The sequence below is a fragment of the Ambystoma mexicanum genome, chromosome 14 (genome assembly GCF_040938575.1).
Source record: "Ambystoma mexicanum isolate Mex_15411 chromosome 14, UKY_AmexF1_1, whole genome shotgun sequence".
NCBI classification, from domain to species: Eukaryota; Metazoa; Chordata; class Amphibia; order Caudata; family Ambystomatidae; genus Ambystoma; species Ambystoma mexicanum.
The window spans coordinates 274,722,824-274,867,002 of NC_090940.1; positions in this window are offsets into that span (position 1 = coordinate 274,722,824).

The following is a 144,179-nucleotide window of genomic DNA, read 5'->3' on the forward strand; positions in this document are numbered from 1 at the left end:
AGCAGTAATGCCACATCGGCATTCCTAACATCATACATTTTCAGTAGAGGATTCAAATAGTAAGCTCTCTGATGTTTATATCAGGGACAGAAAAAGAAGAAAATGGTGAAATGTCTCTATAACACCAGGGCAATTTAGACAATCGACACTGGCTGGAAGTTTCTATTAGCTCGGTACACAACCCAAAGGCAAAATGCCTAGACATAATCTAATACGTTGCAACCTTGCATAATATGGGTGCATCAGGTCAAGCTATGTCTCAAAGCCTATCTGCATTTTAATGACCAAAAATCCCTTTCGAGGGTGCTGACCATTGGCAATAATTAACAACGCATTCAAGGACCTTCATTCTTTACAGCAATTTGATCAATTTATTTGTCCTGCTGCCATTAATGCTAGCAGGCGTGCTCCAAAGGTCAGTTTGATCCAGTCTATGCAGAATATCCCTTATGTGTCTCACCATGGCAGAGATAAACACCCATCTTGATCTAGCACATCCACCATGGATTTCCGATATTAAAACAAAGCCAGAATGGACCAGATTCTAACTCAGTATGATATTGGCCTAAGCGCTAGGTCATGTGTTACATCATTCAAATCTACCTCCAGTTAAACAATACTTTTGGCATCAGGGTCAAGAGACCACACAAGTGGCAGCGGTACGCAGTGCAAGAGCACGTAACATACTCTTTGGGAGGCACAGATGTTTCTCAAAAATAATATTATCTATTTTAGATAATCTATTGGTTTTAATGTGATGCCACCATTCAGCACCAAATAGGGTCATCATTCTTGCCTTTGCATTACAGGAGTGGAGTGCGGGACGTACTGCGTCTTTACCATGGCCACTAGCAGTTTTTCATATAGCAGTACTAAATTTCTCCCATGTGGACTCTGCTCTTTCTATTTATTTATTTAATGTATTTAATTTATTTTATTTGGCATGTGTATAGTGCACCAAGCCTGGAGGCATCAGGGCGCCGGTCACATAAAGTTACAAAGTAGACGTTTGCATAGATCATAAAAGAGAAGGGAACATTGACATGGAACATACAATAACACTGGGGTCATATCTTAGTTATATTGCTTGGTGAAGAAGTCTTATGGCAGAGTCCTGACGCTCATTAATCGCCTTGAGAAAACAGCCATGTTTTGAGGCATTTGCAAATACGCCGGAATGATGGTTCAGCTCTTAATGAGAGCGGTAATGCATTCCATTGTTTTGCTGCTATTACTGGGTAACTGGACCCACCCACTCTTTGTGGCCTGAATCTAGGTATCAAGACGAGATGGGTTTCGGAGGACCATGTTGTCTGGTGGATTGCAGTTTTGAGAATTTTCTAGTGAGATAACTGGGCGCTGTGTTGGCTAGGCATTTGTATGTTATGGACAGGGTTTTGAATAGAATGCTCTCTCGTACTGGTAACCAGTGTAGGTTTCTTTTGGTTAGAGAGATGTGGTCTTTCTTTGGGATGTTTAGGGTGGCTCTAACAGCATTATTCTGTATGGTTGGAAGCTTTCTGATGTTGGCCTTGTTAGTTCCTGAGAAGAGTGCATTGCACTAGTCCAATCTTGAGATGATTAGAGCTCATGCTAAAGTGACACAGCTGTTGGTAGAAAGAAAAGGTTTACAGGCAGTAATTAGTTTTGTGGTGCATCCTGCTGCTAAGGCGATAGCATTCACCTGTCTTGATAGGTAGAGTGAGGCGTCTAAGTGCACCCCCAGTGTTTTCAGGTCTTTGGAGACTGTGATAGGGTTTCTGTCAATGATGTAGTCGTATGTTTTATCTAGTTTATTCAGTAGAGGTTGAGAGCCGACCAGGAGAAACTTTGTTTTGCCATCATTCAAGTATAGGGAGTGCATGGCCATCCAGGCTTGGATGGTTTGGTAGATTCTGCCTAGTGTATCGGTATCTACATTATAGGCGGCAGATGTGGTAATGAGGATTTGGGTATCGTCTGCATAGTTTGTGTAGGAGATACCCAATAATTCTAGGCGGTTGAAGGAGGGTTTGTGAAAATATTGTATAAAGTCGGGGAGACACAGGAGCCTTGGGGGACCCAACAGGAAACCAGGGCTGTCATGGCTGAGGCCGTGGATGAGAACACTCTCATTGTTCTGTTAGATAGGAAGGATGCAATTCAAGCTATGGCTTTTGGGGAGAAATGGCCTGCTGACGAGAGATGATGGTAGAGTATTTTACGATCTACCAGATTAAAATGCTGCCTATAAGTCCAGTAAAAGCAGGAGGGTTAGTTTACCTTTATCTTTTAATTCGTCTATCTGTATTTTTAAGTCAATAAGAGTGGATTCTGTGCAGTGGCCTGGGCGGAAACCTAAATGTTGCAGTCCAAGAAGGTTGTTGGTTTTGAGGTGCTTCTGGATTTGTAGGTAGGCAGCTCTATCCAAAGTTTTAAGTCAGAACAGTACAGCTGTGATTGGGCTGTAATTGGTATCGTGTCTGGATCTAATGTGGGTTTTTTAAGAAGTGGCAATACCCAGGCATCTTTAAGGTTGGCAGGCACAGAGCTAGAGGTGAAGGATGCATTGATACAGGCTGTAATGAAAGGTGACAATTCTTGAGATCAGTCTTTAATAACTTGGGCTGGGCAGGTGTCACCTTGACATCTGGATGGTTTTAGTCCTTGGATGAGTTTGACGGTTTCCAGTGCAGAGATTGGTTTGAAGTCAAACCTTTGGGACTGTGAGGAATCCTGAGCAGGTTTCAGTTCAATTCTGATAAGACTTCAGTGGGTCAAGCTTGTTTCTTTTCTCTAAGATTTTATTCTGGAGACCAGAAATGGTGCTAAGTAGGGCATTTTGTATGTTAGTGCACCATTCTGTATCATTAGAGCAATTCGAGGAGCGGTTGGGTTGGAGATTGCAGTCCTCTTAGTATGACAAAGACCTCACAGGAGCCCGAATTTGCTTTAGCAATCCTTTCATTAAAGGTGGAGTCTTTTGTTAAATGTTTGGCCTGTTTGTAGTCTTTGGACACCAAGGTACAGTTGTCTTTATTTGAAGGTGAGGGGTCCTTTTTCCAGATATTCTCAGCAGCTCGCTTGGATGATTGCAGTGATTTAAGGCTTGGGGTAAACCAAGTGTTTAGGTGGGCTAGAGGTGTTTGTTTTTCGATTAGTCAGAGGAGCTTTTTTTTTTTTTTTAGTTTTTTAATTGTGTTTTGAATCCCACAAGCAAAGCAAGTAAAAACCTTTCACGAAAGAAAAACAATTGAGATTTGGTAATAAAACATACTATAAAAAAGAAAAAAAACATCCAGAATAAAAACAAAAAAGACAAAGGAATACTACATAATCGTATTACAATTCATCAAAGCATCAAAAACATGTTCAACACATTATTAAAAATCATCCAATTTCAACATAACTTCATTAGAATTTAACATTTACAATGTTGTCAATGTTGTAGAGAGCAGTCCACATAAAGCCAGAAGCAAACTCTGTAGATCACGCCCCATCAGAATACTCCAAAGGGCTTCATTACCTAAGGCAATACCCAAATCTTTACCTCTGACTTCTTTCAAGGCTGTACAACCCATCACCATATGTTTTGTGGTTTCCATCACGCCACTCCTACCACAAAACCTACATCTTATGTTTCCCCCCATATCGCTCCATCTTCTCCTTCTCTCCAATGTCGGCAACTGGTTTAATCGAAAGCGGAGATACAAAGTCTGCAGTTTTGGACATGGAAAGATTCGTATTTTGAGAGCTGTTCCCTTATGTTATTAAGCTGTGTGTATTCCTTGTAAAGCTTATAATTAGTTAACTCATCTTTAATTTTTGCCCAATCGTGTGGAAATCCTTTCTTTTTAGCTCTAAAGTGGTTATTGAATAGTTGTTCATTAGAGGAGCCTATCACAGTCTGGAGGTCATTCATTTGGTGCTTTAGTGTCATAATGGTCGAACCTGAGTTGCGGGTTTGTTCTTTCCCCAATCCTTCATACAGTGATTGAAGTGGTGGGTTAAGCAGCTTAGCATAATTTGATAGCTTCCTCTATTAATATATAGTAGAAAGGGAGACGAGCCCAAACTTGTGTTTTACCACTGTATTTGGTACAGAGTTTGCTAATCCTAAAGTATTTTTCCATAGCATACCCTGTGTTGTATTTAATTTGTCACCCAAATCATTTAGATTAATATCTAGGCCATATAGTATGGTAGGCTCCACTTGTAATAAGTAGAACTGAATTAATGGATTCAAAATAAAAGTGACATAGCTAAGTATATATATATATGTTTACTTTTTTTTTTAAACAGGCTATGTTTAGCCTTAATCTGCTGGATACCACATTGCATGGAGGTGGTGTTTGCAACCTTGAAGCCCAGGTATATCAATGAGTTTACTCTCTCTAATGGTTCTTTCCCTGCCCACCAGATCAAAGTTTTCGGGGTTCACTTTGTAGAGAAGACAAGTACTCTCGATTTTTAAACGTTTATTTTTAAGTTATTTTCTACCACATAAGTGCGGAACATGGTAAGCTTCCACTGCAGACCAATTGGAGTAAGGTCAAAAAGGACTATGTAGTCCGCAAATGCTATCCAGTCAAGGGACACTGTGCCCAGCCTAACTGGATTTGTGAGGCCCCCTTCCATATGTTACCTAGGTTTGCTGTATACAGGTTGTACAGGGTGGGGGCTACAACACATCCTTGTCTCACCCAACAAATGTCATGACAGGAACAGCCACTCCCCTCTCCCTGTCCAATTTAACTCTCACTGTTGTGTCAGTATGTAGAAGTGCGAGCAAGTGCACTCAATTAGAAGATATGCCTACCGCCACAAGGTTCGACCACAACTGTCCTCTACTGACAGTATCAAACGCATTTGACATGTCAATAGATGCCATGTAGACATTACCTAGTGTTTTTTTCCTTACAGCTGCCCGCATGTGTGCCATAGCAAAGGTGTTTAAGGGCGCACCCATACCTGTGCGAAAACTCACTTGATTTTCAGATATCAATTTGAGTTTGGTAATCCGTATTTTTAGTTCTTTTAGCAACAAGGTACCAAAAATGTTGCTAGATGAATCCAGGAAGGCAATTGGCCTGAAGTTTCTTGGATTTTGTCTATCTCTTTAGAAGGGATTGTTTCCAAGTGTCTGGTACCTGATAAGCAAGGCAAATATATTTAAAGAGTTCCCGGAGGGAGGGGCCCAGAGCTCCACATTATTTTTAATAATGACTGGAAGGATGTTATCCGGCCCTGGAGCTCTTGAAGATTTAGCTTTCCCTGTTGCCCACCGAACATCCTCCAGATCCCAGGAACACGGTTTAGCCAATTTCAGCCCTCTTCCCTCAAAGTCAATTGCCTCTTCCTTTATTGGAAGGGAATACCTTTCCCCTAAATATTGCTCCTAGACCTGAGCCTTAATCTGGCAATCCCCCGCTCCCCCGCAATATGGTGCTTTTTCTTCATGGCAGCTACCAACATTGACCAGAAGTTAGACGCATCATTTCCAATCAGAGGTTCAATCATCTACTGGTTTCTTTTAATGTACATTTCGTGCCTTATTAGGTTGAGTGACTTATGTGTTCTAGAATGATTTTTCTCTTTGCTTCCAGAATGAGCATAAAGGTATCTGTCGCTCTATAACATGCTCTAATAGCTAATCTCTTTTTCGCCTTTGCCTTCTCGACACTTATGTCATAGTTGTTAGAATTAGTAGTATGCTCCTGGATGCGGCCCTTACCAAAGAGTAACCTCAAGCAATTTTGCAATTTGTTGTTATAGTTACAGCAATTTAATGTCTCCCCTGTTTCCAACATAAATTCCAGTTCTTTTTTCCATGCAGTGGTACAAATACAAAATGCGTTCATGTTGAACCTTATAGGTCGCCCCCTCCCCACCCCCCCCGGACGTTGTAAGGGCCAAGGAGGGTACACAGTCGTATGTTTCCCGAGGTAGATGTATAGTAAGATTTATTGGAGAATGATCACTTCCCAAGTGTTCACCCCTAATTGAAGGGTCAGATATTTTACCCAGATTAGTAGAAACAAACATATAATCAATCCAGGAGTTTTTTACTCCGCTCTTCCAGGTAAGAATCCCTCCATGTTTTCCTCTGCAGGAATACAGGGGGAGAGATCCCAGCTCACCAGGAATTTACGCCAGAACCAACCGGAGTAATCACTCTTGGAATTAAGTTTCCCACACAAGTCACTATCTGACACTCTTTGGTCTTCGCACAAGCTTCATTTAGGTCTCCTGCAACCATAATGTATGGGTTTTCATGACTCCCCATCCAGTTTATTAGCAAAGCATCCAGGAGACCATGTGTGGTCACAATCAAAGATTTTTCCTGGTTGCCATAAACATTTATCAGCAGGTTTATTTGCGTTTGGGTGATAATGATATTAACAGCCATCAAATTGTCCGAGGTTAGTTCAGTCTCCTGATGTGTGCAGTCCCAGTTTGATTCCACTGCTATTGCAAGCCCTCCTTTGGGGTGACCCTTATCCCCACGAATTGCTGGTTTACAGTAAGTTGTATATCCTACCATTTCAAAGCTGTCCACGGCCATGGTTTTCTGCAGCAGTATGACGTTGATGGTCGGGGGCAGTCATGGTAACAGTGTGTGAAACCCACAGACGTTCCATGTCGTTACTGTAGTGTGTGATCCCTCAAAGTTGCTGCTGGTTGGCCTTTGCTCTCTTAAACATTTATATGGCACCTTCCAGCCAGACCCATTCATCCTGTGTAGACTTTGCATCCCTTTTATCTACTACCATGCCTAGTGGCCATGTTGAAGTCACTTCCGTTAACTGGATCGGATTTAAGAAACATTCAATTTCTTGTTGCAAAGTGAGTTCCTCCAGCTGGTTGCCTAAGGTTTTTAAAGCCTCTCTGTTGTTCCAAACCATTTAGGCGAACAGGTTCGATGCAAAGAAGCAGACCAACCGTTCTGCACCCTTTTTCCGAAAACAACTCTTAAGATATCATCTGAGCGTAATGCTCTGAGCTGGGGCACAGCCCAGGGACGTCATTTCACCAAAATGCCAGGGGTAGCGGAAGTGACATCACATGACCCTTGACGACATCACAGGAAGTGATGTCATTTGACCCCACCCCGAAATAATATCGCGGGTAGCGATGGAACACAACCTTTCACCCATTGACAAAACAGGAAGTGGCATCACATAGCATTGTACACTACGGAAAATATGGTTACGATAGCACTATAATGTGATGTACATTTCATACAAGAATGGATCGCCATATGTATCGTTAAGATCAGTGTGTATAGGCCCATATTACCAAATTACTGTGAATGCAAGCAGACGTCCATGACCAAATGATAATGAATTGTTATCATATAGCACTTACGCTTAAGCGCTTTATGTAGAAAATATATACACCCAATATCACCCAACCTGTGTTGGTACATTTATCGACCTCAGAAGGATGAAAGGCTGAGTTGAGGTGTTTAAGAACAGACTAACAGGGTAATTCATAGAATTTCACAGAAAAGTGTCGCAAGCGGCTGGCGCAGAGTGTCCGCGTGCGATTGCCTGCGCCAGGCACGTGCGCTAAAACCGATTTCCGCGCACAGCGTATTCATGGATTTTAGGCTCCCAAACCAGCGGTGGCGCAGAGTATTGCAGCGACCCTGCAGCAGCGCCAGTAACGCCCCCAAGAACGCCCTCGCGCAAGGAAAAGCCATCAAAATCGCTAAATCATCGCAAAGGGCTGCGCTAACCCTGGACCAGTTTACAGGGCTGCCAAACAAGGAACGCAAAGCGGGTAACGTGCATATCAGGGGTACGCGTGAAGTTATACACGCGATTAGCCAGGGTGCCAGGGTACGTGTATTTCAGGGGTGCGCGGGAAGTTCAACACGCGATAGTCCAGGGAACGTGTATTACAGGGGTACGCGGGAAGTTCAACACGCGATAGTCCAGGGAACGTGAATTACAGGGGTACGCGGGAAGTTCAACACGCGATTGTCCAGGGAACGTGTATTACAGGGGTACGCGGGAAGTTCAACACGCGATAGTCCAGGGAACGTGAATTACAGGGGTACGCGGGAAGTTCAACACTCGATTGTCCAGGGAACGTGTATTACAGGGGTACGCGGGAAGTTCAACACGCGATTGTCCAGGGAACGTGTATTACAGGGGTACGCGGGAAGTCTTACATGCGATTAGCCAGGGCACGTGTAATACAGGGGTACGCGGGAATTATCACACGCGATTTGGCAGGGTACGTGAATTACAGGGGTGCGTGGGAATTATCACACGCCAATTTGCTGGGTACGTGTATTACAGGGGTGCGTGGGAATTATCACACGCGATTAGGCTGGGTGGGTCCTCACAGGTGTTCCCTGTACACCCTCCACGGCCCCTGCAGGCAGCCCACAAAACAGGGGACTACCCTGCACACCTGCTCATGTCCCCCTGCACCCCCACCCCCCAGCCACCAGGGGCACCCACCACCAGGCCCCCACCCATGTCTCCTACCACCCCCACCCCCCAGCAGTGCAGGGGCAGCCTCCACCAGGCCCCCACTCATGCCCGACTCATGTCTTCCACCACCCCCACCCCCCAGCACTGTGGGGTACCTGCCAGCAGGCCCCAACTAATGTCACCCACCACCCCCACCCCCCAGCAGTGCAGGGGCATCCTCCACCAGGCCAACACTCATGTCCCCTATCACCCCCACCCTCCCCCCGCCACCAGGGGCACCCTCCACCAGGCCCCCACTCATGTCTCCCAGCGTGCTACGTGTATTTCAGGGGTGCGCGGGAAGTCCCACTCGCGAATAGCCTGGGCGCGTGTATTTCAGGGGTGCGCGGGAAGTTCCACTCGCAAATAGCCTGGGCGCGTGTATTTCAGGGGTGCGCGGGAAGTTCCACACGCGAATAGCCTGGGCGCATGCATTTCAGGGGTGCGCGGGAAGTTTTACACGCGACTTCAGCAGGGTACGTGTATTTCAGGGGTGCGCGGGAATTCTCACACGCGATTTGGCTTGGTACGTGTATTACAGGGGTGCGTGGGAAGTTACACACGCGATTAGGCTGGGTGGGTCCTCACAGGTGTTCCCTGTACACCCTCCACGGCCCCTGCAGGCAGCCCACAGCACACCTGCTCATGTCACCCACCAGCCCCACCCCCCACCATCCAGGGGCACCCTCCACCAGGCCCCCACCCATGTCTCCCACCACCCCCACCCCCCCAGTCACCAGGGGCAGCCTCCACCAGGCCCCCACTCATGTCTCCCACCACCCCCACCCCCCCAGTCACCAGGGGCAGCCTCCACCAGGCCCCCACTCATGTCTCCCACCACCCCCACCCCCCAGCAGTGCAGGGGCAGCCTCCACCAGGCACCCACTCATGTCCCCTATCACCCCCACCCCCCCAGTCACCAGGGGCAGCCTCCACCAGGCCCCCACTCATGTCTCCCACCACCCCCACCCCCCCAGTCACCAGGGGCAGCCTCCACCAGGCCCCCACTCATGTCTCCCACCACCCCCACCCCCCAGCAGTCCAGGGGCAGCCTCCACCAGGCCCCCACCCATGTCTCCAACCACCCCCACCCCCCAGCAGTGCAGGGGCAGCCCCCACCAGGCCCCGACTCATGTCCCCTACCACCCCCACCCCCCAGTCACCAGGGGCAGCCCCCACCAGGCCCCCACTCATGTCCCCTATCACCCCCACCCCCCAGTCACCAGGGGCACCCTCCACCAGGCCCCCACTCATGTCTCCCCCCACCCCCACCCCCCAGTCACCAGGGGCAGCCTCCACCAGGCCCCCACCCATGTCTCCCACCACCCCCACCCCCCCAGCAGTGCAGGGGCAGCCCCCACCAGGCCCCCACTCATGTCCCCTATCACCCCCACCCCCCCAGTCACCAGGGGCACCCTCCACCAGGCCCCCACTCATGTCTCCCACCACCCCCACCCCCCAGTCACCAGGGGCAGCCTCCACCAGGCCCCCACTCATGTCCCCTATCACCCCCACCCCCCCAGTCACCAGGGGCAGCCTCCACTAGGCCCCCACCCATGTCTCCCACCACCCCCACCCCCAGCAGTGCAGGGGCAGCCCCCACCAGGCCCCCACTCATGTCCCCTATCACCCCCACCCCCCCAGTCACCAGGGGCAGCCCCCACCAGGCCCCCACTCATGTCCCCTATCACCCCCACCCCCACAGTCACCAGGGGTACCCTCCACCAGGCCCCCACTCATGTCTCCCAATCCCCCACCCCCCCAGTCACCAGGGGCAGCCTCCACCAGGCCCCCACTCATGTCCCCTATCACCCCCACCTCCCCAGTCACCAGGGGCAGCCTCCACCAGGCCCCCACCCATGTCTCCCACCACCCCCACCCCCCAGCAGTGCAGGGGCAGCCCCCACCAGGCCCCCACTCATGTCCCCTATCACCCCCACCCCCCCAGTCACCAGGGGCACCCTCCACCAGGCCCCCACTCATGTCTCCCACCACCCCCACCCCCCCAGTCACCAGGGGCAGCCTCCACCAGGCCCCCACTCATGTCTCCCACCACCCCCACCCCCCCAGTCACCAGGGGCAGCCCCCACCAGGCCCCCACTCATGTCCCCTATCACCCCCACCCTCCTCAGTCACCAGGGGCACCCTCCACCAGGCGCCCACTCATGTCTCCCACCACCCCCACCCCCCAGCAGTGCAGGGGCAGCCTCCACCAGGCCCCCACCCATGTCTCCCACCACCCCCACCCCCCAGCAGTGCAGGGGCAGCCCCCACCAGGCCCCCACTCATGTCCCCTATCACCCCCACCCCCCAGTCAACAGGGGCAGCCCCCTCCAGGCCCCCACTCATGTCCCCTATCACCCCCACCCCCCCAGTCACCAGGGGCACCCTCCACCAGGCCCCCACTCATGTCTCCCACCACCCCCACTCCCCCAGTCACCAGGGGCAGCCTCCACCAGGCCCCCACTCATGTCCCCTATCACCCCCACCCCCCCAGTCACCAGGGGCAGCCTCCACCAGGCCCCCACCCATGTCTCCCACCACCCCCACCCCCCCAGTCACCAGGGGCAGCCTCCACCAGGCCCCCACTCATGTCCCCTATCACCCCCACCCCCCCAGTCACCAGGGGCACCCTCCACCAGGCCCCCACTCATGTCTCCCACCACCCCCACCCCCCCAGTCACCAGGGGCAGCCTCCACCAGGCCCCCACTCATGTCCCCTATCACCCCCACCCCCCCAGTCACCAGGGGCAGCCTCCACCAGGCCCCCACCCATGTCTCCCACCACCCCCACCCCCCAGCAGTACAGGGGCAGCCCCCACCAGGCCCCCACTCATGTCCCCTATCACCCCCACCCCCCCAGTCACCAGGGGCACCCTCCACCAGGCCCCCACTCATGTCTCCCACCACCCCCACCCCCCAGCAGTGCAGGGGCAGCCTCCACCAGGCCCCCACCCATGTCTCCCACCACCCCCACCCCCCAGCAGTGCAGGGGCAGCCCCCACCAGGCCCCCACTCATGTCCCCTATCACCCCCACCCCCCCAGTCACCAGGGGCAGCCTCCACCAGGCCCCCACTCATGTCTCCCACCACCCCCACCCCCCAGCAGTGCAGGGGCACCCTCCACCAGGCCCCCACTCATGTCTCCCACCACCCCCACCCCCCCCAGTAACCAGGGGCACCCTCCACCAGGCCCCCACTCATGTCTCCCACCACCCCCACCCCCCAGCAGTGCAGGGGCAGCCTCCACCAGGCCCCCACCCATGTCTCCCACCACCCCCACCCCCCAGCAGTGCAGGGGCAGCAGGCAGTCAGGCAGCAGCAGGTGGGAGCGTGCTCGGGCTCTGGGGGGCAGTAGTTCGGCCTTCCGGGCAGGAGCGTGGTATTCCGTGTGCGTACGCGTGGCCAGCTTGGTACGGAGTGATTTTGCACGTGAAAATCCTGCACGTCAGCGTGAAACCTGAGGAAAGGCCCAAAGCGCGTAAGCGCGTCTGTGACGTGACCCGCACAGGTGTTTCCGACACAGCACGTGATGACAGAGCACACGTGGAAAGACTGCACGTCAGAGTGTAATCGCGTGTGTGGTGGAAATGGCCCTACACGCAGAAGTGACAAAGCGTGTGATTGGTGGAAATGGCCCTACACGCAGAAGTGACAAAGCGTGTAATTGGTGGAAATGGCCCTACACGCAGAAGTGACAAAGCATGTAATAGGTGGAAATGGCCCTAGCGCGTACACGCCGCGTAAGTGACGCTGGACGTGTGGGCCTGTATAAAAGGTACGTGTAGAACACGTTTTCCTTGTACGTGCTTTTCGTGGAGAGCGAGTGGGTGAATTCTGTACTTCTTGTCGTTTCACACGCGATTTACTTCACGGCGTTTCAAGTTCGTATTCCCTGTTACCTCTGACAGCTTTTTCTCTTTTTTCTCTTTTACTGGTTTACCTGGGCCTGTTCCCTCAAACAGTGTTCCCTTCTACTGTTGTCCTGTCTCCTCAGACAGCGTACAAATCTTCTTTTGGCGGGGGTGTTGCCAACCAAACGTGCTCCTTTTACACGCTCGTTTACCAGGCAGACGGTGAGTCACGCACGTATCTAACATCTGTGCTTGCCCCGTGTGTAGCCTACCCCTTCAGAGATCATTCTAGGCTGCGTGTGACACGCATACGTTCATTCTTGTGTTACTGGGTGCCACAGCGTAGTGCAGGTTTTTCTTTCTGCACACGTGGTCTAGGAGGGGTTGCGTGCACGTCATCTCCCTTTTTTGGGCCTCCTGTGCGTTGCGTGACCCGTCATCTTTCCCCAGGGGTTACATTCAGCCTTGCTAGAGCACTAGGGTACAATTACCATCTGGTACCCAACCCCTTTGACCCCCAATTGCCCAGGACAATAGTCTACATCCACTCCCATACGCACATTAACATCAGTGCCATGGCTGGGAGGCGAGGATTCCGTAAGGGTGGCAAAGGTGGAAGAACCACAAGTGGTGGCCGTGGTGGATCCGGTAGGGGACGTGGTCGTAACTTGCAGGGTGAGCCTGTCCCCCCATGTGTGGAGGACCAGTCACGGGCACCCATAATCCCCCCCCCCTCCCCCCCTCCCATTGAGGCTGATGTGGCTGACACCATCCATGCTCAGCCCTTGTTGGACCAGCCCATTGTGGCACCAGACCTGGCTGACTCCATGGCTGACTTCCAGGTCAGCAGGGCTACGACACGTGCGCTGGTGCACGTTGATGCCATCATGCCACGTGGATCTGGGGCAGCAAGGTCATCTGCTGCACCAAAGAGGCAGGGCGGAGAGGCTGCAGGGGCAGCTGCGGCTCCATCCACCCCAGCCCTCACACACCCAGCCAGGACAGTGTCGGTCCTAGTCCATGCTGCTGACATCCCCCCTGACACCATCACACTAGAGCCAATGCCTGCACCAACTCCCATGCTGAGTGTGCAATCCCACACTCCTGATACAGAGTCCACCAGGGCTCCTGCCCCTAGTGTCCAGAGCGGCGCAGGACACTCAGGATCACCACCACCTTCCAAGCAGAAGAGGAAGAGTGCTCGTCCGGCACAGGCTGATGCCCCAGACACGGCTACACAGTCCGGCCCGTCCAGGAAGCCCAGCTTCACGGATGACGAACTGAATGCACTTGTCGAGTATGTGTCCGGACATGACAACGAGATGGTCATTGTTGCAGGATCCAAGACCACACCTGCACAACGCCAGGCACACTGGCAGACCGTTGCGGACATCGTAAGTGCCCTTGGAATCATGAGGCGTACAGCCAATGATTGCTATAAGCGCTGGAATGACCTAAAGCGCAGGGCAAAGAGTAAGCTGGCCTCAAGTCATGCCGCAACTCTAGTGACTGGAGGTGGGTCTCCAGTAGTAGACATGGAACTCACTCCACATGAGTCAGTCCCTGGGACCTACGTCACGGAGGAACAGATCCAAGGCGTGGGAGATCTGGCTGATTACGAGGCATTGTCCGGTGAATGCACATGCATGTGTGTGTCATCCATGTGCATGGTGTGTGTGAGGGCTTCTGTTTGTGTGCCAGGTGAGAGTGTGTGCGCCTGAGTCGTATGGGTCAGCCATGTGCTTCATGCAATCCTTCCTGCGCAGCTGCATTTGGCCATAGCAGTATCCCTTCTGCCAACAGTAGACATCTAGCCCAACTGCACGCCAGTTGCCCTTGAAGTGTCACCTTGCCACAACATATTTGCTTATTTTTCACTGTTCATTCAGTCAGTTTGTTTGCATTCCACCACTTTCACTAGGCATGTCGCTGTCCACTAGTCACATGTCTGACATGGGTATGGTAAAGTGGAGTGACTTTGTTACCTGGATATCATTTGTACACACATGTCCCTGTGCAATTGGACCATTTCAGACTGGCAGCTCCAGGTGAAAAATCTGACCTGTTAGAATTAGAAAAGCAATTACATGCGGGAACTGGACTGAATGAATAGGTGCTGCCCTCCTCTCCATCTTCACTCAATAGCAATGGTACATGCCATCTGTGTGATGGCATGTGTGTTTCACCTGGCAAGCACAGGCCAATGTGTGATGCCACTGCCAGGCAGCATGCAGAAAATGTGTTCATCTTCCATCTTGGTGTCATCAGTGTGTGCCGTTTGCCTGCACTTCATACGCAGTGAGGGTGCATGCATGGGAGGGTTTTAGTCATGTGGGACATGTGTCAATCAAGTACTGGTTCTCTTGCTTCTCAGCCCTCATTGTGTGCCATGGTGCTAATGCCTGTTTCCATTTCTTTGTTTTCATGTCTTTGCAGGGGAAGACGCACCTGATACTGCTGGGGTTGTGGAGATGGTGCAGACCCAGGAGGGGTCTGAGGGCCGACCAACCACCAGTGAGGGACGTGGTGTGGTGGTGGGGGAGAACCCACAAGTGCTGCAGGTCGTGCTCTCAAGGGGTGTCTCTGGCTGCACCTCCCCCGAGCTGTACTCAGGTGTTGATTCGGATGAGACCTACGTGCCGTCGCAGGTGAGTGTTCCAGGGAGGGATTCTGTTCTGTCTCACCCACCTGCACCAGGGTCAGAACCCTCCATGGGGATGTCAGTGTTGGCAGCTACGCCTTCGGTGGTTACGGATGCAGGGTCACACTCCGCGACATCTGATCCTGTTCCTGGGCCAGCAGATCAGAGGGGGAATGCAGTCCTGCAGCCTCAGGCAGTGCCGGCACAGCAAGGCGCAATTCGCCTTGCCCCAGACAGGTGTGGTGCCCGCCGACGTGGTGGCCGTACGCCACCCGGCAATACCGCATGGGAGCAATCAATTTACGGTATGGCAACCCAACAGGCTGCATCATCCGAGATGATGGCTCAGGCCATGGATAGGGTGGCCACTTCCATTGTCCCCCCAGAAAGGCTGATGGAGCGACTAGAGCAGGCAACCGACTCCATCTGCCAGTCACACAGGGAGGACATGTAGGGGTCCAACAGGGACAGGCGGGCGGCACTGGCGACTCTGCAGGAGGCCATCTCCATTGAGTCCCAGGGCCACAGGGAAGCCCTGAGGCAGGAGCTCCTTCACCTCAGGACGACTCTTGTTGAGCTTGAGGCTTCAACACACCAAAGGACAGAACAGCAGCTGGAGCGTCTCACCCGTACGCTCTCAGCTGAGATGCAGGCAAGGAGGGCGGAGGTCCGGGCATCCCGTGAGTTGTTGCATGGGGACCTCCGCACACTCATCCTCCAGAACCAGACCTACCACACCCGCATGCTTGCAGCCATGGAGGAGCAGACTAGGGCCTTGCGTGGGCTGCCTCCCATAGTGCAACCACCTCCGGATGCAGCTGCACAGGGTGATAATAGCAACAGCAGTGATACTCCCACAATAGGGTAGCCGTGTGGGCCATGAGCCCATGGAGGTGTTTTATCTTCCCAGGATCCACGCAGGTTGGTTCTGGTGTGCATCCTGTCCTCGGACCTCCTGGGTGGCCTCCCCAACCCCCCCGGGCCCATCAATGGCCATTTTTGATTGTTTCTTATTTTTATTTTTATTTTGATTTCTTTTATTCCCAATTTTTTTGGGACGATCTGTTGGCTTCCGTGGTTCCTGTGGGCATAAGCTGCATTGTGGCTGGGCACATGCAGGCTTGTAATGTATGTGGTTCAGATGCTTGGGTTTGAGTCACACACACCCCTCCTGCTTCCCGTTTCCATGGGCTTGCAAAGGGTGTGCCCAAGTGACAGTGAATTACACAGTGACGTTGGACTCCCATGAGCTGTGTGGGCAGTCTGTAGTCAATACTGTGTATACATTCCTAGTGCATATTGCTGTTGTGTTGTACACTGCATGTTGCATTGATGTGTAACTCTTCTTCTGTGTCTACCTCCCAATTTGCAGGTCCCTTCCTCATGTCCACACAAGGACCTCTAGTCTGGAGATGGGGTCCATGTTGGCAGCAGTGCACCTACAACTCTACATGGCGCCAACACTGCACAGTTGGTAGTGGTGGGAGTGCAGGCATTTCCAGGTGGTGAGACTACTAATATGTAACATTTGTGATGTCATGTTAATGGTAGTACGTGCTCAAGTATGTTGTTGGTCCGGCATTGCTGTGAGCATTTCAGGTGTTGCAGGTTTCTAATAGGGACACTGTACATAGTGAGACTGATGTCATGTTGTGGGGATTACTTTGTTTACCTGCAATTAGCATGACATGGCACGGTGTGTCGTGTGGCGGTGCTGGGGTTGGGTTGGCTGACATGGCACTGTCCTCTTGTTGCATTTTGCAAGTGGGTATTCATTTTAGCTGCTTCAATGTGTAACTTCACAAAACTGCATTGGTGGTGTCTGTGTGGGTAGGGATGAACACATTGTGACACTTCCAGGTGAACAATCTCAGGCTGATATGGTATTCACGGTTCATTCTCCAGACATTCAGGATCAGTGTCAGGTTGAGTCATCATTGATTGTCAGATGGAATGTGCCAAGGCAGTGTGCACTCCACAGGGGTGTGATTTCTATGTGAAGTAATTAGCCACTAGCTGTGTACGGGCTGCCTCCCCCCGTGCCCTTTCCCCTCCCATGCGCAGCGGCTGTGCATTTGGTTGGGGATGTGGGGCCACCACCATGTCCACGGCCAGGCCCCGGCGTGTTGCAACGTTGTGCAGGACACATGCTGCCACTATGATCCTGCACACTACTGGGGGAGCGTATAACAGCTGCCCGCCAGAACGGTCAAGGGAGCGAAAGCGTGACTTTAGCACTCCGAATGTGCGCTCCACTATGCCCCTGGTTGTAATGTGGGCTGTGTTATATCTTACCTGGGGTGGCGTGGTGGGGTTCCGAATTGGCGTCATCATGTGGGGGCTGAGAGGGTAGGCACTGTCCCCTGTGGAGGTGGTGATTGGTATCATTGGTGGGGTTGTGACCTTGCTCAGTATCCAACATGCATGCATGTGCAGTGGCATACATACTCACCAAGCAGCCATGTATCGCCATGCCGCCCAGCTTCTAGGTCCCGGCTTAGGGTGGACATTCGGTAAATGAAGCTGTCGTGGGTGGAGCCGGGATAGTTGGCATATACTGAGGTGATGATTCCCTTGGCATTACATGCTACCTGCACGTTGATGGAATGCCAGTGCTTGCGGTTCCTATAGATGTGCTCAGATGCCCTGGGGGGACGTAGAGCCACATGGGTGCAGTCGATGGCACCTAGCACTTTGGGGAATCGTGCCACAGCGTAAAAATCCAGGGCGGCAGCATGCCTTTCTGCAGGTGTTCTGGGCAGGTATATGTGCCTGCGGACTGATGGGCGTGCAGTGATGATGTTCAAGACCTGGTGTAGGCAGCGTGACTGGGTGGCCTGTGACACCCCACCCACTATGGCACTTGTCCGCTGAAATGATCCAGTGGCTAAGAAGTGCAGTACATTGAGGACCTTCTCCAGGGGGCTGAGTGCTTGGGAGCACAGGGTGGGTGATGTGAGGTCATCCTCCCACTCACTCACCAGGTCCAGTATAATGTGTGGTGGAAACCTGTACCTCCCATACACCTGGTCATCAGGCATCCCGAAAAGGCTGGTTCTGGGTGTGAATATTCTGGCCCTGACTATCCTCCTCCTCCTCCTTTGGTAGCCCACTGCCACTGCTGCTAGGAACGGTATGTTCATCCTGGCGTCTGAGCTTGTTATTGTTAAAGTCCGCAAATTTATGCTTTGCGCGTGTTCTAGGCGAGCGTGTGACCCGCGCACCCCTGGAATCCAGTTCCCAGTCCAATAGCGTGTGGAAATTCACACGCACCACGGGATACAGCGTGTGACCCGCGCACCCCTGGAATCCAGTTCCCAGTCCAATAGCGTGTGGAAATTCAGAAGCACCACGGGATACAGGTTCGCTGACATACTTGCGTGTGTAAGTGCCTGTGCACCCATTAAATACACGTACATAGGCCAATCGCGTGTACGCGCACTTTTGTCCAATTACACGCGATGACACTCTGACGTGCAGTATTTCCACGTGTGCCCTGTCATCACGTGCTGAGTGGGGAACACCCGTGCGGGTCACGTCACAGATGCGCTTACGCGCTGAGGGACTCTGGTCCAATAGAATCGCGTATGCGTGCTGACGCGCTTACGCGCTAAGGGCCTTTCCTCGGATTTCACGCTGACGTGCAGGATTTTCACATGCCAAATCACTCCGTATCAAGCTGGCCACGCGAAAACACACGGAAGACCACGCTCCTGCCCAGAAGGCCGAGTTACTGCCCCCCAGTGCCCCGAGCAGCCTCCCACGTGCCATCTGCTGCTGCCTGCCTGCCTGCCTGCCTGCTGCCACCGTGCCCTGCCATTTGGTGCCTGCACATCAGCCATCTGCAGGGGTCCAGTTGCTGTGTCCACCCCTGCTGGAACTGAAGACTCCCGACTGGGATTACATCGCTCCACAGCCCAGCCCCATGACCCAGTTGCCCACCCACACCTGCCTCTGGGGTTGCCATGTCGGGCACTTCCACATCTGGCACCAGTGGCAACCCCAGGCCAGAGGGGCAGAGGGGCACCAGCTTCACTGCCACCGAGGTTGTTGTCCTGGTGGAGCATGTCCTGGGGCAGTATGATGCCCTCTTTGGATCGTCCCGCGCCAGCAAGGAAGGACGGCAGAGGATCTGGGCCGACTGTGTGGTTGCCATCAACGCGGAGGGGGTGGCAACCCGCGACGTCCTGAAGATCAAGAAGCGCTGGGAGGACTTGAGGTCCAGGACCCTTGTGAAGGCCCGGCGCCTCGTGGAGGGGGGCCGGGGCCGCATGAGTTCCATCCAGATGAGGGTCCTGGAACGCGTACGCCCAGCGTTTCCACGCCCAGATCCTTGAGAGGGAGGCCCGTCTGGAGTTGAGCGGTAAGTGTCCAAGCATTACTGTGTGAGACAGGGCATGTTGCGGTGTGCTGGTTCTATGATACTTGCCTGTATGTGTGCCATAGGCCATGTATGCATGTATGTGTGCAGGGACATCATGGTAATGCATGTGCGACCAGTGATGTGTGACCCACATGGTTGTTGCATGTGTTCAAATGCCGCATGGGGAGCCCTATGCAGATTTTGAACATGAGAGCATTCCAGTCTCTGTACCTGGACATGGGTGGGGGTGAGGGATGGGTGCTGATGCCAGGTACATATATGGTAGCCATGTCTGTGTGCCTGACCTGCGTGTCTGTGACTTTTGCATGCCATGGATGCATGACACATGTGTGTGACAATGCACAGATTCAGTGAAGCAGCCAAATTACCCTTGTATCCGCTGTGTTTGGTGTGTTTGGGGCCAGATGGATGTGACTGAGGTGAAGTGTGTGCATGTGATAGGCATGAGCCATGATGCATGTGAGTTACATATCATTGAATGTTTCAAGAGTCCATTGGACATGCATGGAAATGTCCATGGCATGCACCATGCCTGTTACTGTGTGTGTTTTGCCTGGACTGACCCATGTGTTGTGGAGGGACATGATGGAAGTGTACTTTGACAGTGGTGCTCATCTGCTATTGCTTCCTGTCTGGGGGACCATTGTACAGTGCCCTGATGCTTGTGTTCTTTGTCTCCCCGTACGCAGCGGCTAGTGAAGAAGAGGGCGGAGACGGCGCTGTGGAGCAAGGCGGCGGGGATGCCCCCACGGCTGCAGCGGAAGGGGTGGGTGAGCCCCCACAGGGGCCTGCTACGGTGGGAGACGGTGAGGAGCCATCCAGGTTGGTGGTTTGCACAGAGGAGGAGGAGGCCGCCACTGGGGCACACATGGGGCCTGGTGGGGGCATCCCTGCTGGTGCAAGTGGTGCAGTCCAGGGCCAGGGGCAGGAGGCAGCACAGGTCACCGTGGAGGGGCCTGTGCATGTCGCTGTCCCTGACCCTGTGAGTGCACCACCATGCACCAGCAGGGATGCCCCGTCCCAGGCCCGTCCGCAGGTAGAGGGGATGTCCATGTCACCTGACTCCCCTCCACCTGCGGACGTGGGAACCCCTGGCCGTGCGGAGAAGGTCCTGATTGGGGTCGCGATGCGCACGGCTGTGATTCGTGATGCCGTGCGTGCTTCCCGGGAGGAGCACGCACGTCATCACGAAGTGCACCGTGCCGACGTGGCCCAATTGGGATCGGCCATGTTCAGGGGTTTCCTGCATGTGTTGGCCAATGTGGCGGCCCTCTCCTCCTCTGTGCAGGCTATCCACCAGTCGTTCTCCTTGCCGTCTTCCAGCCCAGATGCCACCAGGGCCCCCTGTGGACCTGCCCCGACCAATGCAGCCAGCCCGATGGGGATCCCATCCCTGCCACAGTTGGGAGTCGGAGGTCCAGCAGGGGTGGACAACACAGCAACTGGACCCCAGCAGGTGGAAGATGTGACAGCATCATCAGGCAGGGCACGTGCACGACGGCGTCGGTGGTTTCCATCAGCCTGGATGCCGTCGTGCTGGCAGAGGCAGTGGCGTCGGAGGTAGCAGCAGGCTCGACGTGGGAGGCATCATGGCTCGGGGCCTTCAAGATCAGAGGGGCAGGCATCGGCCGGAGGGCAGGGCAACCCTGGGATGGTGGTGTCTTCCGTGTGGGAGCAGTTGGTCCAGCGGATAGGTGCGGAGCGGCAGCGGGCGCAAGAGGAGCGGCTCACCATGGTCAGGGCGGAGTTCTCCATGCGTCGGGCGTTGAGGCGGGCTGAGTGCCTCGAGGAAGCTCGCAGGGAGTTTGAGCTGGACATGGGGTTATCCCTGCGAGACCTCGGGGCCAGGACAGAGTCCCGCCTCCAGGACATCGACATGGAGTTCGATGATGCCCTGGCCAGCAACATCACCGAGTGAGCCGCAGGACTTGCCCGCTGCCTTTGTATATAGTTATTTAGTTATTTAGTGTTAGGTTTCCTTTATTAATTTTTTTTTTTTGGACCGCTCGGACAATGGCCACTTTTTTGTATATATTATTTTCATTAGGTAGTAGTAGGTTTCATTTATGGTGTTGGGCTCATGGACCCTGGAATTTTCGTGTATATAGTTTGCTTTTTGAAGAATTTTTTTTTTTATTAATTATTGTGTTCACCATGAGGAAATGGTTTTTCATTATTTTACTTCCACATGATTTTGCTTTGGACAACATTTGTTTTTGGATTACTTTGTTTATTTTATTTTTACATTTGTTCTCGGACATGGACCATTTATTTTGTTATCGCCATTGTTGTATGTTTGATTTTTTTACTTATTTTTCATCTTTAATACATGTTCTTTTTAACTTTCACTTGTGGTATTTTCTCATTGGTTTCATACATGTCATGATATGGGTTTTGACATTGATTTGCACCCATTGTGTATGTGTGTGTGACGGACATGTGTTCATTTACAGACTTGCCATTGGGGTTGTATCATGTAATTGCATTCACTATGTGGGTGGATACAATCCTTGCCTGGGTGTTTGTGCTGGGTATGCTGCCCATTACTGCCATGATTGAGTATCGTCAGGACCTGGGGGCAGGGGGACATGTGTGGGTGCCTGGTGGAGGCTGCCCCTGCACTGCTGGGGTGTGGGGGTGGTGGGAGACATGAGTGGGGCCTGGTGGAGGGTGCCCCTGCACTGCTGGGGGGTGGGGGTGGTGGGTGACATGAGTGGGGGCCTGGTGGAGGGTGCCCCTGGTGGCTGGGGGTGTGGGGGTGGTGGTAGACATGAGTGGGGCCTGGTGCAGGGTGCCCCTGCACTGCTGGGGTGTGGGGGTGGTGGGAGACATGAGTGGGGGCCTGGTGGAGGCTGCCCCTGCACTGCTGGGGTGTGGGGGTGGTGGGAGACATGAGTGGGGGCCTGGTGGAGGGTGCCCCTGGTCGCTGGGGGGTGGGGGTGGTGGGTGACATGAGTGGGGGCCTGGTGGAGGCTGCCCCTGCACTGCTGGGGTGTGGGGGTGGTGGGAGACATGAGTGGGGGCCTGGTGGAGGGTGCCCCTGCACTGCTGGGGTGTGGGGGTGGTGGGAGACATGAGTGGGGCCCTGGTGGAGGGTGCCCCTGGTGGCTGGGGGGTGGGGGTGGTGGGTGACATGAGTGGGGGCCTGGTGGAGGCTGCCCCTGCACTGCTGGGGTGTGGGGGTGGTGGGAGACATGAGTGGGAGCCTGGTGGAGGGTGACCCTGGTGGCTGGGGGGTGGGGGTGGTGGGTGACATGAGTGGGGGCCTGGTGGAGGGTGCCCCTGGTGGCTGGGGGGTGGGGGTGATAGGGGACATGGGTGGGGGCCTGGTGGATGGTGCCCCTGGTGGCTGGGGGTGTGGGGGTGGTGGTAGACATGAGTGGGGCCTGGTGGAGGGTGCCCCTGCACTGCTGGGGTGTGGGGGTGGTGGGAGACATGAGTGGGGGCCTGGTGGAGGCTGCCCCTGCACTGCTGGGGTGTGGGGGTGGTGGGAGACATGAGTGGGGGCCTGGTGGAGGGTGCCCCTGGTCGCTGGGGGGTGGGGGTGGTGGGTGACATGAGTAGGGGCCTGGTGGAGGCTGCCCCTGCACTGCTGGGGTGTGGGGGTGGTGGGAGACATGAGTGGGGGCCTGGTGGAGGGTGCCCCTGCACTGCTGGGGTGTGGGGGTGGTGGGAGACATGAGTGGGGCCCTGGTGGAGGGTGCCCCTGGTGGCTGGGGGGTGGGGGTGGTGGGTGACATGAGTGGGGGCCTGGTGGAGGCTGCCCCTGCACTGCTGGGGTGTGGGGGTGGTGGGAGACATGAGTGGGGGCCTGGTGGAGGGTGACCCTGGTGGCTGGGGGGTGGGGGTGGTGGGTGACATGAGTGGGGGCCTGGTGGAGGGTGCCCCTGGTGGCTGGGGGGTGGGGGTGATAGGGGACATGGGTGGGGGCCTGGTGGAGGGTGACCCTGGTGGCTGGGGGGTGGGGGTGGTGGGAGACATGAGTTGGACATGGGTGGGGGCCTACTGGCAGGTGCCCCACAGTGCTGGGGGGTGGGGGTGGTGGGGGGACATGAGTTGGACATGGGTGGGGGCCTGCTGGCAGGTGCCCCACAGTGCTGGGGGGTGGGGGTGCAAGGGGACATGTGTTGGTGTTCATTAGTTCAAGGAGACATGTGCCTTTGCTGGGGGGCATGCCCATGTTGGGTGGGCTGCCTGCGGGACATGACCAGGGATGCAAGGCAGTCCCCTGTGGTGTGGGCTGCCTGCAGGGGCCGTGGAGGGTGTACAGGGTACACCTGGGAGGACCCACACTGTCAAATCACATGTGGGACTCCCCGGCACCCCTGAAATACACGTACCGTGCAGAAATCGCGTGTAAAACTTCCCGCGCACCCCTGAAATACACGCGCCCAGGCTATTCGCGTGTAAAACTTCCCGCGCACCCCTGAAATACACGCGCCCAGGCTATTCGCGTGTGGAACTTCCCGCGCACCCCTGAAATACACGCGCCCAGGCTATTCGCGTGTGGAACTTCCCGCGCACCCCTGAAATACACGCACCCAGGCTATTCGCGTGTGGAACTCCCCGCGCACCCCTGAAATACACGCGCCCAGGCTATTCGCGTGTGGAACTTCCCGCGCACCCCTGAAATACACGCGCCCAGGCTATTCGCGTGTGGAACTTCCCGCGCACCCCTCAAATTCACGCGCCCAGGCTATTCGCGTGTGGAACTTCCCGCGAACCCCTGTAATACACGTAGCCCGCTCCCCCAGGCCCGATCGCATGAGGAACTTCATGCGAACCCCTGTAATACACGTAGCCCGCTCCCCCAGGCCCGATCGCGTGAGGAACTTCACGCGAACCCCTGAAATACACGTAGCCCGCTCCCCCAGGCCCGATCGCGTGAGGAACTTCACGCGAACCCCTGTAATACACGTAGCCCGCTCCCCCAGGCCCGATCGCGTGAGGAACTTCACGCGAACCCCTGTAATACACGTAGCCCGCTCCCCCAGGCCCGATCGCGTGAGGAACTTCACGCGATTCCCTGAAATACACGTAGCCCGCTCCCCCAGGCCCGATCGCGTGAGGTACTTCACGCGAACCCCTGTAATACACGTAGCCCGCTCCCCCAGGCCCGATCGCGTGTGAAACTCCACGCAAACCCCTGAAATACACGTAGCACTCTCCCCCAGGCCCGATCGCGTGAGGAACTTCACGCGAACCCCTGTAATACACGTAGCCCGCTCCCCCAGGCCCGATCGCGTGAGGAACTTCACGCGAACCCCTGTAATACACGTAGCCCGCTCCCCCAGGCCCGATCGCGTGAGGAACTTCACGCAAACCCCTGAAATACATGTAGCCCGCTCCCCCAGGCCCGATCGCGTGAATAACTTCACGCGAACCCCTGTGATGCACGTACCCTGCAAATCGTGTGTGACACTTCCCGCGCACCCCGGTATACATGCACACGTATTTTTTGTCAGCGGGTGTCCGTGTTTGTGGGTACCCCTTTGCACGTCATTTTTCCTGGAGGGCCACAGTATGGGACATTCATCATGGCAGTATATAGGTGCTATTTGTTGGCGCACCTTTTGGCGCACATTTCTTACAGCCGCAGAGACGCTACCGCCTCCTTTCTTGTGGCGGTCGTGTTTGTGCCTGTGCGCTGGTTTGAGCGTGCGCTTTTTTCCCCTATTCTATTCCATGAATACGTGTTGTAGGCGAGCGTGTGGGCGTTCCGCGCACTTGTGCCCTGTACTTCCCCCGTGACGCCCACGTTTTGGCAAGTTGTTCCCCATTCCGAGTGTTACGCCCGTGTTCCGCCTACTTTTATTGCGTGCGCCGCGCTATGTGCGAATTTCGCTGTGGCCTGTGCGATTTTCGCTGTGACCTGGCGCACGCTGTTAGATGGCCTGTGCGCCAACGTGCGCCAACGTGCGCCGCGCACTTTTTTATCGCACATCCGCTGGTTTTCTCGCGCACGGCCTTCCATGAATTGACGTGCGCTGCTTTTCGTGCGATTTTCGCACTTGCACTGCGATTTTTGCTATTCCACTGCGATTCGCACGTTTTTGCCCACTTGCGCCGCGCTAATTATTCCATGAATCAGTGTGTAAATCAGTCACTCACCCCCTGAAGTGTGCCTGAAATAAACTCTTAATGAGTCTAGCAATTATTGTATAGAATTCCAGAAAGACACTTTGGTATTCCTATTCTTTATTATTTAGAGTCAGTGCTGAAAGTGTTAGACTTGTGGCACTCCTGTTATTATTTTTCTTGTTATTTTTAACGGGCCTGAACAAGAAATCTAGCCACTCCAGAAGTAAAGAGCCACATGGTGCTGGCCACAGCCCAGGAGATTGCATAAAAAAAATAAAAAAGAACTTTTATTCATTCATTTATTTATTTATTTATTTATTTATTTATTTATTTATTTATTGAGGTCGCAAGGGAGACCTCAGAGGTCGCAGTTGCGACCTCTGGCAACCCCTAAATGACATCCCTGGCACAGCTTGGAAGCTATTTATTATTTGCCCCCTATTTATGTGGCAGTTCTTTTCATTGGATTCACATTTCCATCCCATTTCCGTACCTTGGAAAGTGTGTTTATCCATTTTTAGTGTTCCTTGCACGGTTTCTGGATCACTATGGCATGGTATTTTTTCTCCCAAGTTTGCAGTATGGAGTAAGGCAGGGTTTTCTTTTCCTGTCCTATTTAGTAGCCTCTACCATTGGACCACGGAGGCTTCCCAGCCCCTTTTCTCCTGGGCAGAGTTTTCAACGATGAGAATCACTTCTGACAAAAGTTCCTGTTCTGAGATTTCTGGAGTTTCATTCTCTATGATAGAAGGGTCAAGGTTACCCAAAAAAACTGTTATTTTGTATTGCTTTTTTTTCCGGAATGTTTCATATTTTCTTTGACACATTCTTTGGTGTTTGCCATCTTTTTTTGAAAGGTGCCTTGATTTCCTTGATGAGAGGGCCTCCAGAAAGTGTCTTTTTTTTATTCCGTTTGTTGATGTTTGAGGCGGGTAGGTGTGTGGACTTTTTCTGTTGAACTTTAGTTTTCCATGGATGTCATTTACGAGCCGCCATGGGTCGCAACTGCAACCCCTGAGGTCTCCGTTGCTACCCCTGTGGTCTCCCCTTTTTACATTGAGGCACATGGGCTGTGGCCAGCAGGATGTGGCTCTTTGTTTCTGGAGTGGCTGGTTTTAAGATCCCTATAGCTGTTTAGATTGCTCAGTGGGTTGAGCGCTGGCTGTTGCAATGTGTGTGTGATCTGCAGGCTGCGGGTTCGACTCCCAGCAATGTCAGTTCAGCCTTTCATCCTGATGAGGTTGCTAAATGAGTGGCAATACAGGCTGGGTGAAATTGTATGTATATTTGCTCTATATGAAGCGCTTAATCGTAAGTGCTATATAATAACACATCATTATCGTTTGGCCTTGGACGTCTGCTCGCATTCACAGTGATTTGGCAATATGGGCCTATACGCACTGATATTAACGATGCATATGGTGATACATTCTTGTATGAAATGCATATCACTTCACAGAGATATCGTAACCATATGTTTCGTAGTGTACTCAGAAATGTTTTTATGTGATGCCATTTCCTGTTTTGTCGAGGGGTGAAAGGTCGTGTTGCATCGCTTCCCATGATGTCACTTTGGGGTGGGGTCAAATGACATCACTTCCTGTGATGTCATCAGAGGTCAAGGTTTGTGTGATGTCACTTCCGCTGCCCCTAGCATTTTGATGAAATTACGTCCCTGTAGTTTTCCTCTTTTTTCTGGAGACTTTTACCCAACCCTCTTGTTCATGATCTTGATAGGATGTATCTATTTTCCCATGTACTATGCTTTCCTTCATCGCTTCTCTTTGCACCATTGTTTCCATAGCAGCTGCATCCTGCTGTTCACACAAGTCAACAAGTGGACAATGTGAATCGGGCGTTTGGGAAACCTCTGTGCCCTCTTGACTCTCCAATTCAAAGTCACAGTGTCCTGAACCGGTCTCCATCCACAGGCTCGCCTGGGTGGAAGTATGACTTGACTCATGTGTTTTTTCCTGAGTTTCTCTCTATCTCTTTGCCTCACAGTCACCCATACAGCGACAGGTCATTTTATTGGATGAGAAATCCAGCTGGTGTAACAGCTATTTGTTCATTCCCAACTCCAGAGTGCTATGTCTGTGGGCATCATTTTCCTGGTTCAGCTGATGTGACAGCTATTTGTTCATTCCCAACCTCCAGGCTAGTATGTTTGTGGGCGTTTTCCTGGGCAATTTCCTTGATGTTGGCATATAGGCACAATAGTGATTCCAGCACCAGATGCAGTGCAGAGATGGAGGCTGGACCCAAGGTATCCATCTTATGCATGATGTTAGAATCCCTTCTCAAGGAGATGTGTTTAGGTGTAAAAGAAGTTGTTGTTTATTGTTTGACTGTGTGACTCATATAGAAAACAAAGAGTATTTTGTTCCTGCGTTATAGTTTGAGTCATTTAGAGGCCTTACCAGCAAATATGTAACTGGATTTCTCTCTGTATTGGTAACGTGATTCCCTACATATCGTTACACAATCTTTCGAATGATTGATCCAGTACACTTCGCTCTGCCCCACTTGTTTGTTGGCCACCATCACTTTAAATTAGTTCTGAGTTTCCTCGTGTTGGGTGTCAAATGATTTAGGGTGGAACTTGGTGGGCGATATAAGGTTCGGACTTGAAAAGGTAACATGACCTTTACCTACATTTGTGGGGATGGTTTGTTGTTCCATTATTTTTTTATTTTCAGACTCCCATCTGCTTGTAATAGAATGATTATGTTATTTAGTGGAGTCATCTCTCCCCACAGTTCCCCAACAATCCTGTTATTCATGTCACCCCCAAGGGACAGCTGGTTAGAATGTGAGCCCTTTTTGGTTATGGAGGTACTGAGCGGCACCCCCACTATCTTGTTTGTGGGGGTGACTGTTGTATCCAGAGGCTCCATAATTCCATCACTACTCCCTCCTTGCTCTTGGTGGACTCTCAATGCTGCCCTTACCTTCTACCTAATGAATAACTTCCCACTGAGGAGCTCCGAAGTAGTGTCACCGGGCAAAGTGTTGGCTAAAAAAGGGTAATCTCCCTGATCGGAAAGAGAAGTGAATAATCGAAAGAAGACCTGATTTATAACCCCTATTTACAGGGTCGGTTTTCACTCACCAATGTTTTCCGCTAGTCCATGGGCCTGCAGTGGCGGATTTCCCTCTTCACGTGATCAGCAAGGGTTTGGTAATAGCGCAACAAGCATCAGATTTTCTCTTTACACTGGCAGCAAGGTTTAGTGTATAGCTTGCTGGAGCCTGCAGCCGGCCTCAGACTACCTGAGACTGTCCTTTGCCAGTCCTTCACGTCGGCGCTTCACTCCACTGGCGAATTAAGTAGAACACGCCTTTCTCAAAATTAAAGGCACAGAGTGATATTTCCGGTCCAACAAAGTAACATGGATAGTCGCAGGTCTCCATTCTCCGCTCTTCACCAGAACTGCCAAAGGACTGCCTGGAACTATAAGGAGCTAATTCATTCATTGCTCGTAGAAAGGTTTGGTTGTATAGGTCAACCATAATAGTTGGGTCCGTTGTTAGGGCTTGGACAGTTACAAGTGGTTTCAGTAGTGGGAGTTTGCACTCGGTTGAGACATTTTGAATGTTTCTAGAAAGGGTTGCTGGTGCCATTTTAGTTGATACCATCACTTGTTTACTGGGTATAATACATTATATGATATTGATATTGATATTTTATTTGTATTGCTCTCATAACCAAGTGTTTCAGAGCGTGACAGGGCAAGGGAGGGGAACAATGGAGAACAAAACAACAATCATACTAGGCCCAGTGACATTGAGAATGCGCAAGTGCATGGGAGAGGGAAAGGGAAAAAGTGCATGGGGGAAGAAATGGAAAGTGCTGAGCAAAGGAATACAGATAATAAATAGTAAATAAATCAAAAGAATTAAAAAGGCAACGAACAGTAGTAGTGCAGCAAGCAAGTGGCAAGTGCTAGATTTAAGGCACTGACATGGTGTGTCTGATAAGTGCAGAACAAAAGGGGGGACTGTATGTTACAGATACAGACCCCTGTGCAAAGGATTGCCTGGAGGCAGTGCGGGTAGGTGGCAGGGTACCTGGGCCCGAAAGTCAGAGGGTAAACCAGGTGCATGGAGCCGAGACAGAGCAGTTCAGCAAGGGAGGGAAGGAGCGAAGGCAGAAACAACCAGGAAGTTCTTGAGGTGCTTCCAGAACCGTAGATGGTTCTCCTCAAGTTTCAGAGTGGCAGGGAGGCTATTCCAGAGGGAGGCCCCAGCCGAAAACAGAGATCTACCCCCAGCTTGTTTCTTTGAAAAACAACTGACCCTGAGGGAGTTAGAGGTGGAGGAGCGAAGAGTTCAGGAGGGTAGGTATTTGTGGAGGGACAGCTGAAGATATTTTGGACCCAGGCCCAGGAAAGCCTTGTGGACAATGCAAAGGGTTTTGAATTTGATCCTTGCAGCCACTGGGAGCCAATGAGAGATTTCAGGGCTGGAGAGATACGATCCAAGGGCTTGAGGCCAAGGACAAGTCTTGCAGTCCTGCTCTGGCTAAGTTGCAAAGGGTGGAGAGTAGAAGCAGGTAGATTTAGCAAGAGAATGTTACAATGATCCAACTTAGAGAGAACCAGGGCTTGAGAGACAGTGAGATTCTGGGGGAAGGTGAGGAATGGCAGAACACCTCTGAGGATGTGCAGTAGGAAGTTTAACTCTTTAGAGACGTCAGAGATGTGGGCAGAGAAGGAAAGTGTGGAGTCAAAGATGACCCTGAGGTTCTTAGCCTTGCAGGTGGGGGTTGGAGGAGGGCCAAGGGAGGACGACCAGAGAGTGACAGGAAAGGAGGGTGTAGGTGTGCCAATTAGGAGGATCTCCGTCTTGCTGGCATTTAGGCAGAGATTGTTGGTGGCACACCAATCCTGAATGCCAGGAAGGCAATCAGAGGTGTGAGAAGAAGAGGAGGTGGCTGAGGGAAGCCTGAAAATAAGTTGAGGGTTGTCAGCAAAGCACTGAAATTGGAGCAGAAAATGGCAATGCGTTGGATGGGATTTGCCAGTTATTGATTGAAGAGCCAGAGTGAAATGTTAGACCCCTGGGGGACACTGCAGGTAGAAAGGGAGATAGATGAAAGGAAGGACCCATGTTGGACCTGGGAGGGTTGATCAGAGAGGAAAGAGGTCAGCCAGGCCACAGCCTGATCAGTGATACCCAGGTTGTCAAAGAGACAGCTGAGCAGGATGGTATGGGTGACCATTTTACGGTCTGACCATGGGCAAGGCTCATTGGAAAGGTTGTCTATGTTGCAGTGAATGTCTGCTAACTAGTCTAGGATGTGCCCTTTCTCATGGGTAGGGCTAGATATTTGTTGGGTAAAGCCGAGAGCTTCATTGGCACTTGTGAGCGCAAGGGCGCTTGTGTCTAGAATCCTAGGTTTAAGTTGCCTAAAAGTCACATTTTAAAGGATGGTTTAATGTCGGTCGAGAGGAGTTGCAAGATATCATTTTCAATAAAGGATGGATAGCCATAGTTTTTGTTTTGGCCGGATACATTTCCAGTCCATTTTCAGTGCAGAACTGATAAATATTTTGCACTGTTTGCGGAGACCGAAAGGGCACAAAGAAACAAGTACCAGGTCATCTGCTGGGGCATCAGTGAGAGTCTATCAAAAATACCAACGAGCATGTTTATATAAATGCAGGACAGGGTTGGGGCTAGGACACATCCCTACCCTTCAGTATTGGCAAAGGGATGTGTAAGATACCTGGCCAGCGACCATTGGACCAAGTCTTTTTTGTAACTATATAAAGGAATAATGGCTCTCACAATGCCAGTGGTGTGTCTGCTGTTTCTAGTCTCACCCACAATCTGCTGTGTGATATGTGATTAAAGCTAATTTATGATCCACAAAACAGACATGCAGATTTGTGTTCCTCAAGGTGACATATTTGCATAAAGTGTATTGAAATCCTAAGCATAGGTCATTGGGGCTCTCCCATGCTGAAATCCTGCCTGTCTGTACTCAATATCATGTGTATCTTGGATCCAAGTTAGGATTCACTCCAAGAGTATTTTGGCATATATTTCCCCTATTAATCTAGAAGGGAGAAGCGTCTATAAATGGTTGCATCATCTCTACCACCCTTCATATATATCGGGACAAATTCTGACCTTGCCCATGGATCTCGGACTGTAGCAGTTGATATTGCTGCATTAAATAACTTTAGAAAGTATGGGGCCCATATAGCACGTTGTTTTGTAAATGCCAATTGGTATCTTATCCGAGCTAGGCGATGTATCATTCTTTTGTATTTAAATAGAGTCTTGGATTTCTTTTAGAGTAAATGTTAGTGGAAAATCAGATGGTACTGCTTGCATCATAGAACTATTATTTTTACATACAAACAGGGGTCTAGTCTCCTCATAAGGGCACTAGAATATCTAAAACATTCAGCTTCTGGAATACTAGCCGTAGCACTGTTTTGTTGCTCTATCTCCACCTTTGAGATTAATTTTCAGAATTTTCTAGAATCCTTATCAATGACTGCTGCTAATAAACTTTTCCACCTCTGGGCAGCAAATGTAGCCGTTTTATTGTCAAATTATCTTGCTATATAATAAAAGGCCAGATGTATATTTGTGCAATGCCATCATGCATAGTAGATGCTGCCCAGACACACAGAATGCTTTGCTAGAGGGAGCAGTTGCATTAGGATAGACAGTGCTCCAATTTGTATAGCTTTGCCTGTTATCACCGCTACAGGGAGCTGTAGGTTTAGGATCTATTGTGGTCCTTCTATAGTGCACCTACTGTGTTAAGGAAAACCTGCTGCAGTTTGGCCCGTGTACACAGGCATGTACACTAGTATTTTTATAATTCCCTCTAAGTTGGTTTATAATATTTATGTTATAAACCTGTGCTCTCTTTGTGTGAGTGATAAAAACAGACCTAGCCAAACGGCACCCTTTGATTACGCTTCTAAATAATTCAATTTCCCACTAATTTATTATGTTTTGTAACTAGCAGATAAATTACTTTTGTAATACTATCACTACACTGGGACATCATCAATAATGAGAGCTCTCTCTAAGAGAGAGAGAATGGCTTTGTATAATACCGTTTCCCATGTGACTGATTGTCTAGCACAGTCATCTAAGCCGGTGTCACTGCCTATTTCTTGAACTGTGTGTATGCAACACTTTCCATATGGTGACAGTTGGGAGGAGGGGCAGAGAATTGATATGGGCAGCATGCGTGCAACTCATTGTTGTGTGATTATTGTGGTAGAAAGGAGTAGAGCTCCAGGGAAGCAGAAAACACCAGCCAGTGTGCATCTGTTGAAATCGGTGGGTGAGACATGTGCCATTATGTGACAATTGGTGGTGTAGGATGAACAGAGAATCCCTTAGAGCAGCTTGTACATAACTCACTCTTGAATGATATTTGTGGGAGAAAGTACCAGAGATTCACAGGAGCAAGAGATTGCATTCTTTGTCTGTCTATTCAAGTGAGCGGATGGGGCACATGCCATCTGGTTGAGCTTGGAAGCAGGAGCCGGGAATCATTAAGGGTAATTATGCTAGACTTATGATTCTGTGAATTTGTAGGAGAAGGTGTTAGATCCTAAGGGAGGCAGGAGATACTTTTCTGTGTCTATCTCTTGAAGTGGGTAAATGAGACACATGCCATCAGATAACACTTGGGGAGGGTTTGGGGGGTGGGTAAGTGGAGAAGAGTATCCTAAGGGCAGCTTGTGTGAAATTACCACTTTTTTGAATTTTGTCAGATTGGCCAAAACTGAATGAGGCAGGAGATAGCAATCATTAGTCACTGTCTGTCTTGTGCAGGGAATGGGCGAGGCACATGTTATTGGGTGACACTTAAGAGGAGGAGCAAGAGGAGCAGAGTATCCTGAGGGCAGCTTGTGCGAGATAAACACGTGTGTACATTTTTTGGGAGATAGTGTCAAAGATTCAGTGAGGTGAGAGATGTCTGTCACTAGTCAGTCTCAATTGAAGAGTCTGAGTGAAGTGTGTGTCACACTTGGGGGTGTTAGCAGGAGGAACAAATAATACCTGAGGGCAGCTTGTGTGAGATTCATGTCAGTATAATTTGTGAGGAAGTAAGTAGCAGATGTTCAGGGAGAGGGACAAAACTGGGACATATCATTGAGTAAGTGAGCAACACATTAAGACAACATAACAGCACACAACTGAGCCAGACGTAGGGGTTGACATGACACTTTTTATCTTTTCACATCTGCAGCAGCACATGTATTGTACACTGGGGATGATGTAATTGCACATGGTTAATCAAAGGTATTATCCAACTGAACTCCCCCATCACAAGTTGCTCTGGGGTAAATGCACAAGTACAAGCACATCACAACAATTCACATCCACTAAAAAAATAGAAGAGGTTGCACTTTAGGTTCCAACCGCTATCACAGGTGCAAAAGGGGGAGTGTGAAGATCTTATCTAGTGAAAACCATAAACGAACAACACACAGCGTAGTTGAACAGCGTAGGCAGATGAAAAATATAAAAACTCTGTCTCCACCAGCACAATCCACTGAGAAGTGAGATGATAATGATTGGCATGAGAACATGAATGATGATCAATACAATTGTTCTCATGAATCAGAGTCCAGACAGGAACATGTGTTGCAGTGAGGCATTGGTACAAATGATTAGTTCAACCAGTGCAGTTGAGTTAAGTTGACAGACCAGAGCAGTTTTTGTAGCTACAACATGGGAAGGATAGTGTTACATATAATACAATGAGAAGAGACGATTCAGAGAACCTTTAGCAGGGCCAATGAAGGCAAAATTGAGGTTAGAAGTGCTTTTGAGGGCTCATCTTATTCAGAAGGACAAAGTGGGAAAATTAAGTGAAACCCATAAGCGAGAGCGTAGCGGAGGAGAAGAGTAGGGGTTCTGATGGGTTTCATTGGGTGTAAGATATCCTTATGGTCACAGGGTGGAGCTTAAGTATTCTTATTACCAAGCCAGAGTAGATTTGCAACTGATGATTCAATCCTCTGAGGCAATTTCAATGTTTAGCCCACAGTTTCAATAGGGATCTTCCCCCATGTTTCAATCTGTTAAAGTGAGGGGGTAAGATGTCTTGTGAGGATCTAAGAAATACATTTTTGTGTGTGCCTATTGACACATTCATGGAGATAGCTATAGCTGTTTTTTTCCACTTCTTTTTTTTATAAATTTTCATTGCCATTTGTTAAAACATAACTTGAAATCAACTCCACTCCCCCGAAATCCACCCTTCCTTTCCCCGGTCTTGGTAGTTGCAGTTTTTGTCCTCCATTTAGTATCGCTCATTCAGTTTTTCCCCCTTTGGGCCCGATTGCTTACCTCTTTCTCTTCTCTTGGGTTTGAGGATTGTTATCTCTCCTTCCCTGCTCCCTATTAATGCCCCCTCCTTGCCCTTCTTTGATTTTTTGATGTTTCTATTTATCCCGGTGGGAGTGAGGTGTTAGGTTATTGCCAGTAGTTTAGTTTTCCTTGGGAACCATGCGCTTTTGGCGTCCTTCATTAGAAATTCCATCACTAGGTTCCAGTCCATAAGAAATCTCTGGTGGTCTGCTCGAAAAGAGCCTGACACGCATTTCATTGCGATGAAATCCCATACTTTCCCCACCCATTCGTGTTCAATGGGTGCAGCCTTTGATTTCTACTTGCAAGCTTCTAGCAGGGCCCCCGCCATTACTAGTATCACGTACACTTTGCGTTGTGATCTTGTGGGGAGGCTTTCACATTCTCCCCCAGGCCAATTATGAACTGACCTAGGTAGCCCTTCCATCCCACCCCTAATATTTTTTTCGCTGCTTCTTGAATTGTTAGCCAAAACGGTTGGACTTTCGGGCATTGCCACTAAATGTGTCTCCAGTTCCCCTACGCCCCACACTCCCTCCAGCACGGTTGGGATTTAATCTGGTAGATTGTGGATAGTTTGATGTGGGTAAGGTGCCATTGGTACTTCATCTTTATCAAGATTCCCTGTATTTGCAGTGACACTGTGAGTTTGGGGATGTTTGACCATAGTCCTGCCCATTGATTGCAGTCGATTTTTTGATCCATCTCCTTTTCCCAGTTGGCCATGAAGTGTCTCTCCCCCCACTTTAATTAGCCCATATATTGCCCCTACTATGTGTTTGCCTCCTGCGTTAGTAGTAACACATTTCTCAAATAGGGTCAAATCTCTTATTGCCGCCTCTTTTACTTTAGGGTTCTGGAGCCAGTGTCTCATTTGGGTTGAGTGGAATGTCTCCCCTTGCCCCACTCCAAAGTCCAGCTTGCACCGGGGGAAGGTTTGTATCTCCCCTCCTTCAAACATGTCCCTTATCTTGTGACACCCTCTTTCTTCCCATTTAGTGAATCCCTTTCCGGGTATTCCCGGTGTGAATTGTGGATTCCTAAAGATAGGAGTGAGGGGTGACAAGAAGGTGGTAGTCTTAAAACGTTTTGCCAACACACCCCAAGAGATCCCTACCAGGGATTTTATTTCACTATAGTATATATTGTGGGGTCTGTCCTCCTGGACCATCCAGAGGACCTCCTCGAGGTGTGCCCCCACCACTGCCCTGTCCATTTCTCTCTACTTTTTTCCTCAATCATTCCTTGACCAATCCCTGATGACCTTTATTTGTGCTGAGTGGTAATAGGCTTTCAGGTGTGGCTCACCCACCCCCCCCCTTGCTTCAGGGTAGTAGCATCACCTTATTTTAATTTCTTATTATTTGCGTTCCCCGCTCTTGTGAGTTTTTGAGTGGCCCAGAAGAATGATGTGGGAATTTTTATGGGGAGGGTCATAAGTACATATAGCAGTTTTGGTCTGAGGACCCTTTTCAATGCATTGATTGTTCCCATCGAGGAGCTGGTCAGACAGCGCCAACCTTGCAGCATATTCCAGGTGGACATCAATAAGGGAGGGGGTTATGGGGTAGTTTGCATTGAATAGCTGGGCTACAGTTTTAGTGATATGGATTCCTAGATATTTTATAGTGTTGGAGGCCCAAAAGTATGGAAAGCTGGATTTTAGTACTTTTTCCTTTTCCAGAGGTACTGACAGGTTTTTGATTTCTGATGTGGTTCTGTTTATCTTTAGGCCATCAACCTCTCTGTATTGGGCTAATACTTCATCCATGGCCTGGAGGGATTTCCACAGATTTGTCAACATTAGTAGCATGTCGTCAGTAAACGCTGCCACCTTGTGTTCACTACCTCTGAAAGGAAATCCCTCTATGTCTTTATTGTCTCTTATCTGGCTCAATAGGGCTTCTATGTGGTTCTAGGTGTATGGCGCATAAATGTGGACACAGGGGGCAGCCCTGCTTCCTTCCTTTTGTTACTGTGATGGGGTCCATTAATCAGTAGACTCAGGGAGGGATTGCAGTAATTGGTGGCTATTCATTAATATTACCCCCAGGTTCTTGACCTGTGTGTATAGCACAGAGTCTGCCCCATCAGTGGGGGTATTTGAATGGCAGGAAGCTGGAGTAAGCGATCCGAAAGAATATGATCTCCATATTTGACAAATGTAAGCATAGATAACTGACTACTGTCAGCGATATGTGGATTGCTAACATTTTAGGGGTCAAAGCCCAGGAGAAACTGGGCATCAACAGCATGGAGTTGAACGGACTGGGTAATTGTGGTTAATAAATCTGCCTGGGGTTTATTCTAAAAATTACATGGCCATGGGGAAACGATGGAGTATTGACTCTACAGGTTAGGATGGATATATAGGATTTGAACTTGCATATTTTGACCCCGGTTGAGCTGTCCTTTAGGTACTTTAGGAGTCATTTCAAGAGATGCTCTGTCTAGTTCCTTCCATCTGTGATTTAAGTCTTCAGGAAAAATGTTCTAGGATTAGATGATTAACAGGACATTTGATATTGGCTAGTACTTTTCTGAATTTTCAAGGTCTACATTATGGCTTTTAGTAGTGGTGTGATGTTGGCAGTTTTTAGTAATGGTAGGTGGTCCCTTTTTTTAAAGAGGCAGTGCAAACTTTGGCTATTGGAATAGCCAAGGAGGTTATTTGTTCCTTACCTAATGTGGCAAGGCAGGGTTCACATCGATCCTGATGCATTAAGTTTCTTTGTTATCCTGATGAGTTCTTCTGGAGCTTCCCATCTTGGCACTTCCTCTCCTAACATTCGGCAAGACAGTCCTTGTACTCAAATATATTTTTAAGAGTAGCCCTTTGATCATTGTAACCCAAAGTAGACCCACCACATATAGAGTAAGTGCACATGTGTCCGTAAAGCCTGTTTGTTGAAAAATAGCCGGGAGGGGCTAGGTGACATCAAATACTCAAACTAACCAGAGACTCCCTGAATCACACCAAGAGCAAGCATGTTATACAAGTTGAAACAGTTAAAACACTCCCACAGGTTTTATAACAAAGTCAACCCCCCTCTCCTGATTGGTTAAACCTATTAAATGTAACTATATTCTCTTCAGTTCCCACACTTATTGAATGCATTCATGTAAGCACCATCCTCTTTAAACGTATAATTGCATGTTTCATATTTACACTACATCCCTCACTGGATTCCTTCCATATTTGGTCACAGCCCCATCACCTAGTTACACAGTTTACCTCCCTCTTCAAGCTTGTTGTGGGCTGTGTCGAGGGTCGGTGAGTACTTGTATAACTTACCGGTGGCCTCGTGGCACATCCACTTATTTTTACGCATAAGAATCCCTGAATAGGTACTCACCTTAGCTGGGCTAGCCTGCGCTCTCCAGCTATTCCCAAACTCTGAAAGTCACTCTACCGGCAAGGGTAGACCCTCCTCAAAGATTAGGGCTTTATTCTTCATCACCTTCCTGAACTGCTACAGCTCCTTGAAGAGGACCTGCTTTCGCTCTTTCGCACGACAGTGCATTGTAAACCCACTGCTGTACATTTGAGCACAGGGCTCCCCACTTCGTAGTGCTGGACTGAATATGATAGGGATCAATTTTAAGAACTGCCTACTGTGATAACTGTGTTTTACTCACCTCTTCTGTTGCAGGTTGTGGTTGTGTTCTCCCCCTTTATCCGCATTAGGCTAAACACATTTTGTATATATGTTACAAAGTTAAAAGCGTTTGTGGTAACTGTTTTATTTTTACTGTGGTGTATTTGTGTTTAGCTATAAAGGCCTACAATACAAGTATTTTTGAAATACACTCTTCTAAGAGTATTCTGTGGAGTTTTACTGTGTGTGCTCATTGTGGGCCTCTGATTACTCTGGCCCCTCCTGAAACTTAGTCTTTACCCACTGCCAAGCACCAGGCTACCGTAGATTGGTCTGGTTTGCCCAGAAGGTTCCCCTGTTCGACTATACTTGGGTGGCCTCCTAAACTTCTGCCTACCAGGTCAGAGTTTAGAAATCCATCTTAACAGCATGACAGTTTGATTTAGAAAGACTGCTCCGAGTGGTCTTACTAAATAGAGCTTTTTTTTTCTAACAAAGAATGAAACATTTTCACTTAATACCTGCTGTGAGCGAAAGAAACATCTTCATTAGATATCCTAGTCCAGTTTCGACCATGGGACATAATATGCCTTCCTGTGAGCCTTCTGGAGTAGTGGGAATAGAGTTGCCCATACCTTTACTCAGTCTTTCGCCATCTGTCCTTGGCCTCTCCCAACAGTCGGGCAATCTCCATGGCGCATTCCAAAGCCCCATGGTGTGCTTTACCTGGTTACTACTGGAGCAGGAGATGCAACTACTACCTCTTGTCCTCCCTGCCCATCATCTGTTTCCCATCCATCCTCTTCCTCCTGTGTCCCTGTTACTACATCCCCTAATCTTTCTATGGGGAAGAAAGTGTATTTGGCACTGCCGTAGAATGCTGCCTCTCTTTCTCCTTGTTCTAATTCCGTAATTGTGATGGCACGTTCTTTCTCCAGATCCACATTTACTCCCTTTATAACTGATGTAGCTAACCTAACAAGGGTCTGACCATGCCTCCATCTCCCTTCCTCAACCTCCTTCACTTGCCTGTTCCCTTCTTCCTGCTCTTCACTTCTGCTCTGTCTTAACCGTACTACTTCATTCTCTGCTAACCTTACTGATTCCTCCTGTTTCCGTTGTTCTTGCTTCTCTATTGCTATCTGCAATCTATCTTCTATGGTAGTGATGGGGGCATCTCCTCCCTTCTGACCTCTTCATTGATTCTTCTTCTTACGGTTCTCCCTCGCTCTTGTTCCTCCAGCTCCAATTTTGTTGCTGGTTTTACGGTTAAATAGACTTTTTTCATTCCACCTTCCATTCAAGACCCATCATTAACTTTTGCTAAAGATGGTGTTATCCTTCTGGTCTCTTAATCATCCCATCTTTCAAAAATTGGAGCCGACAGAGGTTTTACTGCTGTCCGTCTTGTAAACACCAGAGTGGTTAACAGAGAGTTTAAAGGTTCAGACTCAAGGTTGGTATATCCTTCTGTGGGCGACAAAGGGCTGGTGCAGAGAAATTTCCTACACCCTCCTTTCTCAACCCCTCCATACAAGGTAAACGGTTACCAAGGGCATACTTCAGAAAGGTATCTACAGGTGGACTTACCATAAGATGCCACCTCACCCTAAGATGAAGGATACAGCCAACCAGATAAGCAAACTGCAGGCTATCCTTACAATGGACATGCAGGTGCGTGAAACCACATATCTAAAATTAACAAACTAGATAATAAAGAACTTACAACATGGAACAATCCATGCACTCCCCCCAAAACACTCAATTCTTCCAACCTGCTTCACCTCATCTAACTCCACACACAAACCTATTTTACCCTATCAAAGAACAAAAACAGACCTGTTTCTTCTCCCATTATCTTCTTGCTTTAAGTGACAAAGAGGCATACTATGCCCTGATAACTCAATGGAAAATCCATGATCTATTGGTGAACCTTCCCCGCAAGCAACCCTTGCATCAGGCTAATTGTCCAGTCCTTAAACTCAGCCCTACCAGGTGTGTGAAATCCCTCTGTCATTCAATAGCAGACTCTCACGTACTTACAGAGATTACATCTCTCTTCAGCAATAGCAGCAGGCCATACAACAGGGTTGGTTGAAACTGACCGGGGCTCTCCCTTTCAGCCTTCAATCTTGTAAAACCAGTTTCTGGCTATTGAAAGTTTCAACTGCAGCAGATCCAAACTTTGTTGAATCACACATACTCCCCACAATGAGGGTGCACAGAGCACACGCCTCATCACCTGTTGGGCGGTATCCTGGCTGTAATACTGCCCAACTGTAATAGCATTAGTGCCAACCGGTCCAGCAGTGTTACCGCCGGATAACGGGATTTGCGTTAACGGTAAATCCCCATTCCCCATTGAGGGATTTTCAGCGCAAATAATGTGCGCTAATACAGCTGGCAGTAATTATGCCAAAAATAGGCCACTAAATGTGATGTTCACATCCAGAAAAAAGCTGGAGGTAAAACAGCCCATTTAGCACCTAACTCGTGATAGGGCTAGCCCTTACATGAAGGACTAATACTGTTACTGCCACATTTACCTGTGATGAGGCCAACAAAATCATTTATTCAGTGGAGAACTGCCCATTTCTGGCCTAGGGGGCAAGCACAACACAGTGACCCATTGTGAAGCACCTCCAGCCCATATTGAATCCATCAAATTTCGGGTTTGAGATGAATATCCATGTGTGAGATTGTTGGAGAAAGTGAAAGAACAGTCAGTGATTCCATCAGACCTGAGGTGGTCTGTCTTCAGTGTCTTGGGACCCAATGTGGCCTGCCTTCAGTGTCATTGATTCACCATTGATGGTGACAGGAGCATGGTCAACTAGAGGGAAAGAGAGATGATGGGTGAAGTGGTATGTGTCACAGGCCAAGAGTGTATGGGGGTGATATCCCCTATTGAACCAGAAATTAGGCGAACGCGGTGAAGAGCGGGAAGCAGACAAAGGTGGACATGTGGGGTGAAAGTTGTCATTAATAATTGAAGGCGATGTTGCTGCAAAGAGGGGGCAACAGAAAGGGCTGGACAAGGGGGACTTGTTTACGCTGTTGGAAAGGGGATGATTTGAACATAGAATGGTGAAGGGTGCCCCCACATGTTAAGTCACATTTCTGGTGATCAGCAGTTAGAGAGGAGAAATCTGCCAGTTGGGCATCAGCTACCATAGATTTGAGCAAGATACACAGATGCCTTTTCGGTTTTTATTAAGTGGTCAGGATGCCCAATACCTTCCAGTTATTCTGCTGTCTCTGACACACGGCCCCCATAGAGCTCCCCCACCACAACTGTTGTAGTAGTTCAGCATTTGTTTGTTTTTTCTGGGTGAGAATTATGGCTCAGAAGTTACAATGAGGAAGTTATTAAAGCAATACAGCATATGTTGTGCACTCTATATATGGCCATATATGGAACAATACTGTTGTCTATTACAACATGCATGACAAAGTCTGTTTGGATATGTCACACTTTACAAAAGCCACCTCTAGTTGCTCAGAATTTCAGCAGCACAGTGTTGTAATGTGATTTGACTGCCAGAATGACATTATTTGCTGAAGTGTAGAAACAAGGATTTGATCACAGGACTCCTGGTTAAAGTGTGCACATTAAAACTCATTCCAAACTATCTTTAGTTTTCAAAAAAAGCATTGCAAACTGTTTTCTGCGTAGTTAACTTTCAGTGGCTAATCTAGTAATCACTGCTCAATTACAGTGATTTGTAAAACACAGGGTAAATCAGTGTGAAAATGTGTATGAAACATCTTTATTGAAACATTTTCAGGCAAATGAGTATCATGCACCCTGAACAGGCAAAAGAAAGCAACATATACATTTGTTTTGGTTTACTAGAAACCTTTACAAAATATTCAGTAAAATATACAAAGAATAAAATAACAGTACACAACAATTAAATCTAAAACAACTTCATCAGCTACGTTCGTATTACAATCAAAATGTAATTACTTCAGAATCAAATCCATTAACAATTATTACGAACAAAGTGTACAACCATTTTTTAAAAGCATTATCGGTGACAGATGCAAGCTCACTGATGTTCCATGCAGCATTTTTAGCCATAATTGAACCAAGAAAACATATTCCGTGTTTGACACAAACTTGCTAAAATACTGAATTCTAGGCGGAAGTAATGCTCTGCAGCATAGTACTATGTGATACAATGTTGCATGCGTCTCCTTCATTTTACAGAAACGGCAGCTTATATCATCTTCAAGGCCTCTAATATTTAAAACTTCTGTAGTTGGTAAAATGTTCATTCTTATTCGCATACAATCCTTTCTAATTTGTTTATTGGGAAAACGTATTCAATATGGTTCCAAGATCCCTGCTTGTATGCACATCAGGCATAATATGATGCATTGCAGAATCAAACAATGACTGAAAGCAGGTAACTATCAGACAAGCTAGACACAGAGTTAAGATTGCCGCCATCTCAAATTGGCCCACATCAGCTGTGAGATGCTAAACCAGCCAAGTTTATCACTTTGCATTCCAGTACCTGTAGTCCTGATTTTCTAGTCTGAAAATAAAAATACACATACTGTATAGGAATATCTCATGCCTGGTGCAAACAGTCAGGACTTGAACTTCTCAGCCTTTACAAAGGCCAATTAGAACTTTGTTTCTGCACATTGGGCTAATTCACAACAAGCTTTTTTCAAAACTCTTGGCACTACCATCTGCGGGAAACCAAGCTGGCACTCCTGCGTGGCACCGGTCCGCACCCCCTTAATCTCAGTGAAATCTACCACCAAGAGCCAGGATGTGACAACAACCTCAGCTCTACTCCCCACCCCACGTATCCCTAAACTAACTACTCACTACTGAAATATTGCATCCTTACACCTCCCACACTAACTATAGAAGACCTGCTAGGTCTAGTGTACTTAGCAGATTTAGACCTTATCCATCTTCTATCAACAACCATGCTGGTCATTTTTGTACTTTGCAATCTGGGTGCTGCCCATATGGCTAATCTTCCCAGTTGATACCAACCACAAACAACTTAGAGATTTTCAAATCGACACACATGTAATGGGCACTTCCGACCTGCATCCATCAACACCAAAGGTTGCCGCATCTGCCTTCCCGCTATCTGACTAACACGCCCTGCCCTCCTTTCTTACAGAGCCATGCGCAGCAAGGCCAACGTTATTGGCATAAAGGTGCTATATAAGTCCACTTTACATTACATTACATTTGTATAAAACACTGATGCTTATTTGTGCAAATAAGCATCAATGGTGTAGTGCCTGGGCTTATCCACTTGGCCACTCCTTTAGGAATTCTGGGATACATGGAGGTATAAAAAGGGACACCTTTGAAGCCAAGCTACTCTGTTAAGTGTGCACTATGCAAAAAAGCCTGACGTATGCATGGTTTAGTAGGCAGCAGTGTGGCTCCTCATGCAATACAAATAACGCTGTAAATGTAGTGTGGCGCATGAACCTCCTAATAGAAAAGTAAAATTACTGATAAACTTCATCTAATAGTAAAGGAGGCCTTTGCTTGCATTTATCCTATTCTGAACATGCATAGGGCCTGATTCACAGAAGTGTGTTATAATGGTGCAATCGCATAGGAAAACGCTCTGTGAATAAGGCCCATAATGTCACCTTTTCAATAAAGACAAACAGCTTTGTAAAACATATGCTTACTTGTATTGCCAGACTTGTTTATGCCTCCTTAGTTCAGTTTGTGTCTCTGGTGCACCCACCCATATTGACACCCCTGTATTTCTAGTGAATATTCATGGCTTAAAAAAAGAAAAGCATTGCTTTAGTGTGTATGCAAATATGCTGGGCTGGGTAACATACACATACCAATTCCACTCATCATTGATTAAACTGGCTAGTGATGATGGGAGTTGTAGGCCAAAAGAACTGGAAAGCTGCATCTTGTCCACCACCACCACCATCGTTTGACTCTCTTTCAACCGAACCCTGGAAGCGTATCTGACAATACAGACATTTTGAATTAAAGACACACTTAAATATGTAAGCACAGACGAAAACACTGGATGTTCATGGATGTTACACAAAGACGCCTTTTCTGATCTGCTCTTCATTCCCACCAGCGACGACCCTTTGATACCTCTCACTTGGTCTCTGCTTCTCCTCAACAATCTACCCCACTGCCATACAAATAGCTACGCAAACCTCTGCATTCATGGAATGTGCACTTCATTAAAAAGGTGCAATGCGTGACACAGGAGAACTTGAGCAGCAGTGAAGTGGTGGAAGGCCCTGATGGAGATGGAAAGAGCAACTGGGGTGGACACTGTGAGGAACGGGAGAAGGCTAGATTGGAAATGAAAGTGGAACAAGGAGTGAGGAAAACTAGGAAAGAGCAGGAGAGATTAGAGTTAGAGGGAGATGTGCTGAAAGAAACTAGAAAGAAGGAAGGAGGGTTCTCCACTAACTTGGACATAGTCTGCAAATTAGCTTTAAACAAGAGAAATTGGAAAATAGTCGTGGATATCTACACATGGATAGGTGTTTCGGTTCACTACATGACTTAATTGTGACTGATTGAATGTTTTTCAAATCTAAGGCGAATGCTGCCACATTAATTGTATTCGGAAATGTGTTTATCTAATGTACGTCGCAAAGACTACCCCTCAGAATAGGTATGAAAGCTTCTGTGTGATTAAGAGAAATGCAGCTTGTCTTCTTTGCTAGAAAGCTGTGTGCCTCTGGTGCAGAATCAAGTAATTCACCCTAGAACAGCCACACTACTATTTTTAGTTTGGGCTATTAGGTGTCGCTTGGAACACTGATAAGCCAAAACTATTGCATTGGAGTACAGATAGGGAGGAATGGACATATGTGGTGTAGATGTTGTGTGGGTATTTGCCCACACATTGCCTGCCCGTGGCCAGGCTAATCCCTATGGCCATACCCACCCATTCCTGCCTCTGCCCACCCAAAACACCTTGAAGTGGGACTTCTTTGAGCTCACTTTAATCAAGCCTTACTATCAGGCTTTGCATTCAAAATGCCTGCCAATGTTTCTTAAAAGCAGTCTTCCGAGAGTTAATGACTTTGGAGTTGTAAACAAGCTACTGATGTAAAAAGAATGTGTTACCAGGCTAGCCTTCAGCCGCTCGATTTATAAGCACTCTGCGTGCCCTTCACTGAAGTCCTGCTTAAAACAAGCATTTTTGGCTCGTACCATCGTTTTAAGCTTTTGTCAGACACTGCTATTAGATGCACCTTTTTGCCCCTGCTATTAACATTGGGTAGTTCATACCACTATGACTGTGCCTGGCAAGTGTCTTTCCCATCCCTACACAAAAGCCCAAACTGTTGGCATTGCCACTGCTTGTCTGCATGAGCATTTCAGTGTTTAAAGGAAAAACTACATAGCGCTAAAATAAACGGCCACACTCTGAATTGAGATGGCTTGTGACGAGATAGTGTTTACATCAATGTAATTTCAGATACCCACACTTGATTACATTAGAGCAGTAAACATTGGTTGCTGAAAGTGTTGTTGGTTGTGCATTTCGCAATGTAAATGATATGAGATGACGCATTTTCCAAACGTTCCCCCTAATGATTTCTGAAGGTGAAAGCAGGACCAAAAGACTCGCAACACACACTCAAAACAAAGAAGATGGAGGACCGAAGAGGAAACACAAAGGAGGCGTCTACCTAGAAAGGTAGGCGATTGAAGCAGGATGTGCCGAACACACGTTCGCTTTCAGACTTTTTACAGCACTCTGTTAACCATGGTGAAAATAGCTCAGGGTGTTAAGGCTGGGTCTCTGCCTGAGTAGCCTTTGTGCATTTCTTCGAGTCACCCCCCCAGCTGCAGGCCAGACTATCCCCAGAAAATATTCTGTGGTAACTAGAACACCATAAAACAGAGGCAAGCTAGGTATTGTTTTGAAACTCGGCATAGCAACGATCTGCAGGAAACGTTTCCATGGCCCCTGAGAGCAGGATAAACCTTTCTAAACCTTCTAATCTGACAGACATTAGCGCCGCGTTTCCAGGGAGCATTTGAAAACATTTGTTTCAATATGTAGGAGTACTTCTTGCAGGGATTTACCACGCTCTTGATCAGGATGACTGAGCTGCAAGTCAGAGAAGGATTGTTAACTGTTCAGGTTTATTAAGAGAAGATCAAGAAACCCGAAGCAAACACCTCCTAAAACCAGCCCTGCCGGCCCTGAGAGCAACAGCCTTGCCAGACTGAGATACAAATGCCTGGCTGCCCCCAGGCCAGTCTGCTCCTGCCTTTATTCATAATATCCCCTATCTCCCAACTATCCCAAAAAACGTCCTGTGTATGACACATCCTGTGTATGCATGTGTGTCTTATAGATTACTGCCCCCCCTCATCACAATCTCCATCCCCAACCTGCTATCTCGCATGAACATGCTTAACCTTTTGCTTCTCAATAAGGCTGAGTGACACTCCATGCATTTATATTGTATCTATATCCTATCAACAAAGCTGTCATTATATTGCACCCAGATTAGCCAGGCAATCAAATCTATATTCTATTAATTAAAACCTATAAAGCCTGTCGTATAACTTATTGCTGAGAAGGACCGTTCAGCGGTAATAGGCATACTCACTAATGCCAGATTGGATTATTGTAACACTCTTCTTATGGGGGCTCAACAATTGCAAATCAAAGGTTGCCCAAAACTCTGCTGCCAGGCTAATGTATTCATTAGCAAGAAAGGCAGCTATCTCTCAATATCGGAGGAATCTCCACTGGCTCCCAGTTCAGCAGGGAATCCTGTTTAAAGTACTCTGCTTGGTTTTCAGATGCATTCATGTGTTGGCACCGGCTTATCTTACTGCAAAAATCCTGATGTATTGTCCTCAATGACAACTTTTCTGCAACGACCAGCACCTTCTGCAAGTCCCACCAACAAGAACAACTACTTGGGGTAAGAGGAGGTTCTCCTCTTTTGGCCCCCGGTCCTGGAACTCTCTCCCATTGGAACTCCGGGGATCAACTCATTGACTGTTTTTAGAAAACAGTTACAAACACATCTCTTCTTATAAAATGTCTTGCACATCTGACAGGCCTATGAGATAGTGCGGTGCAGTATTCACAGTATTCATTGAATCAGCTATTTCATGAGCAGCTAGATGCAGTCAGTGCCTGGTCCCTTTGGAGTATACGCCATACAAATATTTAAATCAAATCAAATTAAATCATTGCTGTGCGTGTGCAACTTAAAACATTTATCATCTTGATACGTGACCACCAGTACAAAAACACCTATACATGGCAATGCGAGACTTAGTAGATTCAGATCACGAACTAAAACCCTCCACCTAAGCACTATTCCAATGCCCATCACCACCAAACATCCTAAAACCAATGCAATGCCCAAAACCCATCAATCTAGGTCACCAACTAAAGTACAAACCAAACCAGCTAGATGGACCAAAGCCCCACCAACCCATACAAAAGGCAATATACCACCACCTGAACCTAATCCCATCCTCAAAGGTTCACTCATCAACGCACGCTCACTTGGGGCCCACGCCACAGAAATCCACAACCTCCTCATTGGCCAACAATTAGACATCCTTGTTGTACCAAAACTTGCTTAGACCCAGCTTCAGGCATACTGTTAGCCATCACCATTCCTTCTGGATTTAACATCCTCAGGATGGACAGAGCCAGCACTCAAGGAGGCGGAGTAGCCATAATAGCCAAATCAACCCTGGAAATCAGGGCCTGCCCCCTTGAAGAAATTAACGGATACAAGCTCCAGTTAGCCAAATTCAAATCTAACCCTAAAACTACAACCAATTTCCTGGTTGTAAATAGATCACCTCGCAAAAACACTCACCCAGATCTAGATATTCCATTGCTACTCACCCCCCATATCAAGCCGAATACCAAACGTATCATTCTCGGCGACATAAACCTAGGCTTTAATGATCCCCAAGACCATAAAGCCACAGCTTTCTAAGCAGCCTTCAAAGACATGAATTTCACACAACTAGTCAATGCCCCTACTCATAACAAAGGAAAAATACTTGATTGTTTCCTCACCACCAACGCACAACTATCAATTGACTCTGTCCTACCCCTTGACTGGTCTGACCACCATATCATGAACTTCTCCACAAATAGCAGTGCGCTAGACCCCATCAAAAAAGTCGGATACCTATGAAACTAGAAATATAAAAAAACTCACAGCAGATAGCCTCTCCCCACTACTAAAAGAAGCACTGACCTCCACCACAATAACCAATAACAATCCTACTTACCTAGCTGATTGTTATCAGAAATGCCTATCATCCACCATGAATTCAGTAGCTCCGATCACAACTAAAACTCGTTGCACTGACAAAAACACAAGCTTTTGGTTCAATGATGAACTAGTAACTTTTAGATGCAAAAAAAGATCACTGGAGCACCTCCACAAAAAAAATAATACTCTAAACTCAGCAAACGACTTTAATATAGCCAATAAAGCCTACACAGCAGCCATAATAACCCATAAAGCGGATGCATTCAATCTGTGCATCATCAATGCCTCTTCTCATTCAAAGGAGTTATTCACCATACTTAGAGAACTTGAAAATCCTATTCAAGACACATCACCTGTTATTGCTAGCAAAACATGTTGTACTACAATCCAGAATGCGCTAGCATCTAAAATACTACTCCTACAAAAGAAAATTACCACTTAAAAATAACTTTTAGCAAATAAACCCCCCATCCTAGCTAAGGATTTACTTAATGACACTGGTTATGAGACTTTCCACTTTACCCCAGTCACACAAGAGATTGTATTAGACACTATCTCCAAACTTAAAGCCTCTAACTGCAAAGAAGACCAATTCCCCGGTCACCTAGTAAAACTCTGCGCCCACACGCTGGCACCTATCATTACCAAATTTGTCAATGCCTCATTCAACTCAAATATAGTCCCTGCTAGCATTAAAAAAGCATAGGTAACCCCACTTCTGAAAAAGCCAACTCTAGACCTATGAATCCCCACTAACTGCCGACCGATTTAAATGGTACCTTTTTTATTGAAAATAATTGACAAAATAGCATATACCCAAATGCAGAGCCATCTAGAGCAAAACAAAAACTCCTGGGCACCCGACAATCGGGTTTTCGTCCTAACCATAGCACAGAAACTGCACTCCTTGATTTATCCAAATGGATACTACAAGGGAGGCAGGAAAACTTTGGGCCTCATTAGGACCCAGGCGGTAAGGGGTTTACGGCAGCGTAAACAGCGCCGACCCTTACCGCCTGATTCCGAGGTCCCTTAGCGCCATGGAGGATTTAACACCTGCTTTTAGCAGGTGTTAAAATCCATGGCGCTAAGGGACCTTGTTGTTAATTACGCCACCGTAATTTACGGTGGCGTAATTAACGCCTTCCCCACTCCCATTATGCCCTATGGGGCAAAAATGGGAATGGGGAAGGGTAAATGGGGATTGGGGACTTACCGCCCCGCCAACCTCGGAATGGGGCGGTAAGTCCGCCAACCACCATGGCGTAAACGTAGTTTACGCCATGGTGGTAAAGGTACGACCCAGGCGGTAACTTACCGCCTGGGTCGTAATGAGGCCCTATGTCTTCTCATGCTGTTAGATCTTTCTGCAGCATTTGACCTAGTTGACCACAACAAACTCTGCACCACACTAACCAATGATTTCAAATTCTCAACAGAGGCAATCCAATGGGTAAAATCCTTCTTAGCAGAGCGGACATCACGAGTGTCTATCAGCAAAGAATCAGCTGAACCCAAACCAGTCCCCATAGGCGTTTCCCAAGGGTCTTGCTTATCAACCACCCTCTATAAAGCCTACACCAAGCTATTGTTCGTAGCAGTGGATGCCATGGGTGTCATCTACACCAACTTCGCAGATGACACCCAGATCCTCATCCTGTTATTCGGCAACTATGAGCAGGATACCCTACTGATTAATCAAATCTATGCTCTAATTCAAAACTGGATGGCCCACAACAGTTTCTGTCTTAACGATGAAAAAACAGAGCTGCTCATAGTAGGGTCCAAAACCAAAATCAGCACGCTACAGCATGAATATGCAACATTCATATTGATGATACTACAATACCAGTTCTCAACCAAGTTAAAACTCTGGGCGTTTACTTGGACGCCAATTAAACAATGACAAAACAAGTTAATGACCTCTCCTCAGCCAATCATACACGGCTAAACTTATTGCCATAAGCCGGCAATTCTTCACACCTACAAACTGCATCACACTAGCAAGAGCGTTAATATTATCCAAGTTGAACTACTGCAACATACTTTTTCTAGGCACCTCCAATACCAACCATGCTAAACAACAACCTTGCTAAACAACAACTCATGCCGAACAAAGCACTACATGCTGCGCTAGGAATAAGAAAATCTGACCATATCTCGCACATCAGGAGAGAAACCCATTGGCTACCTATAAAGGCAAGTATCATTTTCAAAACCCTTTGTATTACACATAAATGCATCGCCAACAAAGCCCTGAAATACATCAACAACTCAGTAATCAAAAAATCCTCTACTAGAACCCTGAGATCCAGTAACAATTCACTCCTTGAAATCCCACGCTACAAAAGCGCCAGAGCTGGGGGCAGCAGCTTCAAAGTCTTGGCCCCTAAACACTGGAACATACTGGAACAAAATGAAGAATCCTTTCAACGCTTTAAGAAATCACTATATATCTGCCTGTATATACTATCCAATGTTGTTGTCCTCCTTGACCTCATGATTGCTCCGTACCTGCCAACCTCATCCCTTTGTATATACTTGTACAGCACTGTAACCTAAGCTGAAAATATTGTTGTTGCTCTCTGCACCCTGATACCCTCGGGTCTGGTGTGCATTATAAATAATAATGTCTAGAATTGATTGGGAGGAAACATCAAGCAGTTCCAGTTGCTTTTCTGGGCAGTTATTCAATAGAATGGCAATAGAATGGCACCTGGAAACACGATTTTGCTGTTTAGTGTGCCTTATAAATATTCAATAAATTAAATAAATAAAGAATGAAGTATGGGGCATCTAGAAAGTGCATCAAATGCAAGGGTTCATCTGCAATCCAGCTGCCAGCAATGAACTAATTACATATAAGCTGTCACATTTTCTAAGAACTTGCATATTAATTGTCGTGCATCAACAAGGTATTAGTACAGTACATTTACCTGCTCCCTGATCATTTTGACTCTAGAAACTCCAAATGAGCGAGGCTCTTGTCCTCCTGTGGTGTGCAATCCTTCCTGATTGCTCGGGGTCCGGGGCCATTTGAATTCAGTGCACAGGTGGTCAAGTGTGCTGCAACTCCCGTTACACGCACAGCAGTATGTCACTGATACCCCGTCAGCCATCTTAAAGTGGTCTTCCAACTCTAGCGATTAAGTCTCAGAAGTGGTCTTGGTGATGTAATATGAAGATTCAAAACACCCTTTCTTCCACTCACTAATGTTGTATATGTCTACGTCATCTTTTGTCACATAAATCTTCTGCCATCTTGCTGCAGACAGTGCATTCTCATGCCAAATTGTTGTAATATCTCCACTTTGTGATATAAAAAATGTCCTGACATTTGCATGTAAGCAGTTTTCATGGAAACCTACTCAGGATAACGCCCACATGGGAGGTTCCCTTCATCTGTCTCTATTCTCCTCTGAGATTGACCCACAACATCTTTTCCTCAGCCTGTCTGTCAGGTCGGACCTGGCTGGCAGAAAGGCACCCACGAGCACAGCATGTCGGGCACCAGAACCGTTATAAATGGTGCCGGTGCATCCGACCTCCCCATTCCCATTCAGCCCTATGGGACCGAATGGGTAGCATCTTTTTTCCGGCACCCGCAAATGGGCAATTACCAGGTCCAGCAGGGCCGTAATGACCAGGTAATTGCCCATTGGCGGGCGCCGGAAATTTTCTGAAGTTTGACGGCAGTCTTCCGGTTTTACCGGCAAGGCTTCCGCCAAACTTCTAATGAGGCCCATAGTCTTATTTCCAAAATCGATGTTCATAATATTGAGCACAAAATATTAGACTTTCTCTTAAGTGGGTGGTGATCATCAGGCTCTTGTCCACAAAAAAACTATCCAAAGTGAAGTAGGCCTCCATCCTCTGCAAGCAGGGCTTCATTCTGGGGTTACCACCCACCGCCCTTTCTCCGATCCAGGAGGTCCTTGGTCCTGTGGTCTCCGGTTCTTCCAGAGGCCTCCTCTGGATATTCGGCGAACTCAAACTCCTGGAGCGCTAGCGGGAGAATTAGTTAATTTCTAGAGCAAAGAGAAAAAGACAAAATAATAATCAAGTACATCAATCCATTCATTTTTCCCTTTTCATTTGGAAATCTGAAATCAAATTGATTATGAACCAAAAATTCCATACAATACAGTGAGGACACCTTTTCAGGGCCATCTGAAAACCACATGGATTCATTTAAAAAATATAACAGTACTTTTCCAGGCATATACTTCAAACACAACCAATCTCAACACAGCATCTAATGAAACAATAATATCTAATCATACTCACCCTGTGATACTACCACCTTTCTCATATTTTATATTTGTTTTCTTATACTTTGAATTGTTCTATTTATTTACAATACCCCTTTCTCTTAGTTATCAACTTATTTACTTCCTGAACACCTTGTGCTCATATTTCCAATTATGCACTCACTTGTTTTATCCCTCCATTACTCACATATCATTATAAATATATTTGCAGTTACTCACCTGATGTATCTTTCCTTATGACCCCTTTACACTCCAAGTTGATATTTTTCAAAATATCTACACTTACTTAAATGCTATGGTGAGTGTTTGTGATATGCAAGTGCTTTATTTCCAGAAAATAATTACATTTCTCACTCCCTTGTTTCTCTAATTTATTCAAACCTTTTTACTTCATGTTTCAGGAGGAAGGGCTTATTCTGGTTAACATGGACAAATTGTTCCACCGTTAAATCTCCCTCCTTTTTGGCAATTCTGAAGACTACAGGTGAAACCTTATCTACAATCTCAATTGTGCCCACCATGATGCAAGGAATTTGGAGTTTTCATGTTTACCTTTTCCAAAATGTAACTTGTTTACCTGGTCACCTACCTCATTTACTCTCTCATGTGTTGGTGTCGGAGGCGGCGGCGACAACCTTCTGTGGCTGTGCGGCTTGACGTCTGTGTAGGTCCTTTCCTCTAACATCCCAGCCTTGTATGCGTGTTGGTCGTGGACTTGCGGCTCCAGTGGCGCCAGCGTGGTCCTGCCGCGGTGCTTTGCCGCAGAATCGACCTGCAGAATCTATGGAGGTCACCAGCTGCCTTACAGCTCACAGCTCACGGACGGATGTAAGCATGCAAAACCTCTCAGTTGCAGTTGCAGCATTCTGTCCGGTGATTTTGCTGGAATTCCAACTTGTATAGTGCCCCCTTTTTCTGGCTCCTCACAGAAGGCTCTCACCCGATGTGTTGGCCATGATTGTGAAGGGTGGTGTGACTAACCCAATGTCTGGGAATTTGGTTCTTACTGGTCTGCACGGTAGCACACGGGGAACTGGTGCTGTGGAATTTGTGGACTCGGTGGAGTCAATTCCTCATTCTGTTGTGTCCTCTCAATTAGAACAATGGCCCCCTCTTATGGCTAGTATTGCCAAAGAGCTTCTCCTATACACTAGTCCTTTTGACCTTGGCTTACTGATGGATTCTTTGAGTGATTGGGTGGTGGACTTACGTCAGTCTAGTGTGAGCACAGTCCCTCAGACAGATGTGCTCCCTAGTCCACCCGCCCTGTTACAGCCATTTAAATTGGACATTGCCTGTCAAGTTAATTTGCAAATGGATTCGACAGATTATTCCTCACAAACTGTGTTCCCTAGTGTGGAGCCCATAATGGCCAAGGGCTAACTCCAGTTATTAATGAGAGAGCAACGTTCCCTAATGTATGTCCCAAAGGCTCAACACAGGATATATCTCCATCCCCCCTGGTACCTGTATCTGGTCAACAAGCAGCTAAACAACCTTTAGTGGTGTTTGATAAACGTAAAACGGTTTCACTACGGAAGGTAAAGAGTCTAAACAAGCACTACGCAATAAAGTACTTGCCTCGCTATGTCAGAGAACAGGACCGGGTGCAGTCCGACTGTCTGATTTGCTTATTCTTCTCAGGTTGGACCTTAATGACTGGTGCACTCAACCAAATAGTGACTGTGTCTTAGTGGGCCATGGGGGTAGCACCCTACCTGCTTTTCTAAGACACTGTAAATATCTTCCTAGAGGACCCTCAAATAGTGATTTGATATTGTAATTTGCTTTGGTACATGGTGCAGCTCCTCTTTATGCTTAAATTGCTCCTTTTTAGCCCAGTGCCATTTGATGTGGTTAGATGCCATGCTTGTGCTTTATTTATTTATGTGAATCCCCACTTTGGCATATGTCATTTTTATGTTTTATGTTTTTTGTGTTGTATGCACCATCACGCCTCTGGGTTTATTGGTGCGCTTTATAAGTGAAATAAAGTAAAGTAAAATAAGTTTTCCTATCATATTATGATTTTGCATTGTCAGCTGCTTTTCCCAAATGTTGCTGTGCAAATGCAAAAGCATATTGCAAATGCGTTCTCAGTTGTTCTACATATTCATGTATTGTGGACGCATTTACAAAGATCTGTTCATTTGTTTTGTAAAGTAGGTGTTGATGTAAAACACCATTTTCCTACCTCTCAAAATCTCATGGGGACTGACATATGTTGATCTAGATGGTTTGGACCTGATAGCTATTAAAACAAAAGGAATTTGCAGATCCCAGCTATGTCCTACTTCAGCTACAAACTTTTTTAACATGTCAACTATTGATCTATTACACCGTTCTGCTCCCCCTGAAGAGAAGGGCCAGTATGAAATGCAACTAAAGATTAGCCACATTTTTGTCATAACTGCACTAGTGAAATCACTTCCATGGTCTGACTCTATTCTCTGAGGCAAACCAAATCTTGAAAAGGTATGATTGACTAACAAAGTAGCTGCGGTTTGGGCACTGCAGTCTGGAACTGGAATACATTCCGTCCATTTGAGCATTAAACAAACGACTGTCAATATATAACTGTTTCCCCTTGCTGATCTTTGCACTGGCCCTACAAAATCGACTTGCAGACCGGACCATAGGAGTGTCAAAACTCTTTTCATTAATAGTGCTGTGTGGATTGGGGAAGTAAGCTGAAATTGCACACACACACTAAGCATCCCCTGGTGTAGAGTCCTACATCCTGTGACATGTGTGGCCAATAGGCATAATCTTTTAAGATTTCCAAAGTTTTGTGGGAAGCTCTGTGGTCTGCAGTTATGTCATTGTGGGCATGATCTAACATCAATCCCCGAAATGACAAAGGCACAACCCATTGAATTTGACATGACACAGATTCCCTAATCATCATCAGACCATCTTGTAAACCAATTTTCTTTTTGTTTTTTAACAACTCCTTCAGCTCCTCTCTCTCTTTGTAGTCCTCTTCAGTCAAAGGATTTTTCTCTGCATCGAACAAGTGGTTGTAAAATGAACCTAAAACAAGATCCTCATTTTGAGCCTTGATCAAGTCTTGATCAGGCATATAAAAACTCCACTGTGTCACAGGCTGATCAATTGTTTTTGGAGATTTGGAGTGTGTTATTGCATCCACCTGGATTTCACCCAGCAGGTGTTCAATGGAAAATAACTCACCCATCACATCCCCAATGTTGGCGAATTGATCTGTGTTATCATTCCCCACCTTATCTTCCCATGGTGTTTTCAAATGGCTACATATTTTCCTCCATTGGATGAACAGGTCATTTTCCGAACCAAGTTTGTTTATGGCTTGGATCATTTTGCCATGTGGTTTCTAGTTATATGTGAGCATTCCCTTCAATTTCAAACTAGGTAAATACTCCACAAAACCATTTTGTGCGTAATCAGAATCAGTGACTACAACTATTTCTTTAGGTTCATTTTCTACTGCTGCAGATATTGCCTTATAAATGTTGGCCAATTCTGCAACTTGACTGCTTTTGGGGCCTAGCCTCATGCTTTCTCTTGGGATGCTATTGGATTTAATCCACCAGTTTCCTATTCCTGCAACTGGTCCTTTTTCAGAATGACCTTCAACATGATATGCACATCCATCTACATACACGGTGTGAAGATCATTATATGTTTCTTTATTGAAAGCCTTGTGTGGAGATTGCTCAAATTCACCTACATTTGTTTCTAATTATGTGTCTTCAGGTGCACAAACAGCTGCACAGTCCTGTAAATCTGCTAACCCTTGAGCAACTGGGCTCTTTTTGTTCTTTCCATATCTCACCTCCACTCGAAATTCCTGAAGTGCTCATGTCCATGAAGTGATTCCTTGACTAAGCCAAATTCCCTGACCTGATGCTTCTACTTTGCAAAAATTGAAGAGGCTGGTGATTTTTTTCAACAATCACTCGCTCCCCTTGAATTATGGGACGGAAATTTTGCAATGCCAAGACATTGGTCAGAGGTGCTTTTTCACATTTACTAACATTGGTCTCTACCCGTGAGAATGTCTTGCTGGCATATGCAATGGTTTCTTATTTGCATAAGGTTTTTGGCGTACCACCTTTCACATACATTGATCTGTGAAACCCATTTTTATACAAAGAAATCCTGACTTTTTATTGGATATGCCAAACAGGGTGCTTTCATTAGACAGCCTTTTAACTTAGCCACTGCCTAACTTTGTTCTGTTTCCCATTTGCAGAGTATACCCTGCTTCAGTAACCTTGTCAAAGGTTGTGTAATCTCTGCATAATTTTCAATAACTTTTCTGTTGTAATTAGTCATTCCCAATAGACTTTTTAAACTTTTCAAATTAGTGGGATCTTTTAGTTTCTGAATTGCTTCCACCTTTTTCTTTTGTGGGTTTAACCTGATTAGCACATCATCCACATAAACTATTGTTCCTCTTCCAGCTGCATCTGAGAGTGCCTTGCTCGAGAATATCCCAAACTCACTCCCACTATTGACAGACCCAAAAGGGGTCCTGGACCATGCATATTGTTATTTGTCAAATGGAAATCCAAATGCATGTTGTATGTCTTCAGCTACTGGCACACACCACTATCCAGCCATAAGATCCAAGGTGGTAAATAGCTTTGACCCATGAACCTGTGCAAGGCCCTGATCAATAAATGGAAGTGGGAATCATGAAACAGGTACACTATTGTTCAATTCTCTTAAGTATGCACAAAAACATCATTGGCCATTGGGTTTTAGCACACCTAATATGAGAGTATTTGATGTACTGTGAATAGGCCTAATGATGCCTCAACATTCTAAATTTGTAATTATTTCATCTAGTGACACAAAACATGCCGGGGGCAACCTGTATTGTCGCACAAATACTGGCTCCCTATCCTGTCTTTCTGGTAGTGTGGCAACATGCAAATCGGTCAGCCCACAGTCATAGGCATCTTTGGCAAAAAGCTGTTTGAACTCCATGAATATTTTCCTCAATTGGTCTTTTTCTTCTTCATTTGTGCAAGCATTTGTGCTTTAAATCTGCTCCTCTACCATTTTAAAAAATGCTCCTCTTCAGTATGTTGTTTTTCTCTCTTAGATTCACCTAATTCAAATAGGACACAATCATCCTAATGATAGCACATCATTTCACTTGGCTCATAAGGGTGCACAGAATGAACTTTAAAGATTCCCTTTGGCCTAGAATCCAATGATTCTGGTAATTCACCCTCTGAAGTCACATAGCTTTCAGGAATATCCCCAATCACTGGATTACTGACATCAGCAGTGTAGTAAGATCCCTGTAATGCCAATTCCTAATGCTGTATTTTCTTTCAAATTAATATCTTGACACCCTTTATAGTCCACCAGAATTTGAATGGGTCCCTCCCCAATCTCTACCAATGGTGTATATTTCCATCCTAATCCTTGCTTTTTTATGGATTCATTTAGGCACACAAATGCATCAGGATCTTTCATCTGCTGTCCCTTCCTATATGTAAATTGTATGGTAAATGTGGGAATGGTAACATCGTTTTTCACTTGAGGTTCAATTGCATATGGCATCATTAGGGCACAATGGTAAGCTTGTCTCTTGTTTTCAAATTCAGGTGCAGCTCCACCCAATCTGGACCTGACCTTTTGATTTAGAATGTCTAACAAGATACACATTGTGTGTATGATGTCTTTCCACAAATAGAATTTGTTTTGTGTTCCGCTCACAAACCACACATTGGGCCTCATTACGACCCAGGCGGTAAGGGGTTAACGGCGCCGTAAAAGGTGTCAGTGCCGTTAAACCCTTACCGCCTAATTACGAGGTCCCTTTGCGGGTCCCGACCTTAACGGCTGGTTTTACCAGCCGTTAAGGAAGGAACCCGCGAAGGGACTTTCGAGGTAATGACGGTACCGCAATTTGCGGTACCGTAATTACTGCCTTCCCCATTCCCATTGAGTCCTATGGGGGCAAAAATGGGAATGGGGAAGGGCCAATGGTGAATGGGGAATTACCGCCCTACCAACCTTGGAATGGGGCGGTAATTCCGCCATTCACCATGGCGGAGTTGGTAAAATACCGGCGTGAACCATGGCGCTAGCGCCATGGCTAATGCCAGGCTCGTAATGAGGCCCATTGTGATGAATGCTTTTAGAGCCAATTGTAATCTTTAGCATGCATCTTCCTACAATTCTTTGTCCCAATTCAGGGTAATCTAGGCCAAAGATTTGTCCATTTTTTATTTAAAAATGTGGGATCTCCTGTCTCAGTATTTGCCTGAGTACCTTTTCATTAATGAAACTGCTTTCCTGCTCAAGCGCAAAAGTGGCTTCAATAGATTCAGGATGCCCATTTGCATGGATAGCGATCCATGGTTGCCCTTCTCCCATGTGTATTACTGCAATCATTGAAATACATTTTTTCTGATCTGACTCAGAGTAACATTTGGTTTGTATTTTTCTTCATTTAGATCAAACGCATTGGGCCTCATTACGACCCTGGCGGAGATCGTGGTGCAATATGCACCATGGAGCACGGCGGAAAGCTGCCAATACCGCCATGGGGGTTGGCGGATTTACCGCCCCATTCCGACCTTGGCGGGGCGGTAAATCCCCAATCCCCATTTTACCCTTCCCCATTCCCATTTTTGCCCCATAGGGTAAAATGGGAGTGGGGAAGGCGTTAATTACGCCACCGTAAAATACGGTGGCGTAATTAACAACAAGGTCCCGTAGCGCCATGGATTTCTCCGCCCGGAAAAACCAGGCGGAAAACGGCTCCATGGCGCTACGGGAACTCGTAGTAGGGCGGAAGGGTCAGCCGCGAATACCGCTGGCGTAAACCCACTCCGCCAGGGTCGTAATGAGGCCCATTGTGTTTTCATGTATTTCTGTTCGCCAGTTTTTCTCATGGTCCAAATACATCTCCAAAGATTGTTTCTCTTTTTCTCCTCACATTTTATCCTGACACAGGAGAATGACAGTGATACTAGACACACACCCATTCTGAAGATATACTTCCAGTGCACTTTTTGATTTAGCAATGGTGGGGTATTCTTTTACAATGTTGCTTTGGGTCATTATTTTCTTAGGTTTCAGTGGTTTCAGTTAAACCCCATTTACCACATCAATGAGGGTCGACCGTCACCTCAGTAAATATGTCCCTATGAGGAAGGGTACGTCATTAATGAGTGAGACCAAAACTTCCTGTCTCATCCTTTGCTTCCCTATCTTTATGTCAACCTCAGTGACACCTTTGATAGGTGTTTCCTCCACATTGAAGTTGTGCACAGGGCCTTCACTTTGCCTCACTGTTACATAGTTTTGTGTGGAGCTCCCCTCATAGATACTTTGCATCAGTTCCTTTGACATTATTGCTGCTGGGGCACCTGTGTCAATCATAGCAAGCGTGTTACATTTCTCTTAAACAGTGATGGGAGCATAGTATCTGTACTCAGATTCTTCCAATATGCATCGAAAGCGTGAATTATTACGAATCTCAGGACTTACTTTTCTCAGATCAGCCTGACTTTTTGCTAGGCAAAGGGGCATATGAAATGACAGTTTACCCTCCTTTTTGCCCATTTATTTTTTAATTTCTTTGTCTATTTTTCTGGCCTCAGAACCCATCGGAAGTGTTGCCAATGAATGCCCCTCTGATTTGGGACCACCAATGTTCACACCCCAATCTCCCATTGTTCTTTCCCCATTGTCTGTGACCTCTCTACTTACCTCCACTCTGGAACCTATTGGCTGTATATTTGCACAAGTGTCATGTGTCAGCATGTCAGTTTCAGGCGTGTGACACTTATCTGCATTTTGCACAGTGCTTGTCATTTCTGTCTCTTGGAATATCTCTGGTTGTTGCTTTTGTACTGCACATAATTTTCCTATTTGCTCAGGCAATTTAACTTGGTCCTCTAAGTATTGAAACCTGTCCATGTCTCTGAATTTCTTTGTGTGTTGTCTGGGCCAGTAATGGTTAAATTCACCCTTATTAGGCCTGTTCTGGTACCTTTTAGGAGATTGATTTCTGTTTGTGTTTGCCCTGAATTCTCGTGACACAGGAGGTGGAGCACATGGAGTGACCATCCTCTGACTATAGTCAACGCATGGTGGGGACTTACTATATTGGCAGGGAGCATAATTCATATTTTGCCTTTCATTTGTTGGGAACTGTTCCCTATGCCGATTACCATTTTCAATCGTTCTAGCCACATACCTTGGTCTATTACTTCTTAAATAGCTGGTGTGGATTCCTTGCACTTTGATTTGGCATCTTTATTTCTAGGTCCCTCCTCTTTCTGATTAAATATGGCCTCATACGGTTTGGTTTTATGTTCAATTATCCATTGTAATATGTTTTCCTTGTCAAATTCACAGATTAATTGGGGTACCATTTTATTGGAGCCCCTAGAAATATGCAGTTTTAAATTCTACTGAGTTAGGGTTAAAGGTCACATCAAAACGTGAGAATGCCCTTTTTAAGTTTTGAAAGAACTGGCAAGGGATTTCATTTTGTTGTGCAGCCATGCTATAAGCAGCTTTCTTGGCTTGCTATATAGACTGATAGGGCGAGTATTGGTGTCTAATTTCTTTCTCAAATTCTGCCCATGACAAATGTTCCTGTTCATTCAGACCACGTATAAAACTAACAGAAGCTGCATCTAGAGTGAGGTGAAAATACTGTCTTAGGAATCTGAGGGGTCTTGAATATATCAAGGACGGCCTCCAAATGATCTTCTATGCAACAATCTCCTACTTTTATGAACAGTCTAATCAAGGTCTTGATAGATTTCTTAATTTTTTAAAGACTACATAGTGCATTCTGGTTTGTGTCAGTGTGTCCCTCCTTCCTGTTCTCTTGTGCATGAAAATGTGTTTGAGCAGTGTGAGAAACCTGAAGGTGTCTTCCTAGATAGTGCCTGGGGATCTGTCAACCAGTTGGCCAGGACACGGCCATCACTATTGGATCAAGTTCCTGGGGGTGGACCAGTGAGGGAGGATCACCTGGATGGGGGGTCCTTGGGAAGTGGGAGTGGGACACACGACGAGTGAGACACGGTATCCCCCTTCTACTAACACCTTTTCCCAATCCTACCACATATGACATTCAAAACCACTGTCCCCTCCCCTTCCGAAACGAACACTTTGACACGACACACCAGAGAACGGAATAACATCAGAGCCGTTTACCTGACATGTCCCAATATAAGGGTCAGGCGAAGTCAGGCATTGACCAGAATCACACACACCTGATGGCCCTTTCCCTTTCCCCACAGGGATAAAGGGTGGAGCAAGAGAGCACAGTACGTGCAAGGCAGACCGCATGACAAGACAGTTATCCAGACCCGGCAATTCAAGAGGAGGGGAAAGGCGGTGAATATCGAGAGGCAGACAAGGAGGGACACAACCTTGCCCTTTTCAACGCAGAACTGCTAGACCTCCACAGAGGGAATCGTAAGACAGATGACAATAGTCCAAGTGTGGTTCAACAGATGCCGGTGGTACCCACAGAATGTCGATGCGGATAAGCAGGAGCGAGGGAAGTTCCCGCAACCACGGTACCGGTCTTGACTCGAGTGAAGAGAAAAGCCAAGCAGTTCATCACAGCCGGTGATTCGAAGGGGAAGCCGATAAATTGGGTTGGTGTTTATGAAAGTTGCAACGTGGCAAGTTGAATCAAGTGCAAAGAACTGTAAAAGTGCTTAGGGGAGACCAGCTGCAGAGGGAACCGGCACCACGTGGGTGTTAACTCAAGAGCCTCTGGTCGATCCCTGTCTGAGTAAAACTACAGATACCACCAAGATAGGTCAAAGTGGTAATACAGGAGGTCAAGCAAAATCCCAGTACAGTCGAAAGCCTTTGACCTATTAACTGCAAAGGAAGTGAGGGAAGTGAACCCTGCAACCATTAATAGCAAAGTAAATGGGAAGTTGGCAAGAGTTAACCTAGATGAGGGATGCTGACGAACAGGGGGCGAAGTCTAAAGACCCAAGAAACAGTGTGTGTTGACAGGAGTGAACCCGGCCGAGGGATGTCCACTTGAACTGTTTAAAAAAGACATTAAGATTTCTGAAGCAAGAAGTATTGCAAGACAAGGGGTAGGGAAGCACCTCTTGTCATTTAGTATCCGAGCCCGGTGGAGGGAGAACCAGGGGGTGAAGCCATCACCCAAAGTGTTCTGAAGGCTAAACGCCCAGAAAAAGAGGACCCAGGAGTGAGCCATTATCACCCTGAGCAAGTGAACCAGAAGAGGGTGCTTCACAGTGAACTGTTGAAGAGACATTGTAAGACAGGAGAAGTAAACTGTCCTGCTTGTCATTTGGAGTCCGAGCCAGATAGAAGGATATGATATGATATGATAGTTTATATATAGAGTGCCTATACACAATGTGTTTCAAAGCGTTTCAAGGCAAGGGAGGGAACAAGGGAAAATACAATGGCATTCTTACAGGCCATGAACCGTAAAGATGTGAAATTAACTATCGTACTCGGCCTGATGACATTTCAGATAGTGCAAAAGCTAAGATATAGATAAGAAGGGAGGGGGAGAGTGGGAAGGAAATGGAAACAGACAGGTGATTACTGTATTAGGCCTGACGACATTTCTGGTACAGCCAGAGAAAAATAAAAAGTGAGGGAGAGGGGTTCAGAAAGGGAGGGGAGGAACAAAACAAGTGACTATCGTACCAGGCCTGGCGACATTTCAGATAGTGCTGCAGAGGGTGGGGACAAGTAAGGGGAGGGGGAGGAGACAGAGAGTTTGCTATCATACTAGGTACAATGACAATTCTAATAGAGTAAGTGCATAGAAGAAAGTAAGGGGAGGAGGTGAGGAGATAGGAAAAGGGAGAAAGGGAGAGGAGGAGAGAACAGAGAGTAAGCAGTCAAAAAGAGTGGGTAGCCAAGAGGGGAGAGCATGAAGATGGGAACAGCATGATTCAGGGCCACCATGAGTACAAGATGCAAAGGAAGTCCAGCATGAGAGTTGAGAAAGGGTGACGCACCGTGAGACAAAAGAAAATGAATTGTTATTTGAATGGTGGAGTACAATTTTTGAAGGGTCAGCGCCCAGAAGAGGGGGACCCAAGGGTGAAGCCATCACCCAAAGGGATATTTTGAAAGGTCAGTGCCCACAAGAGGGGACTCAGGGGTGAATAATTCTTACTCTAAGTGAAACTAGAAAATGAACTTTCATTTTGTTTGAGCAAACTTTTGTTTTATTATTATGAATATGTCAGGCCCTTCAAGGCACAATACTTTTCAGAGAAATTAGACTTGGCCATCGAGGATCCTGATAACTGCAACCGGAACTGTTCTCTCGTGCTGGGGAAAGCTCGTGAACTGGGGTGTTCTCCAAGATCCCACTTTACCCCGTGCTCAAAACATGGGGAAGGGAGACCCAAGCTACCACATCCTGACATATTATTTGAGAACACTTCTTTCTTTCCTTGAAAACAATCCACACACTTTTTGTATTAGTTGTAAGGTTTGGAAATAGGTTTCTTAGTATAGGCCTTTTTATTTGACACAACGCCACAAGGACTGCTTAATTTTCATTTGATGGTCGACGCTTGCTTCCATCTTAGATGTAGGTTTAGATTCGTTTTTTTTCCAACCTGCATACAGTTTAATAAATACCCTTGAACTGTGATCACTTGTGTCTGTCTTTACTGTTGCCACCATGAGTTCCTTACAGCAGTTTCAGTTGATTCAGAGCCAAACATTGGATCATACCCAGGCCTGGCAATGTGGACAGCTGCTGCTAAATGTCTGTCTAGGGAAGTGACCAAATTCAGCTTCAGTGAATCTGGTGCATTGCTGCTTTTCTTGAGATTTAAGATCAAAGATTTGCTGTTTCAATACTCTGCAATGTGCTTGAAGCTGCTGTGCTTCATGGCACAAATTAAAATGTCCTCCCTGACTTTATTGATTATATCTTGCAATTCCTTAATCTGCATGACAATGGTCAACTGTTTTTTTCTTTTTTTTTCATTCTCATCCAGTAATTTAAATATGTCCTGCTCTATGGAGCGGAATTCCTTATCTCTTTAACTATTATCTTTTCTAAGGGTTTGAATTTATAAAATGATGACCTCTCTGTCCTGCCTTACATCATGTATTACTGTTTTAAATGGATTAATTATTGCTCACTTTCAGCAAAATATTGTCTCTCTGAGCCAGCCAAGCAGTAAACTCATTGCATTTGGCCTGCAATTGAGTGTCTAATTCCCCATTTTCTTCCATTTGGAGCAACCATTTTCATTCAGCATTTCAATCATATTGCAACTTGATAATTACCTCACAGTCTTTCCTTTGCAGCTTTATGGATCTGTGTAGCAGAAACTAAAGTTCCGCGTACAGTCTAATCATGCAATCCTTTACCTGCTTGCGCTCTGACGCTTGGAACAGTCTAAGGAGGCATGTTTGCACAATACTTCCTTCATCAAAAATACCTTCAGATGCCTCTTTTTCCACAGTGCTAATCCTATTTTTCCATGTTATCAGATTTTCAGATGACCAGATTGCTTAAGCATAGAGTTTTGCCTTGAGTTAATCTGAAAATTCAGTAAATTCAGCCTCATTCTGAGACATGGTAACTATTGCCAGTAATTTCATAACAAAAGTCAAATGTGCACACAGCACTGCTCTAACTCAGAGAATGAGTGCAACATATGGTTATACTTTATGATGTAAGGCCACGCCCAGTAATGAATTTACTGGTTCCCGACCAACACACCAAAATGTAAGAGGTATTTTTGGTGGTATTTTTGGTTGCTGGAATTTTGATTGATGGTATCTTTAGTATTTTGTGGTATAGCAGTGAGCCTAATTTCAGAGTACTGCCTAATACTTGTTCTTATACCGGGGTCACTAATGGTAAGCAAAGGCTGGAATTACTACACTCTAAATGATGATTTTATGCCCCTGCAGTATTTTATTTACAATATCATGTTATGCCCTTTTGGCAGTATCTCAGAATACATTTTGTTATTTGAGAAAACTTCTTTCTTTCCTTGAAAACATCCCACACCCTTTTTGTATTAGTTGTAAGGTTTGGCAATAGGTTTCTTAGTATAGGCCTTTTCATTTGACACAACGCCACAAGGACTGCTTAATTTTCATTTGATGGTCGACGCTTGCTCCCATCTTAGATGTAGGTTCAGATTAGGCATTTTTCTAACCTGCATACAGTTTAATAAATACCCTTGAACTGTGATCACGTGTGTCTGTCTTTACTGTTGCCACCATGAGTTCCTTACAGCAGTTGCAGTTGATTCAGAGCCCAAAATTGGATCATACCCAGGCCTGGCAATGTGGACAGCTGCTGGTACATGTCTGTCTAGGGCTGTGACCAAATTCAGCTTCAGTGAATCTGGTGCATTGTTGCTTTTCTTGAGACTTAAGATCAAAGATTTGCTGTTTCATTACTCTGCAATGTGCTTGAAGCTGCTGTGCTTCATGGCACAAATAAAAATGTCCTCCCTGACTTTATTGATCATATCTTGCAATTCCTTAATCTGTCTGACAATGGTCAACTGTTTTTTCTTTTTTTTTCATTCTCATCCAATAATTTAAATATGTCATGCTCTATGGAGTGGAATTCCTTAGCTCTTTAACTATTATCTTTTCTAAGGGTTTGCATTTCTAAAATGACAACCTCTTTGTCCTGCCGTATATCATGTATTACTGTTTAAAATTGATTAATTATTGCTCACTTTCAGCAAAATATGTATCTCTCTGAGCCAGCCAAGCAGTAAACTCATTGCATTTGGCCTGCAATTGAGTGTCTAATTCTCCATTTTCTTCCATTTGTAGCAACCATTTTCATTCTGCATTTCAATCATATTGCAACTTGATAATGACCTCACAGTCTTTCCTTTGCAGCTTTATGGATCTGAGTAGCAGAAACCAAAGTTTTGCGTACAGTCTAATGATGCAATCCTTTACTTGCTTGCGTTCTGATGCTTGGAACAGTCTAAGGAGGCATGTTTGCACAATACTTCCTTCATCAAAAATACCTTCAGATGCCTCTTTTTCCACAGTGCTAATCCTATTTTTCCATGTTATCAGATTTTCAGATGACCAGGTTGCTTAAGCATAGAGTTTTGCCTTGAGGTAATCTGAAAATTCAGTAAATTCAGCCTCAGTCTGAGACATGGTAACTATTGCCAGTAATTTCATAACAAAAGTCAAATGTGCACACAGCAAAGCTCTAACTCAGAGAATTAGTGCAACATATGGTTATACTTTATGATGCAAGGCCACGCCCAGTAATGAATTTACTGGTTTTCCGGCCAATACACCAAAATGTAAGAGGTATTGTTGGTGGTATTTTTGGGTGCTGGAATTTTGATTGATGGTATCTTTAGTATTTTGTGGTATAGCAGTGAGCCTAATTTCAGAGTACCGCCTAATAATTGTTCTTATACCTGGGTCACTAATGGTAAGCAAAGGCTGGACTTACTACACTCTAAATGATGATTTTATGCCCTTGCAGTATTTTATTCACAATACCATTTTATGCCCTTTGGGCAGTATCTCAGAATACATTTGCCATATAAATGCAATTGGCACTTACTTCACCTCTGCATGATAACACAAGAAACCAGGGCACACAAATAAATACCAGAGCTGACTTGTTTCTTTTGCAAGCAATTTATAAGTAATTGAGATTCATAAATAAAATAAAACAGCACATGTCATGCATTAGAAAAGTGGTGCAGCTTTTTTCACTTGCCCATGCTAACTTCACACTCTGTTAGCATAAAACAATGTGTTTACAATTCCAGCAGCAATATTTAGCACACATTTTACTCTCTCTCACCCCAGGAAATAATCCCTCGAGAAGTTCAGAGAATTACTGTAGCCCTCTCTCCCACCTCTAATTTGGCAGAGAACACTACACAATGGTTACTTCTATTCTTTGTAATAATAATTTTTTGGCAACTAATTCCACATGAGAAATACACTTCACTTCAGTATAATGGGGAGCAAACAGACTTTGGGATGCCTGATATATAGAACCCATGCAAAATCAAGATCTACACTTGTGAATTTAAAGCTTACACACACCTCAATTAACCAGACACTCACCAAGAATGAAGCTTAATTATGTGCACCCCCAGACTGATCAGTTTCAGTGTTTATCAGGATAATGCCCGCATGGGAGGTTCCCTTCCTCTGTCTCTATTCTCCTCTGAGTTTGGAAGGAGCCCAAGCAATCTTTTCCTCAGCCTGCCTGTAAGCAGTTGTTGCATGCCCTCAGGTTCAGCCAGAGATTAAGAGTGCCTGAGACTGCCAGACTTTTCTGAGATGCCTGCACCAACCCAAAAGAGCGAGCCTATTCCTGCCAGCCTTTTTAAGCTCTCACCCTAACGTTGCCCATGTATATAAGTTGCACCTATATGAAATGTAAGAGTGCCAGCCTTTTTCTGTGATGCACCGTGTCAGTCAGAACCACCTCCCTAGATACTCAGCCAACCCTCTCGAAATTTCTGACCGTGTTCATCCTGACTGCTTAGAATGGTAGCAATGGATGCAAATAGCTACATTTCCCTGTTCTACAATATGAAGAATGGAATCAATTTTCAGATCACCTGCAAAACCATTTCTTCCACAGTTATTTGCTTGCATTTTAAATCAACTCTGCACAGCACATTTAATGTATCAATTTGCACTGAAGTTTGTACACAAAATCATGGACTGATTTTCTCTGAATATTAGTAGGGAATATTTTATAAGTTAGAGGGATAAGGTAAATGTGTACATGTTAGTCGCATGACCCACAACAATTCAGTCCATGATTTTGATATGCAGTAAAATCCATGTTGTGCAATATCAAATTCAAATTAATTTTTAGCTGTCATGTATTTGGCGCATCCACAATACTGACATCTACTATATTCAGCCTGAGTCTCACACATGAGTCTCACACTCTTGCTCACACTCTTGGATCAATCTTTTATCCTTGTTGAAATGTGGAGTCCTAGCTAAAATTCTGAGTCACCATTGAAATTCAGAGTCACTGTTGAAATTCTGAGTCACCTCTCTCTACAACAGACACTTCTTTCGGTCAAAGAACATATTTTCTATTGTGGCAGCCACTTATTTCATGGGAGATTGGGCTCACCAATTTGCGCAGAGCCTGTCTCCTTCGAAAAAAATATAATAAACCTATTCACACCCTGGGTGGAGCCTTGAGGTGTGAAAAGCTATCCCCCCTTATCAGGGGCAAACTGGGATGATAATGGCCCTGACCCGTAGACGAGTCCCTCACTTCACTCAGGCCTGCCTATGTTCGGGCTGGCGGCCATTTATCATCCAGTATGCCCCCAGACACGGGTGTGATTGCTATAATATGTCACTACTATCAGCATTTTCCCAACTGTCTGTCTGTTACCTCTGTACTTGTTCCTGCAGAATGTGTATCAACTTTTACTCAAAATTATCTTGTGAAATTTAATGAAATGGCACAGGGAAACAGGAACATTTTTATTGTCATTAGAAATTGGCCCCTCAATGTAAGATCTTTCTAGGCATCAACCTATCAGGACCACGGTCAGTTTCTAAAATAATGCAAAAGAAATACGTAAACAGGTTAGAGTTTTTACAGAATTGTGCTGCACAGGCCATCTTGATAGTCCAACCACCCTTTTAAGGACTTTAGAGTATCTATGATTATAACAGGGTTATGTTAGAATTCTAAATAAATGTCACATGGAGGATGCTTCCATCATTGTGCACACTTAAACTATATCCTGTTTCAAGGAAGCAAAATATTGGGCCCAGGAGCACCTCCATTCAACCTCCATAATTTGGATATTTGGATTTCTTTGGCTACCGTGAAACCTCTATTAGCTTTTTGTAGAGGCATAAAACACAACAGAGTAAGGGAAGAGTTCTATATTGGCAACCATGAAAGCTGCTTCTCTAGGTCGCAGTTTATCAATCTGCAAGCCAGCATGAGGTTAGGTACCTCAGTGAGAGTAAGCTGGCAATGGCACCTTACCATGAGGGTATTTATTGTATGAGGTAATGTTTACTGCACACTGTAAGTCCTATACCCCAAAAGCTAAATATCCCATGGAATTCAAATCATACTCAGGTGCGATTTGTATTGCAAGTGGTGTTTAAAATGCTACAGGTTCAAACCAAAACCATCATACACAAAATGAAGCCTTAAGTTGTGCATGTGGCATTATGTAAGTCCTACAATAGGATAGCATATTAGCATAATATTATAGGATGCACAGCCTTACCTGTCCTTCCCACACATAATCATTGCATTGATTGTTCTAGTACTCTCAAGACTTGACAATGTCAAGGGCCTCTACATGGGGTTTCCATTTACCTACTGAACAGACTATAGAGTCCAGGATATGGTAATAGGGGCTCTTCTGCAGCTTCAAAGTCCCAAACACATAATGCCAAATGGATCCAAAGCAAGCAGAGAAATAATGTCAATACCATGAAGAAATGCACCCACTACATGCCCGCCAGAATTATTCAGTCCAATAACCTGGCCTTAGTAAGGCTAACAAGCTTCATTCTGAAGCCTCACAAAGGATTACCCTTCTACTTTCTTTCAACCAGTCACATGAATTCTATGTCCAAATGGCTGTGCACAGAGGAAAACTACCTTGCTTTCAGAAACTTGCTGAATACCTGGCTTTTCAACAGACTCAAGCATAACACTCAGTACAAACTGAATCAAATGTAAGCATATTGAACCAAACTCAACCAAAAGTTGCTCATTCGGGATCATCAACCAGACAAGGCCTTCCTCTACAAACTCACACAAAAATGCCCACAGGCCTGAATATAATAGCTCAGTGAATAATTAAAGGAACATTGATTTGTAGGGGCTGGCTTCCCTGCATCCTGTAAATTGAAGTGTAATAATCATCTGACGAAAATGCTAAAGCCACATACATAAAGCATCAACTGAGGGATATGTGAGATAAACCTCATGTGGGTTAATTATGTTTTCATTTTCCTGCATGAATAAATACATTCCTGTAATAGTTCACAGTTTCTTTCTTTCTAACAATTTGGAGATCTTTTCATCTATTGCCTCTAACAATGTTAAGATCTTTTATTTCATTAAAGTTGTCCTAATTCTGTTAGGGTGCTTCTAAGATGTGTATCTGCATTATGTTGTACTTGTCATTCAACCAAAAAACCTGATCTTTGCAGATTTTAATGTGGCGTCTATGGTCCTAGTTATTATTTGACACACAGAGATATTTTGGTATTGCTTTATAGCAAGTATTGTTTTAGAAAATGTTGTTATATGTAACATCTCTCTAATGTGGCAAATGTTACTCACCATGTTTATGCATGGACATATATGATGTTAATGTTACACCACAATCTGTTGAGAACCCACTGGTAAAATAAACACCTTATGTATTATGTTATGTTATGTTGATTTACATCGCACACCGCTGACATTATTATGGTCTCCAGGTGCTCGCTTCGTTCTGAAAGGGAAAGTATGGTGTGCTGGTCGGGCAGAAAGAGGGAAAAGACATGGACACAAACCTGTTTATGTGAGCAGAACCAAGAGTAACTGCCATCTGTGCTTGTGTGTTCTCTAGGTGTGTTTCGTTGTGTACACTGGAAGCGTATAGTTGCCAGATGGGAGACATCCAGTGTTTCACTAGTCGGGTGTTTGAGGCCAGTAGGGGGTGGTGCTTGTGAATTGGTTTGAGAGATGTGCGGTTTTTGTGGTTTAGCGAGAAGTTATTCTCTAGCTGTCTGGAGCATGCATGATCATTGTTTGGTGAGTGAGTGTGGTTGAGTAATAGACTATTAGTGAGTTTTGGAAATCAAGATGTGATAGCTACTAAGCACAGTACGATATGTGCAGTACGATTAGTCTTTGTTGGGTCACCCACCGTCACACAGGCATGAGCAGTGTGTTGCTCCAGAATTTTGTGTCGTAATGTTTGACTTGTCTGGGTGTGGAGAACAGAATATGGTAAGCTGGTATTGTATGAAATATAGTGTGGTGTGTCCGTATCTGTCTCAAATTAATGTGTTATCTTTATACAATTGGGTGTAATGTTTGACACATTATATTATCCAGGTCCCCCCAATCTACTAACAAATCTACTAAGGTGTGGCCTTAGGTTGGCCCTGCTTTTTCCATACGGATTGGGCAATGTATGGAAAAGATGTGACGCCCCCAAGAGGGGTGATAAGTATCTGTCTGGTTGTTGTTGGTCTGTTTCTATCCCAGCATGTTGAATAACCATTTTTTCCCCCAAAAAGTCAGGTGGTTCTCTGTCATCCTGATTTATGATGAGTATAGAGAAAACGTGTCCTCTAAATTTCGTTTTTTCATATTGCCTTGTTTCTACAAGCAAGTCAGTACTTGATCTCAGAGTTCTTCTTGGTTGGTATTAAGTGATTTCTTATTGGACATGTTGAACTCCGTGTCCATGTAGTGCTTTATGGGTGATGCAGAAAGCTTTTCTATTGTTTATTTGTTTAACACCGCATCCACACACTTGAAAAACCCATCATCACCTCACCCCAACCTCTCTAACACTAGCAATATTAAGGGTGCATTAATCAATGTCAGATCACTCACGGCTCACACTCTAGAAGTGGCTGACCTTATTCTTACCCTCGACCTCGACTTTATGGCTATCACCGAAACTTGGCTTCACGCAGCCTCTGGCCCACTACTCTCCCTTGCCATCCCTCCAGGTTACAACATTATCAGACACGATCGTAACTCTAACCAGTCCAAAGGTGGTGGCATTGCCATCATCCATAAAAATGCTCTAAACTTCCACCTCTCCTCTGTGCATCACTTTTCCTCTATGGAAGCACTGACAGCCAAACTAGCCGTCACACCTAACCACTCTATCACCTTCCATCTACTTTACCGGCCACCTGGGCCGCTATCCACCTTCGCTGAGGACCTCTCCAACATCATCACTCATAACACCAAAACCAAATCCCAAACCTCGATATTAGGGGACTTTAACCTGGGCCTCACTGATCCCAATGACACTGCTGCCATGACTATTGATAATATGCTTATGAATGCAGGATTCATACAGCTTATCAACCAACCTACCCACGTTAAGGGCAGAACCCTCGACTGGCTAGCCTCCCACAATTGTCCTACCCATATCATCTCTAACCAACAGTATGCATGGACCGACCACAACTTAATTACATTTAACATTCAGTCCATACCTGCCAGCCTCTCTCCTACCATTGCACCGGCTACCGCCACCCGCAATAAACGTGACATCACTTGCGACAGACTCCTCCCCCTCCTCCTCCCAGCTCTCAATGACCAGGTTTGCTCATGCTCCGACCCCACGGCTATGGTTGGAACCTTTAACCTCGCTATGTAAAAAGCCTTAGATATCATCGCCCCATCCAAATTGAGAAAACCCAAACCTCGAGCCCACCTGAACTCTTGGTTCACACCCCAGCTCAGAACCCCACGCAAAGAAAAACAAATTGCGGAATCACATTAGAAAAGCAACCAGTCCGCAGCCAACAAATCGTGCCTCCTCCTCGCCACCCTTAACTACAAGGAAGCCATATTCCAGGCTAAAAAAGACACTTACAATAAACGTATCGAACAAGCCAAATCCAACACCAAAGAATTGTTTAGAATCCTAAAAGAACTTGAAACCCCTGTCACTGCACCAGACACTTGTATCAAAGATAGCACTTGGTGTACCAAAATCCAAGAGGCTCTCCTCGGCAAGATTACAACCCTCCAAATTAAAATCAATAACAAACAATCAAGCCTACAATCCAACCCACAACCCAACCCTATCCCCACCCTAAACCACCCCATCCCAGACTCTCTGACTCCTTTTAGCTTCTCTCCACTCTCCATTTCCGAAGTGGAAAAGATCATCACCAGCCTTAAACCGACCAATTGCCAAGGCGACCTCTGCCCGGCAGCTATAATCAAGGAAGCAGCTCATGACCTAGCGCCATTCATTACTACGCTCATCAACTCTTCCTTTAGCTCTGGGATCGTACCTGACAATCTAAAGGACGCGTGGGTCATCCCCCTATTGAAAAAACCTACCCTGGATGCTAGTATACCCACAAACTACAGGCCAATCACCACGGTCCCGTTTTTACTAAAAATCCTCGACCGTGCAGCATATCTACAAATTCAAGATTACCTTGAATCTAACAAACTCTTGGGACTTAGGCAATCTGGGTTCCGGCCACGTCACGGCACTGAAACTGCCCTCATAGATTTAAAAACACAGATTGAAGATCTAAAAGACAAAGGCAAACTTTCTATCTTACTCCTCTTGGACCTTTCGGCGGCATTTGATCTCGTCAATCATGAAATCCTCTGCCACCACCTTAAATCAGCTGCACACTTCTCCGATAAAGCTACAACCTGGATTAGCACCTTTTTAGACAATAGATCTATGTGCGTGTTCTCTCCACTAGCAGCCGCCCCACCTGCACCTGTCTCCTGTGGCGTGCCACAAGGATCTTGTGTTTCACCCACGTTGTATAACGTGTTCACCAAACCTCTCTTCGATATCTTGGACTATCTGGGTGTCACTTACACCAACTACGCCGACGGCACCCAGATACTAATCCCTATCTCAGGTGACTACACGGCTGACTCCCTCGATATCAATGTCATCTACCAGGTCATCCAGGCGTGGATGGCTCAACACGGACTCTGTCTTAATGATGAAAAGACTGAGCTCCTAATTCTTGGTTCACCACAAAAGCTTACCAAACTCGACCCTGCGTTCAAGTCCTTCATCATCGATGGGAATATTATCCCAACCGCCAAGGACACAGAAACCCTAGGGATCTACATTGACTCGACCCTATCCCTGACCAGACAAACTAACTCGGTCTCTTCCGCAGCGGCATATACCTGCAAGCTTATTAAAGCCTGTCGCCCTTTCCTCTCCGCAACCAATTGTGTCACCCTGGCTAGAACTCTTGTATTATCCAAGATTGATTACTGCAATGCACTGTACCTAGGCACCAATTGCTGCAACCTAAACAAGTTGCAAATTGTCCAAAACAATGTGATTAGAGCTGCCCTCAACATTCCCAGGCGCCAACACATATCCGACACCAGACGCAATATTCGCTGGCTCTCAGTCCCACACCGTATCTCCCTGAAAACCCTGGCTCTTATCCACAAATGCCTTCATAACCAAGCTCCCTGCTACCTGGCCAACTGATTTGCCCTCCACAACTCCATTATACCCCGCAGAATGGCTCATTTAAACTGCCTTGAGGTTCCACGTTTCAATCTCCAAAGATCAGGTGGAATTAGCTTCCCTATCTTGGCAGCTAAACTCTGGAACACGCTTCCTAATGAGCTTAGAGCAGAACCCTCATTCTCGAGATTCAAACACCTTACGAAAACCTGGCTGGCCGCCCATGACATTTAGCTCTGAGTTTTCTGCTTAATTTGAACATGTATATATAATCTGCTTGTCCTCTCATTGCTATTATTATAACTGTAAATTCTGTATTATACTTGTAAACTTTGTAATTATGGTGCTGTCTATTTTTCCTATGTTGTAACTAAGTGATGCGCCGGTTGCCCCTGGGCCTGGTGCGCTATACAAATAAATAAAATACAAATACAAACAGGTAACCATTGCAGACTGCTCAGGGCTGGGGTGATGTGTTCTATCCTGTTTAGTCTGCCAAGGAGTCTTGCTCTTGTGTTTTGGGTGATGTAGTCAGGAATTCTTAGTTATTGGCTGCTTGTATAGTCTATTCTCAATAATACCAGGGAGATAAAGATGAGGCTTCGAGTGGGAAGTTAAGGTATGAGAGGATGTCTTTTATTAGTCATAGGTGGAATAAGCATGTTCTTACTATTGCATTAACCTGCGGTTCTAGAGTGAGACAACCTCTCTTGAGCATTCCCAGATTTGGTATTACTGTTGAGGTTTCCGGTTGTGTTCCCATTCCTTGGAGCCAGCTGAATGATGTCTGTGTTTGGTTGCCATTTTGTGGAGTAATTATTATTTCTGTTTTTATTTGTGCTTAGTTTTAGGTTATTAGTCATCCAGATGTTTATCTCATTGAGGGATGTATTGCAAGCTCTGTCAGGGTCATTGACAGTTGTCATCCTAAGGATAAACTGTGTGTTGTCTGCTTAGGAGTAGCATGTGTATCTGTGAGTTTTGATGAGTTTCATGAGCGGGCCATGCAAATGTTGAAGAGAAGTGATGAGAGGTGTGATCCCTGTGATACAGCACAGGTGTTGTTTCCTGTTTTTGAGGTGAAAGGGGGCAGGTAGGTTCTTTTGGTTCTATCAGTGAGGAATGATTTTAGCTATTGTAGTGCAGCATTTTGAATGCCTTATTGTTCAACTCTTTTGAATAAGGTGGTGTGTCTGATTGTGTCAAAAGCTGCTATGTCCACTAGTACAAGGACGGATTGGTTGTTGTTGTCGGCATTCATATTTAGGTCCTCCATATGGAGAGGAACCTGGATTTGGTCCTCTCATAGGTATAAAAACTACGTGGTATTGGTCCATTGGTCCAGCAGTTCGCAGGATTCAGAGCGGTTTAGCATTTCTTTGTACACATGGTTCTCCAAGATTTGCACAGGGTAAGGTATATTTGAAATCGGTCCTTATTTGGTTGGATTGTCTTTTCTTTCAAGCCTGGTACTTTTTTTTAAGTGGTTTATTATAGGCAGAATCATAGATTTTTGGGAAAATTCCAGCCTTCAGTCATAGGTTCATTAATTTTGGGGTATACAGGGCTGGTGTTTTATAGGCGAGTAGCTATTTGTAGACATGAAGTGGTCCTATCATCCAGAGATATGGCTTTACTGGTTTCCTTTAGTAGTTTATTCAAGGTTCTATCTGACATTGGTTTGAATTGGTTGAGTGTTGTGCTGACTAACGCGGTTCTCATTTCTGGTAGAGTCTTATTTGCGCTTGAGGTGGATGTATCTATGGACTGTAGGATTGTATGTATTATTGTTCTGAGGTGACCAGTGATGTTGTCACATAACATTTGCAAGGTTATATTTTTGCTGTATGAGATAGGGTTCTTTATTTCCTGCATGATTTTGTACATTTTCTTATGTGGGCTTGTTGTTGATTGAATTCTTTTGGCATAATGTGATTTGTTGTCTTGTAAACATGCTTCTTTGTATAGCTGAATTTGCCGCTGGTAGCACATTTTGTCAGGTTGGTTTTGGTTTTTTCTCCATGTTTTTTTTTGTGTGTGGTTTGTGCTCATTTCCTCAGTGAACCATCCAGCCACTACTGGTTTTAAGGTTTCTAAGGGTGTCAGATGGTCTAGCCATTTGTGATGCAGGGATGGAGTTTATATTTGAAGGCATCTGGTGGCATTTTGTTCCGTTGGTGGAAATTGGGTTTGGTGTTTTCCATTAGTTGTGTTAGGTTTTCTAGGTTGAGTTTTTTCCAGTTTCTTTTGATTGTTGTTGATTGCTTTCTATTTCCAGTCATAGTACGTGTTGGCATTCTGATGGTGAAACAGATCATGTGGTGGTCTCTTCTGATGATTGGTACCATTGGGGCAGTAGTGTTCAGTCTGTCCATGTGTGCCGAGCACAGTGGATGGGTCCATTCATGGTTTGTTTCAGGTGGACGGTTTCCAAGTGGGTGCTGAGGGAGTTTGAGGCAGTTTCATTTTCTCTCTTGTGCTAATGGTTCAAATCTCCTAGTACAATGATTGTGTTGCACTTTATAGCTTGGCTGGTTATAACACGGATGAGTTTGGAAGTGGAATTTTGATTCTAAGTGGGTGGCCTGCAAATAAGTCGGAAAAGTAGGTTAAATTAGCCGATGAGTTTTAAGTTGAACAGCAGGGATTTGCAATCTTCTATGTCTGTTGAAGATAGACATGTGGCAGTGATGTGGTTTTTGTGAGCCACTACGATACCTCCTCCTCTTCTGCCTTCTCTGTTAGTTTGTATTAATTTGTATTTGTTTGGGAGGTCTTCATACGTGATTTCTTTGCAGTTGTCTGATAGCCATGCTTCTGTGAGGAAGATGGTATCTGGGCCTTTTTCACTTACGTGGTCGTGTATTTTAGTTTTGGGCATTGTCATTGAGTATACATTGAGCAGGCTGCAGTAAATTTAGCACATTTTTTATGAGGCATTGTTGGGCACTTTTTCTGGTGATGCAGCCTGAGGGTGGTGTGTGGGCTGTTTGTCCCTGGGTTGGGTGTGACTAGGTGCTTAATGTTTGTTGAGTTTTTATCTGTCTCTTAATTGAGAAGTTTCTATTAGATTGCCTGTGGAGTCTGTCTGTCCTGTTTTATTGTTGTCAGGGGGATTGTTGTTTGAGTAACTTGTATCCTAATCTCTTTTTATGAAAGGAGTGTTGGGGATAATGTGAACGGATGTTGCTCCGATTCTGTGTGTTGATGTTATCTGCCTTGCAGGATTCAGTGTTTTGAGATGGTGAATGTATTGTGTGTGGCGTAATGGTAGCTCCTCTGACATCTCCTGGGCCCTTTTTTGTATTCCGTTTGATTGCAAATCTGATTGGTTTGTATGTAGAGCTGCATAATGCAATTTATGAGGTTTGGGTCCCATCTATGTGGGATTTTTTAGCTCCTTCAGTGAGGGTTGGCAGTGATTCTGAGATGATGTGAAGTCTGGTTGGTGGTCCTGGTGTTCAGGGATAGTCTGGTGTCAATTTCCTTTCCTACTCTGCTTTCCACTCTTGGCCATTAGTCTTTCTTATAGTGGGTCATTGCTGTAGTTTTGGGAGTGTGTGAATATGCAGGCAGTAGTGGGGCAGATGGTCTCAACTTAGACTGGGTGGTGAAGGATTTTACCTGACAGACTATCACTGAGAGACTATCAGTGCAGCAGAATATCAGTGTGGGCAACTGTCAGAGTGCAACAAGTATCTGTGTGGCAACTATCGGCGTGACAAGCTTACCATGTGGAAAAAACAAGTTGTTGGTAAAGACTATGACAGTGGCAATTTGTCACTATGGTAAAAGTATCATATTGGTAGAATATCACAATCGTTAGATTTTTGTAATGGCAGGAGCTTAATGAGGCATAGATTTGCTGTGGTAGACTAACAGTGTGGCAAACTAATAGTGGATCAAACTAGCCGTGTGGCAAACTATCATGTGGAAAACTATCAGTGTCTCAAAACGATCCTGGTGGCAAATGAAGTGACCTCTTCCATCAGGTAAATCAGGCAGCGTGTAATGATGAGGCGGGAGGCGTAGGGTACAAAAGGAAACTTTTTTTTTAAATTTAAATTACAGGTACGAAAAAGAGGGGAACAGAAGAGCAGTGGGTTACATCTATTGTATCTATTGCAGTTGACTCCCATCCTGTGAATCCTTCAACAGTCCCTGGTGGAACTCTTCACATCCTTAGGTTCCATTACACCTCTAACATTACACCGATAGGACCATAGGGACAGTGAATGCAATAGGAGATGTGCATACTACACACCTCAATAGGAGATGTGCATACTACACACCTCAATAGGAGATGTGCATACTACACACCTCCCTTCCTACGAAAATGAAAAATGACTGAATTACACCCATGACACACGTTCATTTCTCACCATCTGACCACACACACACGCACCAGCAACACGGACACTCTCCAGACGTACACAGAAACTTACCACAACAAACTCAAGACACTTTACTGGTTACCTTACCTTCACGACAATAACAACTCTCCTTCCATTCCATTCTGCCATACTGTGGACCGTGAGGCAGCCACCCTCATGCACAAACCCCCTTATTAGCAATCAGCCCTACACTCAGGACTAAGCAGAAGTAACAAGTTCTCAAAATGGATTATTACTGTGGGTCAAGGGCCCAAAAATGTATTAAACACACCTTTGTTCACATCATTAACAATTACATTTGTCAAATATTTTCAAGTAGATGCACAAATCTAGGTTAGCTACTCCTAGACTGTGCACTTTCTTAATACATCTCTTTTTTTTTTGCATGTAAATTATTTAACATGTGTTGAACTATGTGGCACCTAGATCATAGACATATCTCATCTTAAGTTTTAAATTGCTATGGGCACTCATAAACCTTTCCCGTAGTGCGGGATATTTCATACGTCACTTGCCCAAATGGACCTACTCGCACAAGAGCGCTTTAATTTAGGATGCATTAAATCTTAATCTGTCTCAGAAATGTCACTTGTCAAAATGTCACTACTCATATTTGACATTTCATAAAATATGGCACATCATAGAAATGTGGCATTTCATAATATATATATCACCTTTTCACTTCTCCAGATTTCATATGTGGCGCCACTTCAATACACCATGTTTCACATTTCATAAAGTGTGGCACCATTTCACTATTCCATATTTCACATTATGTAAAACGTAGGTAAAACACATGGCCAGTGTGTGAGCCTCAAATGTACACCACTCGCACAATTACAATTCAAATATGCACTTGCACCTATAATGTGGCCAAACTTATTATTATACTTGAATTTGAGATGCAGGTTGATGCTGGGCAGGGTGGTGGTGATCAGTCACGACACCACCCCGTCAGTAGTCTTTCAAATTTGACTCCAAATAGTAACGCAATCATTGCCCGTTTTTTTCACACATATATTAATTAGCAGTAAATGTATTTCATACGAAATGTACTTGCTAAATGTTAAATGTACACTTCTTCTCCGCTGGTTCCGTAGTTATACTAATGATTTGATATAAATACCCTCCTTTTGAAGTAAAACGCTTGGCAAAAATGCATTGTATCCTTTGTCAACTAAATATAATAAGCTACGTTGTTTTCTCCAACGCCGCAAATCATGATACCTAGGAGTACGGAACCATCGAATTCATGTTTACATTGTTTATGTACCGGGATGAAAGAAAAAAACGGTCTAAATCTTCCTTTGTGCAACCGCACCGATTTACTTAACAGCATCCGTTCCATACCGCGCTGCCTTTCGTTGCATCATTCAGGCTTATGACCTCTTCACCTGGACACTTTATTTCTTGTTCTTTGCTTTCCCTCGCGTTCCTTTATGAATGGGCTGCACATTCCATTGAAGCGTGTTCCGACATATACGTCATCACGCAGGACAAACGTGCACAGGGCATTTTCCCAAAAGATTCCTCTAGCTTTGCATTTGAAGAAAGCAAACCATTGCCCCAGGCTTTTTGTATGCGTTCCAGCCTAACGGCACTTTCTGGAACGCAGCAGGCTGCGCTGGGCGTGCATCACCAACAGCCCCCTTGGGATTTACATAATGATCCCAAAACTAAGGATAACTAGATTAACAAAAAAAAAACACACCAGCTCAGGTCATAGAAATAGAAGAAGGACTAACGTGAATACAAATAAAACGTAAGTCCTACTTCTATGTCGCTGGCCTGTTGCAGGGGGGTAGAGAGGGGGTGTGCTCAAAGGCACACTCCTCTCATTGGAGGAGAGTGCCTGGGAGGGAAAGGGGGAGGAAATGGGGGCCAGAAAAGCATTTCACGCCTCCATTCGCGCAGGAAGACTAGCGCCGGGACCGGGATTTCGAAATCGCACCCCAGGCAAAAAACCGGGACCGTAGCCACCCACTCTTGGAAACCCCGACAGGGTTTATAAAATCAGTAAAAACTCCCAGGACCCCAGGTCAGAGGGTGAATTCCCCTGAGTGTCCGGGGAAAACCGGGACGTCTGGTCAACCTACCAAAACTGCTCCTATGTATTTAATTGTTATTTTTTCCATACAGTACCTTGACAAGGGATGACCCAATACGGACTACACATCCCACAATCCTGCATTTTGAGTGCAACGGCTCTCGATATAGCTTATCAGCAGTTTCTTAGCGGACACATCCTGCATATGCCAGCTGTCTTTTTATTCTGATGCACTGCTGCTTGCTACTTTTCTTCTCCACGTCGTAGATCTGACTTGCTTCATTAATGGCCATTCCAGGTATCTCAACTGCTGGGACTTTATCCTTTCAATATGAGCAGAGCTTGGCAACAGTCTTCAGTCTACACTTCTGTCCAGTGCCCTTAACAAAGTCTGCTTCTCATCCTCCAAATTGTGGAAACATCGACCTCGTTGCCAAATTGAAGTGACCTCTTCCATCAGGTTAGTCAGGCGGCATGTAATGTTGAGGCTGGAGACGTAGGGTACACAAGGAAACTTCTTTTATTTAAGGTACAGGTAAGGTAAAGAGGCAAACAGGAGAGCAGTGGGTTACATCTATTCCAGTTGGCTCCCATCCTGTGAATCCCCTCAACTACATTCCTCCCACAGGACCATAGGCACAGTGAATGCAATAGGAGACGTGCATACTACAACAAAACTCTCACAATGACTTAACATCATATGTGCAGAATATCAGACTAGTTGGGTATTGCAATGATAGAAACTCACGGAAATGAGGAGTTGCTGTGGTTAACTATCAGATTGGCAAACCATCAGTGTGGCCGGTTATCAGTGTGATAAACATTGTAAAAAAAATCACAAAAGCTGGATATCACAATGACTAAGCATCACATTTGCAGATTATTACATTGGCAGGTCATTGCAGTGTCACAAACTCATAGAGGCAAGGATTCGCTGTGGCAGACTAACAGCACAGCAAACTATCAGTGCTGTGAGACATGAGTGTAGGAAACTATCAGTGTGGCAAACCTTTAGTGTGGTAAGCTATCAGGTGGCAAACTATCAGTGTGGTGAAAAATCAGTGTCATAAACTATCAGTGTTGTAAACTATCAGTGTATCAAACTATCAGTGAAGTAAACCATCTGATATGTGGACTATCATGGTGGCAGACTATCAGTGTGGCAGAATATTAGTGTGGCAAACTATCAGTGTGGTAATCTATTTGAGTGGCAGACTGACAGGGTGGAACACAATCAGTGTGGGATTCTATCAGTGTGGCAAACTATCAGTGTAGTATACTGAGTAGCAAACTAACAGTCAGGCAAACCATCACGGTGGCAAGCTATCAGTGGCGCAAACTAGCTTGTTGGAAAAAATATCACAATGGCAGATTGTCACGTTGGTAGGGTATTGCAGAGATAAATAATTAACTCCTTACTTTGATGTTGCTATGGTTGGGGGTCAGGGTTCACGACAGGGGAAGAGTGCGAGGTGGACAGGCATACAGGTGGCACCCTTAGCCTGTGTCTTTCACCAGATGCCTGAGCAGGGCTGCTCTGTGTGTCACTCGTGGCACCTGACCTGTTGAACCACCAATTCTCTGTGGACGGGGGTAAGGCAGACAACGTGGGAAGGAAGACTTCCCCTTTAAAACAACATGGACTGCATTGGATTCTGTCGGCAGTTGGTCAGAAATTAATCTATTAGAGAGAAAGCTGTTTTTTCCTCGGATTAAAAAAACCTACTGCATTTGTTTGGAGCACATTTTAGGTCTTTGTGATTGCTCGGCTTCACCGCAAGGGTCTTCTTGACAAGGATGATCTGTTTTTCTTTCCTTGGTCACCTGACCCCTTGGAACATCAATCCGTTGCAAGCTGCGCCGGGCTGTGGGTAGGGCTGAGGCGGGAAACACAGGATGGAAGGCTGCCCCTCTAAAACAGTGCAGGTGGCATTCAGTTGGAGGTGGGCAGAAAATAATCTATCCGCAGGAAGGCTGCCTTCCCCCCCAATAAAAACGTTCTGTGTTTGTTTGGCGCGCTTGGCAGGCTTGGGTGAAAGATCTCTTGCTGAGGTCTCCAGCTTGTCAATCATGCCTTGCAGCCCATTGGCTGTGGAAACTTAGCACAGCCAAGAGGTTCTAAAAATGTTTGTACTTCCTGATCAAGATGTGTCAATGGCTGCAGAGATGTTTCTCGGTTCAGCAGCAATGGCATGCATTGGTTTTTAAGGTGAACATGGATTACGGCTTGAAGTGCAAGAAGCCAGCATTCTGAGCATCCTATTGCAGCCATCCAAGTACTTTTTTTTTTTTTTTTTATAGAAGTGCAGAATACTAGTTTCGACTTTCACAGAGTAAAAAATGCATGTGAATAAATACAGCTGCAAATTAATACTATTCAACCAGGAGACTTGTTTATAAAAACTTGCAGATTGTTTAGAATTGTAATATTCAATACATGCATGGTTATGTCAAATGGATGTATAAAAGGCAACTACATCAAACATCAGCTAATGTCAGTTGTTGGGAGGCAGATGCTACGTCATCCATAGCTACTGACCCTCCCGTAGACCAATACTGTATAGGTGAGAAATATTACTCAATAAGACTATCATACCGCCCATATCCCAGGCAGTTACAACAGGAGATAAACACGATCTAAAGCTAAAGAAGGCATGAATAATCAAACAAACAATGACACAATACACGTGCATGCATTAGACACAGAGCAAATGTGCACTCAGTATGAAGAATGCATACACTAGCTAATATATGCATGTATACATGAAGACTATCAACACGACATCCATAAAGACATGAAGAATACTAACACAAGCAATGTATAAGCTGAATGCAACTTGAACGATACGCAAATATAGCTCACTAACAGAAACGCAAGAGAAATGGGCAGCCATCTTTTCTGAAATTGAAGACACAGCCTGCATCTAATTAAATGAAAGGCATAAAAGCTTCTAGGTAACTCAAAATGCTGAAATAGCAAAATACAGATCCGTGCAGAGCTCAGACAGTAGCTAGCAAACCAAGCCAAGGTTACTGGCAACCTAGGGAGGCTCTGAACATTGCATTAAAAGCACAAGATAGCGATTCCCTAGATGCAAGCAATATATTCTTAGATTCATTAAAAGGACAAGAAGCAAAAACACACCATGAGGAATAAACCAAGAGTGTCTCCAGTGGTAAAAGTAACCATAACACTTGCAATAATATTAGCTAAAATCACAAAAACTGCAGGGTGAAATAATTTCAAATGCGGTCTCACCACAAATACAGATTGGACACCTGCCTCCCTCGTCATGCATATTGCCAGAAAGGAGGTGTCGCACAAGGTTGAATACAAATAAATTACTCTGGTTCATGGCCTAGGAATAAGAGAAAGTCTTTTCCTCGATTGAAGGGAAAGCAGTCCACAGACCCTTCTCCCCCTCTCCTGTCTGGCTCATGTCTTGACAACCTGTCAGTTGCCCAAGGTTGGTCAGTAGAAAGCCAACCAATCAAACCCCCCAATGTTAGGCCCCCAGGATGTATTAGGCCAACCAATAATCTATTGTAGAAGTGATGTCTTTTTACTATAATCAATTTAGAGGCGGTCTCAGGAGGAGCCATCAAATTGTTGTTACCCAATAGGAAGTATTAACACCTATGGAATGTATATGTAATAATTCCCTTAAACAAGCACCGTACCCTGTAGGTTTTTGTAGCTACAAATTACTGTATGATGTCAGTTATGACAAAAAATGAGTATAAAACATGTTGTTTTTGATAAGCACGCATAGACTTTTGTTTATGTTTGTATGCTGTGCCTGCTTTATTTGGATGTTAATAAAGCTGGGTTTTGCATTTCACTTTGTGTTTTTCCATTATTAAGTCTGGGGTTTTCTAACTCCTGATCCTCTGGGTAATTTTGGAGTTTGCCAGGCCGTCTTAACAGATGACAACAGAGGTGATAGTTTGCTAGAGTCCTTGGATTGTCGAGGGTTCCATGCCATGGCCCAAAGACTACTGAGGTGACCTGTAGAGAGTGCTGTTACACGCAACAGAGAGAGGTTGACATGATCCCCCTTGGAGAAATTTCTGTCTGGTCAGCGGATGACGCCCCTTGGGCAGACGGCAGCTGGCAATTGAGGGAGACTCGATACTGAACACCCTCAGCGGATTCACAGATGTAAGTATGATATAGGGCTGGCAAAATGTGGGAAAAGGGATTACTTTGTATATTGGGGGATTGTGATGACATAAAGAGATAAGAGATATCTTCTGACAAGGGTCAGAAATGGTCACTTGGTACACCTCGTTATCGGGTAATAAGAGAAGGATAACCTCACCAGAAGTTGTGAAGACAGCCAAAGCGTATTTACTTGTGCATTAGTTGCTGGTGCAAGCCTCATGTTGTAAGACTGCTTAGGCTTGGTGGAAAAGTGTAATTTCTGTGTATATTGGTGTATATTGCGGAGGACGTGAAGTTGTGGTGTGGACCAAGGAGTTTGGTCTGGTGTGGGAGCAGTGTGTTAGGGCTGCTTGGAGCGAGAGGTGGTTGTGGTGTCACCCAGAAGGTTTGGAAGGAACAGCTTTGGAAGGAACAGCAAGGTGGGGCTGTTCGGAGCATCGGTGGCGTTTGTGGTGCTGCTCTGAAATGTTGGGTTATGCACGAGGAGTGATTTTAATTAAGAGAAGTATTGTTGGGGAAAGGTGTCAAAGGGAGGTAAAAGAGAGTGAGTGAGAATTGTAGTAAAATTTGGTAAGTATTGGTAAGTTGAACTGTGACATGCTATCAAGGGAGACATCATTCATCTATTGTTAGGACACTTACCTGGCCTTCTCGCCGCATGCGTTCCCGGACGTGGCGGTTCTACCCCTGTTACCAGCTTGGGAAGCGTGGCTGTGGGCAGCGGGTCGGCGCTCGCTTGCGTGCGCGAGCCCCGCGGGTAACCAGGAACGGGCAGGCAAGCTTGTGTTCCAAGCCTCGTTCCGGTGCCCGCTCGGCCATCGCGCATGCGCTGTCCCGCTAGCGGTCCACGCCTCGCTTTCGTGCTGGACGCTGTAAATAGCGTCCAGCCCACTACTGTTCGCGTCTTAACGCGGTTTGTCCCCACTTACCGTCGCTTGGTGCCTCGCATCAGGTCCCTGCTCCTTGGTTCCTGTTTCTTTGTCCCGACTACGGGCTGCCTTACTCCTCCTACCCGCCAGTTCCTCTCCCTTCCCTGGGTCCAATTCCTTTGGGATTAGCTCCCTTGGCTCCGTGGCTCTTAGGAGGTTGGGGGGGATTCCCATCTTGGCCTTCTCCCTCTCTTTGGGTCTCCCTGTTCCTGGGTCCATTCTCTCTTCCTGACCTCCTTGTTTGCCTTGACCTTCTTGTCACCTTGGCCCTGGGTGCCAGCCCTCCGGATCATCAACCGCCTTGGTGGATCGTACTGAAGACCTCTCGTCCTCCAGTTGTGGCTTTCTACCGGACCGCACCAGCTCAACCTAGTCACCTCCCTGTCAGTGCTTGCACTGTCCCGACGTCACTGTAATCCACAGGGAGGTGAGCCAGTGGCGTTGGGAGGTGATTCCAATCCATCCCTGTCCATTAGGGTTGGGTCGGGGTCGCTTCCTAGCGTTGCGATATCTACATTCGGTTTGGAAACTACCAGTCTGGCGTCACCGGTGAGACCAGCAACTGAAACCCCAGGTACGCAGCGCTCCAGAGACGCACAGCTTAACAGATTAAGACGCCTAACAACCAGCTCTGGTTCTGTAATGGAAGACTCCGAAGAATTGAGGAATGAGATCAGGGCCCTACGCGCCGAGATGACCGTACTGCATCAGGAAAATGTGGCCTTACGTCAGCTGGTAGCTCAAGGGACTCATCCCGGTACCTCCGCAGAGTCTGTGATGGCTCAGACCACCCCGATAAAGTTCGACGGAGAACCCAGACGGGTAGCTGAATTCTGCAATCATTGTAGGATACATTTTTTGTGCCGTCCTGCACATTTCAACCAAGATAAGGCTAAGATTGGGTATGTTTTGGGGAATCTCACCGGAAATGCATTGGCCTGGGCCACTCCTTTGGTGGCTGCCGAGAGTCCAGTCCTGGAAGACTTTGTGGCCTTTGAGAAGGCTTTTCTGGAAGTATTCCGGTCTCCCAACCTTGCCGCTGCTGCGCAAAATCAGCTCATGGACCTGAAGCAAGGATCCAGTGATATAATCGCCTACATCAGCCGTTTTCGTCAGCTGGCCACCGATTCACTATGGCCTGAGATTACTCAAAAGACCCTTTTTCGTAGGGGGTTGAGAGATGAATATAAGGATGAACTCCTCCATATACCAGAACCCGAAACCCTGCAAGCATTACAAGAACAAGTGATGCGGATTGATCACAGGTTGTCGGAGAGAAGGGGTGAGAGGCGCCGTTTAGAAAGGACGGTTTCAAGATTCGTCCCAGTACCAACCAAAGCATCTACCTCGTCTGAACCAAACCCCGAACCAATGCAACTAGGAGCGGTTAGAGGCCCCCTATCTGATGCCGAGAAGAAACGTAGGCGTGACCTACGGTTGTGCCTGTACTGTGGGGCCTCTGGTCATTATCTCAGTGCTTGCCCATCAAGGCCGCTCCGAAGGTCGGAAAACTGAATGGCCTGTCGTCCAGGGGTAAGGCGAAGATGGGCCCCTCTCCTTCTACAGTCCTTCCCGATACGGTACTGGTTCAGCAACCCATGCAATCAGTCGTGCTTATGGTCTTAACGCTCTGGGTCTCTTGGTCAGGAAGAGAACCCATAGGGGTGCTTGGATTATTGGATTGCGGAGCCTCTGGAAATTATATGGACGCAGATTTTGCCATCAGGAATGGTATCACTTTGATCGAAAAGAACTGCGCTTCAGTGGTGGAAGTTATTGACGGTACCCCGTTGTCTTCGGGTCCGGTCCATCAACATTCCGAGACACTAGGTTTATGGATTGAAGAACATCATGAACAGATCTCTTTGGATATCATCAAGACTCCCTCTTATCCGATCATCTTAGGGCTGCCGTGGTTGTTACATCATAACCCCAACATCAACTGGCAGACTCGGACCTTGGTTTTCAGCTCTGAGCGTTGTGTGCAGGACTGTTGCCATGTCGGTTCTTCTCCAACGCAATCATCAGTCGCCACCCAGACTGAAGGGGTTGGTGTGCCACGCTTACTCACTGTTTCTTCTGTTCCTTCTGTATATGCTGGCTTTCATGAGGTTTTCTCTGATCCTAAGGACATACCCTTACCACCTCATAGACCTTTCGATTGTGCCATCGACCTGTTGCCAGACGCTGTGATTCCACACGGCAAGTTGTACTCCTTGACCGCTCAAGAAAGGGAGGTCTTGCAGGAGTATCTCGATGAATGTCTCCAGAAAGGGTATATTGCCCCTTCTAATTCCCCGGCAGGATTCCCGCTGTTCTTCGTAAAGAAAAAGGAGGGCACCCTGCGCCCGTGTGTTGATTATCGCCAACTAAACGACATTACACGAAAGGACAGATACCCGCTTCCCTTGATTCGATCCATCCTGGAATCTTTACGTGAGTCAAGGATGTTTTCCAAGTTTGACCTCCGTGGAGCCTACCATTTGGTACGAATAAAGGCCGGGGACGAGTGGAAGACGGCCTTCAAGACCCCAAGCGGGCACTACGAATACAGAGTTATGCCTTTCGGGCTATGTAATGCCCCTGCTGTCTTCCAGCGTTTAATGGATCACATATTCTCCGACTTAATCGGGACCTCAGTCTGGGTATACTTGGATGACATATTGGTGTTTTCAAGAAATCTCGAAGAGCACATTGTCCAAGTAAAGGAGGTACTCCGGCGGCTACATGTGAATAACCTTTACGCTAAGCTTGAGAAATGTCATTTTCATCAGGATCATATCGAATTTCTTGGGTATGTGATCAGTGCGTCGGGTATACACATGGATCCAGCCAAGGTTCGTGCTATCCTAGGATGGAAGGTTCCCAGCGACAGGAATTCTCTTCAACGATTTCTTGGTTTCATCAATTTCTATCGGAGATTCATTCCGTCTTTCTCACTGCTGTCTGCACCTTTAACCTGTTTGACCAGCAGTAGGAGAACCTTTGTTTGGGGGCACGATGCTGCCGCCTCTTTTGAGCAACTAAGGAAGGCCTTTAGCTCCGCGCCTAACTTACACCATCCCCAAGAAGACCAGCCGTTCATCGTGGAAGCCGACTCTTCGGATTTTGCTGTGGGAGCCGTTCTGCTTCAGATGGATCCGAGCGTTGGAATGGAGTTTCCTGTGGCCTACTATTCCAGAAAACTCACGGCTAGTGAACGGAACTACCCCATTATCGAAAAGGAACTACTGGCCATCAAAACCGCCTTTGAGGAATGGCGCCATCACCTTCTTGGAGGACGTTTTCCAGTTGAGGTACGCACTGACCATCGAAACCTGCAATTTCTACGTTCCTTACAGTGTCGGACCTCCCGCCAAGCACGATGGGCCTTTTTCTTCTCACAATATGATTTCCATATCACCTATGTACCCAGTAACCGTAACGTGAAGGCGGATGCTCTTTCCCGTTCTTTGGCTGCTGATGTGCAACATGAGGGACGGGACCTACCTGTAATCGCTCCCAAGCATTTCCTACTGGCCGTGCCGTCGTTCCTGCAGAGGGTGGTACAAGCTACTTCGTCAGACTCTTCTCGGGATACATTGGTAAGACGTCGCCAGCTTAGGGAGAAGGACGGATTGCTCTTTTTCCAGAACAAGTTGTACCTACCCACGGATGAGCTTCGCAAGACAATCCTACAGAGTTTTCACGATTCCAAGATTGGGGGTCACCGTGGTATACGGTCTACGCAGGAGCTCGTTTCCCGGCATTTTTGGTGGCCTAAATGGACCTTGCAAGTCAGACAATATGTGGAATGCTGTCCCATCTGTGCCCAGGTCAAGGTTCCGCGCCTGAAGGCTGTGGGTCTTTTACATCCTGTGGAAACACCACCTTTTCCTTGGCATACAATTGCCACTGACTTCATTGTCGACCTTCCGCCCTCCGAAGGACATACCTGCATCATGGTCGTCGTTGACTGTTTCACCAAGATGGCCCACTTCATACCCTTCCCTGGACTTCCCACGGCTGCCCTAGTGGCGCGTGCCTTCTTACACTGTGTATATCGCCTGCACGGATTGCCTGTTAAGATTATCTCTGACCGTGGTTCCCAGTTCGTCTCTTCCTTTTGGGGTCGATTGTGCCAGCATCTGGGCATCCGGAGGGCTCTCAGTTCTGGATACCATCCCCAGACCAACGGACTGACAGAAAGGACGAACCAAACGTTGGAGCAGTACCTCCGTTGTTTTGCCAATGCCTCCCAGACTAATTGGATGTCGCATCTCGACATGGCCGAAGTTGCGTACAACAATGCGGTTCATTCTGCAACTGGACTAAGTCCTTTTTTTTGTACTTTTGGCCTTCATCCCAGACTGCTGCCTTTCACTCCAGTGCTACCAAGTAATGTTCCTTCGGCGGATCACCTTGTTACCGAGATCCAGGATCTACAGCGTCAAGCGGCTGGTACCCTGGCCAAGGCACGTGAGGCCATGAAGAGACAGGCCGATAAACGCCGGAGCCCTGAGCCACCGTTCCGGGTGGGTGATCTTGTGTGGTTATCCTCCAGACATTTGCCCGCACGTAACATACCCTTGAAACTAGCCCCCAAGTATTTGGGTCCCTTTCCAATTGTCAGGAGGATTTCTTCGGTGGCTTTTGAACTCAAGTTGCCTGAATCCTGGAGGGTCCATCCTGTTTTTCATGTGTCTCTTTTAAAAGCTTATCTTCCTGATCCCTTCCATCGTGCCTGCCCCCGGCCCGCTGCTATTGATGTGGGTGGTCTCCCTGAATTTGAGGTGCAGGAGATTTGCGATTCCCGTCTCTTCAGGGGTAAATTGCAGTATTTGATTGACTGGAAGGGCTATCCTGCCAGTGATCGCACTTGGGAGCCTGTTGGGAGCGTTCATGCCCCTCGTTTGGTTAGGGAGTTCTATGCCCGTTTTCCTTGGAAGCCAGGTTCTTCCGGCCTTTCCGCAGGGGGGTATGGTGTTAGGACACTTACCTGGCCTTCTCGCCGCATGCGTTCCCGGACGTGGCGGTTCTACCCCTGTTACCAGCTTGGGAAGCGTGGCTGTGGGCAGCGGGTCGGCGCTCGCTTGCGTGCGCGAGCCCCGCGGGTAACCAGGAACGGGCAGGCAAGCTTGTGTTCCAAGCCTCGTTCCGGTGCCCACTCGGCCATCGCGCATGCGCTGTCCCGCTAGCGGTCCACGCCTCGCTTTCATGCTGGACGCTGTAAATAGCGTCCAGCCCACTACTGTTCGCGTCTTAACGCGGTTTGTCCCCACTTACCGTCGCTTGGTGCCTCGCATCAGGTCCCTGCTCCTTGGTTCCTGTTTCTTTGTCCCGACTACGGGCTGCCTTACTCCTCCTACCCGCCAGTTCCTCTCCCTTCCCTGGGTCCAATTCCTTTGGGATTAGCTCCCTTGGCTCCGTGGCTCTTAGGAGGTTGGGGGGGATTCCCATCTTGGCCTTCTCCCTCTCTTTGGGTCTCCCTGTTCCTGGGTCCATTCTCTCTTCCTGACCTCCTTGTTTGCCTTGACCTTCTTGTCACCTTGGCCCTGGGTGACAGCCCTCCGGATCATCAACCGCCTTGGTGGATCGTACTGAAGACCTCTCGTCCTCCAGTTGTGGCTTTCTACCGGACCGCACCAGCTCAACCTAGTCACCTCCCTGTCAGTGCTTGCACTGTCCCGACGTCACTGTAATCCACAGGGAGGTGAGCCAGTGGCGTTGGGAGGTGATTCCAATCCATCCCTGTCCATTAGGGTTGGGTCGGGGTCGCTTCCTAGCGTTGCGATATCTACATTCGGTTTGGAAACTACCAGTCTGGCGTCACCGGTGAGACCAGCAACTGAAACCCCAGGTACGCAGCGCTCCAGAGACGCACAGCTTAACATCTATGCAAAATGTTACCCTGGTATAAAGAAAAAATCCTTAAGTACCACACTCAGTGGGTGCGGGACACTGCAGGCAACATGTGTATGCCCTGGCCGCAGGGAAGGCGCTCACTTGAAGTCAGTACTGCAACACATGAGGGTGCGAAATTGAGGGGAGCTGGGAGCTAGTTAACTCCTGCTTCTAGCATAGTAGAACCTGGTTAGCTTGAAACCAACAGCTACCATGATCTACTTTTGGCTCCTAGGGCCAACTGATGACATACAAACATATAAATATGACATTCATTTAGAGTATTTGAGAATGTTAATAAAGAAGAATTAGAATACATCTAATACACATTTAAACACCATGTTTCTTACAAAATGGACAGAAAGTTAAATAAGCATCTCTTGTAGCTCATGGTTCCTCTGCAGTAGCTCCTTCCTACTGGGTGATGTCCAACACCCAGGAGATGGTTTTAGCTTCTCCTCATCGAATCTCAATTTTCAACCCTGAACAAATGTGCATATATTTACATGCCACATATAAAGGAAAACAGTTGCAGAATCAACAAGCCATTCTGGAACTGTGAAAATGTATGGGGAAGAGATAGAGGAGCCAACCGCAAATGAATGGATGCTTAATCAGCATTAGAAAGGGGACACACCACCCACAGCTCCTCCTCCACATCCCCAGAGCAGCGATCATCTTTGAAAGCACCAGGATTATATCCATTATGAGCATTAAAAGCAGTGGCAGCGTACACTAATCCCACATATGTGACTGCAGTAGTGAAGACAGTGGTGAAAAAATGAACAAGCAAAGAAAAGTGTCAACACGTGTGGAATATGACAAGTGCCACAACTTGCAGGCAAAATTACCAGAAGCTGAGGAGGAGCTCCAGAGAGAGAGATAGAAAGAGGAAGGCAGGGAAATCATGACAAGACGGCAATTGTGCCGAATAAATCGGTAGGAGGACAGATAATGCTCAAATTAGATGGAAAAGGCATAAATGATTTTAAAGAAAGAGAAAAAGAAGTTGGAGAAAGGAAGGAGAAAAAAGAAGAAGAGAAAGGGGAACACGGGTAGAGTGAAAGAGAGCAGAAAAGAAAGGAGAGAGAGAAAGACAGAATGAAGAAGAATGAGAAAGAGAAAAGAAGCAAGAGGCAGACAGAGAAAAGGAGAAGAGACGAGACAAAGAAAGAGAAAGAGAGAGACAAAGAAATGCAGGCAGAGAAAGAGAAAAGCAAAAGCAGGAATAGAGGGACAGAGAAAGACAGAGAGATAGAAAGAAGTAGAGATAGGCAAAGAAAAGGCATTGATGATATTATAGGGGATGCACGCTCCCAGACAAAGAGAGAAATCAGAGACAAGAACAGAGAGAAAGAAGGAGCAGCTTAGAAAGATGCTGCAAGATAGTAAATAATATTCTTTAAAAATATACTCCAGATGAAGGAAAGGAAGGGACCATACAAAGAAGAATTGGTAACCTGTATAAGAGCAGGAGGGATGTCACTAGCAGCATAATGGGGAGTAGAAGAGGGTATCAGCAATACAGAGGGATGAACATATTGGAAGAGGTGATAAGTGGAATGTTTAGGACGAGACCCCTTGGGAGACTAGACTTTGAAGACAGAGAAGATGATGAAGTGGATGAAAGTGACCATACTATGTTCAAAGATTAAGAGAGAGCTGAAAGCAGAGATGGGGAGGCCACACAGGCCCCTTCTATAAGCATGGAGCTAGGGAAAGAGATAGCATGGTTAGATTTGGAAGAATCACGAGGACGCAAGAGCCTGTTGGGTATCCCAGTACGCCTGAAGGGGCGATCACATCGATTTTAAGACAGAGCACTATATGTAAACAGACTAAGGTATTTACCAGGATGGAAGAGAATTAGAATGACAGGCACTGTGACAAAAACAAAGGGTGTGGCTTCACTCAGACAGGGCACTAGGTTCACACAATTCCCCTTATTATAGAAAGGGGAGAACTGCTGCAATATATTCCATGGCCACACATGGACAAACATAATTTGATGTATAGATTGCCATCACTGACATCAGGGGAGGTTATATGGATCTTTGAATTAGCGAGAATGAGAGCTGGGATAACATTAGCAGCAGGGGATATAAAAAGCCTGCTTGCTGATATATTAGGAGAAAAATCAGATGGCATTTGGATGTGGGTGGGCTATTCTGGAGTGACTGCACAAAATACAGATCATGATGGAACACCCTCTAATAACTGTCAAGCTAATTTATGGAGAGCACTTAGGGTACAGAGCAATGGGACAAAGGCATGGCAATTCTTTTCTCACATTTTCTCCCGAGGAAGTGCAAAGAAAATTGAAAAGGATTGTGAGAATTGAAGCAAAGCCATGGGCAGAGATTCAACTGACAATTGTTCACCATTGTCGGTTAAAGCAAGCGAAAGACAGAAAGAAAATTGAGGACAGGTAGATTGAGGAAGAAAGATTCGTTCAGTAAAAACTGTCAAAATTCTCAGTGGAAGGAGCAGTATTGAAAAGTGGAGGGCAAGGGTTTTACACACAAAGGGCAGAGCAGGTTCAGCCAGCAGCGAATGGAAATTCTGCAGTAAGTGGAGAGTATAATTATTTTACACGAGGATGAGGGTTTGCATCCAGGGGCCGAGGTTGTGGATTTCAACCTCCACCAGGAGGAGAGTTCAATGGGGGGAAGCCTAAATTTGGGGGACAGACAGAGCAATGTTGAACATGCAGGAAGATGGGGCACATTTCACACCAATTTAGAAGCAGAGGAGGGATGCAACACAATTGGCAAGCAGCTGATCCATGAGGGGGAACAGCATTGCCCCCACCATATAGCGCAAAGCCACCTGAATATTATGCCCAAGATCACACGCAGCACCAGAAGTACAGCCCATGCAGCAAGGGATACCACCCCAAGCACACAAAAAACACCAATCATACACAGCAATACCTGGTGCAGATACAGCAACACGAATACAGACAAAGGTACTAGCACAACAAAATGCAGTGACACCATGGAACATGAGCATATTGCCAAAGGCACCCACATCTAGTATAGGAGGTGTGGAAGTAGTGGGAGGGAATCCTTTCACTGGCACAGGACTTGACTTGTACACACAATAGGACAGCCCAACAAAAAGCTTGATGTTTTCCATCCTATCGATTAAACCAGACCCCCAAGAGGATCCGAGGATTGGGGTGGACATAGGTGACAACACATTCTCATTCTTAGTAGATACGGGGCAACTCGATTTTGTGTTAAAGATGGAAAGTCCCAATTTCAGGCATTGTTATGAATGCACAAGGATTTTCTGGGATGACAACTGTGGTTCCTTTTACAGATGATTTACCTATTACTATTGGAGAACATGACATGTCCATGCCACAAGATACCATTAACATATTGGGGAGAGATTGGAGGAGCAAATTAAACATGACAATATAATTCACTGACCAGGAGATAATATGTTCTACTCCAGGGATCCCTTATGTGAATGCACCCACATTCATAACAGCATTCTATGGACAGAAAGCACAAAGAGGGGTGCCATTAAACCCAGAGGTATTGCCTTATGCAGTACAGCCATTGCTAGCATGGTTTCCAAGAATACAGGGCAGACTATTGTAGTTAGTTACAGAATGTTTGTTTCAACCAGAAGTACCCACGGACATGGAGGAAGGGCAGATAATTAGAATTTAATTTAGATCAGCAATTGTGAGGGAAGAAAGGGTGATCTTACACAGAGTAGATGAGGAAAGGGCAAACTGAATAACAATGATAGCTCTTACTTGATGAAGGGCACAGATTTACTGACTTAACAGACCAAGGGCCTCATTCCGACTCAGGCGTTAAGGGGTTTACGGCGCCGTAAACGGCACCGACCCTTAACGCCTGATTACAAGTTCCCCTTTGCGGGATGGCTGTTTAACGGCTGCTTTTTGCAGCCGTTAAAAGCCATGCCGCAAAGGGACCTTGGCGATAATTACGGCACCGTAATTTACGGTGCCGTAATTATCGCCTTTCCCCATTCCCATTATGCCCTATGGGGCAAAAATGGGAATGGGGAAGGGGCCATTGGTGAATGGGGAATTACCGCCCCACTCACCTTGGAATGGGGCGGTAATTCCGCCATCCACCATGGCGGAATTGCAACCTTAGCGGCATGGACCATGGTGCTAATAGCATCATGGTCCTCCGCCAAGGTTGTAATGAGGGCCCAAGACTTGTTTTCAGATGACTATTCTGAGGCCAAAGTGATGTTTAATATAAGTCTAACATATCAGTTGAAGATTGAAAATAGGGAGATATCTCAGAGAATGTCACTAGAGAAGAATGTACTGTCTTTTCTCCAGGAAGATTTGGCATACATACCAAGCACTTTGTGGACCAGCAGTCCCCATGACGTTGGTCTATATAATGGAGTGGGGGCAGCGTAAGGAACTCATGGTGGTAGCAGTAAAGTAATCACGGTTAGAGGATGTTTATGAAACTGTAAATGCAGGGTGGAAAAATGCCAAATCTAAACCTAAATCTAAGATGGGAGGAAGCATCGACCATCAAATGAAAATAAGACAGTCCTTGTGATGTTGTGTCAAAATAAAAGGGCCTATACTAAAAATAAAATATTGCCAATACCTTACACGAATTACAGAAAGAGTGTGGGATAGGGTTCTCAATAAAGAAAGAGGTGTCCACAGATAACAAGTCAGGATGTGATTTACAGTGGTCTCCCTTCCCCACGTTTTCTAGCACGGGACAAGGTGGGACTTTGGAGCACAGCACACACTTGAGCCTTCTCAGCAGGAGCCAAACGTTTCGTATAAGGTATCAGGTCCTTTGACGGTTATGACTCCTTTCAATAAAAAGTCTCTTGCCTTCGAGGGCCTGATGCATTCAACAAACAAACATACAGTTCTGTTGCAACATATACTTTGGGTGATGGCTTCACCCCTGGGTCCCCCTCTTTCGGGCGCAGACTGCTGACCAGTCATATTCCACAAAAAAAAATGAAACATTTCCTTTTCTCAATGGACTTTGGGTGATGACTTTTGACCCCTGGGTCTCCCTTACCCTGGCTTGGATCCCAAGTGACAAGGGGGATACTTCACTTCCCCTTGCCTTGCAATATTTCCTACTTTCACAAATCTTAAGGTCTTTTCAAACAATGCATTGTGAATTTCCCTCAATTTGGTTCCCTTCTGACAATTTACTGTTCATAGGACTTCAGGCCTCGCCCCTTTCCGATAGCATTCCTCTGCCGGGTTCACTCTTGCCAACTTTACGAAACACAGTTCTTTGGGATTTGACGTTAGTTGTCAGTTTCCCTATGCCGGGTTCACTGTCGCTGACTTTTACCATAGGTGATACACTTCCCCTTCTTCACAATCATCTGTCAGTCAAAGACTTTCTACGATACAGAGGATTTGCAAGACCTCTGAATGACCACCTTGACCTTTCTTCACCTCTTCCCAAGGCCTTCTGGTTATGGTAGTCTCTACCTTCGGGTAATCGCCCAGAGTTTTCTGTGTGAGCACCCAAGTGGTGCCGGACACCTCTGTTGCAGGCTTTTCCCCCACTTTCTCAATAGTTCCTTTGTTTGTTCAAAGTTCAATTAGCAGCTTGCTGCTTTTGTTCATCACAGTTCGGCTTCTTTATCGACTTTTCCCTCGACTCATCGACTGTGATGAACTACTCTGCTTGCTTGTCTGTAGAGTCAAGGCCAGTACGATTGTGCCATGCGTCTCTCCCTGGCTTGGCTGTCAGTGGAGGAGGTGCCCAGGCACCATTGACATCTGCTGCAGCCCATGCTGGCAACTGTTTGCGGTCTTAGGATTCCTTCTCTTGAGGCTTCACAGGTCTTTGTCGATAAGGGCAAGGTCACTTATGCCCTTGTTATTCTCTCGACTTGCCCATCTTTCGCCTCCTCTTGAACTGCCATGCTGAGTTAGCTCTTACGTCATGCTGTCTGTCGTGCTCGTAGTGTGCTGTTGTGCTCTACCCTTTATCCCTCTGGGGAAATGAAAGGGCGGTCTGGTGTGTGTGATCCTGGTCAATTGCATGATTTTGCCTGATTTTCGGGTTGGGACATGTCAGGTAAACAGGTTTTGCAATAATCTGCTGACTGTGATATTGTAAGGAAGTGTTCATGTCGGAAAAGGGAAAGGTTCTATAGCAAAATACAACCATTGTATCAGGGGGTTTGTGAGACAAACAGGAATAACCAGGATTTCTATTATAAAATAAACAAGGGGGTTTGTGGGAACGGTAGTTTTTTATGTGTGGCGGTTGGGAATGCAGGAAATAATAATCAGAAGGACTGGAAAGAGAATAGCAGGGAGTATTCGGGTAGGATTTGTGGAATGAGTATGAGGGTTTGTGTGAACTTTAGTTGTTGGTCACTTTTGACTGGGAGGTTGGAAAGTGATAGTCAGAGGGGCATGAAGTAGAATGCTTGGGAATATATGAATAGAAGACAGGATAGCTGTGATTCTGGGAGTTGTGGTTTTTAATGGGTTCACCAGACAGGAATGGTCTGTTGGCTTTACCTTTGGGTAATGGAGATTCAATGGGAGGAAGGGATGATGAGCAGGAATAGCTTATAAAAGCTTAAGGGACTTTGTTCCTCTCACCATCCTCCCTGTGATGGTACCCCGTCTCACCTGGGGTATTCCCCCAAGCAAAACCCCTGGCTCCCCTACCCATGTGGTCGTCCCCCAATGGTCCAACCCTAGGAACTGCTTCAAACAGCAATGGCCGTGTCCTGGCCACTTGAGTCAGGGATTCCCAGCAATAGCCTGGGAGAAACGCATCAGCTTTCTCGCATACCCTTCCCCTATAACATTGGCGTTAAAGGAGGGTTTTCTAAGGTGCTCCAATGGAGAGGATGTTTCCTCACTAGGTCCTTATTTTATTCAAGGGGTCGCTTGTAGTGGTAAGTTCCATCTACTAATGGAAAAAGCAGGGTGTGTTTACAGAACCCTGTGTTTGTTCTCCTCCTGTTCTTCCGGTGAGTCATATTTCTCTTCTTGTCTGTGCAAGGGTTCAGTGGCCAACTTGTTCTCCCCATGGTCTGGGTTCAATCTTTCCCAAAAGAGTTCCGAGTCACCTTTGACAGGTGATAGTATTTCTGGGTCACAAAGAGTCCTGGATAACTCATATTTTTCTCTTTTTTATGCTTTTATTCTCTCCTCTTCTAGATTTGTAGGGCATAGGTCTATAGTATGGCCCCAGTATCCACCGAAATAACACTGCTTTGTTTGAAAAGATTTGGTTTACTCTAAAGAATCAATGGACGATCCTTTAGTCAGGTAGCCATTTTTTGGGAGAGATTGTTATCCCCTGCTTCCCCTATACTTTCCTTTGGATTGGGTTCAAAGGTTATGTTATTCTTTAAGCCTTTTAACTTGTCATGCCCCTTTTCCATTAAGATATCGTGACTGGAGTCATCCTCCATGTAAATTATCTCCATTTGGAATTAATTTGCGAGAAAGTTCTCTAGCGACAGATTTTATATTTCTCATGTCTAAGGGGATGGTTCGTTGTAAGTGCTTCTGAATTCGTTACTAAGGGATCTAGATCTTCGGGCCGTTGAAATAATGATCTTTCTGCTGCTTATCACAAAACTTAGGGATTTTAAAGGTTGAAAGGCAACCCCCAGTTTGAAGATGGAATCCTTTTAAAGCTCGTCAAATTCCTCAAGGTTTGATGGTTTGGTTATTATGACACCATATGTAAGGAACTCATGGTGGCAACAGTAAAGCCAGACACATGTGATCACAGTTTAAGGGTGTTTATTAAACGGTAAATGCAGGGTGACAAAACTCCTAATCTAGACCTAAATCTAAGATGAGAGCAAGTGTCGACCATCAAAATAAAATAAGGCAGTCCTTGTGTCAAAATAAAAGGGACTATCCTAAGAAAAACCTGTTGCCAATTCCTTACAACTAATTACAGAAAGAGTTTGGTATAGGGTTTTCAATAAAGAAAGAAGTGTTCACAAATAATACGCCAGGATGATATTTCCAGTGATCTCCCTTCCCCACGTTTTCTTGCAGAGGACAAGGTGGGACTTTGGAGCACAGCACACACTCAAGCCTTCTCAGCATGAGCCAACAGTTCCATTTCAGCTATCAGGTTCTTCGATGGTTATGTCTCCTTCAGATAAAAAGTCTCTTGCCTTGGAGGGCCTGATGTATTCATCAAAGAAACATAAAGTTCTGTTGCACATGTACTTTGGGTGACGGCTTCACCCCTCGGTCCCTGTTATGCTCACCTGGTCTCTGCAGAGGCGTTGGGGCACGGTTGCAGCCCTCCCAGGGATGAAATTTCTCCTCTGCACCTAAATGGGAACTGCAGTGATGGGCAGCGCGGTTCCTGCGTGAATATGAAGTGGAATTGCGAGGATTTGCTGGCTGTGGTTCTAATCCCTTCTCCCCAACCTCCTCTCCCTTGATCTGGCTCCCCTAGGGTTGTGCTATTCTGGAAGGCTCACCTGCTGAATGATAATGATGAGCTCTCCGTCCTGCTGCTTGTGGCAGGGGTGCTTGCCAAAGGGGACCAAGTTTCTTCACTGGTCCCGTGCTGTGGAAGTCCAGGCCAGCTGCAACTCATCCACTTCTCTAGCTAGTGTTTCCCTTGTTTCCACTTTCCTGCTTGTCTTCCGACTTTCTCAATTGAATTGCTAAAGTTTGTTCTTAACTTAAAGTCAGTTTTATATGTAATGTCTCTTTCTCTGCTCTCTCTTCCTTTGCAGGTGTTTTAGCAGTTCACGCAGTAGCTGCAGTGATCGGAATGCAGCCAGCGGTTTGGAGGAGCAGAGCAGGGAAGGTCCGGCAGCTGGTAAGCAATCTATATGGGTGCGCGTATGATTTTAAGCGAGGCGTGACCCTGGGTCTGGTGTTCTTAATTATTATAACCTTGTCTTATCTTCTTTCTTGTTTCAGGTGTGCGGTTAAGGGAGCAGGAGTGCGGGTGCTGCGGCGTTGGATTCAGAACCCGCCAAGAAGATGGAGTGCTACCAGGCTGATGAGAACCAGAGTCGAGGTAAGGTTGCAGCGGCTGCAGTTTCCCACGAGGTAAGTTAGCTGGGTCAGGCGGTGGTGAGTGTCACGTTGCACTGAGGTGCAAAGTAACGTGAAGCGCTTGTCTGAGGGATAGGCGGGTTTATATAGTCCAGTTCTTGGCCACACCCATTGGTTCTGGCCTGGCTGCCACACCCTGCCCCACCTTGATTCTACACATGCTTTCAGTCTCCACTCCCTGCCTCTCTTGGATTCTGCATGTACCTTCCAGTTTGTAAATTGACACGCCCGAACAGTGTGCAAGTGGAGAATTCCAGTGAATAGAAATTAAGCACTCCTGCATTAAATAAACGTTTCAGCTTGTATTCATTCATGAGCTTGGCTCCAAAGGCGCCATGACATAGTCCATCCGGGCCCCTTTTTTCTAAAAGTCCCAAAGGGACAAGAAGGAAATATGTTAACCCTTGCCTCCATCACCAGATGGCGTGGTTTCTGCGTTATTGGACCTCTGACCATGACAACACTCCCCATCAAGGCCCCTCTTATGGGTGGTTTCTCTACTGGTCCTGGTTTGTTGGGATTATTATGATGGAATTGTTTGATCAGTCGTTGTGCGGGAACAAATTCACTGGGTTCCCAAGTACGGTCTTGGGGTCCATAACCTTGCCAGTCTATGAGGTAGTACAACTTGGATCAGATTACTTTAGAGTCTAGAATAGTTTGAACCTCGTACTGAAGCTCCCCATCGATGATTTCGGGTTCTAGCAGAGTATTGATTTGTGAACCTGTTTTCATCGGTTTCAAAAGTGAGACATGAAATACCGGGTGGATTCGCATATGGAATGGTATTTCCAATTTAATGGCCGCGGGGTTGATCAAGGCTTTGATGGGATACAGTCCTAGATATCTGGGATGGAAGACCCGTGGTCCCTTCAGAGAAATGTTTTTGGATGCTAACCAAACCTTGTCCCCAATCTCATAATTTGGAGCCTCTTTTCGGTGTCGATCTGCAGACTGATCTGCTTTTCTTTGGCTTTAGTCAGATGCTCCGCTGCCTTCTTAAGAACCTGAGTGATGGTTTCATGCAAGGTCTTTACCAGCGGCATTTCCAGTGCTTCGAGTGAATCAAAGTCAAAGGTTCGTGGGTGTCGGACGTGCACTGTGTAGAATGGAGTTTGTCCTGTGCTATTGTGGATGGAATTATTGTATGCATATTCGGCTAACCAAAGTATGTTCTTCCAGGTATCTTGGGTTTGTTGTAACATGCACCTTAAGTACTGCTGTAGAGTTTGGTTAGTCCGTTCGGTCTGACCATCCGTTTGGTGGTCATGACTTGTGGACAATCTAAGGTAGATTTTGGCAATTTTGCAACATCTTCTCCAGAGTGCTAAGACAAACTGAGTTCCGTTGTCAGATATTATTATCGATGGGAACCCATGTAGCCGAACAATCTGTTCCAGAAATACAGTAGCCAGGGTACAGGCTGTTGGGATCCGTATTAGAGGGATGAAATTAGCCATTTTAGAAAATAGATCCACAATAACCAGGAAGGTGTTATATCCATTGCATGGGGGAAAATCAGTAATAAAGTCCATTGACAGAGTATGCTAAGGCGCTGCAGGCACCATCAAAGGACGTAGGAGACCTGCAGGACTTTGTTTTAGAGACTAGTGCTGTGTGCAAATACCACAGGTCGTGATAAACTGGGCAATATCCTTTCTCCAAGTCGGCCATCAATAATACCTTTTCATCTTTGCTTGATTTTTAGCGATTCCGGGATTTCCTTCAATTAAAGAGTCATGATAGTTTGCTATGATTGTGTTTTGCAGTTTTTTGTCTGGAACATATAATCTCCTTTGAAAGTATGGTAGATTGTTTACGATGGTGTATTGATCTCCTCTTGACAGCCAATCCTGTTGTTCTGATTGGTTCATCAGGTGTTGCTGATCAATTTTTAAGTCTTCTAAAGAGGCAGTGACTGCAATCGCGTTTAGGATTCGCTCTTCTGGGATGATTGCCATGGGGTCTGGTGTGGTGAATGCCCTTTCTTGATAGTGTGTCCGCTTTCCCATTGCGTACTCCCATTCTGTAGGTAATGACAAAATCATATTCTGCAAAAAAGAGAGCCCAGTGGAGCTGACGTGATGATTGTGCTTTCGCGGTTTTTAGGTATTGTAGGTTACGATGATCCATGATGACGGTAACTGTGTGCCTGGCTCCAAGAAGATAATGTCTCCATGCCTTGAATGCTGCTTTTATTGCTAACAGTTCTTTATCTGTGATTGCATAGTTCAATTCGGGAGCAGAGAATTTGCAAGACCAGAATGCCACGGGATGTTATTGTCCTGTTTCGGGATCTCGTTGAGATAAAACTGCTCCCATTGCTACATTGGACGCATCAGTTTTGACTATGTATGGCAAGTCGGGTCGGGGATGCTGTAGAATGGGTGCTGATTTGAAGGCTCGTTTTAGGGTCTGGAAGGCCTCCTCTGCTTTTACGGTCCACTGGAATCGTTTGTTCTTCCGTAGCAGGGATGTCATTGGGTGAACGATCTGAGAAAACCCCGGGATGAACCGATGATAGAAGTTGGCAAACCTGAGCACACTTTGTGCACCTTACGTGGAAGTAGGTGAAGGCCATTGGAGGATGCTATCCACTTTATGTGTGTCCATGTGTACTCCTCGCGGTGTGAGTATAAACCTGAGGAATTCAACCTCTGTTACATGAAAGAAGCATTTCTCAAACTTGGCATATAGCCTGTGTTGCCAAAGTCTTTCCAGAATGACCCCGACATGTCTGATATGATCCTCCTTGGTGGTTGAGTAAATGAGGATGTCATCGATATAGACAAACGTGCAAACGTCCAATATTTCACAGAGCATGTCGTTCATAAAGTATTGGAACGCTGTGGGGTCATTACATAGCCCGAAGGGCATAACCTGATATTCAAAAAGGCCATATTTAGTGCGAAATGTTATCTTCCACTTTTCCCACTTTTTGACTATTACCAAATGGTAGGCACTTTGTAAGTCCAATTTGATATAGATGTGCACATTTTTTACCTGATCCAGAAGTTCAGGAATGAGTGGGAACGGGTACTGATTTGTTACCGTGATCAGATTAAGGGCTCTATAGTCAATGCAAGTCCTCAAGTCTCCCTCCTTTTAAGGCACAAAGAAGAGGGACGAGGAAGCCAGGGACTTGGACGAGCGAATGAAGCTGTTAGCTAAATACTGGTCCAAGTAGGTCTTTATATGATGCTTCTCTTGCTCCGTTAATGCGTAAATTCGACTGCACGGAATCTGGGCTCCGGGTACAGGATCAATTTGGCAGTCGTATGTTCTGTGCGGAGGTAAGGTGTTCACTTGCTCTTTCTGAAACACATCTTGGTAATCCAGGTATTCAGAAGGTAATGAACTAGTAAGACCTAGCACAATTTCCTTCTCCAAACATGACTTAGTGTGATCCTTTCCTAAGTATTCTTTGTAACAGGTGTCTTAGTAATCTTGGGGAAAAGTCAAAACTCTTCTACGCCAGTCAATCCTTGGGTTATGGGTTTCCAGCCAGGGCATCCCTAATATCATCTAGAACTGGGGAGCACTGATGAGATCGAAGGTGATGTCCTCTTGATGACCGTCCTGACACAGGAGCTTCACCTTTTTGCTATAATGCGCCACCTGGCCAGATGATAACTGAGATCTATCAACCGCTGTGACGTTTTCCGATTTATGCTTCTGTTGAAGTGGAAGGCCTATCTGGATAGCCAAATCTTGGTCTATGTAATTCCCCAGAGCTCCACTGTCAATATATGCTTCCAAAGCATGCATTTTTGATGGACATTTGTGGGTTACCAAGAGCACTGGTATGACTAAGTGTGAGGTCTGTTTTGGTTTCTTTTCATCGCTCGACAAGTGGACCCCGACGCTTGCCGGGCATTGGAGTTTTCCGAGGCCAGTTCTTCACCTTCACTCTTGTCAGTTGCACCGACTGTTTTTCTGGGTGGCTTCACTGGACATTTTAGAGAAAGTGTCCAGCTTTGCTGCAATATAAGCAGAGTTGCTGCTGTCTCCTTTTTTTCTCTTTCAGCCTTGGTGAGAGGGCTCTGCAAGCCCCTGATCTGCATTGGTTCTGAATGTCATTTGGTTTGGTCTGACTCTCACGGGGGCGCATGTAAACTGACCGCCCCTCTGCTCTGGCTCGATCCATCTTCCGATTCTGCAGCCTATGATCAAGTTGCACTGTCAGGTCAATGTATTCGGCACACCCCTCCGAGGGATTTACTACTTGGGCCAGCACAACCTTCAATTCTCCTTGCAATCCAGGGTAAAAGAGCGTAGTCCTTTTTTCCTCAGGCCAATTAGTTTGGGCTACAAGACGGTTCAAAGAAGTGATGTAGGTTAACAAATCTTGGTTACCCTGTCAGAGTGACAGTAGGTCATTGTCCAGAGCATGTCCTTGGGCATGTCATGCAAATATTTTCTCCATTTCGCGCTGAAAACCCCCAAAGTCCCGAAGCAAGGGATTGTCTTGATTTCCCAAGGGTATAGACCAGTCCGCTGCACTTCCTCCCAGATGTAAAAGTACAAATACCACTCTAGATTGATCATTGGGGAAGGCCCCAGGTCTGCACAAGAAATGAAGGCGGCATTGGTTCATGAATACTGCATACTTGTTTGGCTCCCCAGTGAAGCGTTTGGGCGGGGCTAAGAGAACCTCCCCTAGAAGAACCACCTGTACTGGCATTGGCGTTGATGGTATTGGTTGCGACAACCCCGGTAACGGGATCTGGCCAGCCTGTGCTTGGAGCATTTGTCTTGCTAAATCGTCCGTGCATTCTTGGTTCACAATAAGGTTCCTCCTTAAAGTATTGGTTCCTGTCTTGAAGCATGAACTTCAGCCCGTAACTCTCCCAGTAACTGGGCCAACTGGTCCATTTCTGAAGTGTCCATAATGCCCAAGCAAAGATTCCTAGGAGGCTTTGCATTCTGTTACGCTCAGCTGGTCTCTGCGGAGGCGTTGGGGCACAGTCGCAGCCCTCCAAGGGATGAAACTTCTCCTCTGAACCTAAATGGGAACTGCAGTGATAAGCAGCATGGTTCATGCGTGAATATAAAGTGGAATCATAGGGATATGCTGGCTGTGGTTCTAAACCCTTCTTCCAACCTCTTCTCCCTTGATGTGGCTCCCCTGGGGTTGTGCTATTCTGGAAGGCTCACCTGCTGAATGATAATGATGAGTTCTCTGTCCTGCTGGTTCGGGCAGGGGCGCTTGCCAAAGCTGACCAAGTTTCTTCACTGGTCCTGTGCTATGGAAGTCCAGGCCTGCTGTGACTCATCCACTTCTCTAGCTGGTAAGTGTTTGCCTTGCTTCCACTTGCTTGCTTGTCTTCCAACTTTCTCAATTGAATTGGTAAAGTTTGTTCTTAACTTAAAGTCCATTTTATGGGGGGCGTGGCCAGCGCGCATGGCGTGAGGACGTGCTTTCCTTGCGTTCCTGCTCGAGATCCTACAACGGACCGAATCGTTCGGCTAACTCATGTTGAATAAGCATACTTGAAGTAGCAACGAGAAGAAGAACCGTTTTCCTACCCTCGATGAAGTTTCAGCACGAAAATCGGACCGAGATAACTGTTATTCGAGGCGAGCAGAGAGGAGACCCCTGCCCAACAAGATGGCGGCGCCCGCGGTCCCTATCTGAGCCGCACTGTTGGAGAGCCGATAGCCTACGGAAGGAAGAGAGTGAGGGCCGCCGCATCCGGCCCAGCAATCTGGCGACACACCGGGGAGGGCCGACCCCCGCTGCTTGCTGCGACCTGAGTCTCTGCCTCTGGGACCACGAGCCGCGGTCACCGCCACTGTGAGGTGGGGAGCCCCGCAGCTGCAGAGAGGAGGAGACAGAAGAGAGGACCCTCCGTGCGCGGCCGCTGGATGCGCGGTCTGCCGGGACCCCTCGTATGCAGCGAGTAAGAGAGGCCCCGAATGGTGCCAGCTGGCGGGAGGTCGTGGGACGCCTGCCTGAAGATACTACGAGAGACACGGAGAGACACGGAGAAGGCTCTGAGGAAGTAGACGGTGGGCGGTTCCCTCCGGGAGCCGAGTCTGGGGCATCCACGAGGTGACGACTCCCCATTGGCGGCAGTCACCGACCGACGTGGCGTCGGCCCTCGGGGGTGGCCTGGAAACCCGGGGCAGCATAAAGGACCTGCTGGACGCAACAAACAGTAAGACACTACGCCTGCTTAACACACTGCAACTTGCGCACTTGAACTTAAGCTCCGGGCCAAAACCCAAAGGATAGCCTTGGCCGCGGGCAGGAGTGTAAAAGAGTCACAAGGGACAATTGGCACGGAACCAGTAGCATGCAGAACATGAGAGCCCACCGATCAACACGCTGCAGAGCTACAGGGTATTAGGACTACACCACCAGGAATTTGCCTAGGCCGGAGCTGAGACCTGGATACAGGCAAGGAACACAGCCGTAACGGCCCTGTGACACGACACTGCAGACATACATGAAGACAAGGCTGCCACTGCCTTCGCAATCGACTCTACATAAACACCCCCGCAAAACGGGAATAGGTCGTGGAGTAAACCCAAAGGCAAGTGATGTCGCCCCCCAAAGGTAAACTTAAAACCGCGACCATGGAGTCCTTCACCACGGTCAGGGCCAAACACAACAGGTAACAGAAGCAGCAGACGAACCGACGGCCAAAGAGGACGATCCCACAAATATGCAAGTGCTACAAGCTATAGCAGCGCTACGAACGTCCATCGAAACCAGGATCGATGAAATCAAGTCGGACATGCAGCTGATGAGACAAGACACCCGTAACCTTACTGAGAGAGTGACTACTGCGGAGGCAACGCTGCAAGACAATGTTAACAACACAACAGAACTTAAATCTAAGGTCCAAGAACTTGAATTGCAAGTAGCACGGCTAGAAGCGCGATCAGAAGACGCAGAAGGGCGCGCCCGCCGCGGCAACATTCGAATCCTGGGGCTACCAGAAGATATGGAGGGCCCAGACCCAACTGAATTTGTAGAAACGATGATATTGCAAGAAATTGGGGCCGACAAACTGACCCAGGGCTTTTCGATAGGGCCCACAGGTCACTACAGAAAAGACCCCCCCCCGGGCTCCCGACCGAGCCAAATAATTGCAAAAGTCTTAAACCTCCGCGACAGAGAGACCATATTGAGATTCTCGAGAGAAGGAGGGGAAATCGAGAAACATGGTGCCAAAATAGTCATCTATCCAGACTATACCCTCATTCGTACCGGTGAAAGCTAGGCTACGCAAACTAAACCTTAAGTACATGCTAATGTACCCGTCCCGCCTTAAGGTACTATACAAAGGGAAAGCTATCTTCCTTGAGACCCCGGCGGCAGCAAATATGTGGCTTGAGGACAACAACGTTACAGACGATAAGGAAAGCACTGCACAGGAAGTCACAGGCCACTGAATGCACCAAGCAACAGGAAAGAATCAAGGTACGCACAACTGCCGAATGAACACCGGACCGCTTGAGATTTACAACTCCACGAATGCTACGATGGGCAGGAGCGCACCGACCCATACGTACAACGACGAAGCCGACGCACCCCCCTGAAACAGGTGAAGGCCGACTGCCAACACACCACCCGCACCAGGAGGCCCGGAAAGGCCAGGAAGGTTTGGGTGCCCCCGAGCGCTGCAAGTTTGAGGCAACTGCTGGGGGCAGTTCTGAGTTGAAAGGTTTGTGCCTTCATTCACTAGAATGAGGATTGTTAATGTTAATAAGTCTCTAAGTGATACTGATGGAGGAGGAGGAAGGGAAGGAGGAAAGGAGGTGGCTCGTGCCCCAACCCAAACGCAGGCCGACCCCTGGACAGTAGATCCAAGCCCAGGGGCAGAAGGGGCAGGGTGGACAACGGATCCGTTACTGAACCCCTATGGCCGCGGCCACCATAAAAATAATGACATGGAATTTAAGGGGTTTGAGGACTTATCGCCATAGAAACAGAATTAAAACCTACCTGCACAGAAAAGGGGTGATGATAGCATTATTGCAGGAGACCCACTGTACGGCGGACTCGGTGACCAAACTACAAACGCATTGGGGAGGACAGGGATTTGTCACCGCCTACTCTAAATACGCAAGAGGGGTCTACACCTGGATCCACCCACAGCTCCCGTTCCGGGTGGGCAAAACAGAGATAGACCCGGAAGGTAGGTTTGTCATAATATGGGGATTTATTGAACAGGAAGCAGTATGCATCATGAACTCCTATCTCCCTAATAATAATATACCGTCCTACCTGAACACACTGTACCCCAGAGTTACACAGTATAGGAATGACCTTTTTATTTGGGTGGGAAGATTTTAACTGTGTGCACGACCCAATGCTGGACAGGTCCACACCACAGTTGGGAGGCCCATCGACTGCTACGGCAGCACTGACCGCCATGTTAAGGAGGCTTGACATGGCGGATGTGTGGCGAGAGAAGCATCCTGAAGCACGTGAATACTCATACTACTCATCTCCGCATAAACTACACACGAGACTAGATTATATACTCATAGACAGGGAGCACTTGCCCCGGGTGGAGGGAGCACAATACCTAGGGAGGACTATCTCGGATCACTCCCCGCTCCTGATGACATGGAATCGCAAAGGGCCCAGACCCCCCATTCCCATGTGGAAAATGCCTACCATCGCCCTGAAGGACCCAGCCTTCCGGGAGGAATTACGAGATTCTATTGATGCCTACCTGGAGGTTAACACTGGTAGTGTAGCACACAATAGCATAGTGTGGGAGGCTCTAAAGGTAGTGACCAGGGGGGAAATCATCGCAAAGGCGGGAGGTATCAAGAAGCTGCTCAGGAAAGAACTAGACCTAGTGGAGCGGCAAATTGAGCGACTTGAAGCGACCTCCGTAGATACCCAACAGAGGGAGGAGGAGCTTGTAAAACTAAGAGAGAGAAACAGAACAGCGTGGAACAGGCTGGAAAAGTCTGACTATACTGCCAGGACGAACAGAGCACATGTTGAGGCGGACAAACCGGGCAGGTTACTGGCCTGGCTCTGCTGAAAAGGACACCCCAAACACCCCACCACATCACTACAGGATGAAGGAGGGAACACACACTACACACAGCAGGGTATAAATGATACTTTAATTCGTTTTTACACACACCTATACTCGCATGAGTAGCTGGTGCCCCATGAACGGTTGGTAGAAGCATTAGAGGAGATAGGGCTCCCTAAGCTGTCCCCTGAACAAGCCGACTCCCTTGAAACAGAAATCACGCCCGAAGACATTACTGAAGCAATTAGATCCCTGGCCGCAGGTAAGGCACCTGGTACTGACGGGTTACCCACAGACCTTTATAAAACGTATGAGTCCTCCCTGACCCCCCTACTACACGCTGTATACCAGGAGGCATACAAAGAAGGGATATTACCCGAAAGTATGAGCGAGACGCTTGTGATCCCGATCCTCAAGCCCAACAAGCCGGCAGACCAATGTGACTCATATCGCCCGATTGCAATGTTAAACTATGATATTAAAATCCTGACTACGATTTTGGCAAAGCGGCTGTCTAGAATAATAGGGGATATAGTACAGCCAGATCAGTGCGGCTTCGTACCGGGCCGCAACACCTCCATGAACCTACGCAGGCTACAACATATTATAACGCAAACCGATAAGGAAAAGGACTGATACGCACTGCTGTCTCTGGATGCAGTTAAAGCGTGTGACTCCATCTACTGGGAGTGGCTTGTGGCGGTGCTCAGGGAGTTTGGCTTTGGCCCCGGGTTTATCAGGTGGATTAACATCTTGTATGCTAAGCCTAAGGCAAGGGTGAAATCTGGGAAGCACGTGTCGGAGGCCTGGGATATATGCAGGGGGACTAGACAGGGCTGTCCACTATCCCCAATGCTTTACATTTTGGGACCAGAACCCATAGCTGTCTACTTTAGGAAGCAGTTCTTCGATGCAGGCATAAGGCTGGGAGACGTGGACCATGTCATCTCACTCTATGCGGATGATGTTCTCATATACTTCAGGGACCCACACCTCAACGTACCAACCATGCTAGAAGTATTAGACAATTATTCCAAGGTCTCCGGGATACGCTTTAGCAAGTTGAAGTCCTGCATGTTCCCCCTGGCGGCCCTGAAAGATGTGAATTTGGAGGCACTCCCTGAGGTGGGGATCCAATGGCAGAATACGTCATTCCACTACCTTGGAGTGCACATAATGCATATCCCCGAGTTAATGCACGAACGCAACATAAAGGCAGCACTCCCAGCTCTACGCAAATCAATGACGTTTTGGGCGAAACTCCCCCTTTCGATGATGGGCAGAGCTTCGATAATCAAAATGATCGTTCTCTCACGATTCCTTTATGGGTTCCAAAATGTACACTACTATATATACAAACCCTTCTTCTGACTGCTTGAGACCATATTGCGAGAGTTCTTATGGGGGAAAGGAAGGCACAGGATAGTGTTGCAGTTGCTGACCCTACCATATAGTCAAGGAGGAATTCAACTACCGAATTTGGAAAGGTACTAGCTAGCAGCGCAGCTTAGTTTTGTGATCAAATGGCTAGAAGATGAACCCTCATCTGAAACACCACTGCTACAGGCCATTCTGCCCCAATTCCATCTGAAAGAGCTGGTCTGGGCGCCGTCCAAACAGTTGGGAACTTTACCCTTTTTGGCTGACCTAGGGAGAAAAATTTGGCGCAGGGTGAAAATGCTCACTAACTCACAGAACCCCTATACCCCAGAAGTTCCCCTGATCGCAGACCTATGCACAACAACTTCTGACTTGAAACACATCAGGCTGTGGGAGAGGGAAGGGGTCTACACCTGGGGAGATCTGTATGACGAGAGCACCTTAGGGAGTTCACCTCGCTACAGGAGACGGAGGGCATACATACCGGCCAATTTCTATGGTATCAAAGAACCCGTGCTGTGGCCCGACACAAATGGGACTCGTGGCCTGAAGAACCAGCTACAGACCCATTCCTCACTCTGATGTACAACTTAGGAGAGGGCGGTAGACCCATATTGCAAATATATGGCCACCTGATCGACATGCCAAATCCTTGGAGTATGGAAATGAAAAGCAAATGGGAGGTGGACATAGGCCGGGAAATGTCTGAGGGGGAATGGAACAGAGCTCTTACATTCCCCAAAGCGGTATCCAGGAATCATAGATTCAGACAGATTCAGCTAAACATTCTGCATAGAACTTACCTGACCCCGTGCCGAATAGCTATGTTCAATCCCCAGGCACAATTAACCTGCAACTGGTGCATGGGGGAAAAAGCGGATCTGATCTACATGCTATGGTAATGCCCCAAAACAAGGTCTCTGTGGGATAAAGTTCAACAAGCCTGCGAAAAAGCAGGCCTGAGCAAATATAACTGGACACCCTCTTGGGAACCTACTCCAGCCCAACCAAGCTCAAGCATGTGACAATACTCATGGACATATCGTGCATACTGGCCAAAAGAACTATCGCAATGGCTTGGAAAAAACCTATGGGCCCACAGTTCAAGCTATGGCACAAAGAGACTGAATGATGGGTGCTAGCCAAGACCGTGGCATGGGAGGACTGTGTGGCCAGATCCACGGATGACTCCAGTATGGCACTCGAGGCATGGAAGGAACTCACCAGACACATGTTTCACCCCTCGGATGACAAACCCCCCTGAATTAGAACTCAAGCTAGGCCCATGAGGGGCCTAGCATAAAGCCAGCAGCAGCTTAAGTGCTGCGGACGATGGAGACCTTTCGGAAGCCCTTCCCCTTTGAAGTTACCAGATGATTCCCCTTCGCTCCCACCCTCCCCCATAGCAGATGACGCTATATCATATGAACAGAATACGGATACAGTTATGGTTGTTTTGTTTTGTATTTGTATATTCTTGACGTTAAGTTAAACACAAGGCTATTGCTATTTCAGTAAGGCATTACTGCACATAATTTGTTTGATATTAATGAAAATGTCAATAAACAAATTTGAAAATAAAAAATAAATGAAAGTCCATTTTATATGTAATGTCTCTTTCTCTGCTCTCTCTTCCTTTGCAGGTGTTGTAGCGGCTCAGGCGGTAGCTGTGGTGATGGGAATGCAGCTAGCGGTTCGGAGGAGCAAAGCAGAGAAGGTCCGCAGCTGGTAAGCAATCTTTATGGGTGCGCATATGATTTTAAGAGAGGCGTGACCCTGGGTCTGGTGTTCTTAATTATTCTAACCTTGTCTTATCTTCTTTCTTATTTCAGGTCTTCGGTTTTGGGAGCAGGAGTGCAGATGCTGTGGCGTTGGATTCAGAATCCGTCAAGAAGATGGGGTACTGCCTGGCTGATGAGAACCAGAGTCCAGGTAAGGTTGCAGCCACTGCAAGTTCCCTCAAGGTAAGTTAGCTGGGTCAGGCGGCGGTGAGCGTCACGTTGCACGGAGGTGCAAAGTAACGCAAATCACTTGTCTGAGGGATAGGCAGGTTTATATAGTCTAGTTCTTGGCCACGCTCCTTGGTTCTGGCCTGCCTGCCACACTCTGCCCCACCTTGATCCTACACATGCTTTCAGTCTCCACTCCTTGCCTCTCTTGGATTCTGCACATGCCTTCCAGTTTGTAAATTGACACGCCCGAAAAGTGTGCAGGTGGAGAATTCCAGTGAATAGAAATTAAGCACTCCTGCATTAAATAAACGTTTCAGCTTGTATTCATTCATGAAACTGGCGCCAAAGGCGCCAGGACATAGTCCAGCCGGGCCCCCTGTGTCTAAACGTCCCAAAGGGACAAGAAGGAGATATGTCACCCCTTGCCCCCATCACCAGATGGCGTGGTTTCTGCGTTGTTGGGCCTGTGACCATGACAGTCCCCCTTTTCTGGGTGCAAACCCCTCACCAGTCGTATTTCACACAAAAAAACAAAACAGTTGCTTTTCTCAATGGACTTTGGGTGATGACTTTTTTCACCCCTGGGTCTCCCTCGACCTGGCTCGAATCCCAAATGACAAGGGGGACACTCAACTTCCCCTTGTCTTGCAATATATCCAGGTTTCACGGATCTTAAGGTCTGTTCAAACAATGCAGTGTGAATTTCCCTTGATTTGGTTCACTTCCATAGGGACTTCAGGCTTTGCCCCTTATCCGTAGCATTCCTCTGCCGGTTTCACTCTTACCAACTTTAAGACACACAGTTCATTTTGGGACTTTAGACTTCACCCCTTCTCGTTAGCAACCCTCCACTGGTTTCACTCTTTCCCACTTTGTAAAACACATTTAAATGGGCTTTGCCCTTGGTTGTCGGTTTTCCTCTGCCGGGTTCAAACTCGCTGACTTTTGCCAAACAGTTCACTATGGGAATTTAAACTTTGTCCCTTCTCGTTAGCATCCCTCTGCCGGGTTCTCTCATGCCAACTTTGACCATATGGGATTCACTTCCCCTTCTTCAAAATCATCTGCTGGTCTAAGACTTTAAACGGTACAAAGGATTTTACAAGACCTGTGTATGACCACTTTCACCTCTCTTCGCCTCTTCCCAAGGCCTTCTGGTTATGGTAGTCTCTACCTTCGGGTAATTGCCCAGAGTTTGGCAACCCTATCCGAGCCCCTCCAAAACCTCATCAAGAAAGACTGCGCGTGGCGATGGACTGCCCTGGAACAGAATGCATTTTAGGAAATTATGATCACACTTACCGACGATGATACTATGGGAAATCTTCTTGATACCTTCATTGATCCAGGGAAAAGTGCAGAGATCATCATGGATGCCAGCCCCTTTGGCCTTGTGGCGGTGCTGATGCAGCCGAATGATGGAGGGAATAATCGCCCAGTAGCATTCCCAAGCAGAGCACTATCTGCGACAGAGCAGAGGTACTCAAAAAGAGAACAGGAGGCCCTTGCTGTGCCCTGGGGCTGCAAGCACTTGCATCTCTACGTGTATGGAAAGGCTGTGACAGTCGTCATGGATCACAACCTCCGGATCCTGATAATGGCCGGATCATCCTTCAAACCACCAGCTCGCATCAAGAAATGGATGCTCGCTCTACAGGAATACAACTTTGAGCTGGTATTCGGCTGGGGAACGCCAATGCGGTGGACTATTTGTCTCATCACCCTGCGGAAGCAGAGCAACAGGAGTTGAGCCAGGAGGAACGTGAGACGGAATAATTTTTTCACATCCTGGCAACGCCCATCTCCATGTCCATCAACGACATAAAAGAAGCTTTGGTGGGCGATGAATGCTTCCGAACACTACAGTCTGCTAGGAACTGCGGAGAGTGGAAGAGGGTGCTTGAAATAATATGCATGTCCGAAAGAATTGATTGCTAGTTTCCGTTCAACAAAAACTCTCGAAGCAGTCAATTGTAATACATTTAAAACTGTGTCTTACATGTACTTTTGAATAGATTTATTTGAATGGGGCTGTTTATGAAATGTAGCAGAAATGTTTCACGAAATCTAACTTTAAATAAGCCCATTTGGATAGCTCAGGTGTAAAACGCTCGTTTACCAATACCGTAGCAGGGCCCAATTACCCGTTAATTCTTCCAAAGTCAAAAAGTCAAATAACATTAAAATTGGGTAATAATAGCATCTAACATAGATGCTGGAGGAATCTGGCATGAAGCACTGTATAAGAACACACATGTTTACATTTCACTTTAAAATGCACTTTACAAATCGACAAATCTGCTAGTTTATTAATCACATTTATCTTCAAAGGTTATGATGTAACTAGACACAAGCAATACATTCCATGAATGTATTTATATTAATCACACAAATTACCCCTATAAAAAAATTGGCCAACAAAAATACAACAGGTGCTGCTAATACATCAGAGAGGTACTATCCACCTCCTGTGGCCGTCTATTTGAAAACCCATTCACTGCAATTACTATGGAAAGGTGAGATTCTGCTTAATAGAACATGCGATTCTGAAATAGTGCAGATGCATACAAACGTGGTCCTTTTGGCTTGTCCCGATGCACTTGACTTTAATTTGACTTTCTAGGGCAGTGACTTTTCAACATTGCCCTTTAGGGTGCCAATATTCTCAGCTCTTCAATTCGAGGAGCACATCACGATTTTCTCAAATGGAAACACTCAGAGATGCTGGACATTTCTGAATGCACATTAATCATTTCTGAAAGATTTGACTGCGCCTAGAAAAAACAAACTGTGGGGGAAATTGCTGCGTAAGCTCATTGCAAATATTGCCACAAGGTAGAGGAATGCATTTCACTCTTTTCCCGGCGCATAGCAAATGCATTTAATCACAAGCTGTTACTGATTCTGCTTACACTTTACAACAGGATTTCAGAGCATTTTAGAAAATAATGCATAGGCCTGTCAGATGAATCCAAAAGAAATACAGGCATGGATTACGAATTGCCTTTTTACATTCTTTCCAATCAGATCACAAGATGTCTGTGTTAGGATCAAATACAACTGTGATTGTTTATATCTGTATATGCACATCTAGTCCATCATTTATATGAAAAAGAAATACTCCACAACCCTGTTGTAAATGTTATTTTAAAAGATGTCATCTTGCACTCAATGTTCTTATCATCAGTGAATCCTTGCTCACGCACACAGCGGACTGCAAGGAAGTTGGAAGTATATGCATATCTAATTAACAGCATAACATCCTTGGAATCTCCTAATTCTGACAACAGAATTGTATGATTATATCATCTAGCATGTCGCTAAACACTTACTGACAAGAAGTTAAGCTCCATAGGAGATGGACTAAGCCCTTAGTTGCCGCTTCCTGCACTCTGTGGAAAAGAAAAACGCACTTATAAATATTACACCATTCTTTTAACTTTAATAGCCTAATTTAGAAAAAGAGCACCAAGTCTGCGCAAAGTAGTTAGCACGAGCATGAAAATTATGCTGCCCAAAAGTACAGTGCTGGGAGCTGATCCATAGAATGTAATGTGCACAAAAACCTTCAGCGCAAAGAAAAATGAGTAGTGCTTACCACGCCCACAACATGGCCCGAGGCAAAAGGAACATAGCGTTGTCAAACAATTTTTGCTCCAGAACCATAGGAAAGAAGTTATCAAGGCCTGGCCCTTGTACCTCCAATAATCTGCGCCTCAACACCCTACATTAAGACAGAACCCACAAGTCTTCCCTCATCCCTCATCCCAGTATTCCACTAATCAGTGACCTAACACTCTAGATGAAGACAGCATCTACAAGTCCTCCCTCGTCCCAGTACCTCCACTAATTTGTGCCCTAACACCCTACATTCAGAAATAACCCACAACTTCTCCCTCATCCCAGTACCTCCACTAATCTGTCAACACCCTACATTAAAGCAGAACAAACAAGTCCTCTCTCGTCCCAGCACTCCACTAATCTGTGCACCAGCAGGCTACATAAAGACAGCACCCAAAAGTCCTCCATTATTCCAGTACCTCACTAATCTGCACCTCAACACCCTACATTAAGGCAGCACCCACAAGTCCTACCTCATCTCATTACCTACACTAATCTGCGCCCCAACACCTTACTACCTGGTTGCATGTGTCCAGTCCGTACGTCAACCACAATGCCCCAGTGAACCGACGCAGCCTGAAAACTTAACCTTCTGAACCCAGGCAGACTCAAGAACTCAACATCAACAAAGTAACCATCAGTGAACAAAGTATAAAACTGGCAAATTATTCAGCTGCACATCCGACCTAGGCTTGGTCAAGGAACTCCACACTACATGCAGACCATTGATTGACCCTGCTAAGGCCAACTACTACCAAATGACCATGGCTAAGGCCAAATATGTAAGCAGAGGCCTCTTCTAAGCCATCAGGCACTGTATCATCAAGACATTGCCGCCCTTAAACACAAGTGTAGGGCAGCAGAGAGGAAGTGGAGGGCATTAGACACCCCCCTGACAAACTAGCCTGCCGCCTGCTCCAAAGGCAATACAGGCTCTCGGTCCTCCCTAGGAAGAGAGCCTACATCCAAGACCGCATCTCTGAGGCAACTAACACCTAGGCCAAACTTTTTAAAATCTGCAAGGAGCTGGCCAATCCTGCTGCAGTCTCTACCTCTCTTGTTCCCTCCCAGGCCATGGCCTTTCCCTCTCATTTCACCACTAAAACTCAGGGTATCCTGTCCACCCGCTCTTCCTCTACCTCCACTTCCTCCTCCTCTACCACTCCTGGCCCATCTGAGGCCATCTCTCTTCCTCCTTTCTCCTCCTTTCCCTGTTCACCCCTGACAATGATGTTAGACAAGTCTGATCCATGAAAGTCTTGTCAAAGCAGGTTTCCCTCTGCTCACCCAGAACCACCAAGGACCACATCAACACCCTTGCTACATCCTTGGCTGATTTCTGCAATCAATGCTTTGCCACTGGAACTTTCCCCTCCCACTTAAGCACTTCCTTGTCTACCCCCTTCTAAAGTAGCCCATGGCCGATCCTTCCTCTCTGACTAACTATCGCCCGATCTCCATCACTCCTTTACTGGGCAAACTCTTGGAAGTGCTGTCCACCTCTCAGCTTAATCTACATACTTAATATGGTGGTTGCCTCCATGACCACCAGTCTGGCTTCAGAGCTGCCGGAAGCATGGAAACTTCTCTCCTGAACACCTGTGAAGACTTTCTCTCCAATCTTGACTCTAATCTCCCTTCCGTTCTCATTCTCCTCAATCTATCCTCTGCTTTTGACATGGTCAACCATGCCATCCTGCTCAATCGCCGCAGCAACAACCTTGGTATTACTGATCAGGCCCTGGCCTGGTTGACCTCCTTTCTCAATGACTGACCTGCTCAGATCCAACTGGGGTCTTTCCTCTCTTCTATCTCTCTCTCTAAATTGTGGTGTTCCCCATGGGTGTAACCTCTCTCCTTGGATATTCAACCACTACCTGGCACCTCTTGCCCACTGCATTGCGACCTTCTGCTCCAATTTAAAATTTTATGCAGATGACACTCAGCTCTCTTTCAAGTTCGCCGCAGCCACATCTGCTTCTACTCTCATACCAGACTGTCTGGCCGCAATTCCGGAATGGTGTGCAACCAATGAACTCTGCCTTAATGCCAGTAAGACTGAGATCCTCCTCCGTGGGATACCCACTCCTTCCTTTCCTCTATCTGGCCGCCCACTCTGGCACTCTTCCTGCTCCTTCCTTTGAGGCTTAGAACCTTGGTTTCATCTTTGACTTCACCCTCTCCTTCTCTCCTCACATCTCTGACATCTCTAAGAAGTCAAACTATCAGCGGCACCTCCCCAGAGGTATTCTTCCTTTTCTCACTTTCCCCCAGAAGCACACTGTCTCCAGAGTTCTGGTCCTCTCTAGGCTGAACTATTGCAACCACCTCTTTCGGATTTGACACTGTAGGTAGGGGAAGAATGTGGGACAAGCTAAGTGCCTGGGGCCTGGATTTCCTCTCTTCTCTATTTTATCAGATTGTTGCACAGTAATACTGTGGTAAGGGTGAGGTTATTCCAAGATGGCATACTCATGGAACCCCTTTACACTAATGTTGGACTCAAACAGGGTTGTGTCCTTGCGCCACTGTTGTACAACTTGTATGTGGCAGATTTCATCTCTGCCTTAGAGGCCGCACATAATCAACCACAGAGTTTTGGGGATAAGAAGATCCACTGTATTACTTATGCGGATGGTACAGTCATATTTGATCGTACACCAACAGGCCACCAAAGTTTGCTTGAGACCTTGTTGGAGTATGACAAACTAAATGGTCTCTGTGTAAACACAAAAAAGCCATAGATTATGATTATCGGTAAAGGCGCTTATCCGGGGAAGTGGTATACATGGCAATTGTGTGGCACAATCCGGAACAAGTTGAGCCCTATAAATATCTAGGTATGCGCAGCTCTTTAGATCTGATAGTATATGCCATGCAAATGCGATCTCTTCCATGGCATGGATAAATCGGCTGTCACTAAAGAATGTGATTGATAGACAGGGTGGAAGATCTATAGAGGCCAAACTCTCTGCATATAGGACCTCAGTAGTGCCATGGATCCTGTACGCCATGGAAACTTTGCCATTGGGCGCAGTATCTTGGCTTAAGAAACTTGAAGGAAAAATGTTAAGATCCTTGTTGGGCCTTCCGGCCTCAGTCCCAGTTGAAGTCATCACACCGGAACTTAGATTGCCTTCTTTAAATGTATTATGGGTGTAGGCAGTGTCTAAATTATGGGCTACTATACGCTTTAGCGACCCGGAAAAAGGAAGACTTTGAATCTAACAATGTGCCATGGACAATGTTGTGCATGCAGTGTATGGTTTACCGACATGCAAAAGCTGGTTCAAAAACACTGTGAGAACATAGGCATGAAGGGACTGCCTGAGTAAATGGAGGTAGTATATGCGACAGACTTCGAAAGGAAATCGAAAGATTATGATCACATTCAATCCATTGATTACTTCGCATAAAAACAGAAATACCATCTTTATTTTACTCAGTGAATGAACATGAACACTCTGTGCAATTACTTATAAAACATCTATTCCTCCCAACTGGTTCTCTTTTTTCTGTCCTAGCGTTTAGAAGTACTACAGGTTTATGAAAATACCAGGGCTTGTATTTGCCTCAAATGGGATGATCGTCTCTGTCACGTATGCAACCTACCTGTTGAATCTTCAAGGCATTTACTCACGCCATATGAGAAGGGCTATCATGCATTTTTGGATTACACATTTGATCAGTTCAGGAGCACCCTCTATGGTGCAAAATCTCTGGTCGTGCTGGTCGCCGCATATCACATCTGGCAACAGGTGGAAAAAAATATTGGATATTCTAAAGGGCTAAATCCAAACACCACTTGTTTTGAATAGCTAGAGAGACTTAGCTCTCGAAGGGAAAAAGCACAAATGAAATGTAATTATTTATATATTTTTTTACTTGTTTATTTTAATTCGTATAACGTGCCCGTGGGCCTCAGGGCGCACAAAAAAACAAGGACAATGACAGACAACAAAAGAAAAGCCAGTAGTAGCAGTAGGAGGGGTCATAGAAGTTTACTCCAGATTAAAAAGGTGAGTCTTTATGGCTTTTTTGAATAGGAGATAATTTTGAATCTGTCGTAACCCAACCGGCAGGGCATTCCAGAGTGGGGGGCCCTGAACGTCAAGAGTGGTACCACCAAATTTAGCTGTCTTAAATCTAGGGGGAGCCAGGACTGTGGCAGAGGAGGAGCGAAGATTTCTTCCATTGCTCTTGATGTTGATGCGTTCAGACAAGTAGATGGAACTGCAGAGAGAGAGGCATTTATGTGTCATTGTTAGCATTTTGTGTGTTATGCAATGTTTTACAGGAAGCCAATGTAGCTTCTTCCTGAAGATGGAGATATGGGAACGGTGAGATTGATTCAAGATGGTCTGCACAGCATTGTACTGGGCCACTTGTAGGGATTGAATATTTGCGGCAGTAGTGCCAGACAGTAGGTTGTTGCAATAGTCTAGTCTGGAGTTTATCAGCGCCGTAGACAGAAGTGCATAGTTCTCAGCTGTTATAAATGGGCAGATGTAATTGATTTGCTTGTTGATCAGTCCACAGCTAGACCTGATGTTAGAGACATGAGGCTTCATGGATAACTCATTGTCTAAAACAACTTCCAGAGTTTTTACTTCCCTTTGGACAGCAATGATATTGTCTGCAATAGGGAAATGGGCGTAGTCAATATCTAGTTTGCTCCGGGTATTCTTGGAGGATACTATCATAAGTTTGGTTTTGTTGTTGTTTAGAGCTAGAGAGTTACAAGCCATCCAATCCTGGTTGGCTTTGTAGATGTTATTGATGGCATCAACATCGTTTCTGTACTGACCGCTTAGCTGGATGACGACCTGAGTGTCGTCTGCGTAGTTTGAATACTGAACTCCTAGCTTGTTTAAGAGATCAAGAAGAGATTGAATGTACAAATTAAAAAGTAACAGCGACATGCAGGAACTTTGTGGGACACTGCAGGTATGAGTGATTGGAGAGGAGTGATGACTACCTACGCTAACCCTTGCCATGCGAGGGCCCAAGAAAGAGGCGATCCATTTAGGTGCCATCATGGAACAATTTGTGACCTCTCCGAGCCTTGTCACTAGTAAGCTGTGTTCAACCAGATCCAAAGCTGCGGAGAGGTCAATTAGCATCAGTAGTGTGGCTTGATTCTTGTCAGCAATTCCCGCCACGGTGGACTTACGGTTTAGCATGGCTGTTTCAGTTCTATGACGACCCCTGTATCCTGACTGTCGAGTACAGAGGAGCTTGTGTTCTTCAACATGAGCCTGGAGTTGCTTATATGCTAGTTTGTCCAATATCTTCAGTATAAAGGGCACGTTGGTTATTGGCCTGTAATTACCTTTGTTGGTAGGATCTAGATTTTCATTTTTGAGCAAGGGTGTTATCCAGGTGGTTTTGGGCGCATCTGGTACCAGACCTTCATCAAAAGATAAGTTTATCTATGCTAATGGCTTTATCACTGTTAGCAATTATGGTGATGTATTAGTCAAATGTTCTTTGAATCAAATGAAATGTTATTTCCTTTGTTGTTTTTAAGGATATTCGTATTCCTTTTAAATGTTATTGTATAATGATTTGTTATATTTTATTTTTATAGTGTAGAGGTAAAATGTTGACAATAGACACTTAAATAAAAATAAATTTGATAAGACTGCACCCCTGCAAATCTGCGTGAGGTTCCACTTAAGTAACGGCTGCACCAATGCAATTCTGCGCACAGTCACCCATAAATACCAGCTGCACCCTGCGGATCTGCGCAAAGCCCCATGTAAGTAAAAGCTGCATCCCTGAAAATCTGCAATAGGTCCCACGTAAATAACGTCTCCAACCCTGTGATTCGTTGCGAGGTTGCACATACGTAATGACTGCTCCAATGCAAAACTGCAACACATCCACCCTACTCCCAATGCACTCAAACTGCTGGCATATACCCCTTCAGCACAGCAGCCGACACAAGCCCAGACACCACCTACCAGCCCCCCTCACCTGTGACACTACCCCCAGGCATCTCCTCAGGTCCTGAAACCATCCACTAGCCCCCCTCACATCGGACACCACCCCAGACATCCCCTCAGTTCCTGACACCACCCACCAGCCCCCCTAACCTCTGCACTACCCCCAGGCATCTCCTCAGGTCATGAAACTATCCACCAGAGCCCCTCACCTCGGACACCACCCGCAGATAGCCCCTCAGGTCCTGACAGCACCTGCCAGCCCACCTCACCACCAACACTACCCCCAGGAAACCTTTGAAAGATTAAAGAATATCGAGGCTTAATACCACATAATACAAATATGCCAGTCACAAGTTCAAAGGTACAATGTACTATTTATTAACAGGCAGCTGTCTGGCTCTCAACACCATGCAATGTGTGCAAGCAGACACCGTGAGATGAGAGAGTGCTGGACATTTCAAAAACACAAGTATTTATACAAGTTTTCCACAATCCCAGACACATCGCTCAGCCCATCTTCGTGTAATACATTTACCTAGGGTTCATAGTCTTTCCACATAACTAATACATGCTCAAACATCTTTACATAGTTCGTTGTTTTCCTTTAAACATTTCACATGTTTTCCAAACAGAAGACACAGAGGTAACATTCCTTATTTTACTCGCTAATATTTGTTTACCATTTGTTCTTGAGCTTAAAGTCAGTTTAGTTTCAAGGCGAGGAAACAAAGAATTCTGCAAGAGCACATGTTCAGTTATTCATCATTCTATTTTGCTGTTTGGATGGGGTTAGACATTGTTGGTACAGATGGTATCTAAATTACTGATTAGTACAACTTTTGTTTAGCTCCAAAGTTCCTCAGTGTAGGACAAACAATCCACCTTAGCGGCTTCAACATGTTTATCTATGTGGACATCAGGAAACAGTACAAGTTCATTTTGCTCTGCCGGAGCCGAAAACACAAATTCGAATATGCAACAGAAAGCAAGAAGCGATCAAAATGGCGGATCACTTAAAATGGCGGTGTAGTCAGCCTGTTTCAGGTTCATTCAATGTGATTTACAGTTCAATGCGAATGTGCTTAGGCCAGTCGTTTACTATCAGGCGGTGTTCATGCAAAATATACTTTTACACCTTGACACCACCCACCAGCCACCCTCACCTCAGAAACCACCCCCTAGGCAGTCCCTCAAGTCGCAACACCACCCACCAGCCCCCCTCACCTCCGACACTACCCCCAGGCAGCCCTGCCACCACTCACCAACCCCCCTCTCCTCTGACACAACCCCAGCTTGGCCCTGCCACATTACACCCCTACCAGTCCAATGTTGACCAACAACTTACCACAACTCCACTGGCCTGTCTCTAACATGAAGCATACCAGCCACATGTCCACCCCTAGCCTGAACAACTGGGGGCACTGCTGCAGAATCCATGTCTGTAGCTCATCACAGGACTCCCTGGTACATCACAACCAGTTGCACAGCAACAGGACAGGAGATTGTAGCACCAGCTACACTGTGAACACACCATGTACATGCGACATACTAAAGCAATCTAATGCAATGTGATGTATCATTGGGCCCATCTGCCATTGCAATGGCCTCGAAGTGCTGTAGGTGCATGCCCTAGGAAGACACAAGTCCAATCCATCACGGAGAGGACAGAGCCACATGTAATGTGTGTTTGCATAGTAGCATGTACAAATAAATGAATGAAGGGAGTCAGGTAGGAAGGGATAGCAGTCAAAGCCCCTAAAAGTAACACAAGTTGAACAGGCATGTGTTTGGGTGATCTTAAGGATGTGGGGGAGTGTGGGAGCCAAGAAGATGGATGATGTGTACAGCCAGACTTAAAAAGCTCTCATGACATAAGAGTATCTACTGTTTGATAGCTGATGTGTGCAGGTGGTTGGCTATGCATTCCAAAACCTACTAAACCAAATTCAGCATATGAACAAAGAGACTGCAACAACTGTGTGATCAATAATCCTAAAACAACTATGTGGATCGGGGAAATGACCAAGGATCAAAAAAGAACAAAAGTCATAAAAGAAAACCCACACAAAGAGCTATATACACAGGCAGCATCATGTCCTCGGGGGCAGAGTCGCATGAGTTGTCCTCGACATGGGGGCAGGCCTCTGTTCATTCCTGGATTTCTTGCAGGCCCTCTAACATCCTCCCCTCCTCCTCTGCATCCCTGCAAGCCTCCTCCAAGATGGCAGCCCACCTCAGAGTACATCTCTCCACCACCTCTGCCCTGGCCCTAGCAATCCTTGTCCACCTAGCCTGCTTCCTCTCTGCCATCATCTACCTTCTGAACTCCTTTTGGAGGCACACCATATAACAGAGTTTCCTCCATTCCTCCTGCCAGGTGTCAGAACTGTCCCTGTGTTGGTGCCTGGGTGGGCACAGTGACCCCCCTTCTGTAGTAGGTGTAGTAGGTGGGACTTCCACCAGAGGCACAGACATCATCAGACTGGGCAGTGTTGGTGGGATTGTTGTAGAGGATGTCTTGATGTTTACTTGCAATGAAGGCTCACCAGAGGATGAGTGCGGCATAGAGGAGTCAGTGAAGGAGGGGGCAAGTGAATGTGCCAGCGCACAGAGACCACCCGACAGTAGTGCACGTGCTACCTGGCCCAGGTAGGGACACATCAATTGGTGATGCTGTGACAGCTCATCAAATGTAGCTGTCAAATTATCACAAATCGTGCCTGTCCACCTCATCGGACCAGACACCAGGGCACACTCCAACTCAGGGCTGGTCTCCACTGGCACAAAGCGGGCTCTGTCTGGGTGGAAGCATCCATGGAGTTGGGCAGTGATGCATCAGCTGTACAAGGGACAGGAGGTTGTGCAGCTACCTCCATGGTCTGCACATCTCATGTCCCTGGCCCAGGGGTGCAGCCTGCACACCCTCCTGGATACTCCCACCAGACCCTGTGTGCTGGCCTTCACTTACCTCCTCCTCCACCAATCCCTCTATCTCCCTGGATGATTCCAGAGAGCCTTCCACTGTGGATGGCCACTCTGTTGGTGCACCCTGGCCCACAGCCACTGAGGAGGCCCCCACCACAACAACCTCCTGGGACGTACCCCGAGCAGCTGCACCCAATGTCATTTGCACTCCACCATCCAACACTCCCTTAAATGAGGTGATCTCAATGGTGACTGGCCGGGATTTGTGCGTCTGTCTGGGGGCCTTGACCTTTTGCTCCACAGCAATGCCTCTGCCCTCTTCACAAGCTGCAGCAAATGTGAAAAATGGGACAAAAGACATTGACATCAGTTATCGCTGTCAATGCATGAGTGGCCCACACAGCGTTAGCGTCACCAATCATGCAGCATGTTGCAACCAGAAACTGACACACACAATGCACACACACATGTACATGCCCATGCAAACTGCATGTCAACTGCTGCATTAGTATAGTGTGAACGATGAATCACAGTCATGACACACGCACATGTCAACATAGCACATTGTTGTGTGGCCACCAACACATCACCATAAACATGCAACACCACCATACCAATGACCAACCAACAGAAGTATGACATGCAGCCAGGGGCATGAGAGCTGCACAAGGGCACCTGCCCACAGAAGCACAGTCACCAACATGCATATGTGACAGCATGACCTACAAGCAAGCAACATGTACCACCACACATATCTGGTAATCACTTGTTCATGTTGTGTGGCCCAGCATACACATTTTGCATGTTCACACATACACTTGTGCTACAAATGCAGTGGGATGAGATGTCACATCCCTGTCCCGCAGATGTCAATGCAACAACTTGCTATTTACAGACATCGATGCACATGTATCACTCTCAACTCATCTGTCGGAATTGATGCACTTGCAGGTGTGGCACACATGCAGGTGTCCATCATGCACGTTCATCACATGCCCATGACATAGCATGTTTGCAGCCATACTGTCCCATCACTTGGTCCATGATATTACACAGCATATGCCAGAGTCCAACAAGTCATTGAGGAAAGTTCTGCTAATACCCATGCATATTCCAGTATACAATGTCTGATGCCACATACACCCAGCATTAGCATGAGGCAGCAAGCTGATACATCTCACACCACACACAAGCTGCAAACGGAATGTGGCATCTGCAAACATGCATGCCACACATACACTGTAGAGCATTGCTCCACATGGGTACGCACCAGCAGCTTCCAGGTGACCTCTCCACGCACAAATCTGAGCTTGAAGGTCCGGATAGAACGTCTCAAGGACCCACAGCTCTTCCTGGGACAACTGGTGGCAGACCACATTGTACACCTCCACGGTGGGCTCCTTGGAATGGCTACGGGCCTTGATGTCATCCCAATGTTTCTGGACCGTGCTCTTCGGGTGGTCTGCCACCACCTCTGCGTTGATGGCAGCTGTGATGTCATCCCAAATCCGTTGCCTTGCGTCATTGCCCAGCTGAGTTGCTGGGTTAAAAATGGCATCATAGGCTCCCAACACCCGATCCACCAGGATGCCAACTTTGGTGGAGGTGAAGTTGGCAGCCCCTACCTCGACATGGGGGTGCTGCACTCTTCCAAGGGTGTCGAGGGTCCAAACATTGCGCCTAGAAACACTTGTGTGCAGGCGCATTATAAATGCCACATCATATCATAAACATTGCACCCTGATGCAGGTATGGCTTTGTTGGGTCCTAGGTAGGTGCTGTGGAGCTGTGGTGGTGTTGGCACGGAGAGGTGGAAGTGCCAAATACAGAAGAGGTGGTCACAGGCCCAATACAGGAGTACAGGCAAAGGTAGAACAGCTGGCACTCCAAGACAGAGCTGGTTGCAAGCAGGCACTCACACTCAAGCAGGCAGCAGCAGATACGGAGTGATTGAGGCAAAGCAGGGCCAGAGGAGGCAAAATCAGCAGTTTATGTGCAGGAGGAACTCTGGTGTGCATCTCTCATCCGTAGCAGCCAGAAACAGAGTTAAGGCCCTTAACGCATAAGGTATGTCCGATTCATGGGCAGTGTTCCCTCTAAGCTGTGCATATGTGCGCTTGCCCAGCTTCCCTCTGGGTGCCGCTCAAAAGAATTCTAGCAGCGCAAAAAGACAACTCCCATCTTCTCAAGAACTATAACGGCATGAGCAACAGTAGTTTTATGTTGTTTGTAATATGAGTAACATTCAATCACCAATATTTCCATAGCCAATGGTGCCTCAGCAAAAGCGTTACCCGCATTATATTAACTAACTGTCAGCTCAAATATTGGTTACTGACTGTAAGTAAGCAGGCTACCTCATACCATGATTCCAGTTCTGTGTATGTTATGTTCGTGCATTTCTAAAGCGCCAAAGCCCGAAGGCATCTAGGCGCTGTTTCCACCGTCGGTAAGGGGACCAAATCTAGTCCTAAGCATGTTAACGAAACAGCCTGGTCTTCAGAAATTTCCTAAAGTTCAAGTTGTTTTCCTCCTTATGAAAAGTATCTGGCAACTCATTCCATGCCCGGGCTGCCAAGCGGGAAATGCACTCTCGTTTTCTCATGCTCTTCTTACATGATCAGTTTGTAAGTGAAATGCCTTTGTGGATCAAAGGTGCCTGTTAGGTTGATAGATTTTCACCCTTTCCTGAAGATACTGGGGTGCAAAACCAAAAACACATTTATGGTATACTGTCAACAGCTTGAAACGAATCCTAGCCGTGACGGGCAACCAATGCAGCTCTCTCCGAGCTACAGAAGGGTTCATATATGGTATGGGTTCACCCTGATATGGGTTCATATCAGCCCATCTGATGCACCATGTGAACTGCAGCGTTTTGAACTTTTTGTTGTTTCTGGATATCCTCCTTGCTAGTCCCCCCCCCCAATACGGCTTTGCAATAGTCTAAAAGTGGCAATATCATTGCTCTAGCCAGTTTAGCCCGGTTATCGTTTGAGACTATTGTTGCAACCTGTCTCAGCACTTGAAGATGATAGTTTGTGCTTTTTACTATTGCTTCTACGTGGGTGCCCCCATTTAGACTGGCTTCCATGTAGGTGCCGAGAGTCTTTACTTTAGAGATAACTTTTATCTAGCTAACATCCTCAACCTAACATCAGTGCACTGTCTTCACTCAACTACAGCTCTCCTCTCCCACTTGACTGGTCTGACCATCTAGCCATGCCTTTCAACATCCTGCACACTGCCCCAGTCAAGCACTCCCAGCAGAAACCCATCAGACAAACCTTCAGGTCCTGCAAGAACTTCCTAGTGAAAGCCCTCACGGAAGACCTTGCCAACCTCCACCTTACGTGGACAGAACACCATCAACCAAATTGCGACTCTCTACTGGAAACACTCAATGCCAACCTTTCAACCTCCATTCACCTACATGCACCTCGAAAACAATGCACCTCCAAACTGAAAACATCGGCACCCTGGTACACGCAATAGGTCAACCTCAGCAAAAGAGTAATCAGGAAACAAGAGAAAACCTGTCACCGCTCCAGGACCATATTCGACCTGCCGCTCCTCAAGGACCTCCAAACAACCATCTAACAACTCATCAACAAAGGCAAGGCCTCCTACTATCAGAACACCATAGCAGAAGCCAACAAGAACAGCAGAGCCCTCTTCAAAGCAATCAAGCACTGTGTCAACCTGCCAGTGTTCCCTCTAAGCTGTGCGCATGTGCGCTTGCCCAGCTTCCCTCTGGGTGTCACTCAAAAAAATTCTAGCAGCCCACAAAGACAATTCCCATTTTCTCAAGAACTAAAACAGCATGAGCAACAGTAGTTTTATGTTGTTTGTAATATGAGTAACATTCAAGCACCAATATTTCCATAGCCAATGGTGCCTTAGCAAAAGCGTGACCCGCATTATATTAACTGTCAACTCAAATATTGGTTACTGACTGTAAGTAAGCAGGCTACTTGGTTGTATAACCTCATACCATGATTCCAGTTCTTTGTATGTTATGTTCGTGCATTTCTAAAGCGCCAAAGCCCAAAGGCATCTAGGCGCTGTTTCCACCGTCGCTAAGTGGACCACATCCAGTCCTAAGAATGTTAATTAAACAGCCTGGTCTTCAGAAATTTCCTAAAGTTCAAGTAGTTTTCCTCCTTATGAAAAGTCTCCGGCAACTCATTCCATGTCCGGGCTGCCAAGCAGGAAATGCACACTCGTTTCCTCGTGCTCTTCTTACATGATCAGTTTGTAAGCGACATGCCTTTGTGGATTGAAGGTCCCTGTTAGGTTGAAAGATTTTCAACCTTTCCTGAAGATACTGGGGTGCAGATCCAAAAACACATTTATGGCATACTGTCAACAGCTTGAAACGAATCCTAGCCATGACGGGCAACCGATGCAGCTCTCTCCTAGCTACAGAAGTGGGTTCATCTCAGAGTCTTTACTTTAGAGATAACTTTTATCTGGCTACCATCGATCACAAAATTATCGAAATCCTGCTGCAGCTTATCTCTGACATATTGTGAGCCATAAATCATGCGCTCCGTCTTGGCTGCATTTAAGCATGGCCAATTGCTTGACATCTAGTTCTTTATAAACAGATAGACAAGATCCTTCTGTCGTTGGTCCTCCTCAAAGTTCCCACTGATCTCAAACGACAGCTGGAAATCATCCGCATTGTTTGAGAAAAAGAACCCCAACTTCTCCAACTCTATAGACAAAGGTATAATGTATATATTAAAGAGTAGGGGGGACAAACATGCCCACTGCAGAACTTCACACATGGTAATTTCCACCTCAGATGAATTTTCACCCCAAGAAACCTTCCATCTCCGGTCCTCAAGGAATGATCTTAATCATCGAACCATCTCCTCTGAGAGAACTCTGACAGAGACTAGCCTATCCAACAGAATTTTATGATTGACTATACATGTACACTTTGAAGCGGTGCCTCCCATTTTAACTTGCCCTCTAAGGATTTTGAGTATGCAAATATCATGCTCAGCCTATTCTACTTTTGTAGCGCTAATCTTACCCTATAAGTGGATAGCAACGTTGTAATTGCATCTGCTTGGCCTACAAGGAATTATGAGTATGGAATATGCCTGGCTGTACTCATACATTGCATTAGGGCAATGAGTATTCAAACAGCTACATTGCTTTTCAAACAACCTGCATGCTTTCCAGATGGTCAGAGTTCCATTGGGCATAGATCTTAACAAATTCTATGGTAATGTACAATTCTACGCAACAATATAAGGGGAGGTTGCAAATAATTTGATTTGCACTGCAACATAATTGTGTGTATGCATGTTCATGACATTTTCTTAAACTGTCCATAACAGTGAGGATTTAAATATCTTTTGTTTGCAAAGTATTTTTGGTATGCAAATACCCCAGTGTGGTTTTTACTGCTAAATTGCCTCACTTTCTACAGAGATCTCTCAATGAGTATTGGAGGCCCGCACAGGATCTGGGAATGAGGATTGAGGGGCACTGGCAAACACTATTGGGGGTGAAAAACAAATTGGCAACTAAGTCAGAGGTTTGGGCAATGCAGTACTGGGTAAGGAAATGTGTTGTTTATTTGCATTAAATTATAGTATACTGTAGTTACAATTTAGGAAACGTCATCCTCTGTTTCTTCCCATACTCAGCTGCTGAGGGGTTTTAAAAATAATAATATTTTCTGTGTTTAGTGCCTCTAGCCTCCTCATGCATCTTGTTTAACTGTTAACAGTGTACTACAGAAAGGGGCCCCTAGTTACAGGCGAAGGCACTGCATATGTTGTACCTCTGAGCATTGCTGCTATTAACTTAAAAGGGCCTTCACAAACAACACAGTGATATTTACTGAATTTCATCTAGGCTGGGACAAGGAAGGGTGGGAAAGCCCTTTGGGATGTTTTATGTGCCCAGTTATTTCAAGCACTATGTAAGGGTTACAAGTGTGGATCTGATCAGATGTAACCTCTGACTTTGATTCAATTGATTTATTTTGTGAGTAAACAATTAATTAGCTCTGCCAAAAGGCTAATTAAAATATGTTCTTTCCCTTAAAATTCCTCTTGGGATCGGGCATTAGTAATAGTAAAGCTCCTTCCCATGGTAAAGCTGTGCTGGTTACGGTTTGAAAATATCACTGCAACATTGTGGGAAGGAGCAGGGGGTAGGGTCTGATTTGTTCATGTTTTCATGTTTTTGTTGGTCTTATTTGTACACCCTATTTTTTGTTAGGCACATTTTCCAGTTTTTTAGGGAGTAAAACTACTGGGTGGTTTGATGCCTCTTGTCTGTAGAGCTGGTTTTTAATAAGTGTTGTCACTGCCTTGTTCACAGGACAATGTAATGTTGATAGTAAGCAGTGGCACAGGCGTTCTGATGATCATAATCTGTGGTGTAGTTATTCTGATGCAATTATCATCTTGACATAGATTATGAGAGGCATGTTCTCCTGAACTGTGAACGACTTCATTAAAGTGCATATGAGCTCTTACTGGCATGTTTTCTGGCACACTCCTTTTAGTTACCATTGTTTCATGTGTGGATTTGTTGCCAGCCAAATCAGTTGTGATAAGATTATTTTTTGTTATAATACACAACCATTCTGCATTGTGTATGAGCACTGACAATAAATAGCCTCAACTAAAATTATTGTTTATACACATTTTTATGCGCCTATGAGTACTTTTACTAGGTAGTGTGGCAGATATCAAAATCATGGACTGGCTGATGAACTCTCTTTATAATCACATCTAAAATATTTTTTAAGCTATATATTTTAAAGAAAGTAGAGTAAGATGTACCTTTTACACTGATTTGTAAATAATTGCAGATGTTTGAGAGAGGGAAATTCCCCTCCAAATGTTATCTCAGTATTTGTATTTTATTTTATTTATACAACGCTTATATCTATGCACCATCTACTCATGCTCACAAAAAGGCTTACCCTCATTAGTCAGTTGAGCATATGGAAAATAATGTGCGCACGAAAGCCAACACTTCCGCACATAGAGAAAAAAAAATAGAGGGAATATTGGTCAGCAGTGTTCCTCCCAATCTGCGGTCCCTTATGTGCAGGTTCGCTTGTGTACAGGACTCATCCCTTGGAACAGGCATCTTCCTTTCTGCAGCCCTTTATGTGGTCCTTCAATGATCCATCCATTCATACATGTTTTGCCACACCTGGAGGTGTTCTTTCCTGCAGCTTTTTCCCATGTCAGAATGCTATCTCCTGTGTGCTGCTTCTTTTTAAATTGTAAAATATTCTCATTTTATGTCATGATTATGCCACACTATTTAATTGGCCCAGCTCTTCCATTGGCTTGCCTAACAGTCAGACACTCCCAGAGAATACGCCCAGTGTGGCTCATTTTTTACGACATGATTATGATGTCTGTACAAGTGAATAGAAAATGGTGGGGACCATTATGCTCTTAATATTCATGACTGGAGAATGTTTTTTGTTCCATATTTCCTGGTAGCAACCAATACTTTAATAATATACAGATTGCTGTACTTCTGTTGCTGAAATGCACATCTGCATATTTGGCATGAATATGTGCAATACATTTTCATAAAGTTGTGGGTACGTTTTTATTTTAATATTGTTTTTAAACATTGTGAATGGTGTCAAAACAAAGAGTTTATGCATAGCTTCAAAATGCATCCAGACCCATATTTGTAACTGGTATAGTTCCAAAGGTAAGGGTTAAATTGTTTTTAAATGGCTTCAGATAATGCAACATATGAAATTGTATCCCCCATCTGAACCGTGTACCAAGACCCCATTCTCAGCACATGAGTTATAGTTAAACAGCTCTTTATAAGGCATAAGTCAGTGATTGTTTTTGAGTAACATGACAGGTCTTCTTTGTTCTCATCTGGCTGACACTACTACCAGGCACAGTTCAAAAGGTGATATGTTGAATTCAAGAAGACATTTGAAGTTGCATTGTAGAAAATAACAGGCTTTTACCAACAGGGGCCAGATTGCAGAAACTTTGCACCGGTTTAAGTGCAAAGTTTGCACGGTATTAGCACTAGGGCAAAGTTTGCCCTATTTTTAAAAACATTGGGGCACATTAAAAAACCATTGCACCTCGACAAGTGTAGTTTGGCATATGAAAAGCACCAGGGCAAAAATATATCAGGAAAACGGTTCTGTTTTTAGTCTGCTGTCTGTCACAGTGTGAGGAAGGGTGTGTATCAAAAGAGGGGGTTGTAAGACCTTCCCAATGTCCTACAGGGTAGGGTTTGTGGAACAAACAGGAATGGCCGGGATTGTTGTCTTGAAAGGAACAAGGGGGGTTGTGGGACCGGTAGTATTTGGTTATAGCAGACTGGGAGTTTGGGACCTAATAATCAGGAGGGATGGTGAGAAGAATAACTGGAAATGCTAAGGTGGACAAGAGGACGATAGGGATTCTGAGAGATGTAGTTTCCCATGGCTACAGGGTTGGATATCTAATCGGTTTACCCAATATGGAGGGGTTGTTGGATTTAAGGAGGTTAGATTCATTGGATGGAAGGCATGTTTTACACACGCATCCAGACGCCAGCTCCCTGCAGCAACCGCCACTGCTGTCACGCGACGCCCCACGTTCACATCACAATACGGGTCGCGTGACAGCACGAGGCACTCTCCATAATAGCAATTCCCCACAAGTTGCCTATAAAAAACCTCAGGGACTTGGTCCTCAATTTCTTCTTCCCCTATGTCTTACCGCATCTCACCTGGGGTGTTTTCAGGAGCACGCCTCTGATTCTCCCTGACTGGTCCACCCCCAGGAACTGGATACAACAGCAATGGCTGTGTCCTGCCCATATGGCTAAGGGATTCCCAGATCTTACTCAGGAGAGCACCTTTAGGTTTCTCACAAGGGACACAGCAGCCGCAGGTGGAGGAACTGTGGACCCCACTGCAGCTCACACTGCGGGAGGAGAATGGGAAAAGCATCCCCTACATGGCGGGTATGGAAGGTGTGGGTATAGCAGAGACAGGAGCCTGGAAGACCCTGGTGAGTACACAAATTAATCATTGGCCACATGCACAACAACTACAATGAAATGGTAACAGACACACTTGCACTCACCTAGCCAATGCAGAAACAACACATGAAACACCTTGGCACAGTACATCAATGGGTATGGTAGGTGTGAACCCAGCAGAAGGCACACCATTCACAAGGATGTGGCCCTCATGTGGGGCATACCCAACAACCATGGTACAGCAAGTATCATGGTCAGTCACCCATTCACGAGGTATATCCCAACCTTCTCGTTCAACACCCAATTAAGAACACATCTGCTAAAGGCCTGCTATACACATTACATATGGCATACATGCAACAGCTGCAGATGTCTGGGTAAATTACCCAAGAAATGCAACAAAGCAGTAAGGCCTCCATGAAGAGTGCTTTCCAGCAAATGTCACACCAACACTCCCTTTGCTAGCAGGGCATCCCTCATGTAACAGGAGAAGAGCATATGAATAAAACAGGGCCGCCCTCCATTGCCACGTATTCCCTTGCACAGCAATCAAGTACATGACACACATGCCAGGCAAGGCACACATACCCAACACTTGAGATTCATACTTAAACATGATGCCACTAATACATGGTAATGCCTGTCACATGAAGAAGGCCACCATGGGGTGGTATGTCACTGTGACCCCATTGCACATTACATAGACTGCATGAGAGCATACCCTATAACCTTCCAAAAACGGTAATGATGCACTGTTTTATGTCTGCCAACAGGCGCACAAGACACCCAGGTCCCCATGGAGGGCACCAGTGGGCCCGCATCAACTGGACCACCAAGTGCAAGAAAGGGAGCAGGCCATGCCACACCCAGGACATTCCCCATAAGGATACCTCCAGGATACCCACGTCTAAGGGCCCTGCTGCTTAAAACTCTGGGGACACAGGCACACCTGCCACAGTCATGACAGTGCAACAAGACACTACAGTTGACACTGGCACCACATCTGCTGTCACAGCAGTAGCAGACACTGGCACCCCTGGCTCTTCCTCTCCAGATGCCCCTGTGAGAGAGATGTCCCAGGTATCATCCCCCCTGTCGGGACACTGGCCCATGATGTCTTCTCCCTCACCCTTGTCTTCTTTCTGTGCCATTTGCACTATATGGAGGACACTGAATCACAGCCAAATGATGAGGTGCCTGGTGAGCAGGCACCTGGCAGCCATGGAATGCACCGCCATCCCTAGCCAAGGCCAGTGCCACAACACCATGAAAGACATCTGGGAGAGACTCACACAGATGGAGTGTTGGCAGAATATGGTGGGGTTCATGGCTGAAGGGCAACAGTCCGATGCATGGGCAATGATTGATGTTGTGCCCCATTATGATGCTGGAAATGCATCGGAGGGACAGGGCCTCCGTATCCTTGTCCTTTACTGTTTTTTATCATGTGTTCTGTCTTGTTTTCCGCGCAGGAGTTCATGTGGGACTCCTGGCGGTGCAGCTCTCTCTCTTTTGGTTTGGTGAACGGACCCGTGCGATAACCTTATGGCACCCATGGGTGGGGGTACAACCCTGTGCCCCTAGTGTATGTTTTTGGGCACCTGTGGGTGGCCCGCAGAGCAGGGTATGGACTGGTGGCAGCTCCATGCTGAATTTGACAGGTGTGCGGAGTATCCTCCATTTTGGGGATACCCCGGCCCTGTCATTGGGATAAGTTGATTCCTGATGGAAAACAAGATGGCCCCTGTGGCCTCTTGCTTTCTATTACCTATTACCTTGTTTTCCCAAAGTCCTGGGAAGCCCTGACTCTGTCCCTTCCCCCCGACTGGCTGTTGGTGTTGTGAAGGCCCAGCCAGACTAGCTGGAGCCTTCCAGTAATGTATGTTGTGGGTACCTCCTGTGGGTGGGACCCGGGTGAATAGAGTGTGTGACGAATATGCATTCTGTGTTGTGGATGTCTAGTATCTGGTGGTTGACACAATGGCCCTCATTCCAATCCAGGCATTAAGGGTTGAACTGCGCCGTCGGCGCCGTTAACCCTTAACGCCTGATTTCCACCTTAATGCCTGCTTTTAGCAGGCGTTAAGTACCAAGGCGCTAAGCGTCCTTGGCGCTAATTACGGCACCGTAATTTACGGTGCCGTATTTAGCGCCTTCCCCACTCCCATTATGCCCTATGGGGCAAAAATGGGAATGAGGAAGGGTAAATGGGGATTGGGGATTTACCGCCCCACTCACCTTGGAATGGGGCGGTAAATCCACCATCCACCATGGTGTAAACGGAGTTTACACCATGGTGGTAAAGTAGGGAACTTACCACCTGGGTTGGAATGAGGGCCAATGACTGAGACAGCCCTGCCTGAAACTGGTATGAATGCAGTTTGGAGTGTTGAATGGCTCAGTACTTGGCCCAATACACATAACTTGTTGTGAGTGTCTGGAGAGAAGTGAATGGCCTGAATACCTCGTGTGCCTGATTGGCTGCCTGCCTGCATGAATGCCCTTAGTCATGATTGGATGCTTGAGTGTGACCCAGAGGAATGAATGGGAGATCAACAGTATATCTGGGGACCTCTCACTGCTAGGAATCGTATTCAGAAGCTGAAGTCCACTACGACGAGTAACTGGAGTAACTGAAGCTTGACCTTGATCTTTGCTAAAGCTCCCTGGTAGACAGACCTTCGACAGGCTGCCGACCCGAGACGGGGACTGCCGCGGAATCTCAAAGAGAAGCACTCGGACTGTTGTTAGCCACTGTCGACGACCGCCGTCACCGACCGGAGCCGCCGTGCTCCCGTTTGCCTAAGAACTTCATTTGATCATCGGACGCTCTCGTCTGCATCGTCGCCCGCTTTATCCCCCTGGAGAAGGCCCGACCGTCGACGCGCCCAGGAGCATCCACCGGTGGGTTTCCCGCCACCTGAGGACCACAGAGACGCCGACGTCTCGACGCCCTTGCTGGGCCACAGTTCTTCATCATCTCTTTGAAGTCCAGAACTATCGTCACCGAGGTGCCCCGCACGCCTCTTCCTTGCAGGACGCCAACGCTCTGTCATCGACGAGCACCGCTAGGAACGAAGCGGCCACTTCCCGGCCATAGTTCAACCTGTTCGCCGTCGGACATTCAACGACCTGTGACTCCTGCCTTAAAGGGAGGGCACTCAAGAAGGGCCGTCGATTCCCCGACACCGAACGCCGAGTTCCTCAACACCTCTCGACGATCCGTGGCTCCTGCTTTAAAGGGAGTCACTCAAGAAGGATCGGACGACGCATCTTCGGAGAACTCTACTCACCAGGTACATTGGGGGGATAAACCTTAATAGGAGGAAATAAGACTACCGTTTCAACCATCTTACGTTCCTTCCTATCTCTATTGCTGGTTTTCTCGTTATCAATCTTTGTGACATTTTAACCGTACAGTTGATGCACTTTAATGAGATTCGATAACATTGGTGGTACCACTTTAGAATTGTATATATTTATCATTGTTGATTTCCGAGTACAAAGTGCGTTATTGTGATCGTGTACATACCTTTGAATATTAATTATATAAAGACTGTGTTTTCTGTAATACAGTGTTTGGACATTCCTTTGTGGGGGGTTCGGGGACTACACTGTACTTAAGAACCAGCCCGCATCACCTCCTGAGAAGCGAGGCCTTGATTGCTCGTCCATTGCTACCAGATAGAGAATCTTGGCTGGGGTCCGCTGTGCCTCTCCTCTACCATATAGAGAGCGGAAGTACAGACACCCCCTACCAGTCTTTACACTGGTGGCAGCGATGAGATGCTTATGGTTTTAAGAATCAGTGTATAACCGTGCCACTTACAAAATATCTGCACTTTATTAAATTAAGGTTTGGTTGTGTACACAATAACTGCATTACAAGCAATGGAGTCAATTGCAAATGGTAAATTGACTCGGATGAGTTTAGAGGCTCTCCAGAGTGCTTGTGAAGCCAGGGAGTTAGACTTTTTGGATAAGTCTAGGGCTGAGCTGATAGCTGCCCTGGTGGACTACCATACCAGTGGTGAAACTCTTGATGAGGGGGGAAATGCAACCAATGAGGACTCTGCCACTGGGGTTTCTTCTGAATCTGTTTCTGGGAATGTCACCATTCCTGCTGCCTCTATTCCGAACCCAAGCAAATCCTTGGAGTATGAGTTATATTGCAAGTTAGAAATAGATGCTGAGCTTAAGAAGGAGGAGTTGGCTCAACAAGTGGAGCTCAAGAATAGGGATCTTGAACTCAAAAATAAGGACCTTGAATTCAAGAGTGTGGAAGACAGGGGTCAGTATGAGTGTATGAAATCTGCTTTGATTGCCAAGTTTGGCAAGACACCTACCCAATACCTTAAAAGGTTCAGGGATTTTAAGAAAAGAGAGAATGTGTCTTGGGTTGACTGGGTGAGTGCTGCACACATGAATATGATGGGGTGGATTGATGGTTACAAGGTGAAAACTTTTGTTGAATTGTCCCACCTGTTGTTTTTTGAGCATTTTTCTGAAGCCTGTTCACCGGAGCTGCGTCAGTATGTTGCTGACCAGAACATCTTGGATCACTTTAAGCTGGCTAGGCTGGCTGACAAGTGGGTCTCCCACCGGGTGTCCCCTAAGGACTCCAGTGGGAAGGACAAGGACAAAGAAAAGGGGGCCTATCAGAAAACTGAGGAGTCCCAAAAGCAGCCACAGTCGAATAAACCTAAACCCTCCTCTCCTAAGACCCAAAAATCTAGTGGAGATAAGTCATCTGTGTGTGGGAATAAGAGTAGTGGTCCACCTGCTGCAAAGCAGGCTCCCGGTGGTTCCAGTACCGTACCCCACACTCCCGGCACGTGTTGGGATAGTAGGGCTCTGGATCACAAAAGGGGTGACTCCAAGTGTAAAGGTAAGGCACTCGGAGTACAGGCTGTCAGCCTGACCTACCCTTACCCCGTGTCTGAGGTGGAGGCACTGTCCTCCCCTCCTCTGCAGGAATCACCTTTGGTGCTCCTGTAGAGATTTGATTTCCTTAGTGTCCCTTGGGGCCTGGGACCAGTACGCAGAAGTACTGGCGACTATCCCACAGAACACCCATAGGTTTTTGAGAAGTGTCCTCCTGAATGGCCAGCCTTCTACTGGTTTGAGAGACACTGGGGCAAGCATGACAGTGGTGGACAGGACCCTGCTCAAGCCAGAGGACTATGTAGGTGCTCCTCTGAGAACCACCAGGTTAGCTGGTGGGCCTTCCAAATTATCTCCTGTAGCCTTAGTCACACTCGTAATTGGAGACAAGACAGCAAAGCTTCCTGTCCTGGTTCAGGACAATGTCCATTCTGTTAGGTAATGATCTAGTCGAGTTGGCATTGATCTCGGGTGGTCTTACCATGACTGCGGCTGCGGTCACTAGGTCACAGGTGACACCGGGTCTGGCTGTGAGTCAGGTACCCGAGCCAAAAGCGCGGCCTAAGGCAAGATGAAGGAAGAGCAAGAAGGCCACCTCTGTGAAGGGAGCTCCTTCTCTTCCTGCTGTTCCTACAGCACCCATTGGGATCCATGCTCTGGACGGGCTGGGTCTAGTGGTAAACCCCGTATCAACTCCTGTGGGAGAAGAGCCAAAAGACTCTCCTGTGGGAGAGGTTCTCAACCCGGAGGATCATCCCGATCTTCAATGCTTGTTAGCTGAATGGGGACCCTCCCAGGCAGACTTCTGTAAAGGACAGAGAGAATGTCACTCTCTCGAGGGTCTGAGGAAACAGGCCCTGTCCCAGGCACAAGGAGAAGTGCCTAGGCCATTCCAGATTTAATGGGAGGGTGAGCTCCTTGTTAGTGAGCCCACTAAGCCTGAACCTGCTGCCCTCAAGAGGTTGGTGGTACCCCAGGTTTACAGGCCCTTCCTTCTGCAGTTGGCGCATGAGGTGCCCTTGGCTGGTCATCTTGGTACCAAGAAGACGAAGCAGAGGCTCTCTGCCCATTTCTACTGGTCCCGGATTGGAGTAGAAGTGGAGTCCCACTGCAGGACCTGCCCAACTTGTCAGTTGTCTGGCAAGACTGGAGGCAGTGTCATTGCCCCACTGCAGCCATTGCCAGTGGTTGGCACACTATTTGAGAGGGTGGGCATCGACATTGTCGGTCCCCTTGACCCTCCCACGTCAGGTGGACATCGGTTCATCCTGGTTTTGGTAGATCATGCCACCAGGTACCCTGAAGCTATACCTCTTCGGACTGTAACCGCCAAGGTGGTTGCCAGGGCTCTCCTGGGCATTTCTACCCGTGTTGGATTCCCCAAGGAGATTGTCTCTGACAGAGGATCCATCTTCATGTCTAGTTACATGAAAACAATGTGGGAAGAGTGCAGGGTAACCTACAAGTTCTCCACTTCTTACCACCCCCAAACCAATGGTCTGGTTGAGAGATTTAAAAAAAACTCTCAAGGGCATGCTACGTGCTTTGGAAGATCCCCTAAGGAGGAAATGGGATCTCCTCCTGCCATGCCTGCTGTTTGCTTACAGAGAGGTACCTCAAGAGGGTGTTGGTTTCAGCCCCTTTGAGTTACTCTTTGGACATCCCGTGAGGGGGCCCATTGCCTTGATCAGAGAAGGTTTTGAAGCCACCCCTCCCGGTCCCGCCAAGCAAGTGGGGGACTATGTATTAGGCCTCAGACGGAGGATGACACAGATGATGGGTCAGGCAACAGCGAATCTCAAGGCCAGCCAGGAATTGAACAAATACTGGCATGACCTTAAAACATCGCAAGTGGATTGGACTCCGGGACAGGAGGTCCTCGTGATGGAGCCTACCAAGCCTCGGGCATTGGCAGATAAATGGACTGGACCCTTCAGGATAATCTCCAAGATGGGCGAGGTCAATTATCTGGTTGACATGGGAATCCCAGGGGTAGCCCTGCAGGTATTCCATGTTAATAGGCTCAAGCCTTTCCACAGGTGAGCCAAAGGCTCATGTCTCTTGCTGGCTTCCGAGCAAGAAGAGGATGAGAGTGAGCCCCTTCCTGATTTGCTGCATAGCAACCCTCAGGATGGCTCAGTGGAGGGAGTGCATCTCTCTCCAGATTTGACAACCGAGCAGCAGAGGGCCTGCAGGACTTTGCTCCAGCAGTGTGCCTCTCTGTTTTCGCTGATGCCAGGCCTTACACCGTGGTGTAAGCACAAGTTTGACACTGGTGACAGCATGCCTGTCAAGAGCAAGAGCTACCGCATGTCAGATACGGTTAAGAACCACATCCAGGCTGAGGTCGCCAAGATGTTGGATCTGGGTGTTATTGAACCCTCAACCAGTCCCTGGTCCAGTCCCGTGGTCCTTGTCCCCAAGGCAAGTTCCCAGGCAGGTACCAAGGATTGGAGGTTCTGTGTGGACTACCGAGGTGTCAATGCCGTCACCAAAACTGACGCGCACCTATTGCCCAGGGCTGATGAGCTCATGGACACCATAGGTGCCGCCAAATTTGTGAGCACCTTTGACCCCACCTCAGGCTATTGGCAAATAGCTCTGACGGACCATGCGAAGGAAAAGACGGCGTTCTCAACACCAGAGGGACTCTACCAGTTTAGGGTCATGCCTTTTGGGTTGGAGAATGCCCCTGCCAACTTCCAGAGATTGGTCAATCATGCTCTCAGTGGGCTGGAAGCCTTTTGAGTGGCTTATTTAGACAACATTGCCATCTACAGTTCCACTTGGGAAGAACACTTGACACATCTGGGTAGGGTGTTGCAGGCATTGAAAAGGGCTAAACTCACTATCAAGGCCACCAAGTGCCAGATAGCTCAGGGGAAAGTCACGTATCTTGGTCATGGGGTAGGAGGGGGTCAAATCCAACCTCTCCCCAGTAAGGTACAGGATGTACCTTACAAGGAGCCTTTTTGGGCCTCACAGGGTACTATCACAATTTCATGGCAGACTATGGAACGATAGCTGCACCCCTGACAGCTCTGACTTCACCCAAACAGCCTAGGAAGGTTAATTGGACCGAAGACTGTCAGAGGGCCTTTGATGGCTTGAAAGAAAGTCTGTGTAGGGCACCCGTGTTGTGTGCGCCTGACTACAGCTGACCCTTTATCGTCCAGACGGATGCCTGCGACACCGGAATTGGAGCTGTTTTGTCCCAGTTAGATGACAAAGGGAGAGAACATCCTATCATATTCATCAGTAGACAACTCAAGGGTAGAGAACTTAGGTGGGGTACTGTTGAAAAGGAATGTTCTAGTATATTTTGGAGCCTTAGGCATTTTAGCCCCTACCTTACGGGGTCTACCTTCAAGGTCCAAACAGATCATAAGTCCCTGAAGTGACTTATGCAGATGAAGGGTGAGAATCCGAAACTGCTCAGGTGGTCCATTAGCCTGCAAGGGCTAGACTTCACCATAGAGCACAGACCAGGGAAGAGTCACGATAATGCAGATGGCCTTGCCTTTCCAGAAGGTATGTTGACCGTCTGGATGAGGGTGTCAATCCCGTGGGAGATTAGGCAGCCTCCACCTTAGTCTGGGGGGGGGGCTACTGTGATGCTGGAAATGCATCGGAGGGACAGGGCCTCCGTATCCTTGTCCTTTACTGTTTTTTATCATGTGTTCTGTTGTTTTTTCCGCGCAGGAGCTCATGTGGGACTCCTGGCGGTACAGCTCTCTCTCTTTTGGTTTGGTGAACGGACCCATGGGATACCCTTATGGCACCCATGGTGTTTTGGCACCTGTGGATGGCCCGCAGAGCAGGGTATGGGCTGGTGGCAGCTCCATGCTGAATTTGACAGGTGCGCAGAGTATCC